This window comes from Scomber scombrus, chromosome 14 (genome assembly GCF_963691925.1).
Source record: "Scomber scombrus chromosome 14, fScoSco1.1, whole genome shotgun sequence".
In the NCBI taxonomy this organism is placed as follows: Eukaryota; Metazoa; Chordata; class Actinopteri; order Scombriformes; family Scombridae; genus Scomber; species Scomber scombrus.
In genome coordinates, this window is record NC_084983.1 from 5,841,919 (window position 1) to 5,986,097 (window position 144,179).

At 42.1% G+C, this 144,179-nt stretch overlaps 2 protein-coding genes and 1 pseudogene across 2 annotated transcripts; 1 reads left to right on the forward strand and 2 right to left on the reverse strand.

Moving 5' to 3' along the window:
* Positions 1–448: 448 nt before the first annotated feature.
* Positions 449–19,635, reverse strand: ints2 (integrator complex subunit 2). Its single transcript, XM_062432822.1, has 25 exons — positions 19,356–19,635; positions 18,256–18,565; positions 17,960–18,098; positions 17,448–17,550; positions 16,971–17,084; positions 15,770–15,900; positions 14,648–14,818; positions 13,445–13,662; positions 13,084–13,209; positions 12,832–12,903; positions 11,233–11,347; positions 10,683–10,751; positions 9,592–9,726; positions 9,314–9,490; positions 8,514–8,628; positions 7,661–7,765; positions 7,283–7,447; positions 6,456–6,657; positions 5,018–5,143; positions 4,346–4,547; positions 3,892–4,173; positions 3,173–3,280; positions 2,859–2,964; positions 2,295–2,471; positions 449–1,186 (listed from the first exon to the last, which is right to left on the reverse strand). Exons 2-25 carry the CDS (start codon positions 18,546–18,548, stop codon positions 1,005–1,007), a joined length of 3,633 nt encoding a protein of 1,210 aa, XP_062288806.1. The 5' UTR covers positions 18,549–18,565; positions 19,356–19,635; the 3' UTR covers positions 449–1,004.
* Positions 19,636–21,100: 1,465 nt separating this feature from the next.
* med13a (mediator complex subunit 13a) lies at positions 21,101–99,874 on the reverse strand. The gene is given in 33 exon segments (XM_062433879.1): positions 21,101–22,265; positions 22,568–22,668; positions 23,239–23,403; positions 23,581–23,723; positions 24,081–24,269; positions 25,750–25,908; positions 26,011–26,153; positions 27,089–27,312; positions 28,119–28,310; positions 28,672–28,903; positions 29,155–29,572; positions 29,858–30,047; positions 30,388–30,611; positions 31,189–31,356; positions 31,845–32,767; positions 36,552–36,748; positions 37,304–37,515; positions 39,244–39,334; positions 39,661–39,782; positions 40,286–40,316; positions 43,324–43,540; positions 45,143–45,354; positions 45,356–45,826; positions 45,828–45,869; positions 45,871–45,895; positions 48,292–48,402; positions 49,608–49,770; positions 49,934–50,128; positions 50,242–50,442; positions 56,036–56,181; positions 78,679–78,847; positions 91,120–91,354; positions 99,262–99,874. Coding segments are annotated over 33 exon segments (6,510 nt in total). The 5' UTR covers positions 99,328–99,874; the 3' UTR covers positions 21,101–22,132.
* Positions 99,875–129,931: 30,057 nt separating this feature from the next.
* On the forward strand, positions 129,932–131,263 carry LOC133994346 (E3 ubiquitin-protein ligase TRIM39-like; annotated as a pseudogene).
* Positions 131,264–144,179: the final 12,916 nt, after the last annotated feature.

Below are 144,179 nucleotides of genomic sequence, written 5' to 3' on the forward strand. Positions count from 1 at the left end.
TGTAGTAAATATAGGTGCATTCATAGGGATGAAGTTGTGTGTGTGTGTGTGAAAGTAATTCTACCACTCAAAGGCGAGGAGCATCAGAGAAAGCCAATTTTCACAGCAGACATTTTGACCTGTCACAGAGGGAAGAGCACAGGTGTTACTAATCACATTAACAAGCTTCTAATTAGTCTGAAAGTGAAGCTGTGAAATGGGATTTAGCTTTGACTTGTGGTGGACATAACATCAAGTAAACAACAGCTCCAACTGTTAGCCAAAAACGACTCCTTTCTCAATTACACACATTTGGATAATGTCAGCAGGCCAGAACGGACGAACCAAACACTGGCTCTAGAGCGGGCCTTTTGCGTCGTTCAGCGGTTTCGCAGCTGCCATAGCTTCTCCCACACGCTTGAAGCATCACCGCTAGAAGCCACTAAATACTACACACCGGTCCATTAAGTCAAGACATTTCTTTCTTTGTTTTATTACAAACAAATACAGTACAAAATTTCTACATATTTCAAGGCAACATTTTCCTTTTTTCAGTCGCTGAGAAAAAAAGATCACAACACTTAGAGCTTAGAAAAATATGCCTACAGAGGTCAAGAAAATGGACCCATTTAACATTTTCTGTATTTCACTTTCTACATATTGTGACAGAGCACATTTAAAATAAACTTTCTAAATTAATTGCAAATCGTGATTTATTATTTACAAGATGTCAAAGTGGAGCCTGATGATAGAGAAGGAGGGAGTTTCAGTACATGACTTAGTCCAGACTGAACAGAGTACAGTGGATATACAGTCCATATCCCATCATGTGCACAGAATGAGAGAAAGCCACAACCTAACATGGTCTGAAAGCCCTTAATATTTGTAACAGATGTGCTGACAGTGGCCCTCTCAGGAGTGTGAATGTCTTTCTAGGGCAGTGTTTAGAGTTGTTGATTTAAACCCAGTCACTCCCCCCTTCTACAACGTGTATGTGTATATGTGTGTATGTGTGTGTGTGTGGTCTATAGTCCATGAAGGGTGGAGCTGATGATGTCCATAAAGGTGGCTTCTATGCAGTAGCAGATCTGGACATCAGGGTCAGCACCGCCCAGTTCCTCTGCTGTCCTCTGGGGTAAAGTCAGCTTGGAGGAGGCTTCTCCTGGAACCAGGGCCTCCTGTGGTTTCTCCTTCAGATACTGCAGGCCTGAGGATGCAAAAACGGCAAACTGATTATGGATTTTTATTTGATATGATGGCGATTGATCCACACTACAGATCTGTTGGCAGTTTCTGGTACCAGTTAAAAGTAGATAGATTCTTCATTGTCATGTATGAATGATGCTTTAATTGTGATGAGAAATTAGTAAATGATTGGCAAAACCACAATGTAACCTTTACTTTATTGTGTCTGTATACAGCCTATAATTAACACTTTTTAAAATGTACACACTCAACACGAGACAGCCAGATGATATTACCTGGGACACTTGGATGGAGCAGGCCAAAAAGTCTAAAACATGTCCAACATTAAAGAGGACTGCTTACAATCACTGGTGCTTCCAGCTGGATGAAAACTACTGACAGTATTTGCAGAGTAGGTATCCAGTCAAAGATCATTAAAGACCATTACAGGAAATCTTTAATGGATGCATTTATTTTTTTTAAAATTCAGAACCACTCAGCTGTCAAAAATATTGAAGCAAGTTGGATTAACCTTATTAAATTTAATGCAGGCCTACTTTAGGGAAAGTGTGGTGCTGCATTATGTAGGGCCATTTTTATTTTATCATGAAATCCTGCATGCGATTTAACTAGAGAACCAGTAGTTTGACCTCATGTGTCAGGGTACAGGGTGCAGTTAATTTTGGAAAACGTCAACCAATATAACATAGTGGCATTTTGTTTGATAGCAAGCCAAAAAGATTTAACATTTTTGTGTCTATTCCTACAGTTGAGTCATTTTATGTGGGCTTAATAATTGGTGTGTAACATGAATAATACCATCTGGACAGCACTTTCCATGTAAGTGCAAACAGACTACTGCTCAGTGTTGACAGCAGGTGGAAAAAGAGGCAGATCTGGGACACCCTGTTTTTCTGAAGTACCTGTGACAGGAGGTTCCTACTTGATAACCTCATGATATATTCTCACCTAACTTTTCAAACCATTAACATCCAGTCTGCTCGTGGTTATCCAAACAATGAAAACAAACTGTAACAAATCGTGTACTGATGAAAAGTGTAACCTAATGTATAAAATAACTTATACTGTAATGGTATTATAATGCCAACCAAGGGATCAACTATACTTACGGGCAATGAGAGGGTCAATGTCTCTTGCTTTGGTGGCCACGTCAGAGGCACAAACCTGACCCACTTGTACTAGCAGGGCTGCTACATCATCATAGAGTGGAGGGAAAGCCTGACAGAAGGCCACCAAGCATGGCAGGGTGGGCATGAAGAAGGAGAAACGCTTGGCACGAGTCAGCACTTAAGAGCAAAACACACACACAGACACACGTACAGAGCACAGTACACTCAAATTACACTCAAAACCAGTGTACACACTTACACAGTAACTAATAGGCTGGTACATGCTGTACAGTTATGTAATAGAAAAGGAATGCTGCACTAGCAACCAAAGACCAGATGGTGGCAGCCAAATACAGGGAGAAAAATATTAAGACATGCTGCTTGACAACAGCTGTTATTTACAGGATGTCTTGTGGTTTATAGAATACAGTGAGTCTGCAGGGGGCAAATGTCACATTCAATGACAGAGATGTACAGGTACAAATGAAGTATTGGTGAATAAAGGAGGTTTGACCAAAAGCATGAAAGTATGAGGTGTAAAGACAAGCAAGGCTGTTCACTGACCTGTTAGAAGTGTGCCCATAACACTGATGGCCAACCTGGCCACACTGAGCGACTTGGGTAGAGCGTACTGGGTACACAGGTACGACAGCAACTGGATTGCAAAGATCTATGGGGACACACACATTCATAACAGCTACATAACATGTTCCCACTTGTTTATTTAGCAAATATGCAAACACTCAGCAGAGTGCACCCAATAGAGCTTGCTTTAAAAGAAACACAACATTGTGAGAGAGACTCTGGCACAAGCCCAGGGCAACTCAAGGATTTCAAGCCAGGAAAAAGAGAAGAGAGGGGAGGTAGGGAGGCCTCACCTGCTTTTCCAGCTGGGGCTGGGCCAGCAGTTCTGGGATGAAGTCCAGACAGATATGGATGGAGGGGATGCCTGCCACAGTTAGAGGCAGCAGAGCTTGAGGGTAACCCTGAAAGGGAGAGAGAGGGAGGGTGGGGGAGACAACAGGAAATATAAAACTTATGACAAAAAAACAAGAATGAACACACAAGTGCTTTTATATTGACCGTGTGTGTATAAACAGATGCCTGCAGCAGCTCTTGCTTGGCAGCGTGGTCAAGAGTGGATTAGTGTGACAGAGAAAGGATTGAGTTGATGAAGTCCACCATATGGCTGTCTGCTACTTATGGGAGTGCTGCAGTCACTTACCACTAATGTCATAGCAGAACGTGATGACTAATGGGGTCAACATGACTTGGCGCTTCTTGAGAAACTCAAAAGAATTTTCAGCAATATGGCACTATCCACTTAACTACTCATACAAACGGTATTAGCATTGATAACATTACTTTCTAATGGAAATATTTGGAAGGAAGGAAGAAATATAGTTATGCAGGAATGTCATAGAGTAGCACCCGAGAGTGGTGATTAAAACCACAGGCTCCTGGACTCAGTCCTGTTACAACACTCTCTGTGCTGTGTTTCTGACTCTGTAAACATGTCAGCCTTCCTACAATCACTATAAAACAAGTTTTGAATGTCCAGCCCACTGCATGTTTTCCACACTTGTGTTTTTTTTACCTGAAAGTGGACCAACTTGGCGATGTTGGGGTCGGCGATGAACATCTGATGCAGCAGACAACAGATGAGACATTGCACCTCCCTCAAGTCGCTGAGCAAGCCTCCTTCTGTCTCAGCATTGCTCCCGCTCCCCCTGGCTCTTGGCCCCAGGCTTCCCTGTTTCGATTTCCCTGGCATGGGGCCCCTGATGCTACTCAGCAAGCTCTCCGTGTTGGCCCCCAGCTGCTGCTCTTCAGCGGTTGGCAGACACACCTCCAGGAGAATCTGGACAGCTGCGCTATCCTGAGGTTAAACAGAAACATGTGGTTCGTAAGGTGGGAAAGGTCATCGCTAACATATTTCCAGTGTCATTTCAGGTCATGTTATTTCTCCATTCATGCTTCACCAAACTCCGATGATGTGGAGAAAAAAAAAGGGTATTCCCTATGAGAGTATGTGTCAGTGATTAAAGTACCTGTGCAGCTAGGAGGGCGTTCTTCAGCTCCTCTCTGGTGACCTCGGGTGTATCAGGCTGTCCGGGCACACCCAGGTTTGAGACTGTCTGGCTCTGCCGATCAAAGTCACCCGTCTCCTTCAAGTGGCAGTGTAGGTAGGCTTTTGAGGCCAGCAGGTACCCATTCAGCATGTGAAGGACAATGTCCATCAGAGGAGGACACCTGGAGGATACAAACAAACAAACAAACAAACAAAAACATAGGTCAAACTTGTAGATTAATTCTTTTGGTATGAATTGCAGGTATGTACATAAATCAACAACAAGTAAAATCCAGCTTTCGTGCTAGATAAGGAAAACAACAACAATTTAATAGATAGCAACACAGTGGAATCAGCGCTCCATTAAGCTTTATTCATATTGATACCAGATTTTTGACAGGAATTATTTTTACCTGTCATAACAAACCAAATTTAAAAAGAGTAAATGCTTCACAGATTCAATAACAATATTTGTTGTTATTACCTTAAAAACATTACAGAAACTCTTAGGGAATATATGTTTAAATTCAAAACAACTTTTAATATTTGTCTAAGATAATATACTCATACACAGCCACAATTATTTGGTAATAGAAAACCTTTTATACTCCTGAACATGAAAAAAACTTGACAGAGTCGTGTTAATAGTCACCTGTACACCCTCTGATCACAGCGCAGCACAATGAGAGGATCCACCATCAGGTCGTTCTGAGTGTATTTCTGCTGTCTGAGCAGCTTAGCTGACGGCTGGAGAGCATTTACTGTCATCACCCACAACCTGCAACACAAACACATGACTTTCAACTTTCAGTCATATCACACTTTTGGAGTTTCATTGCCCAAACAATTTCATTTCAAAATGAATCATTTCTTCTTGTTGAGACATTGTTGAGTAACATTTGAAAAGACTGATAGCACATGAAAAGATACTGTTTATGAGAAGATAACAGATAACATCTCTGGTTAATAATTAATATCATGCTAATCCAAAAAAACTACTAATGATGAACTTCAACTTTTAACCTTTTTTCCTAAATTGATTTATTTGAAGGGAAAATGCTACTAACACATGAAACACAGTGAGGTTTTGACTTCAAATATTCCAGTCACCCACAAATTACCCTGTGGTAGCATTTCACCCTCAACCTCTCTTATCAGACCACTGATAAACTACAAACAGCAGCTACTCCTGGAGTTTCAAGTCTCCCTGCAGGTTGCAAACTGGCATCAGAGGATCTGTGTGAAATCTGACACTGCTGCCCTCCACCTAGATTGACAAGAGCCTATCAACCAGCCCTCTGCAGCGTTCAATATTACGAGAGGGAGAAGAGTCATAGGAGGGGCAATAATCCCTTACATCTCCCTCGTGGAGGGTCTCCCTCAGTTTTCCTGCCCTGAGCTCTTCTTGTTACAGACCCCTTTTTTGGATCGATAGGATGTCTGCTCAGAGCTTTGGTAATTGTGCTCCTGTTGGCCCAGGGGCAGAGTGAGGGTGACCCTCTTCTGTCCAGAGAGCTCACACAGGGCTGACAGAGTGGCCCGGCTCAATACCTCTGATCTATTCACACAATAGTCACTGAGCAAGAAGCCCAGGGTGAAGGGCAACAACTCTTGTTCCACAGGTCTTTGTTTAATCTATTTGTGGAGTCTAAGAGTAACTTTACACAGCCAAGTCAAGTACTACTGCACTACTTTTACTGAGAAGACATACAATTATGAGGTTAGCCAACAGCCAACTAACCTCTATCCAACTATCACTTCTCTGCCTGAATCTGGATTCATATTCACAATGTAAGTACATAATTATGTGGTACTTATTTGGACTGTATTGATTCTGAGTTCCAATACCCAAGTGATGCCATTCATTTAATGAATAGAAATAACCTTTTAAGGCAGAAAATATACCTTATCCATATGAATTTCAATTAAACTGTACAAAAAAAACTATAACATTTAAAATTGCACAATGTAAACAAACTGAATATTTCAATTCACATCAGGTATTATTCCACAGTGAAATTCAGAGGTATTCTCACAGTAGTATGTTCTACTCTATATCCATGCCATCTAATTGAGTCCAGATCATGTACCTGCGGGGCATCACAGTGTTGAGACCCATCCAGAGCTTGTTGAGGGTCTGTAGTATTCGGCGAGGCACGGCAGGCTCCAGCAGCAGAGCCGTGCTGGCTGTGAGGGCCTCTGCGTAAGGGATCAGATCTCCGGGTGAAAGCAGCGTTAAATGCTCCAGGATTCGCATCAGCCTGGGACTGCTGGATGGTAACTTCTGGAAGGCTGAAGGGGGGAAGATAATTGGTTGACTTAACCGTTAAAGTCTGTTGTGGAGATTTGTTGTGTTCCCTTCAATTTTCAAGTAAATTCACAATCTGGCCACTGCTCACTTCCTACCATCACCAAATGCAGGTAGGCAGAGGCACTATATTTTTATTACTTACCATACATGTCGGTTTCTGACTAATGAGCTCTGATGTCACCATTATTCTGAAGATGGTTGCAATGATCCTAATAACACACTCTTAGATGTACAACACAATTGCGGAGTTGCATAAAAACTGTACATAAAATGATCAATTAAATGTAAATGCATACTCTACATTAACCTGCACGACGATGTGTGAAACTGATTATGTGTTACACTCGCAGTTGGTCGAGGATCTTTAACAAAGAAGAGCCAATTACAGCATAATCCTCTAAACCCTGAAGGATTAACCATTGAGATAAGATTTCAGTTGGATAAAGGCTTTCACCTTTAAATGCCATATTGTCTTCCTATATTCAATCTAAACTACTTCAGAGCACCCTTTAATTGTATCTTATTAACTCAAGTAGTGTCCATTACAGTTTCTATTATTGTCATGTGTGGCACCACACACACACACACACACACTCACACACTCACCCTGGTGGAGCTGGCTCTGAGTGTATCTGCAGGTGTTGCTGGGCAGCATCATCCTCCTCAGCAGGGGCAGGGTACCGGTCACCTCCTCCTCACACACCCAGTCCTCCACTAGACAAAGGTGGGGGTAGTTGGTAGCCAGCAGCCTCAACAGGGCAGAGTGTAGACCTGGAAACAGGGAAAGAGAAGAGGAAGGTTATTTGTCAGTTTATTACATCCAGAACACCTGGGTTCTTTTACACACCGCAGAAAAAGGATATGTAGTAGATTGATATGTAATGTGAAGTCACAGCTATGATCTTGGCGCGTGACTTGCATAAAATACATATTCACAAAAAAACATGAATATAGAGTTGAAACCAAATGTTAACTCTGTCTCACCCCCGAGCTCCTGCTGCAGTCCCTGGGCTTGGGTTACCAGGTACTTAATGGGGATTTGGTCCATCAGGGCTGCTGAGTAGGACTTTGGCTTCTTCTGCATCAAAGCTATTAAAAAAGAGAAAATAGGGTGAGTGAAGTAAAGAAACTATTGGACAGACAATATTGAGACTAAAAACATAAGGCAAGAAAAGGACAAGACAGAGCATAAGTGTTTTATTTGGCTGTGTAAGGACGCCAGAGCCGCTGTGCTGCTGTGTTAGAGGCGCGGAGGTGATTTTTCATTGACGTGGGTTCATTACCACTGCTGATGGGCTTCATTACTCCTTCCTTGAAGGCTGTGGGAGCACTTGGGTAAACACAGCAATTAAAGACATGGGCATAAACTCTCACATAAATCTGGCCTAATGAAGGGCAAGAGGAGAGCTCGTCATGGGAGGGAATAAACACTGACTAGGCTAACTGCTAATGCTCAATCTAACCTACAGCTGTCCTAGTTAGCTTAGCTGCTGCAGCCATTGTACTTGGCTCTTTGTCAGCCCTCCATTTATTCTCTATGAAGCAGCCAACTTTGGATGCCCAGAGAGAAAGGGATGAATGACTGCACAATCCAGAGTGAGAGCATCTCCTACAACTTAGCACTAGACAAAAGCTGCCTTTCTCTTTCGCTGTCTGACAAATTCCCTCTATCTCAAATACAACGCCTCCTTTAGTGGAGGAGATGACAATGGATGCTCTTTAGACAGGCAGAAAAGGGGAAAATAAGAAACAGAGAGGAAGTGAGCCAACAGCACAGAAGAGAACCAGGCACAGTGCGGTGTTAGATGAGACACAGTTATTGTCTTATTGTGTGTACCCAGTTGTTTGGTGCTGGCCAAAAGGTTCTCCTCATAAGACAGGATGTAGTAGAGGATAAGGAGCTGGGTGGTGATGGAGTAGCGCTGTCGTCCTCCTCGACTAACTTCCCCTTGCTAAAAAATAAAGAAGCAAAAAAAACAACAGCTACAGATCAGGGACAGGCAGCACAGCATGGTCAGCATTATCAATGAATGTTGGTATAATTACTTTGAAAAGGTTAATCTGCAATATAATGTGGAAAACTTGAATTAATCACCATTACAAACATACAATTTACTCCAAATTTGAATCTTATTACATTATGACTTTTCCTTTATCTTTAAAAAGATATAACCTTCTAGATAATTTAATTTGATTGTTAAAAGTGCTGAAACTTATTACTCTTCATACTTTTTGTAATTTGGTTATATATGATCCATAACTGAATCCTGATATCAACAAAGGCGTACTTATTTACAGACCAGAAGCAACTGCAGGGATGGGGATGAAGACTATAAAGTACAGTGTGCAGCAGTCCAATAGAGTTACTGGAATCCAAAATTAATTATTGCTTTAACAATAATAAATACAGTAAATTCAGGTTGGCAGAGAAACAGAAAGAGAAGGCAACGCTGTGTAAAGTTTCCTTTATGAGACTTAGTGGATTCCTTATTCTCACAACTGAAGAGGAGAACTTTGCCTTCAAATATCCACACAGAGTTAGATCTATAAAATGTGGAAAATGTAACCACATATGCAATGTACAGTGCCATTAATTGTTAAAAGTGTAGTTGGTGTGAAGCCCTACGGCTGACTCACCCCAGCAGAGGCCTGGAACACATTGAGGATCTCCTGCTCTGTGATAGGCTGGTTGGTGGCCTCTGGGTTGGCCTTGGATGCCGGTGTGAGGATTGAGTTGATATAGGCGTCAATTAGGGGAATCAGCTGGGTGTGGATGGGGGTGGTTGTCTCACAGAGCTGGCGATAGATCCAATCCTAGAGGACGCACCCAAGGACAGCACCGGAGGGCAAAATTAATGTTTTAAACAGTTTGCTATCCAGTCATTATCATGAGTCACCTAGTACACAGCTCCTACCTTGATGGACACTTTGTGCTTGGTGAAGGCTCGGCTCCGGAGCAGCTGGTATATGCAGTGAATGGGAAGGAATCCTGTGATGTTGGCACTTAAGTTGTTGGTCACTGCAACCCTCACTGCGTGGGCTGTAACCACCTACACACAGCAGATATAATACACAAGTTATCAATAAAGCAACATATTGACAAAAAACGCCTACATAACAGTACAGCTTCACATCACTCAATATTATAGTGAGAAAACTATGAGTTACAGCATTACACATAAAGTATACATAAAGATGTAAGATTGGGCCACATGATGATATGCTGTATACTGTGAGACTGTATTTGGCTATTGGAGGCAATTCACTGAGCATGACGATGTTGTGGATATTTTACAGGATTTTTGTCAATATGATGAAGTTCCTTGATTTTCGAGATATTTAATTCACTGACTAGACATTCACTCCATGTTATATTATCTATTTACAGTTTGAACAACTGAATTTCTATATAATATATCATAACATACAGATATAAGATTACATATACTGTCATTGAATCACCCACACAGATGTAATGTAGACATCAAATACTATTCCTAAATTAACATGATATGTAGACGGGATGAACTGCTGTGTATCATGACAGTTTTTCATGTCACTCTGAAATTAACTCAAGAAATGTTATAAATGTATAATGAATTTCTGTCATTTATAAAATGTAATAATTATACACATACACACTTCCATCTAAGCAAGCATCAGATTATTAAATCAAGCTACTATTAATTTATAAAGGGTGTTAGACATCTTCATTTGATGGGGTGATGTAGCATGTAATTATAATCACAGTAAATGTAATAATAGTGTTTCCTGAACGTGACAATTTTCCCCAAATTACTACATTAAAATATTGTAGTTTCAGAGGGACATTTTATTTTATTTTGTTCAAAATTGTCAAAATACATGCTGCTACATTCCTGATTTTACAGAAGCTATTGATGAGGGGGGAAAATGAGTGTTTTAAAAATCATGGAACACTGTATTAACAGGAGGCTGTTTCATCACTGAAGGTAAAAAAACAAGAGTGGACTTATAATGCACGTACCTGTTCTGTGAAGATCTCCTGTGTGAAGATAGTCTTCATCTTGCTCAAAGAACTGGGTTTGATGGCAATCTGTAGGAAGTTAAACATGAGCAAAAGAAAAGAATAAAGAACAACAGTGGTAGGTTTACTGTGAGTGAAAATAACCTGCAGGCAACAGTGCTGGCATTTTGTAATTCCCTCCTTTCATATTTCATAAGAAAAATTCTACATGGCAGGCACAACATTGAATTGATAGGATTGCCCTAGGGGTGGAAACAAACAGGCTCTAAATCCAATTACATTACACATCTTAGTGGAAAATACACTGAGACAGGAAAACTACTTAGCACACAGGCAGGAAACAATAGTGCACTTAATAAGTAATAAAACAGCAAATTGGCCACAGGGTATAGAGTGTCTTAGTAGATATGTGTATGCTGCAAGTGTTTCATCAGTGATATAGTCTTTATATGCGCCACTGCTGCAGTGGAGGACTGGGGCCAGTGGCTGGTCAGACAGACTGATGTATTGATCACTCCCTCCCTCCCTCCCACCCACCTACAAACCTTACCTTCATCCCCAAAGTAGAGCACACCAACTCAATAATGGAGCTGAGCTGGTTGCTATGGAAGTACATGGCAACCAGTAATAGCATCTCTCCAAAAGAAGCAGATACGCCTGCAGCGCTGGAAGGAGGAGGACACACATATGCATGCGAGGCAAGTGAGAAAAGACACTTAGACTTGTTGTTAATCCTGCATCTTACAGGACAGAATTTTAATCAACTGATTATGCTGGTTGCATCAACCCACACACACATACATCTATCAGACTGCATCCCTTTAGTCCACCCTTAAGTCACTTAAGACTCTGTGATGATTTATGCTTTATGGACTATAGACACACACACACACACACACACACACACACACACACACACACACACACACACACACACACACACACACACACACACACACACACACACACACACACACACACACACACACACACACACACACACACACACACACACACACACACACACACACACACACACACACACACACACACACACACACACACACACACTCAGTTGTTAACACTGGCCATATGAAAGCTATTTTAACATACAAACAAACCAAAGCTCCATCTGAGTTTGCGGACTTTATCACTGCCTATTTCCCATGAAGAACAAACATTTACAGAGAGAAGATGAAATGCCTCCAATGACTGGACATAAACAAAGCTCACACAAATTAAAGTGTGAATTCAGATGTGGAATTTACCACATTTAACTGGTCATTTCAGTCTGATGTCCAATGATTGCAGCTATAAATCATGAGGCTACACAGCTTCCTGACTTAGTTAATGAATCCCAAATGCATTCCACATTATTGTTTCTGCCTGTCTCTTTGATTTGTCACAAAGTCTCAATATACTCTGAGACTCACAAGCTCTTCTAGAGAGGAAAACCAAGACCACACAAGTGCAACAATAAAGAGGAGAGTTATAGTATTGAGATAGAATACACTATCAAACAATCACTGAGGATAAAACCACGAAGCCTTAAATGAGAGGGAACAAGTTGACATAATAAGAGCAAAAGTTTATAAATCTGTGCTTGTAAATGACAAAGGATGAACCTTGTCAAAATGAGCATGGCTGTCAGAATTACACATTGTGCACTTAATATATTTATAAAACATGAACAATGCTTTCTAATACTGGCTAGTGTTACTTATTATGTAAAAGCAACCACATCCAACATACTGGCATACATGTTTACACTGTCTGTTTCAAGGGTTTACAATATTAAACAGTGATATATCATGGAAACGTTTAGACTGGCAGTGTAATTAAGAGCAGTGCAAAAACCTTTTGCTATCAAACTGCATGCTAAACCCAGACATATCTTCCAGTAACTGTAGGAGAGGTCATGCTCTTTGTACACACAAATGAATTCATGTGTACCATGGGTAACCTCTATAACCTGTAATCTATTTCAATATTAATATTTGATTATATTACTAAAGTAAGTCCAAAAGATCTCATGTTGTGACAGATTTTGGTCAAATTTAACTGTTCACTTGGAGAAGAGAATTTGAATCATATTATCTTGTTCAAATAATGCCCCTCATCATTAGTGTAAATATGTAAAGCTTCTTACCTCTCGAAGTATTCCTCCTCTTTGATCATCCAGCTGAGCCACATGACCATCAGCTGCTCCTGCTCTGGAGTGCTGGACAGACACAGAGGATAATGTTCACACTCCATAAAACAAAAGACTGTGAACAACTCTTTTTTTCAGTCAAGACAAAGCATGTTAGTTGAGTGGAGTTTGTGAAACCAACCTATTAAGTGTTTGGTGAATAAAACAAGACTTCTAAAAGTAGGAGTGAATAAGACTAGCTTTATGTACCTGACCAGAGTAGGGAAGGCCAGCAGCTTGCAGAAAGACAGGGAGACAAAGCGAACGCCAGCAGGAGTGGCGGGAGGCCGACTTGTCATCAGCTGCAGCAGCTGCTCGGCCTCTTCATCAGTAGGTCTGGAGGGTGATCACAAAAAGAGTGTTGTTTTTAAAACATAAATTATTCCCAAATTCACTGCCTGTGGAGCTATTTTAATTATTGTACTGGACTAAAGTAAACATTCTGATTTCATAAAAGAATGCAGAAATTGGCAAAAAACTTACTTTAAAATCTCAAAATCAAACTCTAAACATTTTAATACATGCATATAAAAAAAACAACAGACTTGTTACTTCATCCTCTTTTACCTACCTGAGACCTGCGATGCCCATCAGTGCACAGTAGAGTCGGAGAAGAGCGCTGGCCTTCACCACATGCTCCTCTCTGAGGCCGGAGTACCCAGAGCCGCCCTCTTCCATGCCACCGTTGTTGGGCACGTGGGTGCTGCGTGAGCGCGGCAGTATGGCGACCAGCTCCAGCAGCAGCTGTCTGCGCATCTGCCACAGTACCGAGCTGCTTTCTCTCTTTCTCTGGCAACGCAAAGAAAAAAGAAACAAGATATAAGCATGAGTCAACAGCAGAGCTTCCATCCAAATGTTCATACTGAGGTTCAAACAAGCCATCGTTGTTGCATTTTTTTGTTTGGTAAATGACTTGACACTTAATTATTGTGGATTCATTTTCTGTCAATTAATTAATTGAACAATCATCACAGCACCAGCTTCAATGAAAGTTCTAACGTAAAGAGTAGGGAAACTGAAATATGTACAGTAAATTTGCCACTGGCTGCAGAGAGCCTTTTCCACACAGCTGAGGCAGAGCTTGTCTATAAAAGAGATAATAACATTTAAAGAAAGGAAACAAACATTTGATGACATTTGCAGTGAAATGCTGATTGTAAAACAGTATCTGCCCTTCATAACCTGCCAAAATGCCAGCAGATGGACAGATATACAATTCCATTCATAACGTTTGTGTTATTTTGAACATTAGCTTCAATTTGAGCTAACCTGAAATCAAGAGCTGACAGATAGGAAAGAGGGCAAAGAAAGAGGGGGTGATGTAAAGCAAAGGTCACATGCAATATTTGAACACCGTTTATGAGAAAATGTTGTTACTCAGTATAATGACTACATGCACATTAGAAACCCAGGCTCAACTTTAAGTAAGGTGATAACCAATAAGTGAAATCATTATTCACGTAAGCATGACCTAGTTTTACTTAACTTAGCTCCTTTCATCCAGTAGACTGAGATGTAGTGACTGTATATTTGCTTTAACTTGCTGACACTGATTGAACCTGCTACAAGAATACTCTGCAACATCTTGTCTCATCACCTCACACAGAGTATTTGTGCCTCAGTGTCCTCTGCTAAACATAATGAAAAGAATGCTCATACTTTCGGATACTGATGTTGATCTTAATGCATCAGTCTTCTCCATGGAAACATAATATTTGTTTGTGTGTAATTAAACAACAGTGCATGCAAGACAGAATCAATTATTGCCCCTCACCTGTTGTCCATTGCGAATGAACATGCTGAACCAGGTACGCACTTTGCTGTTGGTACCCAGTAGTAAACCGCTGACATAAGAGACAAGAGGACTGACTGCCTCATCTGCTGTATCTGGTTTATAATCCAGAGTCAGAGCAACACCCAGACCAGGCAAGTGGCACTCCTCCACCTAGGAATAAACAAACACACAGGATATTATTATATTAGGGATTTCCTCATTTTTCTGTATGTACTATTTTTTGTGATTATTCTTTTTCCAACCCACTCCTAACTGTTAATGAATTTCGGTATATCTAGCATTCCTGCATCACTTGTCCATGTGTGTCAGGAAATTTCTAGTCTATTCTGAAGTGGCATCTGTAGCATCTGATCAATATATTAACAAAGTCCAGCTACCAACAACTATGACAGATTGGATACCAAAATGCCCTAATTTTTGGCGCAACACGACATCAATTCCCCCGACCCTACTGTCTGAGACAACGAAGTACAGCAAACTATGAGTCCTGCTGATGCATCCCTCAGCAAGGCAATGGATTTCCGTCACCTCCTGGGGCCTTGCTCAATAGCTGACCTTGTGCTGTAACCTCCCTCTGAGAAGGGGGGAAGCTACAAGACAAATCTCTCCCTTCAGGGACAGTATCACAACATAAATCAGCAAAGAGAAAAATATGCTGTATTTCTAACCTTGATGAAGCCAGTGTTTGTGTCTAACTAGAAATAATATAGTTACGTTGAAGCGGAAATGATCAGAAATGATTGTGATGTTTAGGTGTCATTTGATGACAGCTCCAAATATGTTTTCTTGCAAATCAATTAACATGGCTTACTTTCTCAAATATAGTTAAATTCTAAGATTAAAAAGGTCAGGTTTTTGACACCATTTATGATCAAAGACACTATTTTTATCCTGACAGACTGAAACTGATAAGATGTGAATAATATGCAGAATAGTAAAAGTTTAAAGGCGCAAGTAAAGTTTTATCTTAAACATCTATAATGAATATGTGGATGAATACAGCAGCTGTTGTGGATCTCTCTCTCTCTCTTCAGATTATGGATTAAGTGTGATTTTGGCATACATTTCTTGTCATGTGACTATGTTAACAGTATCACTGACCACCATCGCTCTGATGTTCAGGGCCTGTGAGGGGTTCATCTGACAGAGCTGCCTCAGGGCTTCAGTTCTCCGTCGACCACCGACGCTCTCTTCATCCTGACGCTCTCCGTTCTTGATCAAACCTCTGCAAACTGTAAAGACAGACATGAACATTTAATTTAAGTACGTAACACAAAATGTAAAAATACTTTGGACTGTTGATTTTTCATGGACTTTGACATTTTAACGCTTTGAATTTGGCATTTGTTTGCAACATGCCAACTCAATTTGATTTTCCTACATCTATATTGTATGTCATGTTTGTTTAACCATGTAATTCTTGCCTAAAGGTCTCCTGGTTGTCTGTACCTCACTGACAGTCCAGTGTATCGTTTCTCTAATGTTATGGCCAAGTCATGTTCCTCCATAAAGACCCTAAACCCTGGAATCATGGCTCATTTATTTTCCTGTAAATAAGATTTAACAGCCATCAGAGGACGGCATTTCCAGAGCCTTATCTCATTTCCCCAGTACTTTTCCACAGCTGACAGTATTAAAAGACAAAATGTTAATGGTTGACTGAGACTGGGACATGCACTGAAATGATATTAGTTTCCGTCTCTGCCACTTCTGGATTATTTCACATTGTCATAAAGGAGCTGGTGGAATTAGGTCTGGCTACCAGCGTGTGTCAATGTGACAGACCAGAGCCGTATCCCTCACTTCACCGTTACATCACTTCACTTTCAATTCAATGAAATTAGGTCTTTTCCAGAAGCAAAGCCAACAGGATTCCTTGATGTTGACTGCTATGGAACACACACTAATAAGCTATTGACTTCGCTCTGACCCTCTATGTGATAAGGAGTCAGTGGAGAGGACGGGCATCCTCTTATAAAGCGTCTCTGGCGGCACACAGAGCACTCTATGCGAGCCAAAGTGAGACAATAATGTTCATCATCAATCAAAGATAAATACATGCACCCTCAGGCCAGTGGCATGGCTAGAATTAAGAGGGGAAACCGCTAAACTAAGAAAAAAAAACATATGCTGGCATCTCAATAACTGTCTGCCTAATATAACGCGAGGGCAAATTCCTATTTCTGGCACAGTGGGTACACTTATCAACGATATAAGAAGCTAGTGCTGCCAATTAACCAGCCACTCTGTCTCAAATTATCAGCTGACAGCATGTGCAGCGTTGTGGGGGCAGATGAATTACCTTCATTGAAGCTGTCAGGAACATTAGCAACTAGCAGACACAGGAACCAGTCTCCGTTGCGGACGTGAAGCAGAGCCTCTGCTACATCCACAATGGGCAGCAAGGAAGGTAGCTCTAAAAGAAAAGAAACACAACACACACACAAAAAATATTTATCAACTGCAAATGACACCAACACTGGAGTCACTTATTTTCAGGTTGGTTTTACAGAGACATTGAATAATTTTACTTATATGCAGCTAATGTCTACAAAAATGCATGGTACACACAGCTTCAGTTTGGGCCTCCAGATGAATTCTACATCATTGCACAAAGTTTCAAATATGCAAATGCCATTCATGTTATTGACTAAACTCTCGATTATCTGGTTCTTTTACTAGAAATGAGCACACTTGTTTACAAAAGCTACTGTATTCAACACGGTCCCTTTTGAGCCTCTGGGGGAAAACTATTAAGAAGATGAAAGGAGTTGGATACCTGCTTGTAAAATGCAGAGGACATCTGCGACCTCTTCCAAGTAAACAGGGCTTTCAAAGAGTTCAGAGGACTTCAAGAAGAATTCTCCATTTGAGTCTACCACCTGAGAAACAACAAGGGAAATCAAGTCATCCTATTAGGTAAAGATGAAAGTACTGAAGGACAATTGTAGTGCTCAGAAACACATCATTTCTTTGTCAATGTGAGAGCAGCTGCCAGAAATTCGGATGCCAACTTAAGCTTTGATTAACAAGAAGAGGTGCAATCTGGTTTCTTTCATCTGAGACCACGAGTAAGATATTTTTCATCTTTCTGTTATTTGCACTAAGTCATTCATGCTTTACTTTCCCTTTATTTAGACAACAATGTCTCTTTGTATTCAATCATCAATCAGATAGCACTCTCACATCACATTCTACAAAATGCAGCAGTGGTTTCAGTTTCCATTTAACTTCATTAATATGATCATTGTACTGTGATTCACTGAATTATTTGGGGACCTTTGACCATACCTTATTCATGATAGCCAACAGTTCACTGAGGGCCAGCCGGAGTCTCCTGAGGGGATCACTGTGTTCAAACTCCAGGGTAAGACCATGCTGTAGCTGTGACACCAGGATGCTCTCTCCATTAGAGCCACCCGCCTTGTGCCTGGCAGAAGAGACAGTACATGAGATATACTGAAATTAACTCTAGATAGGTTTTGCAAAACAGTTTTTCCTGAATAAAGTAATAAATGTGTGACTTGATCTTCAAAACAGAGGCAGTCCATTCTACTCATGACTAGAACCTAACATTTATTGTTTACCTCAGCTGTTGCTCCTTTCGTGCATCCTGCTCCAAGGCATGAAAGTCAACAGATAACAGTGCTACAATGGAGTTGACAGCTTCTACTCCAGAGAGCAGGCGGAGGATGAGCTTCTTGTCCTGAGCCCAGGACTGGCTCTGATCAGCTGGAGCACATAGAGCCATCCTCACCAGGCAGGGCAGAAGCAGCCTCAGCTCTGGGTCACTTAGAGCAGCCAGGCGCACCACGTCAACTTTCTGCATAGCTTCAAAGGCATAGGAGCTGACGAACTGCAGCCCTGTACTGTCTGCCATCTCTCTGCTACTAAACCCTGTGGGAACAGGCAGATCGGACAAACAATTTAAAAGGCAGAATATGATGCCATCTGGAGTAAACAAAGTAGAAACACTCTCCTAGTCAAAACCTCTTGTTGAGCATGAGCAGATGTACTGTCTTACAATCTAGCGTACACTACAGAAACTCCACAAAACTATACACAACCAAAGCAGAGTTCATGTGACAACTAGCTTGAGTTAACAGCATTCTCAAAGTGGCAATGCATTCATTTCTGTTTTACAACCATTAACCCACACCAATGAGTCATATATTCCATAGTTCATTTGTGTAGATGTGTAGACATTTAGTTTGTTAGTTGGTACAAAATAACGTTATGGTGGTTGTTATCATAGCAATGTTAATAACAGAAACACGGTAAATGATGGCTACGGCTAACTAAGCCTAAAGTCTGTGCTAATGCTAACACCGGGAAGATAAAACAACGTTTAACTGACCCAAAATTTGCTCGACCACATTGAAACATACCCTCTAGCTGTGAGTAGCACACGCACGCGTTTAATGTATGTCTCGATAAAATACAAGCAGATATTGTTACGTTATCGCTCACCGTTAACTCTTACTCTAGCTTATTGACGCCAACTAGCCGCTTGCTAATACTAATTCCCCGTCTCCATTGCTTTTGTAGCGCCTCGTAGCATGCTACTGGCTAGCAAGCTAAAAGCTAGGCTAACTTGTCAGACGACAATACCCGCGTGTACTTTCTACTCTGTCTCTGTTTTGTAAAGTCTAATGTAAAAACAATAACTACACAAGAATAGTCTTACCTCACTTATTAGGATGATACTTAGTCTTTTAAAAAAAAGAATATCAGCCTGGAGGCCGTCAGACCTCGGACTCAGCCTCTAGGGAAGTCCTAAGATAGCCAGTGTCACAGAAAGAAGCTCGATTTAGCTGTTGCCGATAGGTTTATGGAAATGTCTTTGCATGTTTTCACGCCCTGTCTGTTATAGATTCCGCATGTCCACTTGGACCTTATCTGTATCTACAGTGATTACTGTGTCGGTGTGACAGTGAGGGATCTGTTCCCGTCAGCACGGCGGAGCAGCGCTGTCTGACTGACAGTGACTACAGGCTGCATGATACTACTCAGTCCTGCCTCAGTCACTGATCACACATGGACTGGGCTGACACAGGCACACTATTGGAAGACTAGAATGGAAAGCTTATTTCATTTGTAGAACAAAACCGAAAACAAAAATCAGTGATGTAATATTGTCCGGTTTCTCAGATCACGACTCTACATTATTGGGGGAAATAGAACAATCTGATGAGCACTGCCTGGATAAATACAGATCACCAGTATGCATAACTGAGTTTTAATTGCCTCCAAAGTATGGCCAATTTCTGCACCATTAAAAATGAATGGAAGGCAAACTAACACCCAACGTTATTCAGTCTTTTCTTTAAGATCTTGAAGTTGACAGACTTGTTTACACCTGCTTAAGCTTAAAAAATAATTAATTTGGGTGACAGACTTAATCTGAAAATGATTCATCTGAAGAAATCTAAAAGTGTGGCATTGCTTAATTGCACCATATTAAGAATTCAAGTTTACATGGAGCACTTTATGTTTAAAATTATGAAAGAACAATAACTACACAAATATCTCATAACTATCAGATTTTTACCTACCCGATCACTGGCATGTCGTTGGTGTAAATTCCTCTTTATTTTCAAGGGCACGCTGACAGCAGTTGGACTTGAGTGTTTTCAAAGGCTGCTGACAGCAAATCTCAGAAGAATGGATTGCCAGCTGCTACTACACAATGCAATTTAACAAGTAAGATATCAGACTCAAATTATAATGCAGGGTTGTTTCACTGGCTTTCCCACTTGTGAATAGAAAATGTGGTAGAAAGCTTGCAGACCCAGATGGGTTAGTGCAAACAACCATGATTTCCCAAAAACAAGAAAACATGGCACTGGACTGAAAATAAATTTTCAGAGTTTTATTTAAATATTGAATGTATTTATCTACACTCAAAAGACCAAATACATTTTTGATGGTCAAATTTGTGATGCCAATATGCAAGGTAAAGCGCAATAGCAATGGATTTATCAATAATCAAAGTACAGCTTCCCTCTTAACAGGATAAATCTACACAGTAGATGTTCCTCTGTGTTCCACTGTGTAGCTGATTGAAATTCATTTACACCACACATTTACTTTCATACTGAAGTAAAATGGGTTTGGTCTAAATGTATCCATAACCAATCAGAAGCGGTGCTGAAAAAGAGCCAGAGTAAGGAGAAGTATGTTAAACTAAAGGGATGTGCTGAAAAGGACACTGATGATTCTGTCTTTAAGACTCTTATCACATTCTATGTCTCTCGATTTCTTTCTTCTCAATCAAAAAACCCCCCCAAAAACAACCAAACAAACATCAAACCTGAGGTCAGCTACTTTCAAAATATGCTAATAGTTCCCCTTACACTCCACTATTGGTGTCCTCGTCCAATTGCACATCAGTCCCCCTCCCCAAAAGCAATGAACACAAGCACAGAAAAATAAGTTGACGCACTTTATTCCTAAAACAGAAGCCACACCACCAACTGCTGGCATGGCATTCATATATAATTATTTATATATATTGCCGTTTGGTTTTTGTGTCTAAATGTGTGGTATAAAATACTATATACAACAATGTACCTCTTTATTTGAACACAGTGAAGTTCATTGCTGTACAAGTCCTCTGTAGCTACAGCTTTGCTGTAAGTCCTTCATGCTCAAAGGCATGAAACATAATTCTCCACTCTAATTCTTCTGTACATTGTGACAATACAAATATTCTGTCTCCATTACAAAAAATAATACTCTAAAAGCAACCTACTGGGACTTTATTTAATTTTTATGGGATTTTTTTCCTGGTTGTTTTTTTAATTAAGACGATTACATATATCTTAGACCAATTGCTTTAAAGCAGGAAGGTGATATAAACCTTCTCCATTTTTTATATATAAAAGAGGTTAAGAAATAAGACAAATTATACATTTAAAAACTTACAATAAATAAGATAGATGCAGGCATTTCATTTGGATACTATTTCATCCAAAGGAATATAAAGGAATTTCAGATCTTAAAACCAAAGATCTATTCTTGGGTTTTTTTCCATGATCAAATATGTCCCTTTTCTTCCAATAACTTTACAGATAGACTTGTCTCTCCAAATACAGACTGGCCAGTGACTGTGCTGCCATGCTACATTATGTACCATGACAACCAATCTGTCATTCTCTCACGTTCATTAATTGCGACTCAACTTCAGGTTTCCCCTTCTTCTTTATTCCCTTGTCTCTATGTGCATGTCTTTGAAATCACAGGGACAGGGCTGTCTCAACCATGGACAGCCGCTGGGGTGGGGTGGGGACAGGACCGTCGCAGCTGTTAACAGCCATCTAATCCCATCTTTGTGTGCGGGATCCAGCTCCGTACTCTGGTTCTCGCAGTTTGCTTCAGTCTTGATGAAACCCCCTTTGGAGTTGTCGCTTTTCCGTTTCTCTGAAATGTTTCCCCTGCACCCCTCCTGTGACGGGCTCTCGGTTACAACATGTTCATGATGAAGTTGTACATCTGGTTGAGCACCACGAAGTGAATGGGTAGACATGATCGTCGGTCCTGTGTAGCCGGGTCACACGTCAGCCAGGAGAGGGCGTTGTACTGCTCCAGCACAAATCTGTCCAGGCATAAAGAAATGCTGTCAGTCTTTGATCATGAGGTCTTATTAGAAATATGGTGTGAAGAATTTGTAAGCCTCCAATTTGCAGAATGATCCAATCCTGGCTTACAATTAAACAATATACATGAAAAACTAAGTGTACACAAAGTATTTAATTCTCAAAAACAACTTCCAATATATATTTAACTATTATTTGTATCCAAAAACAAATTCAGTGTGAATACAATCTGTTAATCCTAAACAGGTCAGGGACAGTATTTCCTGCACTTGTGGAAGAGCGTTTTCTGGTGCTGTTTTACCTGAGTACATCTGAGGTCTGATTGGAATCGAGGGGGTGGGAGTGTTTGCTGTGCAGTAGTTCATCTGATTGCACTGAAGACACATGGAGGTGCAAAGAGGCCTGAAAGACACAGAAGATGGAAACAGGTGTTGTCAGAGACTGTATAATGAAGTTATTAACCTTGTATTACATCAGATCTAAATAATGATAGCTCTTCTGACAGCGACTATTTTCAGAAAAAAAGGATATTACAGCAAATCAAAACTAGGTAGCTTTCTTGTATGTGCTAGTTGTTTCACACACAGGGACAATAATTGCTAATGTAGGGACACATAAGCAACAAAAATGTTATAGAACAGATTTGCAGTTCATTAATGAAGATGTACTGCACAAACAGAAGGACCTGCGTAAAAACTGTTACAACCTCCAACTTGTGGCTTGCATCTTTATTTCATTGTTACGGCAGTATTATTCAAAGTCTAACTGTTCTATATACTTGCCTTACTACAGTTTATTTTTTGTTCCCTCTCTTTTTTTTCTTCCCCTAAACGTGTGCTTATCGACCACACTAGTTTCACACTAAGTTATCTTGTTGTTCCACCGTAAAAATACATTTTTATGCCACTTTGTGCTTGTGGAAAAAGGCAGCACTACAAGAAGGCTATCATGTGGGAGGGCAGAGTGTGGTACCTTGAGGAATAGTGGACACTGGTTCTGAGCCTGCGGACAGGCTGACCAGAACCAGTCGGGTAGGGGGCCGGCTTTGGCTGTGGACACAAAGTAGCCGAGGGCGAGGGGCTGCTGCAGGAGGTTAGGAACCTCTTCATGAGACTCCATACGATCCGTACTCTGACCCTGCACAAGGTAGAAACTCATGGTTAGCTTTGTACTAAGTGTGACAGATTACACACAAACACGCTCTCATGGTGCTTTTATTTATTTATTTATTTAGTTTAAAGAACAAGTGTGAGATCAATTAAAGACTACTTTCAATATTTCATCATACAAGCACAGATGCATGCTGTCTCTCACCTTGCTTCCATCACCTCCATGGTGGTAATGAGAGCCAGGGGAGTGTACTGGTGATGTGTTGGGTGAGATGTTGATGATGTCTGGGTCCACCAGCTCGTTCTCCTGGTCCAGCAGGTCAAAAATCCCGATAGCATCAGACCCATCTGAGGAGAGCAGGAGAATAAGTCAATAAAAACATGTATTTTAAGTGGCAGTAATTTGCAGCGTGTAACTGTTTTTATTCCTCAAAAGACATAATATTTGCTCAACTTAAATAACCTGAAGACACTTGAGGCTGCTGTCGGTACACTTAATATATGAGCAAGCACTACAACAACACTCACTCTTAATAGGCTGGAAAAGTAAACAGGAATGATTTGGAAACAAACAGTACAGTAATTGCTGCGTTTCCTTTCAACATTAGTGAGTTTGTTTAAGGTCGAGCAGAAAGGACGAGCCGCGCTGATTTAAAAAGCAAAAGAACTCCAGGGAATGACCGTGGGAGCAAGGGCGCTACTGACCAGTGGTGGCATTGAGAATGTCGATGTTGGGGTCGATGTTGGTGTAATTGGAGCTGGCCACTTGGACGAAGGCGGAGGTGGGGAAGACCAGGATGTGGGTGCAGGATGTATCCTGTGGGGTGCTTAGCTGGGACGTCTGCATGTTCAGGGTGGTGCTGCGGCCGAACACGGAGCCCGTCGACACAGAGTCTGATGGGATGCACAGAGGAAAGGAGAGAGAGCGGTCGATAAACGGAGCGACTGAGAAATGAGAATTCTTGTCATGGTCCTTTTTATTTACTGTGGATAACATCTGTTAAGTGGACTCTGACTGAGCAAATGTTTGAGCTGCACACATCAAATGATTCGACAAAAGGAGCATAACAAACCCCAAATGTAGTATTTCAGCATCTTTGAAACTCATCAATACTGCAAAACAAACCATTTAAATGTAATCCTCTATATATCTCTCCACAATGGTGGTTCTCAAAGTGAGGTCCGGGGACCCCCAGGGATCCTTGAGGGGGTTCCCAGCAAAAGGGGAATCATTTATTTTCATTATAATTCCATCCGTAAGTAACACAATGACAGGATGCGGTTTTCATAGAAGCAAAAATCTAACCAGATGGGGGTCTGTGGTCTTATTTGTATCAGTTTTGGGGTCCTTATTGTGAATAAGTTTGAGAACCACTGCTCTATAGAACTACTGATAACATGACTTTAATTGTACTCTGTATCATAGGAGAATCTTGACCAAACACAATAATAAAAGACCAAGTGGAGACATTTAAGTGTCAGAGATTTAACTGATTTAATTTCATTTTAACCAATTCTAATAAGCAAATCAAGTTACAGCTTAAAAATTGTGATAAAAAATGACTGCTCAAATATTAATGTCATAATTTTACAATGTTAAATGTATAGACTGCATAAAATAAATGTACGGTGCAGGTTTAAAAAATATGTCCTGTACTTAAAGAAACTAGATTTAAAATGACAGCTGTTGACTGTAAAATCCCTCTAGTCATAGTTCTAGTGTGTCTCTACATCTGAGGCTAGCACAGCCTTGCTAATCTTTTTCAGCTTGAAGAGATTTTTAGGAGGGAGATGTCCTCAGCCCGGCATCGCTCAACACAATCCTGGTATGATGCACTGACAATCCCCCACTCGTTTCCCAAAATAAACCCATTGATCTGGCTCTCCATCACACCGCATTGAGATCAATGGGCATCTGAGAGGTAGTGCTTTATGAGCGAAAAGGTACATGATCTTCCCTGCCATCAATCTGCTCTGGACAAGGAGGTGACACGCACTGTGATATGCTGCAGCCATCCATCACGCCACACACACACTCTGCTCCGCACACACACACTCTGCTCCGCACACACACACTCTGCTCCGCACACACACACTCTGCTCCACACACACACACACACACACACACACACACACACACACACACACACACACATACACACACACACACACACACACACACACACACACACACACACACACACACACACACACACACACACACACACACACACACACACACACACACACACACAGCCCAGCACACACACACACACACAGACATTAGGGCCGCCTTTCTTGGTGAAGTAATGGGGTGTTCATTAAAACAGATACTAAGTGTATTTATAATCTTTGCCGTGTGCACACGCTGTACCTGGCATGATGATGAAAGATCCCTGGGGCTCCATGGCGACCAGGCAGACACTCAGGATGCTGGGAGTGTCTGAGGCGGAGATGCCACACATTCGGCACATTTCCTTCAGGCGGCGACTCAATGACTGGAGGTTTCTCCTGCTCAGCAGAATACTCCAGTCTGGAACATCAGGAGAGAGCAGCAGAGGATGAATGAACAGGTAAGACACTAATATGAAAAATATTATAATGTCTTGCATATTAGCACACCAATTCTCCTTACCTTTTAACTCTCCGTGCCCTATCCTGCCCAGTCGGCCAATCACCACCCTCCAGGGTACTGATGTCATCTGCACCAGTCCTAAGCACCAATCCCACAGCTTCTGCAGGCCAAGCCGCCGAACCGAGCCCTTTTTCCTCCGCGCTCTGCAGAACACACAAGCAATAACCACTTTTAGTATGTATTCAGAACAAATATTCAAACATTTAGAAAATCCTTTAAAATATAATATTTTTGTGAGCCCAGGCTCGCAGGCAAACCTCGTTCTCAAGAATGCATGTGGGCGGTGTACAGACCACGCTTGACTGACAGCCATGTTCATTTTCTCTCGAGTCTTATTTGTATTTCAGCGTTGAGGTTTGGTTTGACAACTAGCGTGACATAATTGATGCAAAAATCACAGTTTTGATATCGAGCTGACACATTTGGAGTGTTGGCGACAGCTGCCGTGCACCTTTTGTAAGGTCACAGACATTTGCAACGCAGCTGTGACTGGATGTGGGACATATACTGAGGGGGAAAAAAAATCAATAAGTTGAGAATGTGGAGTGTGATGGCGAGTCAATGTCAAACATCGACTACACCGTTGTGACTGCTAGACAATCATATAGATGATTTCTAGGGAGCACACTGTTAAAGAAAAGGTACATTTTTTTCTTTTTGTTCTAAAAGAAAATGAAAAAAGACTATTTAAAAAAGTTTTTTTTTTAATGCTATTGTTGTGTGTGTGATGAAAATTAAATATAATCAAAAACCTAATTGCAAATGAACTTTACTATAAAAGCAAACACTGCATGACAGATTTTCTGTCACACACTCTGCCATTGTTATGGGTTTAATGACTTACGGTCAATTTTGAACCAGGATGACAACTGGCGTCAAAAATGAGGTTAACTCAAAAATGAGAAAATTAGGTATAATTTCATTTATATGAGGCCTATTGACTACAATTTCCAAAAATACATGTAAAAGCTGTGGTAATAAGTTGGAATGAAATTGGCTAAAAAGGTCTAACACAGAATTGGGTGATTATTTATAACCTTTATTCTTTATAATATGATGCTAATGGTGGTAGCCTTACCTGTTGGGAACATCTATGTTAATGATGCAGGTCTCCAGCAGTTCCCCATACAGGTCAGTGCACGTAGCAAGGATCCAACGCTGGTCGTGGGACAGACAGTACCCCACAAACAGCACGTTGTATTTCTGTGACGCCTCACCGAATGTCTCCCCAAGCTCTGTCTGCTTGTCCTTTACCGGCGCCAGGATGAATGGAGGTGTATACAGACGCAGACACTCCGGCCTCTGCAGATGGGGAGGTGAAGATATCAGGGGGGGGGAAAAAGGGATTAAGGATAAATGTTCAGCCTTTTTACATAAATGAATAAAAAAAAATTGGACGTGCTCCAGATATGTAAATAACACTGATTGGCTGCTGGACTTTTACAGCTGCAGGAAATCCTCTCTTTCAATATGCCCTTTTTTTATTTTTTTGCTGAATTCACATTCTCAATATCTTTTCAAGTAAGAATGTCCATTATGCGATTCCCATTGTCCCGTCCCGTATCCCAGTTCTCCCAGCTAGGCGGCTCAAGGTTTACCAGTGCGTTAAAAGGAAAAGGTAGCACTAGCTGCGAGGAAGGAAGTCAACTGAATTAGGTCTTGATCTAAAGCGCCCCTTTGTCTAAACCTGGAGTCTAGATCCCATTATGGAGGTCTCAGGGAGCTAGCCAAGCAGATAATGGAAAGAAAACTCTGGGAGTAGCACAGGGTTACAAGTTCCCTTGGTCCGGTGCCAAAAAAAAAAAAAAAAAAAAAACCCTACGAGGATGGTTAGCACTAAAAACTCTATATCTCATTGCTTTCGCTCTTTTAAGCAAAGACTGAACACGGCTGGAGCAAAAAAGCTGGGTCAAATCAGATCGGGTTGTGTCTGGCCCAGAGAGCTGAAGGCGACTGAAATGCTGCTGTGAGGACAACGCTACCGTGCTAATGCCAACAAAAGATGCTAAAAGGATAGAAAGAAAGAGCATGATAGCACAACTGTGTCTGCTCTCGAAGATGGCTTGTGTCAAAGAAACAGAAACCGAGCGCTACGTATTCGCATTTACCTCTGGGCTCTTCAGTGCCGTGTCGATGGCCAAACCCGGGCCGAAGCCCGTCAGCGACTTGACATTGGTGGAGGTGGGCAGTGGCCGTCTGCACTGAGCGAAGACAGAGAAGGCTAAAGACTTGAGGTGCTGGGCGTAGATATGGCGGTCTTCACCTCGTACAGGCTGAAGCAGGTATTGGCAGGGGACGATCTGAGGTAAAAAAAAAAAAAAAAAAAGGTAGATTTTTTTAGTCATTTTCGACACACTCTCTAAAATGATCCTTCTACTATAATATCATATCTACTACTTAAGGACAAGTGGCATTGACCAAGTAAGGTACCATTCATTGCTATTATATTGCATTATACTGTTAATGTGTTTCTTTTTTCTGTCTACTCAGAGCACAATGTTATTAATCATGAACAATGTAGTGCTTCAGGTGATGATGGATATGTCTGCAATGATGCCACTGAGCATAATCTGTTAACCATTGAGGAGTAATTGACACACCGACTTTGAATTCACTATTAATTTCCACTCACGCAGCATCTCTCTGTGGAAGTCTACTTACTTGCACAGAAATAGAGTTGCGGATGTGTGGGGGCAGGAACTGAAGCATCTCCAGGTAGCAGCGTAGCAAACCCAGTGTCCACATGCTGGAATGGGCCGGGACTGGCCCCGGGCCACCATCGGCTTCCTCGTAACTAAAGGGGTCCACAATGTAAACAACGATGGCGGGTGGATACGAGATGGCGTGGGACTCCCCGTCTGTAGGCACGCCCACCTTTTCTCTTTCCAAAGTGCTGGGGGAAGGATCACAAACACAGTATTATAACAGCAATAATTTTACTATGGAATTATATTATTATTATTATGTCTTGTTATTTTAAAGAGGGAATTAACATGTAAGTTAAGTGCTTATCAGTGATTTCACAACAAAAACTCTAAACGTAATCCTGCAGATCATAGCTTCTTGTGATTTATAATCACTTGGGTATAAAACTGATCACATACAGTCAGTTGATGCTATGCAGGTTGGTGTGTCCTGCAGTACCTTTCAGGAGGCTCTGTGGGGCCCTGTGCCTGGCTACTGGAGTTGTCCCCTGAGGTGCCAGTATTCTGGGTACCAGCCTGCTGTCCCAGCTGTCCACTCTGGGGGCCACCTCCCTGGCCCTGGCTGCCCATGCTCCCAAAGGGGGGGAAAGAGCTGGGCTTGGCAGGCGGCATCCCGCTGCCGAGCTGGCCTGATGATGTCACCAGGCTGTTGGATGGCGCAGAGCCATTTCCGGTCCCGCTGTTGCTGCTGTTGTTGTTGGGAACGGAGGAGCCTGCTACGTTCACTGAGCCTTGCTGGCCGACCGAGCTGGAGGTGGAGCTAGACAGTTGTGTGGATGGCGACTGGTTGGACGAGGGCGGGGTACTGGGCTGTGTCAGTAGGGAACTGTCCAATGGCTGTGATGCGAGGTATGGAGCTGAAGGGAGAAAGAGAAAATCACCATTACACTTTTCTTAACAAATGTAAGACACAAGAGAAAAAGAAAGACAGTTTACTCCATTTCAACTTGAGCTCTTTCGACACTGATTACTCTAAGCTCTGCTTTCATTCAAGCCGTCAAGGCTCCCTAGCTTGTCTTTTTATAATAACAACACCAAGTGATGTCAAAGGTGGAACTTCAGGAAAAAAAGAGTTGAGTCATCCAAGCAGTGAGCAACAGAACAGTGTGGCAAAGATGAAGTAGGCTGTAAATGACAAGTACCGAGGTTGTGGCGGCACACTTGTGCATAGAGTTTGAGCTTAGTGAAGGCGTCGCTGTTGTTGCTGGCAGCCTTGAGGAACCAGTCACTGACTGGCTGATCCACAAGGTTCTTGGCTCCGTTGCCGCCGACGAGGACTATGCCATCAGGGTAGCCTTTGGAAATGGGCCGGTGCTGGCCTAGTCGACATGACTGTGAACACAGATACAGGCCAAGTGGCAAAGACAATAAGTGTATGAACTAATACATACATTCATTTCATGTGAACATGGTTTAAAAAAAAGGAGGCTTGAGTGGAGTTGCAGTTGATCTTTTTTTCATAAATCAGGTCAACAACAAAGTATGTTTCAATATATTTTCAAGTTTCCAATAAAAAGTGTCTTGGAGTCTTAGATAGTTATTCTATTTGCTTAATTTCATTGCCAGGCATCACAGAGGAAATACTGCCAAAGCTGGGTGGAGATGAGCAAAGCAGTGTTTATTTGGATGGTGCTAATACTGAAGAGTTTCCACCCTTGTTCAGAGCCTCTACCTCGTAGACAGCTGTGAGGTCTCGGAAGAAGCTCTTGGCGCCACTGAGCAGGGCCTCGTTGTCAGGACAAACCACCAAGTACCCGATGTCCCGCTGGGAGCCGAAGGGATCCAGCAACAGTTTCTCCCAATAGGGCAGACCGAACGGAGACAGCACCACAAAGTCATACTCGTAACCCACCAGGAAGGTGGGGATGGGCAGGGGCTCTGGGGACTCATCTGTGCCTGTGAGAGTGAGGGGAGGTGAGGAGGAGGACAAAGAAACACAAAGAGCAAAAAGAAAGAAAGAACAGTGAGTGAGCATTGTTAACAGGTATGGTGTCAGCTGTTCTCCCTCCTCTTTCGCCCTCCACTGTGCATCAGAATGTGAGGTCACCAAACGATCTGACAGCTCCTCCCGACAGAGCTGACATCTGGACAACAGCAGAGGGACCACGCTGCCAATTGATCTGACAACATTCAGAGTTTTTCCACTCCGAGACACACACGCCCCAAATGTCAAGCACACCAACACCGAAAGTTGTTATCACCCTCAAAGTATCAGATTTGAAAGCCAATACTGTGGTGCTCAAGATGACACATACTATGATCCTTTACTTACAGCTGTGAATTTCAGAGAATCTTATTCTTGGCACAACAGTCAGAGGCCCTTTTATATGTTGTGAAAAAGACAAATTCATTGATATCTGATTTTAAAACACCAACCTCTAGTTTTACCTCTAATCTGATGATCTGGTGACTAAACATGAGTGAGAACCGTGTATCACATGGATGAACTCCCCCAGCTTGACCCCAGCTTTACCGTATGAGCCCCGTCCGGCCATCTTGTGGAACTGCTGCCAGGTGAGGGGACCCTGAACGCCCCACGACCGAACCGTCCTTTTCTTCTGGATGGCGTCCTGGAGTACGGGCTGGAGTGACATCAGCACCCGCAGAACGTCCTGAGAGCACAGCGCGCTCATGTCCACTGCTGGAGAACGGATGAGTAAAGGGGAAAATGAATCAAACATGAACATGAAAAACTAACAATTGAAAAAACAGACTAGACATATCAATGAGATTCTAAACAAGTCTTTATGTCCTAGAATGAGGTATTTTTTATGCTTTAAGCCCTAATTTTGGCTGTGTTACTTTGATAGCATGAGAAAACAAACATTAGATTTTTCTTTTTGTAACATTATCTCATTTGAAGCAGCACCAAAGGTTTCACATAATTAAACATATATTACATTTTTTTTATTCGTTTGTTTTTCCTTTGGAGATCAATAACTTAAAAAGTGAAAAACTAGAAGAAGAAAAAATAATTTCCAACAGCCTTGTCCAGCTTTTTATATTAATATAAAAACAGTCAGTAAATGTAAAAACATCATTAATTAACTAATTAAGTAATTTTTGGCATGTATGATCAAAAAATACAGTACTTTACTCCTAAATCTTCCGTTGTGCTTTGTTTCTTACCATTTTGTTTGGACCAGTGGTGCAGGCAGGTGCTCTTGACCAGCGCCTCATCTACCTTGCCACCAGACATGTTGTCCATGAACTGCCTGCCGTGCTCCAGGGCCATGTAGCAGTCGCTGTGATAGTCCCTCTCCTCCACCCTCACACACGGCGGCACAGGGACCCCGCTTGGCCCCCGTGACACTATGTCGTGCTCTGGTATTGAAATGGGTGAAAAGGGGTTGGTGCACTGGTCCTGCATGAGGAGGATCAGCTCGTCTGGGACGCGGTCTCCCCTCCCGACCCCGCTTCTCTCCAGCGAGGAGAGCCGCAGCTCCTCGAAGCGCTTTTCCGCCTCGCGGCTGACGTCCGAGCCGCGGCCGATGATATCCAGCTCGTCCTCCAGAAAGAGGCCCGAGCCGTTGCCGTAGCGCCGGTTGACCACGGCGCTGAAGCCGCAGCTGCAGGGCTCCTGGGCCTCGCCGACGGGGTCGCTCAGGTACACGCCCACGTCGGCTCCTTTGATGTTCATGTTACACACGCAGATGCAGCAGCTGTCGAAGTTGCAGTCCTTGAAGAGGTTCATGACCGACTCGGAGAGGATGAGGGTGACGTAGAGGCTGTGGGCCTCGGGGATGGAGGGTACGGTGGCCGGCTCCACTGAGTTCAGCGGTCGGCAGGTGGAGGGGGTGGATGCTGGCGAGTACAGGTCGGAGTTCTCGTATTTGAGCGAGCCCTGGACGCTGGAGGGGCCTCGAGGTGTGCGTGGGGTGCGCGGCGTTCGTGGGGTGGGGGCGGAGAAACGTGGGGTGGCAGGAGAAGGCAGGATGCCAGCGCCACTGTTGCTTGGTGGAGCGCTGTTTGACATGAAGGGTGTGTGAGTCTGAGGGGTGTAGCTCTGGTTGTAGTCCTGGTCCATGGTGCTGCCCACACTGGGGATGTTACTGAGGGAAGAAAGACAAAAGGATATGAGTAAGAACAGATGCAGAAGCTAGAGGATGCTACAGTCACTGTGGAAAAATGGGGCTGGGGGAACACTGAAGCCTGCAGTCATCAGTGTTCAAAAAAGAAAAATAAAGAAATATTTGCCTACAACCTTCACAAGACGAAAAAAATAAATAAATTACCCTTTGAAAATGATGAAATGTCTTGCATCATTTAACGAATAAAAACTAAACAGGGAACGGACAAATTAATTAATTACTGTTTTAATTCAAAGTCTTATTGAACCACCTGTGTGCATGTGTGCTCCAGACGAGTAAAACAGATTCCTCCACCACTTAAAAGTATCTCTTGTTGAGAAGATGATTTAGCAGTTTGACCTGTTGCACCACATCTAATATGGAGCATCTTGCATTCAGTCACGTTCTGTCCCTGCCAGTAATGTTATATAATGTTACCGACTCTTGGAAGAAACAGATGGGCTACATTCATCTACAGTCCCCTGACAATAAGAAGAGAAGAAGCAGCAAAACAGCTGAACAAACTAAGAAAACATGCAGGCAGCGTGCCGACATTTAGAAGAATGTAACATTATCAAGTGCTGAGGATGTGAGTGTAATGTGAAGTTTACTTTAAGTTGGCTAGCTTTCATGTTTTCAGCAAAAAACCTAAAACTTCCTGTAAATGCTCACTTCAAAAATAACACTTTGTTATGCAATGTTTTGGTTTCTCCTGTCAGACTAAACCCAGACTGTGAACATCTTAGTCAACAAGTGACTGAACCCAGCTTCTCAATGAACATTTAGGGAGGACAGTCAGACTTTTGCATTTGTGCATTGACATGGACACTGTGTGTGGAAAAAAATAACAGTGCCTTTAGTGCTAACCTTGCGATGGATAAGAACAAAACCTGTAACCATGGAAACTGTACACCACAAAGATGACAATAGCTGCAGCCTCAAAACGCTTTAAAGACACAAATTAAAAATGCATGACAAAAATTAGACTAAAATGTCACTGATTAAAAATAAACTTGTGCTGATTAAAGCTAACAAAAATAAAATGTCTAATAATTGACTAACGCTGATATTCATAATTTTGTCAAAAGACTAAGATTAAACTAAATCAAAATCAGTTGCCAAAATTAAAACTACCTGTGAGGACAATTACAAATTATAGCTATTAGAAAACAATAAATTGCTATTGCTTTTCCATGTAAAATACCTCAAAAAACCTCATACACAGTTTCTCTGGACAAAAGGGATCTTGCTTTTTTTTTTTACCTTTATTTATTCAGGCAAGTTTCACTGAGAAGAAGCTTCTCTTTTGCAGCCTGATCACATTCACATCTGGAAGCTTCCCAGTACAACCACAGTCTAATCTGCTGGTCACTGAGCAGCTCCACTCCAGTTAGGGTTAAGAGCATTGTTCAAGGGCACCTTAGTGATTTATCCACATATATCCTGCCAGTCCTGGGAATTGAACAGACAACCTCATGGTCACAAACCTGCTTCTCTAAACTTTGAACCGACAACAAGCAAGAGGTCCAGCTTTAGTACACAGAAAGTACGTGTTCATCCAGCAACTTTCAGGACATTGCCTCAAATAACAACATACCGTTATCTAACTGTCTGGCTGCGTTGGTGAAGATAGTTCAAGTATAATAAGGCAGTAGGGCACAACGACGTTCACTACAAAAGGAATGCAGAACGAGCTCAGACTGCACACATGTTTACACATGAGAGAACAAGAATGCGGCAGAGAGAGTGAGAGAGAGAATGAAAGACAGAGAAAATGTGAAACTTGTAGCAAAAAAAAGAAGCAGAGGGAGCGAGAAAGACATTCAATAAACATTTCAACAATCGGCCCTCTGAGGTAAGGTTTATTTTTGGGGGCTGGCAGGCTACTGTGAGGAAGCAGAGAGAGAGAGAGAGAGAGAGAGAGAGAGAGAGAGAGAGAGAAAAGAGAGAGAGAGAGAGAGAGAGAGAGAGAGAGAGAGAGAGAGAGAGAGAGAGAGAGAGAGAGAGAGAGAGAGAGAGAGAGAGAAGAGAAAGGGAGGGAGAGCACATCATGTCCCTAGCTGTATGTGAGGAACAACTCCTGGCACAGACCCATTAGAAGGAAGTCCCAGCACTACCCTCTCCCTCTCTCTCTCTCTCTTTCTCTCTCACTCTCCTGCAGCCAGGGCACGTTCGGGATGGGATGCAGACGTGAAGGCCGCTCCAATACATTGTTATAAGGTCTTTACTCATGACTCTGTGGACACTGGCCAAGCTTAGCCAACCAAATGCAGACACATCTCCCTCTTTTTAAAGCACATCTTAACATGACTCTGGACCCCACTTACACACTTTCTATATTTTTGATTTTAAAATGTGCACACCACTGATGCTTAGTCTGTTCTACATTTTCTGCCATATGGGAAATTTGTTTAAAATAATCTTAATAATCACAGAGCAACAGTATGCTCCCACAGTTGCAATTAGTTGTGCTGCAAAAGGAAATTATTCCTTTTTATGTATTAGAGAAAAAAAAGGAATGAAAGGCAGTCAGCTCAGCCAAATCTGCTGAATAAACTACACACTGACACTTCACTTTAAAGCTATAAGCAACATGTCATGCCTTGTTTATAAGCCACAAGACCCCCCCTCCCCCTCCCAACCACAATCACACCTGAGGAAATGCTTTGAGGGCTTTGCTCCAGGCTGTTTGATCAGTTTACAGCGTTTGTGTTGTTTGTTCATAATTGAATGGTTTACAGTGTGTTTTATGTGGTTGATTCATTATATATGAGGCAAAATAATGTTAGGTTGACATTAAAAAGTGAAGCAGGTGGTGCGCATTGTGGTGACATTTTCTGGTTAGATTTACATAAGTGCCCCTCTCACATTTAGTGAGCCTGTCAGATATCATTTTCTCTGTTAATACAACTCACAGAAATAATAAAGGAATCATTTTAAAGTTTAACCTAACTGTAATAAATGTCTGTGGTCTTGATTATAAAAAAAAGCATAAAATCAATAGAAGTGTTTTGGGGTTTTTTCTGATAAACGTATTGATTAGACATCTCTGGAGAGTTGTGGAGGTCAACTGTGACAGATGAAATAGTCACTAAGAGCTGCTGTGAGTGGTGAGATGGCATGGAGCCACTGTGGGCGCCCCACTCACCACTCCAGTGATAATCCTCATCTTCAACCAAGGAGGCATTTTACACTCATTTCCCTGCTCCGCCTGAGGCAGCCATGCATGGGAAATTGAGCAGTCTGCTAAGGGGGTGTCCGGGGAGAGACCAGAGGGTGTGTATGTGTGTGTGTGTGTGAGTGTGTGGACAGAAAGAGAAAGACTGGAGTGTGAGTGTATGCTTGCTTCCTTGCACACTAAAACACAAACCAGCTAGCACAGCCTTGGCATCGCCCTTAGCGAGCCTGAGTTAGAACGCCTCAGTAACCTTCTGCCAAGATCATCACTATGAATTATAAGGAAACCTTTAAAACAGGATAGATAGGAATTATCCTGATCTAAAGGCATGTAGAGGTATCAGCAAGGTCAGGTATTGACACCACTGAAATCACCTGAGGTACTTCAGTAAATCTATAATTTTACTTCACTAGTTGCATCATAATACTGTCAACTGCCCACACTAGTCTGATATTAAAAATGACAGCTGTGTGATAACAACAACTTCAAAAGATGGGACTTTCTGCTCTCACAAGATGAATTATGTATTTTTTAGAACCGGCACACGTTCTTTAAAAACCTCAGTGAAAAAGCACAACAGCAGCATACCTGTCCTTGTTAAGGTAGGACATGACAGGCACAGGGTTGAGCATCTCCCGGCCCATGGTCCAGCTTGGTCGGTAGATGCAATCTTCTGGTACTTTAATAGGTTGTAGACACTGGCTGGGCAATGTCTTCAGGGGAGCAAACATGGAGCAGCCTACGAACGCCTGGTACATCTCTGGCTTGTACACGAATGAATAGTCCTGCGAAATGGATAGAAAATAAGATCGAAATTTAATTATGTCTCCGCTGACCCTTGCAGGGAAAATCTGTCCTCCAGGAAGGTTAAAGCACGGGGACACAGCAACATCAGAAATGTGAAGACAGTGTTGTAAACAGGATGAACTAAGGAATCAAGAAAATACTAAGATTATACTACCTTATATTCTTCGAAACACCACATCAGTGACATCAGTGGCAGCTTCAATTAAGTAATTTTAATTTTAATACCTAGATAGATTTCACACAGTCTAAAATGACAATGTGTATTTTCTGTTTGGAGTTAAAAAATAAACTAAGGTGCATGTAGTGACATCATCTAGTCATATTTCAAAATGCTGGTGATTTACGGTCAGTACAGTCAAGTTGGTGAGAAAATTCCCAAGATTCTGCCAAAAAATGAGCCCATCAAAAAACCCACGAAAAAAGTTATTCACTTGGACTTGAGACATCTACTGACTCTTGCAGCAATCTTACCTACTGGTTCAGTCAGTTATAATTGAATTATTACTAAACAGATTTACTGCCTCTGGACCCACCTTGATCTCAGATGGCTTGGGGCTACAGAAGCTCTCCTCCACCTCAATCTTGAAGTGGCCTCCCAGAGATGATGTGCCATCCAGGGAGGTCATGCCTTGGTTGGCATCCATGCTTCCGTAGTCCTTGTTGCACATGTTCATGGGTGAGTAGCCCATGATGTGCTGCTCCAGTGAGGGGGGCGTAGGAAACATCTGGTGCAGGTCTGCTGAGCCTGGTACAGGAGAGGAACAAAAGGCTATCATGTGGGCAGTATCAATACAGCAGTGTAAAATACTCCATTACAAGTAAAAGTCCTGCATGAAAAAAATCCTGCTTAAGTAAAAGTACATAAGCATTAAAAGCAAAATATAATTTAAGTGTTACAGTAAAAGTAGTGGTTTGGGCTCTCCAGCTGATATATGTTATATATGACATTGTTAGATTATTAATACTGAATCATCAATGTGTATGCAGCATTTTATGTAGTAGCTGCTGGATCATTTGAACATTTACTGAAATGAAACTATGTAAGAAGTTTGGAGGGAAAAATCACTATTTGGTGAAGTTGTTAACAACTCATAGAAATCTGAAATGTGAGCCCGACTACACACTGCTTTTTATAAGATTTCAAAAGACGAAAAGGTTGGAAACCATTGGTTTCATCTTTAACAAAATATTGTATTTTAAAAGCTTGTTATATTATCCATTGTGACACATATTCATCTGAAAAGTAACTAAAGCTGTCAAATAAATGTGGTGGAGTAGAAAGTACAATATTTCCCTCTGAAATGTAGTGGAGTGGAAGTATAAAAAGTAGCATCAAATAGTAGTCCAGTACAAGTACCTCTTAATTACAGTACTTGAGTGACTAGTCACTTTCCACCACTGCATGTTGATGATTTGACAATGTAATATGTGTTATTTTAGGCTGTGCAAAGAAGGTTGCTGACATATGTTTTGCTGTTCTGTGACAAAATCATCTCATAACATGTCAACCTCCAAAACTAATGAAATGTTAACATAGTTTGTCACAGTTACCATGACAAGCTCATAAGCTTTTTTTCTTTTTCTATATGTTGTAGTGAGAGTAGTTCCAGACCCTTTGCAGAGCTGCTTCTGCAAAGTTGAAAAAGGTATAAAAAACAAGAGCACCCTGTTTTAATTATATTTTAATTTCCATGAGATAATTCTTCTCTACACTAGAACGACAGCTTCCCTGGTTTAAAAAAAAAAAAGGCTGTAGGCAAAGATGACCAGAGACTATGTGGGGAATATCCAAGGCTTCAGACTGTCAAAACAGTTTGTAATTGCAAGATGCACCCAGGGGGCCTGAAACACAATTCATGGTAAAAGGGCAGAGCCTCAAACTGAACAGTATCTGTTGATAAAACTAAAGCAAAATGGCTGATCTGAGACCAATTTGCTTCACAGTAAAATGCACAGTGTCCTTAAAATCTCTTCAGTTCTACATTAGAGTCTCTGAGCTCAAAACCTAAGGATAAATAACCAAATTAATAAACAGTCCAACTTTTAGCTGCTGGTGTTTTGTATGTAATAAACTGGGTGTCACTTTAAGGAGTCTCTGTCAATAGCCCAGAAAGCCAAGGAGACAACAAGACAGCAGCTACAGAATGACTCTGTCAGCTGTCAGAGGAGTTGATTAAAAACATTTATCCACCACTAGGTGGCAAAGGCGAGGGTGAGCTTCAGTGATGCTGGAGTAGTAAAAGCCTTAATTTTATTTAGTGGATTAACAGATGATGCCTTTTCTCTAAACTGAAATTGCGAGTGGGGGGAATACTCTGTTTTAAGCTTTTAGCTAAATCTCAGTGTACCATTCTTCACTTTCAGGGGCCTCACAAGTGTGACCAAATCTAGATTAACACTTGAGGTTAAACCACCCTTGTAATTTAAGGGGTGTTCAGCAAAAAGAGAGACAGATTTCAGTGAAGATACATACTAATGCAGGATACGGGGTCCAAACTGGATGTCTTCGGTTCCTTGCTGCCAAATTTGTCATCTGTTCCGTTTACCGGTCGTCTGGAACCAGGCTGTTGACAAGGAAAAATAAAAAATTAGCACCTGACCATTTGGGTAACTCGAAGTGTCAGTCAATAAATTCATTTCAGCTGCATTCTCACACCTGTGACACCTGCAAGTGTCACACATAACATCTTCTTAGTGTAAATGCAGTGTGTGGTGAGAGCTGTCAGCTGATGATGGGCAAAGTGGACACACTGCTCTGGTACATAAATGCCAGTGAAAAAACACACACTCATACAGACACATACACACACACACACAAAGTCACACTTTGCCAGACCACAGTCTATGTAATGTGATATTCATTGCAGCGTGAGCCAAGGTCCCTACTAACCGCCATATCATCCTCGTCCGAGTTGAAGAGGTTGTCCAGGTCGTTGATGGACACCACCAGGTCTGTCTCGTGGATCAGGCTGGTGGAAGCAATGCGGTTCTGAGCGGCCGCCCGCTGAGCATCTGCGCACACACACATAACACAATGATAAAAATAACATATCACAGTTCTGACGGTGTATGTCCACAAGTAGCCAAAAATCTGGCTTCTAGCTATGATGGTTTATGCTGACTGACTAACCGGGGTTGGTCTCGAGTCGCTGTATTCAATCAATTCAGGAAGTCGATTTTCTTCTAAATTCAATTATCGAAATGCTTGTGGCATGACAAATCTGTTATATGAGATTTAAATTAAAAATAATTGGTAATGAATGCTCCTTATTTTGTGAATGAGTGTAGTTTCTATTGACATGCTGAAAGGGTTGAAATGAAAATTGAATTCGGTATGCTACTTCACCAGATCTGAATGGAAACGTAGATGCAGTAGTGTGCCCTTTGGCTTCACTGTGCAGGTCTTCTGAGAGTGGCAGCATGATTATATGTTTGTTTTTGCTACAGCAACCAAGTCACAGAAATAGCCAAAGGGGGAGGGGGTAAAAAAAAAAGAAAAAAAGGAGGCTTCTTACCATCTGATGGACCTGCTCCTCCATCTTCACCCTATGAGGAAAAAAAGAATGGAAAAGGTTAGAGGATGGGAAGAAAACATACATATACAAAGAAGCACAACAATCAAACAGAGAATATTTGATTTAATAATACTCAGGATGCACCGTCCAGACTAATACACTGTTTATGAAAAAATATGACGCCAATCCCATGTCGAAGCTTTTCCTACAGTCAGTTTCATAAATGTTAAAATGTGGGTGTGTGAAATCCTTTGAGCCTCAAACTGTGATTAAGAACTACGCTAAATAAATTTGACTGAATCTCAGTTGGGATGAATCACAAAACAGAACTCAGTGATACACAAAACAAAACATGTGTCATCAAACAGCCTAAGAGAGCCATTTAAGATTCAAATCACTAAAGAAATCCCTTCTGAAATCAAGGCAAAAATAATAATAACGTCAAATAAATAATAATGACATTAATACTGTAGCATTAAAAAAAAGAAAGAAGAGAAACTTGGATAGAAACAGAGGAACAGGGGGAAGGGACTGCTTGCCTCTGCTGTGGCAAATGAGATTTCCAGTGTGGATCAGAGTGAAATCATGATCCAAGGAATGGCCTCTTAGGCTCCCACCCAGACATCAATATCTACGAGGACTGGCCTTCTCTCTCTCTCTCTCTCTCTCTGTGTGTGTGTATGTGGGTGCTCTTATGACCAGTTGTGTGTACACTGTGTGCTGTGCAGTGCTAGCCGGGGAACAGGAATGTTATGTTCTAGCCATTGATTTCATTACGCTCCAGGGCTTTTCTCTGAGTAACGCCGGCTTTAATCTGTCTCCCTTAAAAAGGACCAATCCACTGCGCTTCACAATATCCGCACCAAGGCCACAATCTATAGGTGGTAACGACGCCTTAACCCCCTATCAATTGCCTGGCCTTGTGTGGGGTCTTCTTCTTTTTTTTTTTACATATTGCCAAGCTTGTTTGGCTCCAAGGCTGCTTGCATAAAAGCATCCCCCCATCACATTTTCCCTCTAGTCTCACTTCATACTCTACTTTAATCCAGCCGGCTGCGACACAGGCGTACCACTTCTGTGCAATAGGATAAAATGATGCAGTGATCAATGCCTCTCCAGTTTGAAGATTGCAGACTGACTGCTGGAGATGCTGATGCACTGTTTACACTTCGTCTCGGCACTCTATAGTGATCCAGCAGTAAGTGGTTTAATAGTCTGCTGAGCACTGAATAAAGATGTTGTAACAGCTTGTCGAGCGCTAAACACACTCTCTAAAAAAAAAAAGGGGGTAAAACTACTGGAATCCCAAACTTTAATCTTGAAATACTTAATACATCTATAATGGGGAAATTCTCCTGTGGTCCTAGTTTATATTCAACATCATCCAGGTAGGAGGTTCAGCATCTTGCAGCTACAAATAATGAAAAAACGCTCTAACACTGAGGGATTATTACTCTGAAGTAAAAAATTATGGAGAAAAAAAGGAATCTAAGTGTCTGCAAACAGTCCCAACAAAGCATGTCGATATACACACGGCACATAAAGCAGACAGTGGAAAGGCTCCATTGCACACATTGCTCTTTGGGGACTCTCCGCTCCACTGGGAGCTGCGTTCACCCTTAAATTTTAGCACAGACCGGGAGGCGGGCAGCCTGGTCTTCACCAGAGAGAGAGAGAGAGAGAAAAAAATATTTGAGTGTTCTTTTTAAGCTTAATGCTTCAGTGAGTCTGGTTTGTTACCGTGGTTAGACTCTACGCTCTGTGAAGCCTGCTACAAACATGCAGCCAGGGAATGAACACACACACACAGACACACAGACACACACACACCGGATCTCCTTTTCAATGCTGGGGGCGATCCACCGCTAACAGGTGGCCCTTGTCTAGAAGTGGAGCCAACAACCCCAGAGGCAGAGACAGAGCAGAGAAATATGTTGAGTAGGGGAAGGAGGGAGAGGCCACATCAAATAGGAAAAACATAAGTTAAAAGGAAATTGGACAGGCTAACTATTTGGTGTTCCTCTGGGCTCCGCCAACAATAGGGATCAGCAATGGCTTCCTGTTCAGTTGGACTTGGGCAGTGAAAGCGGATGTATGTGGAAAGCGGTCGCACCGTTATTTTTAGTGCAGCACTGAGGATGCTGATGGCCTATTTTCTACTCCGCCTGCTCCCTGATCTTCAAAATCAGCCCTCCTGTCTCCCCTTTTTTTTACCCCAGGCAAATAGTGAGGATGGCGTGAATGAAGTGGTTTCTCTCTATGCTGCATTTGAGAAAGGCTTCATACCACTATGCATTTTTCAAAGTGACGCTGCTTTTTTTCTTTTTTTAAATCCAGCCGGGTGTGGTTGCAAACCGGATTGAAAGCAGCCAACTTGGGAAAGGCACTGTGACTGTACCGTGGCTTATTTTTAGGCGAATACTGGAGAGCTGAATACTGTAAAAGCTGACTAAAGTTCAACACGGGCTGTTTTTCAGGTCAACTAGTCACAATGACCAAATGGAAGGGTGTCAAGTTTATTATAAGAACCAGCATGGCTGTTTAAATATCCCACCATAATAAAAGCTACACTGCTACGTGATTTATAAAAGCTTCATCATGATGATTAAAAATCTAGAGAGATAATCTATACTTAAGAGGGGTATTTGTGGTCTTCAGCATAAAGCTTTTTAGCATAAATATTTCTTGAGCTGCAGTGATGAAAGCGTGTTTCCTTTAACGCTCAGACAGAGTGTTATGATGACACGATGGGCTGAACACCATGTGGCATGTTGGTCACTCTCATTAAGTTTCAAGGTCAAGGTTCAAATTTAAGTCGAGCTGTAATTTTAACTGTACACTGTGTCCAGTTAAAATGAAAGATTATTACTTTAAGAGACCTTGCATTTAACCTGGCATCTGTGCAAGCTATCTAGTCCTGAGCAACATCAAGCAAGAAGGGAAAAGCTTCCAACCACTTTAACAGGAAGGTACAACACACCCATAAGTTTCAAAGCCTGGATATGTGATACGCTGAAAAACACGCCACACTCCCTTACCTTATGTTTCTTTCCCGGCTCACGCTCCCCGCCTGATTTATCCTTCTTGTTTGAGAATGTGAACTTGACGTCTCCTTCCTCGAAGGCGTACGGGTCCACTTCAGGCTCATGGTCCCCGTCGGTTATGGCAGCTGACAGGTACTGGTTCCTCCTGGCTCGATACATTTGAACTCGCTCTTCTGACACCTTCAGCGGCCATTTGGACGTGGACATCAACCTGGGAGGACGGCAGTATGTTTTATGAGATTTACAATTCACAGACAACAGATGCCACCTATTCATTTCTTCTGTGAATTCTAAGAGCGACATGATAATTACAGACCATTATAAAGCAGCAGTTTGTGTTTGTCCACAGCTGTGTTTTAGCATGATGATGCCTGATATTACATGTCAGTGTTACTGCCATGTGTATCCGCAGTAACAGAAATGGCAGTGTCTGCAAACTATTCTGACAGCTGTCAAGCAGCAGAGCTAGATGCATCATGTTTGTAGTGAGACAATTACATTTCCAGCAGATTTATGGGAACGGGGTGACTCCAGCACTGACTGCTTGTACACTAACAGACAAACACATCTATCACTTGTTACTGTGACACGGCTCATCCGGCTCTCTTATGCGGCTATGACTGTGGCCTACTTGTCCCACATATGTGACACAGCAGCGGTAGGGAGGGAGGGAGGGAGGGAGGGAGAGGAAGAGAAGGAAACCACTTGCTGCTCGGCGGGAGAGGAGGGACTGACCCAACTTATGTGTTCTCCCCTCCCCTTCGCCGCCTCCTATATTTCTCTGTACTTCTGTCCCTCTCTTGTCATGCCTGTCCAGCTCTGATGCGAGGTTGATGGTGTGCAGTGGCCTGGGCCAGAGATTAGCTGCCATTCAGAGCTGTGGCTGGGAGGATTACAGCTCACTAGAATAGCCCATCCAAGTGGCTGACCCCTTGGGATTTCATAACCCCGCTGATAATTCCCCACTACGGCTACCCTATGGCCTCTCGGTCACCCTGCCTGCCTCCACACTGTGACGAGCCCCTTTGCCTTCGTCCTGTCTGTGATCCTCGTCATTGCTGGCGGTGGTGAAGCGTTACAGCTTCTTCAATGGCGCGAGTCTCTCTCAGCGGCTGCCAAAATGATAGCCAGCAGACAGTATTTCTATCAGCTTCGACTCTATTACAATAGCTGAGGTTTATCTTTATCTAACCCTACCATTACTCTTCCTCTCTCCTAGCTCTGGTGTGTGTGTGTGTGTGTCTGTGTTTGTGTGTAGGAATCAATGAGTAGTGCTGGCCCTGCACATTGGTGATGTATGATGTCAAAAGGGCACATAGCAAGAGATTAACATGCTGTGTGCAGCTAAGCGCTACACCGAACATTCTGAAGCTGAGGGATGAGGAGGGAGGGAGGGGGTGGATATCTGAGAGAGAGAGAGAGAGAGAGAGAGAGAGAGAGAGAGAGAGAGAGAGAGAGAGAGAGAGAGAGAGAGAGAGAGAGAGAGAGGAGAGAGAGAGAGAGGAGAGAGAGAGACGAGAGAGGAGAGAGAGAGAGAGAGGAGAGAGAGAGAGAGAGAGAGAGAGAATGAGAAAGAGGGAGAAGGTGGGTTTTGCATCATTACTCTTTCAAAACAATTTGTTTTTCTGGACAATTGAAAGTGCTCCAAAGTGGCCCCGGGCCACTCTGTAACAGAGGAAAAGGCGGGAGGGCTTGGAATGCCTTACTGCTTAGTCAGTTGGCAAATGACTGAAACCTTTATTGTCCCGTGAGTGTTGGTGTGTGTGAGAGAGGGTATTCGAATATTGATTATTAATTGGCTGGCGTCACTCACTCTGTGACTGACACCAGGTTGTCCTGCGATGCCGAGGATTCGTCCCTCAGCTTGTCCCCCGGCAGTAGTGGTGTGGGCACCTCCGGTTCTTTCCTACGGGGAAGGTTGAATAACCTCCATGGTGCGTGAGAGCTGTCCTCCTCCAGGTTGACCGCCGAACCTACGTACACGGTGGGGCTCGGGGGGCTCGGAGTAGGCTGAGGCTGCGGGGTGGGTGTGGTGCGAGTGGAAGTGCTGATTCAAACCCTCCGGCCCTCCGGGTTCCTCGCCACCGCCCTTCACCCCGACTAGGCAGGGCTCTGGGGGAGGCTGGTAAAAGTGTTGGCTGTTGGGGGTCGAAGGGTTCTTCATGCCCTCCCCTGAGTCCTCGCCACGCTCGCAGAGGTGGGGGCTTAGTGGTGGGGGTTGGGGGGAGTTGGCCTGGTCTGACGGCCCAGTGCTGACCCCCCCACTGTGGAGCTGGGGGGCTTTTTGTATGGCGGATACATCTGAAGAGCGAATACTAGAGAATCTTCCTCCGTCCTGACCCCTCATGGCCAGCCTCTGGCCCGCTGAGGCGTCCGTCTCGATTGAGGTGTCGTCGCTTGTCAGGCTTCGATGATGGAAGGGTGTTTGAGGTCTTTTCTGCTGCTTGTCACCTTTCTCTGACTTCTCTCCCCCAGCTTTGTGCTTGGTAGGAGGCTGGGGAGGGCTGACCTGCTGACTGAGCTTGGCCTGGGGTGCTGCTCTGTTCGCTGCTTCACTGATTTGTATCTGCAGGGGAGGAAAACAAACATGAAAGTATGGTGAGACTATGAAGCAGGAGTGGCAATGCAGCAGAGAAGCATGCAGAAAACATAGATCATCTACTAAACCAAGATGATGCAACATGAGGATTTTTCATATACATGACACAGAAATGTCGTGCAGCCTCTGTAAAGTTTCCCTCTGAACCGTCACATCTGCTTTTCTAGAAAACATCAATTACCTCAATTACTCTCACCTGTAACATGACGGCCCCACTAATTCATCTCAAATCAATTAGCAAGAAACCCATCAGACAACAATTAAGTTGCATGTGTGCAAGACTGTAACAAATAATCAACCAATATAACTGCATATGCATAATTTTCTTATTTATTCATTCAAATTCATGACAGGAACCAAATGCATCTTCAAAGCTTTTATGTGACCTTTTGCCAAAAATCCAAAAAGAAAATGATTATATGGTAAATGGACTGCTTTTATATAGAGCCTTTCTAGTCAGTCGGCCACTCAAAGTGCTTTACACTACATGCCAACATTCATTCATACACTGATGGCAGAGGCTGGACATGCTGGTGCCAACCTGCTCATCAGGAGCGATACAGGGCTTTTCATCCAAAGTGCTTTTTACAAATGTTTCTAAAGCCCAACACCCTTTCATACACACTAACACACACTGATGGTGCAACCATTGGGAGCAGTTTCACTATCTATGCAGACTGGAGGAACCAGTGGTCGAACCAACAACCTTCTGATTGGTGGATGACTGGCTCCTGAGCCACAGCTGCTCCAAAAAGCAAATAAATCAACTGCTGTCATTTGCAAAGAAACATTATGTCAGTCTCTTAGCAGCAGCAGATTCAAATGTTTCTGGTTCCTTTACACTGGAATACAACGTGCCACTGCTTCACCATCAGGAACTGTCAGCTGCCCTGCAGGCTACCTGCTCTGTGATGACCTGGCCTGTCCTCACTCGCTTTCGCTTACCACGACCACTGTGAAAAGACATCAACTAAACCCCTGGAGACATGCATGGGAGTCTCTTGGGCCAGCATCAGTGTTTCTTTATCCTCTCCGTTGCTGGGTCACCACTCAGTCTACTGCTGTGGTTATACGTGAGGGTGCTGAGGAAGAAGCTGTGCCAGCTGTGTACTTGTGTATCCCGAGAATTCGATGTCGAGATAAGGAGACACACGGAAGGATTCAATCTACAAAATAAAACTAATGGCCATTAAAAAAGGCAATGCACAGAGCTTTCCGTTTCTGTGTCGCCAAAGCGCTGGGTGGCTTCCAACAAATTAACATGCTCCAGCTGACTGGCCCAATCCACTCTGCTCTCGTCTGCGGTCCAAGTCGGCACTCCTCTCCCTAGGTGGGAAAGAAGCCGAGTGCAAAGGATTCCCCAGTCGGGGCATACCCAAACTTAAATGTATCAAAACACATACAAAAAAGTAACCAGTACTTCCAAGGTAGTAGTTGCTCATTAACCATAAATCTGCACTTTCTTTGAATCTGATAGCTCCTGCTCATTGATTGGACTCAAAGTCTGCAGTAGATGGCACAAGCTCGTGTTTACATGTTCCCCTGTGAGAAAAGCAGCTGGTTGCAACTGTGGTTGGATGGGACAGATGATTAAACTGGAGACTGAAGGATGGGAGGGACGGCTGATTTGCCATTTAATTCAAGAATGAGGAATCAAAGTCAGTCATTAAATCAAAATGTGATGAAGGAGAAAACAAGCATATCACTGAAATTGAGGCTGAATTGAGAAAAATAGTAATGAGTGTGCGCTGGTGTGAGCACACACAGCAAACATGAAGAATATAAATAACATAAGGGTGTCAGACAACAAATGATATACCTGCATGTGATGAGTGTGTTTATTGTTAGTGGGGGTGTTTACAATTGTAGCTATCTCTTCTGACAATATGCATCACCTGTTACTTTGCCTGTCTCTCCTAGCAGATGAGACGACATTTAAAACACATACACACTGACTTATTCCACATGTTTTGAGCTTCGTCGAAGTTAGGATGCTGCGTGTGTTTCCACCATCCCTTGAGTGCTTCATCAGAGGTCAAACTATTCTTTCTCCCTTAAATTATTCCCATCAGTGCAGGAATAAAAAAATGTCTGACTTACAGAAACACACAACCCCAGCAGAGGTTTCAGCCAAGGCACCGCTGTCACTTGCACAAAATAATGATAAATTGAAAAATATGAAGAATAATATGCTTGTCAAACTCCAGACGTGGATATAAGTTGAGGATATTTTGCTGACTGCGTCCCTCTGTGCCTGCATTCAAAAGCTCTGTAGACTCAATTTAACCTCTTTCAAATGTCTTTGAGTGAGCAATACGTGTCCTGTATTACTGTAATGTACATCCGCATGGAAAGTGACTGACCTAGAACAGCTGCAGTATGACCTCTGTGAAGGCTCCACGAAATCCCAGGCTCCCAATTTCTCACTCCGCTCCTCCTCACAGGTACCGTTGGTCGCAGCTGAGAACTTCCGCCTAAAGAAACAAACAAAACAAAAAACAACACACTCAGATTCAACTCTACTGAATCCCCCCCCCCATTTAGTTTAAAGTTATGACACAAAACCTCCAAAGCATACAGCCCGTGTTCCTTTGCTATACAGCCACGATTGGTAAAAGCCTTGTGCTGCTGAGGCTGATTTCATAGCTCTGCTCGGAGCAATAATATTTGGGGTGACAAGCCAACAGCTAACTGCAGCTGACATGCTGTGCTTGGTCAAGGGGTAACAGATCCCGGGGTGCTCCCAATGTGTCACATCCACTGATGGTGAATAAAACAAAAGACCGAGGGACAAAAAGTGCAAGCTAACCTTACTGTAATTACTACTAGAGATCATTATAATCTGGGTGTAGTGTTTTCTTATGGTTTATATAAGGATAATAAACGTATATAAAAACAGTTGACACTTAAGACATCAATGTAGCATATATAACAACTGAGTGAGAGATGGAAAAAGAAAAGCACCTAAAGGTCATTTTAATTAGTTGGGTTATTTGTATTGAAAATTTGATTTTCAACTTTCCAAGAGTACTTGAACGTTACTAGAAGTTGAAAATCTCATCCTGTTCTTCTTTACTCTGCTTGTTACAACTTGTGAGTGCTCACAAAAAAAATCCCCACATACATACACACACACACAAGGAGCAGCAGACTTCAGAAGAGGTGATTAACTGTTTTCTCAACTTTAATGAAAAAGAGCAAATTGTTGAGGAGTTATGTAGGAAGACAGTTGAGTAGACACTTTTTTAGTTCCGATTTGTATGCTTTCAAGCTTATTTTACAACCCTCCCGTATAATATTTTTAACCAGCCGGGAAAAGTCAGTTGAGCTTGTTCTACCAGGTAAATACTCTGTTGCATAAAATCACATCTTGGAGTTGCACAAGACAAAAAGCCCTCAAGTGTTGGACCAGTGTTATCAGCTGATAATAGATACATGATATGATAGATAACTGATAGGCTGTAGTTGTTGTTGTCGAAGGAAGCTGTATCTCTCATTCGCTTTCTGCAGCTGTGTTTTCCCCACACTGATAGAAAGGAAATAAGGAACTCTCAAATCTTCTGTAACCTACCGCTGCCTCAATCAATACACAAAGAAAATCTTTGAGGTTTCTGGCAATTTCCATTTATAGTGGGTTAATCAATCTGTGATGCTTTCTAGACAGAATAACAAGACTTACTTGTTCTGGGCTCGGTTGATATTGCACTCTTGCCAGACGCGCTCCACCACCTGACTGGATAGCCTGCGTGGGATCTTGCCCCCGTGGTAGCTCGTTCTGTCCACGCTGAACGCATCAGTCGATGAAGGCATCTTAACCCACTTCTGGGCCGAGTGAGAGTCCACTGGAGAGGGAGAGAGAGCACGATTAACAGAGCACTTGACCAAAGAAAAAAACAATGATGATACAGATCAATTCAAAAGCAGCCTTGACTTTAGTACTTCAGTGCAGTGAGACTTAAGTCTTTATTCTCCTGTGTTGTAAATCCATGCTGTGTTTATCGCTACCTGTCTGCGCCTCCTCAGGCGATGTGGGAGGGGTGAGGGTCACCAGAGACATGGCGGGCTCTCGCTGGGAAGCAGGCACTTGGTGGCCACCCGAGTAGACAGCAGGGCAGTGGGAAGACCCCACAGGGGCCACAACAGGGATGTCTGACTGGGGTACCAAAACCAGACAGGCTGGGTACACCATCCGCACACCACCTGTATACACACACACAGGAACCAAATCAGTCAAAGCCAAAGCAGTCAACTTTAGAAACTGTCAAAACACAAACTGGAACAACAAATTATGTTTTTTCTTTTAAACTACTGACCAACGAGGACCTCCACGGAGGCCAGAGAGTCATCTTCCCAGTCCATGTCCTCTGCCTTATCCTCCGACACACCTTCCTTGGCGCTGGGGCTGATGGGATAGAACTGGTTCCACTCCTCGATTAGCTTTTTGGTGGGGGGGTCTGACATCTTGAACGACTGGCCGGTCAGTGTCCCGTTCAGGCCAAAAGGACTCAGGATCACTATTGAAAAGGAAGAGTCGAGTAGAAGAGGAGAGAAAGACAAGGTAATGTTAGTCAGCATCAGAGCATCATCCACTCTGAAGGGCGGAGTGGTGTGAAGATCAATCCTGCATCATCCTCCCTCCTACGTCAATTCCCCAACTCAGTTCATTTTGTAAGTTTCTTTTTTTTTTTTTTACTTTCTTTGCCAAGATTTTTTAGTTTAAAATATTCAAATATTAAATATATAATAAGAGTTTTGACATCATGTCGTGGTGGGGAGATAGGGGGGATTAGGGAAACTGCATTCTGTGGACAATTCTTACATATTACACCTTTAATTCCTACTTCCTTTTTCTTCTCTTCCCCAAAACTTCATTTCTACGTTATCACTCTCATCTCTTTTCATCCCCTCTTCCATCCTGACCTTTCATCCTTTCTATCATCAGTCTTTCTCGACGCCCTTTTTCTAGATTATGGCCTTCAAATCATTCTTTTCTCTTATTTCCCTTCCTATTTAAACTCCAGCAATAATCTAAATCTGTAAATCTTGATTATCTCTGCTTTCTTTCTTCTCTCATACACTTTCCTTTTCCTCTGTCATTCTGCCATCTCCGGCCGAATCAGCAGCACTCTGACCTTTCCGCAGCACCGCTGGACCCGGCCGGTCCCGGCCGGTCCCGGCTGACTCGCCAAATACTTACAGAAGCAATCCAGACTCCAATTATTGGCAAGCGGTGGCCTCTCAGAGCCTATAAACAGAGGCTTATAAAAATGGCCACTCCTTGGCAAACACACTTCACTGCACAGACATACGGGAGTCACACAGAGAGCCCATCAGCCCGCTTATAGAACAGACCTACATCCATCAGTGAACGCAGATAGAACTCAATACTAACATGCATAATGCATACATATGAATGCAGAAACCATACCAATATCAACTTGAGATGCAAATGTATACACACACAACCTGTCAGCTTGTCATGCATCCAATCTCTTTCTCTGCACCTATCATACATTTGGAAGTAGAGTAAGGGGGGGGGGGGGGGGGGGGGGGTATAAATGGTTCCACCAACAAACTTGCTGGGTGGGTGTGCAGGCGAGCATTTGTTAACGTCCCTCTCTGCTCTGCTTTTTTTTTTCTTTCTACTGTGTCATTACGAGACGGGGTGGCCTCTGTCCACAGGTATTGATCCTGTGGCTGGACTGTAGCGTGGCTTCTAGGATGCGGGTGGGGGGGGGAAATGGTGGGAGACAATGGAAAGAAAAGGGCAGGAAAGAAAAAGGAAGACAAGATGTGTTAGAGAGAGAGAGAGAGAGAGAGAGAGGGGATCTGGGACCGTTGCGTTTTCTGACAGAGCGACCTGCAGATGATGTGCCTCCTAAATGTTCCGACACTTAAATTATCGGTTTGGAGAAAAAAAAGAAGAAGAAAAATATACAGATCCAACACTTCTGGGGTATTTCAAGGTGCTGACTGGCAGGTGGTGGTGGAAGATAAGTAACAAGGAAGGGGGAGTGGGAGCGCTTGTTGAGCATTACCAGGTACCTCGGGAGATAATATTCTTTACCCTGTCAAATCAGCTGGAGTGGCATACAAAACGCACTGGAACGTTTTTTTTTTTTTTTTTTTTAAAGCTATAGCATGAAACGTGCCACAGCTTACACTGTGTCCTGAATGCCCCTCAGCCTACAGTATGGCCTACATCAGCAGAAATCTTCCAACAGAGGTAGGAACAAAAAGGTTATTTATGATGCGCTACGCAACAACATCCAGCTACGGCCGATCATATTAACCTTAATTAAATTCAACCCTCTTTTATTTCTGCGTTTCTTGCTACACACACACACAAATTCCTAAGACCTGAGGCCAGTTGTGGAAAAGAGATCAAATTATGGAAATGGTTTACTGTCCCCCCCCCCACCCATCGCACCACTCCAAACGCACCCTCTTCCCTCCCTCCATCCCTTCTGTCTCTCTCTTTCTCTCTCTCTCTGATTGTGAGTCTATCTCTGGCTCCCTGAAGACATGTCAAATGTGCTCAGATCAGTGTAATGGGCTGAGAGTTCATTACATTCACTCTGCGCCCTTTTATGAGGTCACATCCTGGAGAGGTCTGCCTGCCGGAGCGCTCTGCCGCACAGTAAACCAAGCTTGGCAGAGGTGAGGGGGAGAGAAAGGAAGAGAGAGAGAGAGGGAGAGAGAGAGAGAGAGGGAGAGGAGGAAAGGAGGAGATGGATGGATCAAGGGGGGATGGAAGTCAGCCCTTCCTCCTCTATGCTTGGTTAGCCAGGAGGAGATACTGCGGCGGTGAAAACACACACCTGCGTGCTGGGGCGCACACACACACACACACACACACACACACACACACACACACACACACACACACACACACACACACACACACACACACACACACACACACACACACACACACACACACACACACACACACACACACACACACACACACACACACACACACTCAATGATCCCAACAGCCCGTGCTTATCGTAGAATACACACTTTAGATACACACGCCTGCTTCATTTGAGCACGTATAAAATCGGTGGTTGTCAAAATGAGGTCCGGATACCTCCAGGAGTGCTTGACGGTGATTCCGGTAGGTCCAATCAAAATGTGAATTTAACATTGGTAGTTTGATAGACAATCCAAAAGTAATGGGTACTCAAGCATTTTAACTGCAGCTATTTTATCTCTGTGTGTGTGTGTGTGTGTGTGTGTGTGTGGGTAGACCATGACATGTACATTTTGAGAAGTCCTGCACTTCATGACTAAGAGCAGTATGATCACCCTAAATTAATCTCCATAGAAATCAGAAACACTAATATGAATTCATATGGAAATCTTTTTAATTTTTATGTATATATCTAGACAGGATATCATCAGCTCCCTTCAGGAGAGCTCTAGAGAGACAGTAAAGGTGTTGGCCATTCAGAAATTACAGTGGTGAATGGAGGAAGTGATCACTGTTATTACACTGGAGGGGGCGTATGGAGGTGGGAGGGCTGAATCATGTCTGTCTAACTGCAGATGAGAAAGTAAAAGAGGAAAGCATTTCCTTTGGGCTACTCCACTCTAAAAATGTTTTTTTTCTTCGTCTTATTCCTTCAGCTGAGTGTTTAAGCTTCACTGTGCAGGATGATGTATGTGCAGATCAACTTTTGAAATGAAAAATCTTTGTGAGAAGGGGGAAGGAGTAGATGTCATTTTTAGGATTTTAACATGGTGACTGAACTTTTCTTGTGTGAAAAACCATATCAGACACAAATTATTATTCAAAGCAGAGTATTTTACATATCTTAAAATATGTCTGGAGGGAATGTTTAAAATTTTAGCAGAAAGAGTGCATCAAGGAAATTTGAAAACTCTAATCAAAAGTCTCACAAAGACCACAAATTGTCTCTCTTTTCAGCAACACATGGCTTTTAAAATGTGTTTATTATTACGTACGTTTGTCTGGTGCAGGTGGCATGTTGTTGTTAACAACGAGGTCCATTTACGTGACAATCTAGAGAGGAAAAGCTCAGGGGGAAGGCAGCTGAATAACACCTTGTGCAGATATTCGTACCTCACTTTTGATACAGACACCAACGAGATAAAGTGTGTGACATCAGTGTGAAATCATTTTATTCTCAGTGTTGCTCATAACAAAAGCCAACCATCTCTTTCCCCACGTAAAATAAGTCAGAATGTATATTACAGTTAATACACTAACATTTTTATGTGTGAGTGAAAAAGCAGGCTAACAACAGTTTGGGGATTGCAGGGTATTTGGCTGGGGTGAGGGGGAGGGGTGTGTGTAATGAATTTAGAGCCAATGATGGAATATCATTAGGAGGCACAGGTTTTTATAACTACACTACACTATAATTTAAAGTGACTACAGAGGCTTTTCTTTATAGCTGGCTCCGAGCCAATCTGTAATGAAAGACAGCCTGATGGAAGATTGTGCATGCATTATCTCTGCAACAGCACACACACACACACACACACACAATTTACTAATATATTTCACTCAAAATATAGACACTCGTGCTTAAAGATGAGCATCTGACATTTTAATGTTTACGTGTAAATATTAAAAAATGCTTCCTCTTGAATACTCCTCCTTATCTGTTTGAGGTGACAGGTTGTGTGCTTTGCTCAACAGCCCACAGTTATTTTAAGCTAAATTGGGTCCTTGAGCCCTGAAGATTAACCCTTAGTTAAGTAGATGCAAAAAGCTTTTTTCTTAAACTAATTGCAAGGAGTAATGTCTGTGCAGAAATAAGACCACAGTGCAACATTTTAAGGCTTTCAGAAGAGATTAGTCATGGCTAGATGGCTTTCCTGAAGGTAAAAGCAGATGGAGAATATCCACTAGAGGTAAGAAAATGATCTTTTAATATCATATTTGGCAGGTTTCTTCAAACAAGGCAATCACTCCTATCAGTCTGCTGGACAATGTTTTCATGCCCTTTTTGTTTACCCTCTACAGCAGCGATGTCACTACATAGTGATTCAGCAACAGTGCATTTCAAGGGATCACATACTCGAGGGAAAATTACTTGCATGAGTGTTAGAAAAAAAAACCTCTCTCAACTGTCAATACATTATTTTTACTCTCAAGTCAACATTAAAATAAAAATATATATATTGCACAACTAAAGATTGCACAGATGATTTTTTTTATGACGTTTGTAGATTTTAAACTCAGACAGCTGCTAAAATGCCCTCAGGAAAATTGCTCATACAGTTGTGAGTGAGACAGGGCCAATCTGCACAGCTTTTTGTGCATTTAATTTAATCATTTGATAATCTATCACAAAATGTTTTTTTTCCAATAAGCTTCAGTACATAAAAAAAATTCTCCTTAGCTGACCCTAGATTTTGGCTGAAGTTGAAAGGCGTTTAAAAAAAACATGCTAAAACAATACACTAGCAGTCGTTCTGGCCTGGCCCGTCTGAATGCACAGTCATGTGTGCAAACATGCAAATGTCACAAGGCTCCCATTAGATTCTTTCAGCTTGAACGTGGCCTTATATTTTGGGTTTATTTTTGAAATGAGGAAATCTGAGATGAAGCAAAGAAACATATATATTAAGAAAATCAGAAGTAAAACGTTTTAGCAGCATTTCCTCCTACAAAAATCCGGCGCAGTCTACTGCGCTCTGTTAGTTCAACTGTCATATGTGATATTTCAGATATAACTGATCAGATTGTGAAAAATACTTGAGGGTAATGATGCGGTGCCCCGCTTCGGGGTCATACAAAGTGACACATTAGAGCACGACACTGTTCATTTGTTTATCTGGCTAGTGATCAGATTTTTAGCAGGCATGCAGGGACGATGTGGACCGGCGTTGATCTTTCTAAAACGACGTCCCACGGCAAACCTGCCACCAAGTACATATCAGGAAGAGGTCACATATTGTATTTGATTCTAACTGGCCCACGGGGGGGCTACATAATTCACGAAGGATGCGGTGTATACTGCTGTCGTGTAACATGTTTGTTTTAATTGTAATCTCCGGACAACGCCTTTGAAGCTGTCCCGGTGCATTTCTGAGCTGCTTGTGGGGGTGTAAGCGCGCAGGACTCACCTTGGAAGGGGCTGGACGCCTGCTGAGCCAGAGTGAGGTGCTCCTCCGTCAGATGGTAGACGGGCTGGTGCTGGTTGATCTCCACGCTGGTGCACACGTTGCTCTCGCCGTGTAAGAAGAAGGTGAAGGCGCAGGATAGGTGCTCGCTGTGGAGGAGCAGAAAGAAAGAAAACAAAGAGAAAAGATGAGTCATTTGGGATCACCCTACTTTAAAATGCACCTTTGAAAAGAAGTTCTGCTTGCAGAGAATACGGAGTGACTGCTGTGAGGAATAAAAAAAAAGGGAGCAGATCAGATAAGTCTAGGTTATGTTCCTGTTCATAGAAAAAGAAAAAGAGGAGTTGGGTAGGGAGAGGAAAGGTAGAGAGAGAAAATGTCTTTTTTTTTGTCAAAGGCTACAATGAAATTTCTCCTCTCACTCATATTATGCTTCAACATGATCTTGATAGGAAAGATGGAGCCAGAGATAGATACAAAGGGAGCTACTAGTCTGTGCACCATCCAGTGATACAAAGATGTCTCATGAGTTTGTATTTAGTTGTTTTTAATGCTGGACAACTGTACATTCTGATGATAATAGAGGCTAATCTGCTCCATCCTTTCCACTGTGATGTGACACACGGGTGGGAAATTTGACTCTTAAACAGTCCAGCACAGCAGTCGGGATGCAAATAAGTCAACACAGCAGTGCTCACAGGTGGTTTGTGTGTGTGTGTGTGCTTCCGTCTCTCTAGTATAAAACAAAGGGGCAAGCCCCGACTAACCCTGGCATTCTAACAAATATGCTCAGCTGCAACAGTATCTTCTCTCTCTCTCTCTCTCTCTCACACACACAGAGGCACACACAACAGCTCTCATGCTCACGACGACGCCTGCCTGTGCCAGTCTGACCCTCAACAGCACACAACAAAAGTGACAAGTTGAAGAAGAAACGGAAAAGCAAGGACGAGGCAGACGGAAGGAGAGGGGAGCGGAGCAGAATGCAGGCCATTGTCTGCAGGCTTTCCTCTCTCTTTCAGCCCAGACACAAACATACACACACACACACACACACACACACACACACACACACACACACACAAACAGAGAAATGCAGAGAGAGCAAGAGACAGCGCAAGTGACGGATGACCAAATGAAAGTGGACGCAGTGAATTTGGAAGTGGATGAAAGAGGGTTGCCTCCTCTGAGGATTTGGTTAAGCAAATATCAGTCTTCTCTTCCTTACACTCTCTCTCTTTCTCTCACTCTCTCTCTCTCTAGCACACCTACTCTGCAGAGGATTAAAGAAAAGGAGCGGGGAGGGAGAGCGAGGCAGATAGAGAGATGCACAGAGAGAGGGAGAAAGAGAGAGAGAGCACTTCAATAAGATAATACCACCTACGTAGTGGAGAGATGCCCTAAGCCCCCCGGATCTTGACATTCATCTTACACTTTTTTTTTTCTCCTCCCCCCCAGTAATAAATGAGGTGGTGCTAGTTAGTGAATGGAAATGACTGTATGATGTTCATATTCTATATAGTCATCTCTATAGCTGGGAACAAGCACACTAAAATGAGGGTGAGTCACAGCAGAAAGATATATCCTCATCAGAATAGCTACAAAAATATGCAGGTATTTAGATATTGGACTGCTACAACCATGAAATTAAATAGCTGGTTCAGATTTTTTAAAGCCTGTGTTTATATTATAGTCACATGCCTGTAATCATTGATCCTGTCTGTTACTAGTTTCCCCCGGTGTGACTGTAATGTAAAAGATGAGGAACAAACCCAAATATACTCACTCTGTGCAAAAAGCTGTTCTTTGTTTTAGTTGAAGTTAATTTGAGACTTCAGAAAACAAAATTACTAAATTTTTAGTTCAGAAATTCCAACTTTGTGTTACCACAGACAGACTTGTGCATCTGCAAAGAAGGGCTAGTGACACTAAACAGGAGTTTTGTACTAAAAACACAGACTGAAGGAAATAGCAGAGTAAAATGCAGCTACCAGCCTGATATTTGTAACTGTTGAAGCCTCAAATTAGCCTTAAATGAACTTTATAACATGTTTGCACAGAGTGAAAACTGTGGATAACTCAACACTGTAGTCACATTAAGAGGAAATCTCTTCATGGCCGGTGTAGACAGCAGGAATTAATACAGAGACTAATAATTCTTTCAATGTATATACAGCCATAAGACAGATGTCAAGGGAGGCTTAACAGGACAAAAAGTCATGTAAACCATGCCAGCATGTTCTGGAGCGTGTTTACTTTATGGGACAGATTGAATCTGTCTTATAGTAGTGCAGCCTCCTCTAAACCTATAGGCTGGAACTCATTTTTTTTATTTTTTTATTAAGCCACACAGTTTAATCTAATCCTCTAGATTCATTCCACTTGTGCCAAACAGATTACATTAAGTGATTTAATTTCCATTCAAACTAACAGAGGAAAATTCAGGCAACACTATGACTAATTTCTGAATTATACACATGTCAGTGTGTTGTTTAGATGGACCAATACAGTACAGAGACTCAGGCTTCAGCTTCTAGCAATCATATTTCAAATATAAATTAATTCTAATCCTACTTTGAATGCATTTCTTTTAATCAATAAGAAGTAGTAGTGTTATAAAATCCCAATGATACCATTCATAACACTGAGCCAAATTGTTCTACACTCATGAAATCTTTGCTTACATGAGTGTGTATTTATGTATGTAGTATAAACTGTCGTCTTGCATCATCATCATCTAACACCATCCACATTCCTTCAGCACAGTTTAGTGAAATAAAACAAAAATCAAAATGTAAAAAAAATCAAGGATTGCAACATCCTGTATCGACCTCCAGTGTAACACATTTCATTCATAATTGCCAACATAACAGTATTCCACCAGGATCAATTGCCCGGCAGGAGAGGTAGGATTAAAAGATATGATGCTAGTACAAACTTAAAAGGTAACGACAGTTATTAGCAGCGGTCACGTGAGGAGAAGTGGAGGGAAGAAAGAAAGAAAAAAAAACACTGGTGAGCAGCCAGGCGAGCTTGTGAAAAGACAACTGGGGAATTAGACCACATGCTGGCACGGAGAGCAAAGACGCCTTTGTTCGGGGAGGTGTGTCACCGCTGCTCCGGCGCTCAAGTAGTAAATTACACTCGGCTCCTTTGACTGCAGCATGCAGCGTCTGCAGGGAGGAGGTGTGTGTGTGTGTGTGTGTGTGTGTGTGTGTGTGTGTGTGTTTTGTATAACACCCTCCGGTCCTGGGGCAGGGCATGTTTCTCCAGCCACTTGCAGGGTATATTAAAAAAAAAACAGCATGTAAAGAAACATAGGTGAGGGGGTTAAAATGGTAGCCAGGCATGTCGCCTCTTTATTAGCACAGCGTGGAGCCGCATCAAGGAAGCCAGGCAGCCTAGCATGGAGTGTTTGGGTTATTTGAGGCACTCTTGAAAGGAATAAGCCAAAAATACTGGGAGACGTATGAGCCCATTAATCTGTTAAAAAGGATGGATTTGTTGACTGTGCTGTCGTTACAAGAATGTATGAGCTGACCAACAAGCTATCCTGCTAATAACTTGGTGTATTACTTCATGCAGATGGAGGAAAAAAAGAAGGGATACAGGCTACGCAACGACAAGGAGAGAGAGAGAGAGGAGGTTGTTACATTCTGCAGACATCAACAGAACCGCGGCCTATCGCTTTCCTCTCACAAGCAAAGAAAACCTGACACTACACACACACGCACACGCACACACGTATTTGCAGGGCATTTGTAAGCTTGAGGTAGAGGGCTGCCATCTGTGGCTCAGCAGGCAGAAGTGCAACCCAACACGTATCAAAACAAAGCGCAAACACACGGACACACTTTCATTGCATCGCACCAGATTCTAATATATTCTATTCAGATTATTTACAAATCTGATTGTACAGATTGCTCTGTCGGTGTCAGCTGATTGGCTAAGAAGATTATCAGACATGCCAGCTGTTGGCATTAAAAAGTCTTTAATGCCAAATGATCATATTACTAGTGATTAGATTACAGCTTGTTCTATATGAAAATATGACTTAAAATACATAAAAGTCACTTAAGGACTGTAATCTGATGGCTTGTCAGCTCGTTTGAACTCTTTAATCTAAAGTTGAAGCACAAAAAGTTTCAGTGATTTATTATTCATGCTTCTGTAACTTAAGTTTTTCAGATTAAATAATCACATGAGCACTGAACATAAATCTGTAGGTCAGCTGTATCAGATGTTGTGATTTATAGCAACGTCTCCCTCCTCGAGACTTGGAGAGCTGAGTTGCAGAGTGACGGCTGACAAAAGGGTGGGTCACATGTCAACAGGTGTTTGGTTCGCGCCACAGAAACAACAACAACAACAACAGCACATGACAAGTTTTTTCACCGCTGCGTCACTCCCTCACACTCCCTCACACACACAAAAGGAACAGGATTTAGTAGAGCTCTCACTGTGACAAACTGCAACACGAGCCTACTGGATCAGTCTGTGTGTATGTGTGTGTATGTGTGTGGGTGTGTGGGTGGGTGTGTGCTTGCGTGCAGGAGTGTTTGCTGTCCTGTCCACACGTGTGTGACATACACAAACACGCATCGTCATGCCAAATTTTATTCTTCTGCAAACATTCACGGCCTGTTGGTGCGGCAAACAGGAGCGCGTGTGCCTCAGCATGCGGGCCACACAAACAGCAGCTGTTCAGCCCGGTGAGAAAAGTGTGTGCGTGTGTGGCAGCTAGGAAAAGGTGGAGTAGGTCAAAGTGTAGGCATGGTAAAGCCACTACGCTGATTTAAGTACGTTCTGATATATTATAACATTTATATATATGCTGAGGCCCTCATTTGTTTTTGGATATACTTTCATTATAACAAAGATGAAGCTACAGCCAGCAACTAACAATTTCATAATTTTTTTCTGCTGAATTTGAAATAAAAGTCATGCTGAGAAAAGAAAATAGTTTGAAAATGAAAATAGAAAAAAAGTTTCCACATGCCCAGGGTGACAACTTCAAATGTCTGTTCAACTGCCCAAAACCCAAGACATATAAAATAGTGAAAAGCAGAAAATACCCACAACTAAGATGCTGGAAATGGTGATGTGATGGTGATGTTTGTCAGTTTTGATAGAATATATGACTTAAACAATAAAGCTTTATCAAAATAGTTGCCACAGGTAACTAAATCCTCTAAAAGCTCTTTAATTAAAACAGTATATCTTGTTTGTTTAATCTTTACCAACGCAGAAGTGACAATTTAAGGTCTTACAGGGGAGGTTTAACACTTCCCTTCTGCCTTTCTCCAAATTAAAACCATAATGAAATTAGGCTTTCATTTGAAAACTATTTCCTATTTTGCCTAAGGGTCCTCAGGAAGCCCCTTAGGGACCCCTTGGGGGCCCTAATCCATGACTCATTGCGTCTGTTATAGTGTATCGATCCTGCCTCAAGACTCAGGTTCTCTGGGATTTCTGAATGTCATCTCCCCTGCAGCCAGATACTGCTTACACTTCAAAAAAAAAAAAAAAGCCAAAAACTGGAGCCCGGTGTTGAGCACCACAGAAAAAAAAACTGTGCGTGCCTGTGATTAAAACACCACCTGTCAGCAGCAAACTGTGCATGAGCTAACGGACACGCAAATCCCTCTCTGAACGACTAAATATTTCTCTGCTCGTCTGTTTGTTGTATAATAAGAGGAATTAAATATATCTTTTTAGCGTAACGATGGAGAGTAAATATGTGACACGGCAGGCTGCAGAGTACCCGAAATGCAGAGTTGAACAGCTTTCAAAACGACTGCACACTTGTCAGACTATCGTGTTCATTAACTAGATTGGTGGGATCTCACTTTACGTGTTTTTATCCGCCTCTCTCTCTCTCTCTGTGTGTGATGTTGAGAGAAAGAGGGTATGAAGACGGGAGGTTTGATGTTGTAGCCTCTGACAAAAAGCCACAAGGTCTTTTAATCATCTCTGTCTCTCCGTCTCCACCTTTTCCTCTCACTCCCCTCTCCTCTGCTCTTCATCTATTAACTGGCAAATGGACTGGGCTGCCATCTCCTCGCCTTCACACACACATACATACACACACACACACACACACACACACACACACACAGACACACACAGCGTATGCTCGCTCACAGTCTGCTCTGACAACTCCCCTGCTCCACCTCTCAGATGCAAATGGCCAGTGGCCTTTGGCTTGGTAAAGGAGACAATAAGATAATCCGCTGAGGATTTGGAGCAAGGGCCACACACCAAAAAAAGGAGAGGAGGGCAGGTGGGCACATTTGCCTTCAGCTGGAATGCCATGGAAATGAGGTGCCACGAGGCCAGCAGCGTCCTGGTGCGGCGGCAGGGAGAGATCAGATCGAGGGAGGGAGCCGAGCGGGACTGACAGTCCCTATCACTGTCACATGGATGGGCTGCTGGGTGGCACACAAACAGATGATCAGCCGTGTCACCAAAGTTTTGATACGGCATTTATCTCAGCAGTGTACAGAATAGGACTTTTTGATCATCTCTAAATTGCACTGGATATATATTCCACATTTTCCCCTCAAATCTCATTCGCCAACCATCCTTTAAAGTCAAAAGATGGCTGATCTGCTTTAAAGAATAATCTTGTATTTACTTTTGTTAGAATAATCTCTTATCCGCTCAAAACCTTTCCTCTCGAACAAATAAATGGCGGACGACTGCAGCGATGGAAAGAAACAAGCTTGTTGTTCCAGAATAAACCAATAACTCTGCGAGCAACACCACCTCATTATCTCCTGTGTTATCTATATCCAGGCTTGCCAGCAGATGAATTTGTGGCTCGCTGTTAGAGCAAATAGCAACAAAAGCAGCTTCACGTGTAAACCTAAAAGGGACAGAGCTTCCATATTCATTCATCCACTGCCTGAGCTGCTATAAATTAATATGCACTGTAATTTTATTCATTTAGCTTCATGGGATTATGTTGTTCCTGACAAATTCTTGTGCATTAGTGCCACTTTCTTTATTTAAATTTTTATTTATTAATTTGCTTATTTTTTGACATTTACATCACAACATAAAATTATGCACAAGCACCAGATGTGCTGTATTTAGTGTTTGTAGCAAAAGGCTAATTGACAACACCTGTCTACAGGAGGCTTTTTTTTTTTTTTTTTTTTTAAGTTAAAGCAGAAAAATTATGATTTAATACCTCTATAAAAAAACATAAAAATTCTGTTGCATTTTCAACACAGCACTATAATTTCGTGTTTCATGTATTCATTAAATGTTGTAACCAAACACAATTGTACCAGAGCATGGCATGATTTTGGCTCCCTTTCTTTTGTTTGCTTTAATGTGAGTTGTTTTTACAAGCTTCGCCAATCTGCACTGGATTTCACTCTCTGTACTTTTTAAAATCGATGCGTTTCTAAGTTTTTATCTTGTTACTAAAAGCGTAAAACAAATTGTGTCAAGGTTGTGAAAGGTGACGCAGCTCTGTCACTGACCACGAGGAACCAAAAATATTCCTGCCCAAGGAGTCACAAGCTTTCTCTTTTCAGGCATCGGATGATCGCATATACACACACACATACACACATATAGACACAGAGTTACAGAAGAAATATGAAACTTGATTTGAGGTGAATCAAAAGTCAAGTGGAAGCCTTGAACTGTCAGCGATGGCTTAGGGGAAGTATGAGAGGGGAGAGAAGAAAAAAAAAAAAAGGAAGGAGGCTGCAGAGCTGTTACATTCCACAGATGTTTGCTGGGCTTGGCCGGCCTCGCTCTATGAACTGAGTTTCCGTTTTAGCCAATGTACACTTCCTCAGCACAACAACAACAATAATAATAACAGCAACAAGTGTCTCTTCAACTGTAAAGACCCCCCCCCCCTCCCCCTCTCTTTTTCCTTCCATCTCTAGCCTTTCCACATTAGTGGACACAGCTGTCACCTCTGTCTTCTTCATGGATATCTGCCATTTACAGCAGCAGCTTGTTAATATGATCCAGGGCATGTAAACATGTTTTGACTGGTCATGTGCTGCTGCAGTGACAGGACGGGCCAGCTTTGGAAGAGTTTCTGGCACGACATTAATAAACAACGTTTCTGCAATTAAAGCTTACAACAAAACAGGCGGCCGCCACATGAATGAGGATAAATAGTTGTGTGTGGGAACACTGACGTAAAAGAAACTTCTAGTGTCTTTTTTTCTAAGAAAGAAGCAAGTTTAATTTCCTGAACAATAGTGGAGGGAGTTTGCATATTTGTTAACATGATAATCATAATCGGCTGTCTGCGGAATGCGTTACATTGCAAGGCTTTGTGAATTTGAACTGTATTAAACATTTAGAACATGACATTCGATAGAAAGAATGAAGAAGGTAAACAGCGTTGAGTTAGTGGGCACATTTCCGGGATGATATAATCTTCCCTACTGTCTAGCCACCTGACCGTTGGGAAACAACAGCACTGTCTGCTGCCAATGTAACACAAACACGCCAAGCCTTAAGAGACACGCCTGCTTCAGCTTTAGCACACACTTCACACAGGAGACAAGGTGTTGGGGAAAACACTAAACTAAAACTCTTAAGGCCAGCACATTCACTTACACACACACACGCAAAGGCTCTATTACTTTGAATTGATTTCCCTCTGCCACAAACGGAGAGGGGGGTGAGCCTATTTATATATGTCAGATTAAACTTGGAAGGGAGAGAGAAATGGGAAGAGATAGAACGACAAGTCCATAAAAAAAGAGGACAAATCCGATCCTCTGCGAGTGTATCATAGCCACACACAGATACAGCAGGAGCAGACTAAAGATAATACTGACATAACCCTGACAGCAAGTCAGATTCCAGCTCTCTGCACGTTTAGGCTATATCGCACACACACACACACACTGGGGCTCCTCTAATACACCTGCTGTCAGCTAAAAAAAAGGAGAAAAAAAAGCCACTGTCTCAATCTGAGTAGGATACCTTTGCTCTTCGGAAACAAACATTTTCTGTAATTACACTCATTGTCGTGTTCACATAATCAATTTGCAAATGCATTGTGACGGTGACGCCGCATCTGTTTCTTCTTGTGAAGGAGGCACTCAGTTTATCACTGCAGTGCAAAATGTATTTATTTGTCAAAATATGCACTCTTTTGAAGCAATGTGTTATACTTGCAAACGTAATGCATAAGACTCTATAAACATGTCAGTGGAAAAACCATGTTACGGTGGTCTGTAAGGATTATAACAAGTTATGTAATAATAAGGAGTATGTAAGGAGAAAGGTAATAGGAAGGAATTTTAAGCAAAGCGTAATACCGGACAAGTTGATCACTTCATGATTGTAATGGTTGAGGAAGGGGCCTGCACACACTTGAAGGCTGATGTCCTGTTTATACCACGGCCACTTGACGACAAAAAGCAAACATTTAACAACATACTTGATCTTTTGCTTTTACAACTAATTCTGATCTTGTTTTTCTGTTTATATATTGTAAAATATAGTTCCTGGGGCTCAGACTGACTGATGTGTGCATTGCTAGGCAATGCCTAACTACACAGGAAGGGAAGGCTAAGTCAAGAGTTTTAAAATCCTGACATGTTTTGAAATCATGAGTGAAAAATACTTTTTTTAATTCTTGAACATGCTCAACATGCAAGAATAAAGTGCAATGCTCTTTCCATAAATAATGTTACTTAGTTTTAGTTTTACATTGTTTTGTGGAGGAATGGCATCCTCTGACACGTCACCTCCGTTCCTCCATCATGGAATGCGGAAAATCCAGCTGGAGCCCTGTGTGGTGGAGGAGGAGGTTTTATTGGCAGCTACAGAGCAGGTTGGAAATGGAACCTACTGTTTGCTTCCATGATGAACAAGACTGCGGTGTTGGTGTTGAAGGAGGAGCGACTTGTCAGTGAGATGATTGAGAGTGGTGTAGTTATCAGGGACATCTACACCACTGTTTCCCTGTTGTCGGTTCCCTCTGTCAGAGTCAGTTTATTTTCAATCGACTGTTGGAAAATGAGCAGCGGAGGTTTGGCAAATTCACCAGTGCTTTCTCTCTCTCGGATGTAAAGATCCAAAGCTGAAACATGTTCAGTCACTCAGGAGGCAGGCATTTAAGTTGTTGAACTCTGCGACACAATAGTCTGGAGGTTGCCTCTGGAGTGAAAAGCGGTGATGGCTTGTAAATGGTGTAAGCTAGTTTGGGGCAGTTTAAATTGTTAGTATGGCGATGTCGGCCACAAGCACTTTGCATTTTCGCACAGACAGCAGGCAGAGGCTGAAACCACAGACGCTGACATCCCACCCACCAAAAATGCCTCAGAGGCAAGGAGAGACGTAAAGCGTCAGTGGGAGGAACAGTCAGCCTGAATGGTGGTCAATAAGGAAATAGCTTCCCAGACTGTGGGCTCCGACACAGGGGCAGAGCCTGCAGGAACACCTGCAGCTGACGAAGCGGCTGCATCAAGCAGCTCAGCAGGGACTGAGGATGTGATCCGTGGTGAGTAGTGAGTGTGGAGGGCGGTGGTAGGCCTACAGGTAGTGCAGATGAGTTTCCCAGTAGCCAGGTAACAGGTGAGGCTGAGGATATGGAATATAATTCACACTCGGATAGTGTGTCAGTTGGTGAAACATCTTTCCAAAACATGGATCTGGAGAAAATTGTTTTTTTTGGATGAAACTTTTGGGATGTCAGTGAAAGTAAAAGATTAATTTGTTGATACAGAGAAGTTCATCAGGTCATCAGGATTTTTCTGCAGAAGTAGGTGGGCTTCAAGCTGCTTGATGCGGAAAAAATGATTTCCCTTTAAGAAGCACATTACAGCCTTAAGAAAGGCCACAAAAGGGAAACTTGTGAAATAAACTATGATCATGCATCACAGGGTGCTTTCTTCTCTTTGCTGTTCCATGCTGGTCTGTTTCTGTCTCAGTGTTTTTCCTCCACTCTTCCCTTCTTATGCAGGGGCTCAGGGTTGGATCTCTTAACATAAATGGTGGGAGGGACAGATGTAAGAGCGCTTTAGTGGTTGTGGTTGAGAAGCAGAAAAAGATGTGGTTTTTCTGCAGGAAAATCATAGCAATCAAACTAATGAGATAGATTGGGGAGGGTTGTATACACTCATCCGTGTTACCAACCTCAGTGGGTGGGGTGGGGTTGCAGTGCTATCAATTAAAAGAATTAATCCAAGGCTTTTATCAACTGTGGAGTTAGTTAAGGGGAGATGTCTGATTCTAAGGATAGAAATTTAAGAGTGCACTTTCTGTTAAATGAATGCCTATGCCCCAAATCTGGAAGCTGACGGATTAGCTTTTCTTGGTGTTTTGAGGGATGAGCTGCAGAAGTATGGTTCGGAGCCACTGATTATAGTTGGGGAAAGGAACTACTGGAACCATTGATTTCACCATGGACAGTATAAGCGAGGGACCACGCGTTCAGTCATCTGGTAGCTTAGGCAGAATAGCCACTAAGTTAGACCTACTAGATGCATGGCTTAAACCCCCCATTGCTAGACAGTACACATGGGTCAGGGTGAGCAATTTCAGGGTAAACAGAGCCAGCCAGGCAAAACAAAAGGACAATTTTGATTCGTCAAGGCAGAGGTGGTAAGTGAGAAAGGCACACATTTGTGTCTTCTGTCAGCAGTACACGTCACACTCCACTGCTCGGATTGAAGCAGCGGTCCAGAAGCTGGAGAATAGTATAAAGAACATTGAATGTGCACTGAACAGTAATCCAGACTTTGCTGTGAGGGCCTGCTGCATGAGAAAAGACTGGAGCTCAGGACTTTTATCCAGGAGAGAGTAACAGGAGCCCTAGTGAGGTCTTGTTTCCTCATCAAAGACATGGATTGCTCCAAGCTCTTCTTCAGTTTGGAGAAGACCGTTTGCAAGGAGAAAGTTGATGACGTATTTAAAGCTCCCTAGAGGCAGGGTGACGACAGATCCAAACGAAATGAGGAGTCATGCTGTACCTTTTTACTCTTCTCTCTTTGGAGGAGAGGAGTGAGATCCAGACAGTGCTGGAAAGTTGCTGGAGGGCTTCCTCCGCTTGGTCCTGAGAAAAAGGCAGAACTGAGAACACAGCTTGGAGGACCTGACTGCAGATGTTGGTCAGATGGCTTCAGGATAGGCTCCAGGAATATCTGGGATAACCACTGACTTTTATAAGCATTTCTGGTGTTCCGTTGGACCTGACCCGCATAAGTTACTCTTGGAGTACTTTCATGCAGGAATGATGGAGTAGGGCAGTTCTCTCCCTGCTACCTAAAAAAGTAGATTTAGTTTTGCTGAAAAACTGGGACCAGTAGCCCCAAAATGCACAGACTAAGGGACTTTCTGGATATACTTGTTAATATGGAGCAAACATACCATGTACAGAGCAGAACAATAATGGACAGTCTCTTTGTTTTCAAGCTTGACCTGTGTAAACTCTATGAGCTTGACATTGGTATTTTCTCTTTAGATCAAGAGAAAGAATTTGACAGGGTGGACAATGGCTATTCATTTTCAGTACTTAAGGCCTTTAGTTTTCATAAATATTTTGTATAATGGGTGGGGTTATTTTACAGTGGTGCTGAGTGTTTGGGGGGGGGGGGGGGGTAAAGAAGGGATGCAGTCTGGCTTTCGAACCACTGCTGAGGAGACTGAGAAGCCGGCTTAGTGTGTTTGCTCAGCCAGGGAAACAACACAATTTAACTTTGATAGTTTCTGCTTATGCAGATGAAAGAAATGTGTTTGTAAGGGATCAGGGGGACATTGAAGCTCTACAGGCGGTCTGGGGTTGAATCTGAAGGCAAAGGTAAACTGGGCAAAAGGTGGAAAAAGAGGGATTCCAGGTAGGATAGACGAGAGAGAGAGAGAGAGAGAGAGAGAGAGAGAGAGAGAGAGAGAGAGAGAGAGAGAGAGAGAGAGAGAGAGAGAGAGAGAGAGAGAGAGAGAGAGAGAGAGAGAGAGAGAGAGAGAGAGAGAGAGGGAGAGTTGTTGGGGGTGTTTTTAGGAGGGTGTGATGAAGAAAGGGTGTGCCAAGTTGTCTAAATGGAAATGGTTACTACCCAAACTGTCGTATCGGGGTCAAGTATTGCTGTGGCGCTGTCCTACTTCCACCAAGTAGTCTGGCTGAAGACGCCCAGTGGGCCATAGTGGTCTCATGAACATTACCTCTCTGTAGAGATTCACTCGTTTTTGATGAACCGAGACCTGACCCTGGACCTGAGTCATTTATGGTACAAACTCTACTCAGTCTTATAGAGTCCTTTTCCTTTTACTGCTGCGGGTCTTGGGTCTGTATGTCAATGTGTGAAATACCCAAGTGGAACCAAACAGATCTGACTATACATGGTATTGGCTCTGGTCGTGTGGTATGCCACAGTCACCAAATGGTGTGTTTTGAGTGAGAGGAGAATGTTAAGAGGAGGGGGAGAGCCACCTCCCTTTTTTCACAACCCCACGGCTTGCAGGTTTTGAGGACTTGGGGGGGGGGGGGTGGAGACAACTTATGTCCAATGCGCGAAGGTTAGGCACTTTCAGGCTCTGCTGGCCATGAAAGTGTTAAGGTGACTGAGTTTACTGGCGTAGGCTCTTCCCCAAAAGGCTGCTGGCGGTCCTCGTACAGGCTGCCAGTCGAAAAAACGGGTCAGGTGACCTCCAGCAGAGAATTGTACATGGTGCAATAGCCATGAACAGACACCAAGCGCACCTGGATCCTGATCACAGGGAAGTGTGTCTCTTTTGTTCACAATGTGGAAGCCAAACATGTATTTGTCTGGGGTCCTAGGTTGGTGGGCATGTTTGATTAGTTAAGAGTTTATTTTGGGGTTTTTTCATTTCATTTTTTTGTCTATGGTCCCAAATACCTAACAGGAAAACAAAGGTATCCATACTCTCATAAAAAACTTCATATCAACTACTGCCAAGTTAGCAGTGAGAACCGGGCCCAGGAGGTGGTCTGTGTGACCCTATGCAGGTGGACAAAATGGTCGACTTTCAGGCTTTCAGACTTACATGGGCAGTAGGGGGAGTATTGTGCTCAGTGGGGGACAATGAAGACCTGGACTTCTTTTTCTAACTGGTGTAACAACGGAAAGTCATGTCTGTAGTGTTGGTTTATTGGTCTTGTGTTTTGCTTCTTTTTTTTTTAACACTTTCAAGTGAGGCACTTATGTAACCAAGGTCCTTTGTCTGTATACCTTTTGTAGTGCTCTGTAAAATCAAATGTCTCTCTCTCACACACAATGCTTCTCTCTCCCTCCAACTGTCACTGACACCCATACAGTACAGTAGCTCACTGTCTCTCTTTCCGGTCCCACTTTCTTACCTGCAACTTCTCCACATCTCTTGATTTTCCGTGTAGTTTTGGTAATAGTTCCACTTCCCTTTCCCCTGCAGTTACAAAAGTCCTCTCCTTCCTCCTCCAACCATTTGTTCTTTTGGATATCCAGATTCATGTTTTACATTAAATTTGTGTGGTTCCCAACTTTAGGTGTTTTTTTTTCTTTTGTTGAGAGCTGTCAGTGGCGATGGGATCATAACCTATCTCAAAGCTCTCAAGCTGAGACTCAGTGTATCTGTTCCAGTTTAACACTGATGCATTCATTTAGAACTCCAAACAAACACCTGTGCCAAAGGTGTCCAGTTAGTATAATTAAATTCACACTTTCTAGCCAATCAGAATCTACAGGTTTCAGTGGCCATCACATAAACCCGACTTAAGCCATCCTCACATTGAGTCATTGGGTTATCATGCCATTAGTAATGTGAGTTGTGCAATTTTAATAATAAAGGTTCATTACCCAGAGCCATGGCAAATTAGTCAGCCTCATCCTGGATTAAAGCTGGGTCTTGCTGTTAACACACAAAGGCTAGGCCTGCTTTTACCCTTTTTCTTTCAAGCGAGATGAACTGCTTTTTGAAAATCATGTTAGAATAACTGTGGTTTAAAATTCAGACTACTAGCTTTGACACATTCTACACAGAAAATATAACTACATGCCTTGGCCACATTTATATCTCAGAGTAGCAAGGAAAGGTTAACTGGAGAATATTATCCTTTAGTTTTACTAAGTTAATTAACTTGCTGAATGTCAGAATGAATAACAGAGGACTGGTGTCTCTGAATGGTGAAATTAGAATAATAGCATTGGCATATATTGCTAATTTTAACATCTCAAAAAGTACTCAGAAGTGCTTTACTCTGACTCCCAAACTGTAATGATCAACTGAGGTTGTCTGATTCGTTTTTATGCTAAATTAGGTGATGCACTACACAGTAGAATGACTGAATGACTCTCGCCTCTACTTTTCAGCAGTACTACCTGATAACATTAGCTCCAGAGATCCTTCTGTTGTATAAGTCAATATAAACTTTTTACAAAGGCCGACTTGGTCTTAAAATGTAGTACAGAGGTAACACAGATCTAACACAGATCTATAATCCAGGAATACATCACAAATACCAGCAGGTCTTCATATCTTTTCTCAGTACCTAACCTCCGCCTATTAGAAGGACACTGAAAAATGGGTTCACAATGGATTACAGCAGTTTAAAATATAAAGATGAAATCCTGTGCTACATTTTCAACAGACCAGATGTTGAAATGTGTTTTATATCTCAAGACTGCAACAGCATTCAACTTCTCTTTGATATTACTACAAAGTCAATACAATCTTAAATTCATTAAAATGAACTGTATCCTGTTTAAGCAACTGAACTTTGAGGATGAACTTTGAATGACCAGTTGTTTTAACTGATGGCTGCACAGTGTTGTCTACACAGTGAGAACAAACACAAACAGGATCACATCCTACACCCTTATCCTACGCTCCTTCCAAGGATTACATATTCTGCAACCCTACAAATGTGCCTTAAAGCCTCTGGAAATTTGGCTTGAAATAGTAAAACAGTTTAGACCATTTCTCAAGACTGTGTAGATGTGGCAGATCACGTTTTGATTGACACCCGCACCGACTACTGGGGCTGGCTAACTACACTAGCTAATGACAGGTGCAGAGCTGCACTTCAAACTCACTAAGCTTCACCTGTAACACGGTAATTCAAACTACATTTATAACATGTACCAATATTACTAAAGGAGGCAGAGGAATATCTTAAACATAAGAAACACCAAGCAAGAGAGAGCAGGAGAGTGAGAAGCCATCACTAACTGCTAAGCTTAAGTAACTGGCAGATCTGGAAAGAGTGTCAACAACTGTGTGGATTGTGAGAAAGTCACTCAAAGAAGGAGAAAGCTTGAGCTGAACTAGTGTGTGTTTAAATGTACAGCTGAGGAAATGAAGAATACAGTAAAATTAACTGGGTTGAGATACAGAAACATTGCCAGTGACACAGAAACTCCACCGCCGGAAATGAGACAATAAGCTTACCACAGCACATCAGCGCATCACATCAGTTATGATTGGTTGACGGAATGTATTACTTCATTTTCTTAATAAATGTCAGAGCATAGCGGCGTCCAAAACTCAATATCAAGAAAATTTATAAAAACTTTGATGGATTGAAGCTAATGTCTAATGCTTTCTAGATGCTTACTATTATGTACTTAAAACCTAAATTACACAGTTAGAAAGCTATTGTGGATTTTGGTTTCCAGAGGCTTTAAGGATTTCTTAAGTGCCATTATTAGCATATGAGGTGAACATGAACTGAAACCTACATTCGTCTAGCGCTGGTAGGTGTGGACTTACTGAATTTTAGGGTTTCTCTAGAGTTTGCCTTACCCTGCAGTGAGTTTCCAGTAAATCTTTGAACATTTGAACATTTTAATCTAGTCAAGACCACTGTGTGGCCACCTTGTAGTCAACGGTGATGAGGTTAAAGGCCTGACACCGTATAAGGGATTAGCTTTAAATGTGGCCATCTGTCTGAACCTCTGGATTAAAGACAGTAGCATAGGAGTCACAGTTACTTGGAAAAGAACAGAGAGTAGGGGAGGGTGGGAGAAGAAAGGGAGGGAGGGAATGACTATGACGACTTCCTCGGAACTTCGCTTGGCCCCATACTCTGCCATTGCCTCTGGTCACATGGGAAGATGGGAGGAATGGGAGGAATGCAGGGTACAGAGGCTGAGGAGACGGGAGGGTAAGAGCAGGGGGGCTGAGAGGGAGCAGAGGAAATGTAAGGACACAGGATTCCCTGCGTGAAAAGTGAAATTTCACAATGCTGCTACCCTCTTTTCACTCAGAATTCCACTGATGACACCAATAAGAGTTTCCTGAGCACTTCAATACATAATAAGAGCAGTGATGATGCCTGTTAACTTCAGTAATGAAAGTACAATTCTTTGTTCTGTAAGGGCCTCAAGCGGGCAATAGAGGAAATGAAGGCAGCTGAAATTGGCAGAATAATGTTACAATATGGTAGTTTTCAGATGGTCTCTTGTTTCTTCACACTACTTGAAACACTCGGAGCGTTTTGCTCACTGTGCACAGTGTCGTGACATATGTAAATTGAAGTCATCTTAGCTTCGATAGTTCATGAGTCTCATTAACTCCAAAATGATACACCTTGCTCACAAATGTTGCCCTTGATATAAAAGCCATCTATATCTGTCGGTGCCAGCTGAGTGATACCAATTTATTTAGAGAAATGATTTACTTATTTCCTCCAGGCAACAACTCCATGGATATATATTGTTTTAACAAATGCAGTCAACATACATTTTAAAAAAATTGCCTTGAAGCTGAAAGTTGTGACAGAGGTGGGTTCGTAGCTAAAAATGTGTACATTAGTACATATGTAGCTACAAATTGTAGGGTCTTTGTAAGGTCAGTGATGCTAAGGACTTTGCTTTAAATTGTAACACTAAAGTGATGCAATGGGAAATGGACTATTAATAATGTATAATTGTGCAGCAATTAAGGAAATGACCCGTACCAATGAAAAAACACTGGTATTTTCCTTTAAGAGCCATATTTATCTTCTGGACAGGATCTCTCCAGCAACATGATATATCCAGAGCGCCGGGTCACATGGTCCCACAGCCCAGGCTCCCTAAAGTTCCTGTTGCTAGAGAGACTGATGAAGTACAGGGAAGACCAGGGGGAGATAGGGGGCAGGAGGAGGGGTGTAAGGGGGTTCAGTGTTGGCATGGGCGTATTTAAGAAGGTGCTGTGTTGTCCTCCATGTTTACATCAATTGTACTAGTCTTGAATGCACAATACGTGTCACTCCTTCCTGTGTGCCAGCGCTGTGACTGCCCTCGGTGTGCACTGGCTCGCTTGCCGATTGTTGACATGTTTGTGTGCCCGTCTCCCTGTGTGTTTGTGTTGCGCTGGGAGCAGGGAGGGGATAAATTTAGCGCTTTAGCCCCAGACTGGAGGCAGTGGCCCTTTATCCTGCACTGTCCTACTTAACAGAGTGCTGCTCTCTGCTTCCGCCTGCCACAGCGCAACCAGGAATGGCGCGTTCACCTCCCGACGTCGGACCAAAACAATAGAGGGGAGAGTGCACTCCGCCACATACCGCACAGTCATGCAGAAAAGTGCAGGCACGCTCGCTGCATGCGTTTATGCAGGCATGTTTGTTATTGTGTAACTATGTTTTGTATTCATTGTAACGTGAGCTGCTGTGCGCTGGCCTCATTTCATAACGGCTTGATTTGTTAATGATGCTTTCAGTCAGACAAAATGCACAACAGGCTACACATATCCAAATACAGTGGAGTGGTAATCAAACACTCTCCTGATTGCAGCTCAAGTTGTGCAAGGAGTTCATTGCACGTGTTGTAAACGCCGCTTTAAAACACATAGTGCATACCAAGCAGGTAAAAAAAAGAAATGATACCCCTCTTTTGTCCTGATCAAATTGAAACATCAAAGCCGACTTGATTTACTGTAGCTCTGAATTTCGGTAACACAGCCAATTAGGAGCAAGTCAACGAGTTAGTCTGCCTCGAGCTGACCAATAGAGCACGAGCATCCTGCTTCACCTTGGAAACACACGATCCCAGGGTGCATTTCCCTGCTGCCATGACAACCAGAGAGGAGCTCTCCCTCGCTCATTTCCCTCCCTCCCTCCCTCCATCCCTTGTGTTCTCTCTCTCTCTCTCTCTCTCTCTCTGTGTTTCCTGAAGCCAGTCTACCTAGCAGCATAAGGTTCACAGAAACAACCACGCTGCACAACTTGGAGCCGCCTGTACTCCAGACAAAGAGAATTACTGTCAGCTGTATCCACACATACTGCTGCATATGCAATTGAAGGCTTCGACCAATCAATGTGCATTGATTTATTTAAATATATAGATAGATACTTAGAGCTCATATATCGTTTATATTTATAGACTGTTAAATTGTTTTCAATGTCGTATTTTAACATTGATCTTGAAACATTTATTTTTATTGTTGACTCACAAATCTGAGAGTCTGACAGTGAAACAAAGGGCTGTTACCTCATAATATCTTGATAGGAAAAGAAGACAATAGGAGGCGGTTGAGGCACTGATAGAGGTTATCATTATTAGAGATAGCCCTAATGAAAATTCACTTTGCTGTTTACTGCTTACCACACACACACACACAGAGAGAACTAAAATAGGAGGAGGGGGAGAGATGATGTAAGCATTTCAACACAGGCTGAGATCTGCGGTTGAGGTTATGAACAGTGTCAGCTGGCTACAGCCTCCACCAACTGGAGACTCTGGATGCTGCACAGGAGTTGTGTGATGATCAGAGGGGTATCCAGCGTTTCCTATAAACAGATTTGTTTTGACCAAGCCAAACAGATTTTTTTTATTTCTTGCTTTGAATAATCTTCATGAAAGATTTGTGTGTTGTGGGTAACTGCATGGGAAAAAATGCAGTACTATTTTGCAGCCAACAACTATCTCAACTAAATTCTAAACCTTTGCAAAATGCATTATCTTTGACTATCAAAGACTTAATGGTGCGTATCGCATTGTGTGTGTGTGTGTGTGTGTGGTGTTCTCTCATTCAGATGTTTGGCTACACATGACGCTTCAAAAGCAAACTGAGGAAACAGAGATCTGCTTTTAAACATGTTTTCTTGTCCTTGCTGCAAATCCTCTTGTGGTTTAGTAGAAGAGGCAATAGTGGCTTACTTAAGTGCCAGTGAGAGGTGAGCAGGATGCTTGGAGGGAAGAGACGAGCAGAGGTGTTGGCAAACACTGCTAACTAATCAGGTTAGTGTGCGTTTCTGTATTTAGAGGGGAAGGAAAAGTATCCTAGTACGGGCGTGAAACAATGCCCAGTTAAGTACAGTTTTCACGGGACAATAAGAGTGGGAATTCCCTGAAACCTTTCAATACCGCTTCCTATGGAACCATGAAGTCACTGAGAATGATGTGAGATGCGAGCGCTGACATGAAAACCCTCGTCCTGCCACCCATGACAATGACAATCTCCCTAGGGGTGAACGCTCACTTCTCTATGGTGGCTAAGGTGGTAGTAGCAGGACAAATCCGAGCATCTCCATGGAGACAAGACACATAGGAGGTAGAGGATCAGTTGCAGGCATTTGGAAGCGGCACTGTTTACTTAGCATTATGTGGTCACGAAGAAACCAAAACCAATATTACTTGAGCCATTCAATAATTACAAACACCACAGCCCGTCTTCAATAACAGCTGAGGAAATGTTTCACTGTCGCACCGGCAGGTCCGGCTGCAGTAGCGACAAAAGAAAAACAACAACACAAAAGGGGTCTAGTGAATTTCCGTCACAGTTTTGTGGTGCTGTTTGACAAAATCGCAGCGTGGCTGGGGCACACCAAAGGGAGAGGAGAAACATCCTTGACGACAACTGAGATTCAGGGTGGTTGCACCACTATTTATAACCTGCCCAGTCTGCTCTGTGACAGCAGAGGGGGATGGAGGGAAAGGGAGAGAGAGGGAGGGAGAGGGAGAGAGAGAGAGCCAAACACAGACAGAGGGTGGCCTGTGAATTCCAGAACAGAGGAAAAGACCATTGTTTTCTCTTTTTTTTTTTTCTTGACTGGGGCCCTCTGTCATCAGTGTACTGGGTAAAGAGGCAAGAGAGCTAAAAACAAGGCGTGAATATAAGAGAAATGGCTTCTTAAGTATTGTTTTAACTATTCTTTGGTCTATTATTCTGCCGGTGGAGTGAAAATGTATCACACTTCCCGAGAGATGAGAGTCATTGACCACACATGCATGGTCTGTAAAAGTGTGCGGTAAAACTCTGCTGTGCCACCCAACAGCAGAGTGGTGATGATAAAGACAAGCTGACAGCAGAGAGCAGAGTTCTGGCCATTTCTATCCTGGACAGAGCGACTGGCCAGAAAAACACACACACACACACACACACACACACACACACACAGACACACAGACACACAGACACACAGACACACACACACACACACACACACACAGGCACGTGTCTGTGCACACACACAAGTTTGTTGCTGAATAGCCTCCACGGTCACCTGACCTGGAAATCTGGCAACAACACCAAAACAACTCCAATAACAGCGACACATGCACATACAAGAGAGCTGGGTGTTTTTCGCTAACTGTAGAGGGCATTAAAAAAACAAAACATCCTTTTCTCACAATTTTAGAGGATGATGTCTGGTTTCCCTGCAGTTATTACTCATGCATGTTTTCAATCTGTCACACCTTAAAATTACAGCTATCATTTTCAAAACCAAAAATAAAATAAAAAAGCTCTCCATTTGAGCTATCAAACAATAGCTGACTAAAGGGTAGTGGGGGTACACATGGCAAAAAACTGCTACGGTCATTTTCTCCTCACTACCCTCGCGCCTCCGTCTCTTATCAATAAACCCAGACACCGACGGCAAGAAATCCAGCTCAGCAGATAGCAGAGAGGAGGTGGAGGATGTCTCAGTTGTACACAAACACACTCAGAGCGAAGAGAGTAGAGATAGGACACAGACAGTGCTGGCACTCTGGCACAGCAGCACCTCTTTTTTTTTTTTAACTCCTCATATCACAGCTGTAATGTGGTGCACAATGCGGGAACGTCCCGAGCTGATCTGCAGGATTGGGGCCAATCCAGACTTTTTTTTTATTTTTATAAACATCAAATTTATATAAAGCCCGATCAATTTGCCATCTTTTTTTTTTTGTTTGCGTTAGGTGCAGCAGCTGTCAAATATAATTCATTGCACTCCATTAAAAAACTAACTGCAAAGCCACCTGCGAGCTGGAGAGCCACAAGTTAAAAGTGGGCCACACGAAAATAAATAAACAGCAGCTAGCAGTTTCAACGGCACTAATGTGACAATGTGCCAGCAAGCAGAGCTGCTTCGGGTTTTATTTTGGGTGTTCATTTTGCATATATTTAGATAACTATTTGCAGGTGAACCACACCTCTAAACTGCATTTTGTCGATGCTGGAGATAAAGAATCACTGTGAGCTAACTCCAAGCTGAGTGCTCACTCTGTTTAAAAAAAAACAACAACTGTTAACCGAGTGTCTTTTAAAGCAGCGCTCAGCCCACTGAGCTGCACCAGACCACATCACAGCCCAACAACAAGAGACATAACATATCTAAAAAGGGCAACAATAAGAAAAGAAACAAGAAAATACCCATATTCACACAGTGCAGGTACACAAAGCCTTGCATTTAAAAAGGAGCAACGATAGAAACACGCCAGACACTAGAACCAAACAGATCAAGTGGGGACACAAACCTCTTGTTGATTGGCTTCTCATCCTTCTCGTAGGGTTTGACGAACCACTTGCCGATGCGAACAAAGCTGCGATTCATGAGGCAACGCTCCAGCAAGTTGTGGATGGCTTTGAACAGCAGTGTCCGACACTCATAGGAAAGGCCGTTCTCCCAGAGCCCGTCGTCCTCAGCTGGAGATACGAAAAGGAGGAGAGAGAGAGAGAAGGTGAGGAGGAGTGGAAAGCTTCTTTTTTCTTTTTTTAAACATCTAGCTTTATCTTGTTTAGGTTAAAATAGTGACTCATTCATTTCATTTTTAAAAACAGCGAACAATACAGATCTGCTCGTTTTGAGGAAGGCGCTTCAACTTCAACAACTCCAACATCCCACAACTCTCCAGATAAGTAGTTAAAGAGGGAGTTAAGGTGTGAATCTGTATATACTGTGTGGATGTGATGACTTCAAGTTTGAACAAAGTTTCAAAATGTCAATCTGACTTCTCTAACACACTCAGTCCTATAGGTGAAATCAGCCCTATAGGCAACATTATGAAATACCTTGCAATTCCAGTCTGACAAACACAGATGCACCTGTGTGACGAACCATTTTTTCAAAATGTTCAAAAGTCTGGCAGTTAATACTGGACACCGAGATGTAGAAACATGTGCATTTCCTGCAATGCAAAGCAGTAAGTCATATCTAAAGTGACATCTGAGAAACTCTATCACAAAAGGATGGCAAACAGGCCGTGAAAATGCAAACAGGAGTGCGTGCTCCCTCACGGAGACTGAGACAGAGAGAGAGAAAGAGAGAGAGGGAGAGGTTAAGTAGAAACCTGCTGTTGTCTGCTTTTAGACTGTGGAGGTTTCAGGTGCTTTCTGTTTCTCTGCACATTGAGGATGTTTTTTTCGGTACAGTGGGGAATACCGAGGTTTTATTTTGTCCTGTAAACATAAAGGGTGCACAAATATTTGGGAAAAAAGGTCAGTAATGTGGAGTAAAACAAAACAAACAAAAAACAATAGCTGTGTGCATATAGAGGAACATAACAGTGTGGTTCACGCACTCTGAGCACACAATGCATTCACTTCCTTTACCAATCTGACTCATTAAGGTGACTCCTCCACTGCTTGATATACTTGCAGTGTTTCCCACTATAATTATACAGGCCTGGCGATATTTTTTCGATGCCAAAAAAAGAGTGTCAAATATCCATTCAATCAGAATTTGCATTGGGGAGCCTCTGTGTAGCGGTGCTCTGTAAAAAGTCGGTCTACCTGTGTCATCGCCCGGGAAACTCTTGATAGTGTATCTCCTTTTGAAGAATAGGGGTGGTACGTAACCAGTAAGTGGAGAGCAGCAGAAAAAGCCTATCTTGACAATGCTTAACAGAGAATGGAGAACTGTGTCGGCTGCTGAGCTACTTCCAGAAACTTGATTTTGGTTGACTAATGCTGACCTCTCATTATTCTGCACCCATTGTCCAGTGATGCTATAATTTACACAGAGACAATGAACAGGAAGTGATCTGGGATAGTGTTCTCCCTTTATTTTTGCACTGCTGCGCACACCGGGCTAACCACAACAAGAAAACAGACTGAAAAACCGCCACCAAAACTTTCGGGGTCGAATTTGCACTTTTGAGTTTCTGTTCCACACCTGCGAAGTTGAGTTAGACTGTCATCAAACTGTTACCGAACCGAGACAAGTCGCGTAGCAAACTGTGTCCTGTTCAGAGATGAATAAATGTTTCGTTGCACCCCGCAGAAGAGTTGCTTTCTGAATCACATTCGGCGCTGGCCTGAATGCTGGTCTAATCTCATTAACAGCCACTGCTCACATCTTACAGCACTTAAGCTCCTTTCAGTCAAGTCTGCGGCAAAACATCTCCCAGAGTGTGTGCATCATATCTTGACTGAGCGCAGACCAAATAAATGCAGGGGTGCGACCCACCCTGCGTGTCAGCTCAGTGTGCACTGGTGGGGGGTGGTAGGAGACGCGAAAAGCCAGCCCAGAAGCAAGTTAATCAAAATGTATTGAATTATTGAGTGAACGTACGGCTGCCTGTTGTAACAGGAATGCAGGTAGGTAAAGGTATTTTAAATTTAGACGATTCTGAGGCGATCAAAATGAGAAATTACACTGATTTCCCTCCGAGCACAACAGAAACACAATGGGCCCTCTGCCAGCCTGCCAGGTTTGAAAAGCTTGTTTAAAGGTTATGATGAGAGCTTTTATCCGTTTTCCTGAGTTTAAACAGATTGCCAGCTCTGTTGCACTGGTGCAATTATAAACATCTGCTGGAGAAATATAGAAAAAAGAAGAAAAAAAAGAAGTGTCGGTTTTAATTTTTGAGAGGAAAGGAAAGTATCACAGATTCCATAAAAACACACAGCTCTAAAAACAGACAGTTCAGTTCGCCTTTAAAAACATTACATCCCTGACCAAAGTAAAACAACCTCTGGCCAGCTGCCAAGTAAAAGACGGGGCTACGTGCCCGATGAATTTGAGAGCAACAAACTAAGTCATCAGGTACGCACACATCTCGAGGGATAAAGATCAGGAACACAGAAAAGCAGGGCGAAGGCAGGAAAAAGGAAGGAAAACAGTAACTTCCCATTAAAAATTAACAGCAAGTGCAGAATAAAAATAAATCAACAACAGTAAAAAGCCATTTAACTCTCTAGAAAAAAAACAAAAGTGGATGTGATAGAGCGTGCACAGGATCAGGAGCGGGGTTTTTTGTTTCTTTTTACGCCAAGTCTGCTTTGAGTGATTTAGCAGCTGGTTTGGCCATCCTGAGAGACATGGCAGGCAAGAGGGCAAAAAGTCAACGAGAAAAGAAAGCCGGCCCACTGAGGCACTGACAGCAGATTAAGAGAAAGGACGGGGGCGGGAAGCAAAATAGGATTTAGGCCAAACTCTAATGCTGAAGAGACAGATCAGTGTGAGTGATAATATTTCAAAGACGGGGGGAAAATGAGGAGAGGAGAGGAGAGCGGCGTGGGGCTCAAAACTGTGGCAACAAACACCTCAAACCAGGGTGGATTTAGCAGTTACACCTCCAGCTTTCTGTTGATGAGGAGTCTTCTGTTAAGCTAGCGGAAACCTCCCTACAATAACTTATACATCAACCGCCATGGCGATCCCATCTGCTTTCCTCTGCCAAGACCACATGTGCCTCATACCTCCTCCTCCTCCTCCTCTCTGTCGCCTGCTCCTCCTCAGTCTCTCCCTCTAGCGCCGAGCAGCCCTAAAACAGGCGTCTGGTTTACATCAAGTGTTCCTAACGACCTCGTGTTCATCATGCAATGCCTGCTGCGACGCTCTCCCCACTTCAGACACAGGCACGAAAACAAAAGCGTCGCAGTTGAAATCTAGCGTCGGTGCATATATAAACAATGTGGCACTCGCTCGCTGGGGACGGCGACTCGCCTTTAAAAACATTTCACATTTTCACAACAAAACCAAACATCCAGGGCAGGGGTGACTCGGGCTGTGTGATCTGTTTCGGAGGAATCCCCCCCAAGTCAGACAAAGGCGAGAACGGCTCTTGACATTAATCCACATTAAAAAAAAAAAAACAACATCTAACCTGTAGCATCTTATGAGATCCCCACAAGATAAAAGATCATCTTGTAACAGAGAGCTGTTTGCCACTTGATCTGTTTACAGAGGTGATCTTTTCTCCACCACTGAGAGGTCAGAGGTCACAGTCAAGCAGACAACAAGATATAGAGCTGTTCAGAACAAAGTCTTATTTGGAAGAGAAAACATTAGTCATTACTGTTTCTGTCACCTTCTTCTACTGAGCTTGCTTGATTGTTTTTATGCACAAATGCAGTTATAAAGTGTAAGTCTGTTAAAACATTTAATTTCCCTAACAGCTGTGACCCCAAAACTTCCTGCTTGTTGACAGATCTGTGTGTGTGTGTGTATGTGTATGTGTATGCTCTGGGAGGGTGGGGCGTGGTGTGCGGCGGTCAGCGGGCAGGGGCGAAAGATGAGTGGCCTCATTGAGAAAAAGATTTATGGGCTCAGCTGATGGCTGAGACACTTTCATGTCTCTGCCTCCTGTGTAGCGGGCCCAGATGAGCTGACCTTTATAAGAGCTCTTAAGCGGGCCGCACAGCAGCTCTGTTAAGAATACTCACATCCACCTCTAACAAGACTACACCTTCTGACACCAAAGTGCACGACGCCTTCTGCTACAATATTAATATACTGTGCAGCATCAGTGCTCTGCTTCTCCTGAAAACGCTAAAAAAATATAGCATGTGGGTGTTTCTAGGGTCAGTATGAATGTACAAGAAAGTTAAGGAATTTATTAAATTTTTTAGGAGGTGGTCCCTCCAGTTGCTCAACTGTGTATAAGCAATTAGAGCAGCAGTTGGTCATTAAACAGCAAGATTAATGCCTTGTGATCGACTGTGCTCATGGGGATTCTACCAAGCCTGGCCAGAAGGTTTTCTCCTCTCCTCTCCTCCACTTCCTCCTCCTTTTCCTCCTTATCTGCAAGGAGAGAGAAAGAGAAAGAGAGAGAGAGGCAACCAGCGGTGCTCTGTAAAGTCTCCATTACTAATTAATGAATATTTCTTGAGCAGAGAGGGAAAAGAGAGATAGATAGAGAAGAAAGAGAGAGAGAGAGAGAGAAAGAGAGACTGCACCCATGGGCCGGAGCTGCATGCATGGCCGAGTCCCTGCGCTCGTGCCAGCCAATGGAGATCCATCAGAGAGAGAGAGAGAAAGAGAGACAGAGAGAGAGAGAGGGAGCTGGAGCAGGAGGGAAAAAGAGGAAAGCAGAGGGTGGTTCACAGGCAGGAGATTAGCCCTGGAAAATTGATCCCCGAGCACAAAAGCCATCGGCGTCCTCCACTTTTCCCCTGGTCGGGGTTTATCTATTCATCATTTTCTGCGTTGCGCGCTGAAGTTTAGAACAATCTTTGGAGGCAAAAAAAAGTAAGAGAGCGTCACTAATCTTAAGCCGAGGTTAACCACGTGTATCACTGACTAATCATCTTTGATAAACAACCACAGTCACAGACAGGTGAGACAGGTGTGAACAAAACTTCATCAAAAATTCAGGGTTGTTTGGTAAAATTTGGTGGGTAAAACTGTATTAAAAAATGGAAATAGGGGAATATACCATTTGCTATGATCAATAATAGACCAAATGCAGCTTTTACAATATTAATAGCCTTAATCGTTGCCAGGGCTTTCATGAATTAGACTCATCATTCTCCCTGTTAAAGCTGCTGGACACTATTTATCCATGTTTATAGCACAAGTGTAGAGGTTTTTAAAATTCTGTTTGACTTTCACAGGCTCTGCAAGTCAATAACATTTGGACACGTTCTAAAAGAGTGAGTGGCATTTCTCCTTTCTGAATCCTTGCCTGGAGCGTCCGCTGGGTTAACCGTGCGCTGGGGTCCTCGCATCATTGTGGGACTGAATCTGTATCGCAGTCATTTCTGTGTGTCATCACTCCTGTCACTATTCAAGAGGGCAAAATATGTCAGACGATCTTTAAAATAGGATCGAGAGTGCAGAGTCAAGAGACAACCACACGCATTCTTCGCTGTGAGAATATAGCTCCAGAACAGGACAAATATGATCCAACAAACACAGTCATAAAGACTTACAAACCTCAGGCAAGTTTCTTAATATAGGCAACTGAGGGGAAAAACAGATGCTGGTACCAGGAAACCAGCACCAGAAGCAGTAGCATCAATCAGATAAATATGATTTATTGAATATAGTACACTTGAGGTTATTAGACAGTGGTCGACCTCAAATTACAAAAAAACACAGTGTGCAATATCAGCCTGCCACACAATCAATAAATCAACTTGCTGAGCAATTTCAGGAGGGTGCCTTTCAACAACCGCACAGTATTATAAACTTGGAGTGTCAGTTTCAGTTAACTTTGTTGATGGACTGATAACCCTTAACTGGTGACAAACAAGTTCATTTTGAAGAAAAGTTGCGACAAACGGTCAAAGAACTTATTTTGGGGCTGAACTCACACTCAGTCCTGCAGCTTAACACATTTTGGCAGCGACTGATCTAACGTGAAGTAACAAGTTCAGTAGCCAACCATAGTTTGAAAATGAACCAATAGACCGACATGCGTAACCATTCATGAATATTCTCAGCATTGACATTCCTACTTTAAACCAGTCGCATATCGGGAAGATCTGTTACTAAATGGATTTTAATATTCAGAGGTCATACACTTGGCAGCAGTCACATTTATTAAAGTTTCATCTTAGACTACTGTAATGGATATGAGATGGCAGAAATAGTGTTATGATCATATGGAGCGCTACATCAATGCCACTTGTGCTATAAAACGTATATAATGTTAATGTTGATAAGCTGGTTTGGCCAATGCAGCATTTATTTTATTTCACCTGTAAAAACTGGCCATCAACATTATCCTTCTGTTTTAAGTTTACGTTTGTTTAACGCAAAATCAACAGCAGATCAAATCTTTGTCGGAGTGCGTTAATATGTTCGATGACCTTTTACAGTCAACTGTGGAGATAAAAATCCAAGGCACTTAGAAAAAGAGCGGTCTTATCTCAACAGATGTTGTGTTTTTTTTGGTGCTGTGGAAATATGTTCTCAGCAAACATCTGTATTCTGCAGGTGCTGCTTCAAACAGAATCTCTCACAGACTCAATAATTTTTAAAGTTGTGAGCTCCCCACAGAAGGCAGAGGTAAAAAAAAAGAAAAAAAGAAAAAAAAAGATAGGATGACCTGTTAAAAAAGTCACACTCTCAGCCTACACTGCCCTCACAGACTACTGAAATATGCCCTTTGGAACTGGATATTTTGCCCTGAGGTGAAAAGCAGGGTTGTTATTATTTCACCCTTGATAATAGGTGTAGAGGAGATTGGTCAAACAAACACACACAAAAAAAAGAATCTTAAAGACTTGCCAAAGCTAGAAAAATTCCTAGAATTACTGCATACCAGAGAAAAAACAACAATTGTGAGAAGATCAGTGTTAAAAAAAAAAAAAAAAAACAAGCTCTAGGAGTGTTGCTAAATGGAGCTTTTCTTCCCTCAAATCACTGCGTGGATTCCAAACAATGTATTCATCATCAACTGGTGGAGGTGGTGAAGGAGAGGGACATTTTATACACGATCCTCTTGTTCCCTACCCCCCTCCATTTCTCCTCCACTCATTCTCTAGAGACCTGACCCGACACCCAGTAATGAATGGATGTCTGCGCGCTGTGAGGACCTCAGCAGAGATTGCTTGCTGATAACCAGCTCTGGACAGCATATGAGCGTCTCTCCCTTTTAACCTTCTCCTCAATAACCAATAATCAATGAGCCGCGGCTGCTCGTGGGGATAGAATCTCCACATCCTTACAAGATAACACCGAAACTAAATGTGTTGGTTCATTTAGATGATTCCAGAGAATCTCTAAATGTGTATGTGTGCTCTTTGAGGTTTTCTCAAATCAGAAAGGTCGGGAATGACGGCAATGTGGAGCCCCCTGCTCTGGCAGTCACGTGCAGCTGAGGGATCAGCGAGCCGGGGGAGACCCGAGAGAGAGACGTGGTGCCAGGCTGCCAGCGGTGCAAGCCCTGGTGGGACTCTGATGGCACAGTGAAACAATGCTAAGAGGGTGGGGGAGGAAAAAGGGCAAAATAGTAAGAACCTTAGCAGAAATGTACCGCGGAACAATTACTGTCACAGGACAGACATCCTTCTTAATTTCTATGCAAAAAGAAAAGAAGAAAAAAAGATCAGTGAGGTCTTTGAGGGGAGGGAAAAAAAAGCCATTTATCTTTTGCTTCGGATGCCCCTGGTCAGGAGACTCCACCGGCTTTTGGTGAGGGGGGGCGGGGAGTGTGGTATTTGCATAAGAATACATGCCTATGCTCAACCACTGGGCAGGGAGGTGGGGTGGCGGGTGGAAGGGGCGTTTAATTCAGCAAAGGCACCCGGCTTGTTGGGAATAATTTCTGTGCATGGCCGGGGGAAGATTAGAATTAGTTTTTCTGGTTGTGTAGTAAGAGTGAGGCGGGTTGGTCCGACAGCGTAGAGAGGGGTAGAAAGGGGGCTTGGTGGTTTGTTACCCTTACATTCCCTCAATGGTGATTAAGTGTTAGACGTTAAAAAGATCCCTCAAGTTTTCCGCCCTTCGCTACTCTCGTCTCTCTGGCTCACTCCTTCTCCCTTCGTCTCCCCGGAGAGAAGGGATTACTGGCATGCTGGTATACAGAAATGGCACTTGCTCAAAATTAAAAGACTTTCACAGACCGCTAATCTAATGAGGGTGGAAGGGGGTGATGGTGGTGGTGGATTGGGGGGGGGGGGATGAGCGAGCGCCATTTCAGTCTGCCGAAATGAAAGGGGAAAAGAGCAGATTTTCGTGTTTACCACCAACTTTGCACTAAAAGACTAAACTGAACACGCAAAAAAAATAAAAAAAATAATTCCCAAGACGAGCAAAGGCAAAAAAAAAACTAGTGGCGAGTGTGAGTGTGGCGGTTAAAAGGCAACAACAGTTGTGACATTCCGCTTGAGCGCACACGTTTGGCTGGTTCCCTGGTCCTGACGAAGCTGGCTTGACGATTTTTTAAAAAAAACCTCCTCAGTCAAAAGCACCCGAGAGAGTTCACAAACGCTCTCCTATCAATCATCGCCTCGCTTCCTCGGACTACACTCGGTCGGTGCCAGAGCGGTGATCCTAAATCCAGACCACTTGATGGCTCTCCATTCTATCAGCATTCACATGACATCGCACTCCCCCCCCCCCCCCCCCCAATTAGAAGATCAAAGTGAAAAACAGATGGAAAGTAAGGCCATAAGAAAGAGTCTGCTGCCTTAAAGGGCTGTAGAGGAGACTAGTAGCATCTACCCCACGCAGGCTCACAGATACAGGTAAAGCCATCTGGACAGAGGTCCTGACATTCCTCCATCCCCGTCTCAGCTGTGTTATCAGGTCTCGGGGACACACTATCCTGAGCAGACAGATCAGAGGTTGGGGGAGGAAAGGAGGAGAAGGAGGAGGAGAGAAAGAAAGAAACACTGACTTAAGACCCATCGAGAGTGGCTGCTGTGCTGCGTTTCACTGGCAGAGCCCCACAGCAGCTACAGGAGGAGAGGAGGAGGAGGAGGAGGAGGAGGAGGAGGAGGAGGAGGAGGAGGAGGAGGAGAGGGGACAATACGTTTTACACTAGAGAGAAGGGAGCAGCAGCAGCTTCCCAAACAGGAAACATGGATTACGACACCGCCCATCTGGGAACCATTCACACTGAGACACAGTTGAGTCAGGGTGCAAAAAACACTTGAGGAGAGAGAGGGGAGAGAGCAAGGAATGTGAACAAATCACGTGCTCCGAGATGGGATGAAAGCCTCTGTGGCCGTCCACGCCAAAGTCATTCCCAAGAGGAACGACAGGCACCGCGCTATAGTTTTATTAAAAATGTAAAGATGGCCAGCATCTCATGTCCTGCAGAAAACATGATTCATCACTTTGTTTTAAAATACCTTGAAGGAAAAAAAAATCCTAGAGCAGATTTTTCTAGTCAATATTCAATTATCTAATTTCTATCTCCTGAAACACAAACATTTCATCTGGCCCAAAGCCTGTGTAAGAACATAGCAGTGACTTTAACAATTTCCAAATATAGATTCTCCATACCACCCCCTCCTACTTGAAATGTAGCACACTCCATTAGGAAGGCCTGAGCCAGACGCTTCAGGTTATTACCAGGACCCGTTAGGCCTGAATGAGCTGCCCATCGTAGCCTTCAGCTCCCATTTTGAGTCCACTTCAGGCACAATGTCCCATAATGAAGGAGGGTCACAGACGGGCTGTGCTTGGCTCAGACTCCAAAGTTCAATCTACATGGCAGAGAGCATGAATAAAGATGGCTTTTTCCCATCTTTCGCCGCTAATGTTACTGTTACTGAAGAGGGAAAAGAAGAAAGGGGGGCGGAGGGGTGGGGTGGATGCATTTGCCTCGTTTCCACATGGCTGCACCTGCGCACTGTGATTCTCGCTCAAGTTATGACGGGACTTATCTCAGTTTCCTTCAGCTTCTCCCTTTTTTTTTCTTCTGTTCATCCTCTGCAGAATGACCGCATGTTTCTTCTTCTACTTTGACAAAATAAAATGCAAGGTGTCTCCTCATCTGACACCACTTAACATATGATCGCCCCCTTTTTTATTTCTTAACACACATGCAGAAATGAGAGAGCGTGATGCCCAGTGTCTCCAGGGAGAGGACGTTTCCTTTCAGGTGTTGGCACTACCAGCCTGTCTGACTAGCTTATCTGTCAGGAGGGTTAGGGGTAAGGGGGGCCGGGGGAGAGGGGGCATTAGGGAGGTATCAGATTACACAGATTTTAACACTTCCCTGAGGCTCTCACAGGGTATCTCCTCTGTTCCTAGCTGACAATCAAGCAGTGAAATCTGTATCATTTTTCATTGTACATCCAATAACGGATCTTGACAGGGTGATCTATGTTCAAGTGTTTCTTTTACAGAAGCTGCGAGCCCTCTACATTTCCCGTTATCTTTTACAACCATCACTCTTTCAGGTGTGTAACCTTGAGTGAATCTAACAAAAAGGTGCGCTTGGTGAATTTCATATTCAGATTATTTTTCTCACCGGAGCAGTGACTCAGACGCTCTCCTTTAATCGTTTAATTTGCCGACACAACTCGCAAAAGTAACTTGACTGTCTGTTTAGAAGAGCAGTGCTTCCCTGAGGTTGACTCGGGCTCTTTTCAGGAAAAGCTGGACCACCTCACGGGTCAGTTTACATTACGTGAGCCTGGTCAGGTTAGGCTAAATCATTGTTGCTAATTTTAGAGCTTGACTTGAGGAAACAACAGACGACACTTTTCTTTGTCTAGACCAGCTGCAGCATTTATTAACTGACACACTGTAATCTGTACTGTACATTTACTGCCAGACTGACAACTTACTGCTAACTTTTTCCTCTGCTCTGCTCACATTCACTGTCACTTTTCTGCTGCTCGCTCTCTTCATTCATGCATCCATGCACATTACATACTGCCCTATTCTTTAAAGAGGACCTATTATGCTTTTCTTTTTCGTCATATATATTTGATGTCACAACATCAGATGTCAAATAATGAGGTGAACGTATGTAGAAGTAATTCTTGTAGGCAGTCTTTGGACGCTCAGCTTCCAACTGTTTTTTCTACTTTCAGTCCGAGCTGATGTTGGCTCGTGATGGATTTCGGATTTTTCCGCTATGTGGTCATTTGAAGCAGTAACACAAGAAATGTTTTGCATCGGCAGTAACTTCATGCAACGCTGATATGTGCTCCTCCGCAGCTTACGGAAAGCCGGCCAATCAGAACAGAGTGGGCTCAACAGTAGGGGGGCCTTAAAGAGACAAGAGCTAAGACTGCTTGTTAGAGACAGAGGCCGAAACAGAGGGCCTGCATAAAGGGCCAGTATAAGATAAAAGGAGTTTTTTCCAAAAATATAGACTGAGCACTGGAAATTAGCATCGTAGGTCCTCTTTAAAGCAGCTACACTACTCTTACAATACCACCGTTTAGGTTAGGGACAATTCTGGGATTTGATGCACTAATTGATGACTGAAAAAAATCCATAATAACGCAGGGTCTTATCCTGCTCACACAGTGAGTGAGTGAAAATCGTTAGTAGATATTAATGATCGTGTGAAATTTTAGCATAATGTATTCATTCTGCAGCGCACCTCCACTGCAGAATGAATGTAGGGGAAACACTGAAGAGTACTCCACTAATGTATTATTGCACTCCTATAACATTGTCTGAATCACAATGAAGAGTTTAAATACAAAACAATTGAAATCACTGCAGCAGATGCAGACATAACATATTTTCCTTCCATTCACTTCTTCGTTTACAACAAACTTTTCAAAAACACCTCCACCCATTTGGGTTAGTTATGTTAGTAGCGGTTAATGTAGCCTCGGGCCGCTATCCTCTGGCAAAGGAAGTCTGGTAACCTCACTTCTTTCTAACTCCACATCCCCATGTATTTCATCAGTTTCAAACTCGCAGCCCCAACCGAGCAACATCACTTGAGGCGATTCATCAGATTTCTCGCCCCCCCCGCAGAGCCAAAAAAAAGGCTTTATGCAACTTTTATCACATATTCAGAAGCATTCCTAAAGACCTATGTAATGTTTTCAAACAGAAAAAAACAGACTTTGTGCATAAAATCTGGGGCATTCCCCCTTTAATGATCATGCAGCAGCAGGGTAAATGAGCCACCTCTGTGTCATAGAGCACTCTCCCTGCTCCCTTGACCTCAATCACTGAATCCCTACAAGCACCAAGGGTGATGTTCTGAAGATGACCTCTGACCTCCATGTAGGGAGGAGGCAGCATAAATAGGATGTACACATTTCAATATACCATTTTTTCCATATTACATGCTCTTATGTGTATGCCAAGCAGCCCTTACCTGCAAGCTCATGGTGGATGAGATCGGCGAAGTTGGGGTCGTCCCCCCACCAGAAGAGCCACAGTTCCCTCCGGCCCTGCCGCTGACTGCGCCGCCATACGCTTAGTATGTCGGCCTTCAGGCAGCGGCTGAAGCTGCATAGGATGGGGTCCTCCTCTGTCACCGGGAAGAGGATGGGTGCTGAGGTGGGACCCTGCCACACAAACCTCTTCCATTTGATCCCTGTCAAGTCAGCCTGCAAGAGAGGGGAGGAGGGGTGGGGAGGGAGAGAAAGAGAGTGTTAGTGTGCACAGTCGCTGCTTCAGGATCCACTCAGCACCTCGGAGTCAACATGTGCTGAGCGGAGTGTAAAGAGTAGGTATTAATCCTCTTTTATGGGGCAGTTCACCCACCCAGCTACTTCTGACAACAAGACACCCGGGCAGCCAAAATTGGAGGGAAAAAAAGAAAAGAAAGAAAGAACAAGAAAAAGGTATAGAGATTGAAAGATACATAGATGATGACAAGAAAAGAAAGCACCGTTGTGTGTTGATACAAAATACAAATTGCCCCTAAAAAAAAAAATTGGGACACTTGTTTGTTTCTGTAAAAGACTCTGTAGTTACAAACTATGCTTCAGGTGTTTTCAATATCACCATGAACAACATGTTCGAAACACAAATAGGGAGGGGGAAAAAAAACTCATGCTGGTAAACGTGGTCTCACCACCTTAATCCTCATTATTGTTGAGTGCTGGGGGGGTGGGGGGGACGCTTTGACTTTCTATAAACGATGTCTGGCTTTTATAGAGAGAACAAAACACATAGGAAAAAGCCTCATAGGCAGTAAATCACTGGCAGGGTTATTAAGTGTTAAAGCAGGAACATTACGCTCCACTGCTAGCTAGTGCTGCTGCTTATCACCCGAGTGCCAACAGACTACCCATGTCTACCTAAAACACGTGCGCATGCTAACTACCACAAAAACACACACATATACGCAGACACACACATGATGCCTGAGGCGTGTGTTCCTATTTCCGCTGGCAATCTCGGTCCTCTATCTACCCTTGTAGACATTTCGACTAATCTGTGTGAACACGGACTGTTAATTTTCATGCCGTTTAAGTCCTATACCGTTCAGGCTGAGTTGGCAAGCTGTCCCTCTGTATATTCAACCAATTAATCCATTACAATTCAGGGGATATCTTAACTCAAGTGCAGAGGCGCTGAGCTTGAACAAGTGATTACCCGCGGTTTGTGGCGAAGCGGTGGTCTTTCGCCTGGCTAGGGATAAGCTGGGAGATTTGTAGTGTTAGTTGTGATGGAGGGTTGGGGAGGAGGGTGGATGGGGGGGACAAGGGTTATGGGGCTGTCAAAACAGAGCATTGTGTGGTGTCAGCTGGAGCAGAGCTGGATCACAACAACAAGTTAGCAAAGCCGTAAGACAGTGAGAGCGTTATTAATGACCTGCATGTGATTCCTGTGCATGTCCAGGTAATACACGTGGCAGCATACAGCCCAAACTCCGTAATTATACACTGTACATATCATCAATAAACAGAGAGCATGTGTTTCATTTATTCTCCACCACTAACTCAAGGGAGGGGGAAAAAGTGTCTGGCAAGCATACAAAAGCCCAAGGTTGCATTATAGTCTCATTACAACTAAACGTAGTGGTTGTCGTGGCTGCCTGATGAAAACATCATGATCTCTGATGAACAGTCTGGCTCCTGAGGAATTCAAAAAGCCGCTACACACACAGGCCGCTCTGGCTTTTTTTTGTGTGTGTGTGTGTAACAGAGTGAGCTGCAGCAGCAGTTGGGTTGCTCCTTCCTGCTGGAGTGTGAGAAGCACGACGTTACACCTGCGTCTGACTAGGAAACATCTGTGCGCACAATGCAAAAGGCGGGGTGGAGACAACGGTTAACTGTGAAACCAGACCATAAGTAGCACAGATAGGCAATTAGCAAGTAAACACCCCACCTACCCTCCACCCCACCCCATCATCTCACTGGCCACACAATACCATCGGGCCAGTCCCTGATGGTATTGTGTGTTAGACGCTCGCAGATTTTATTAGAGCTGTCACCTCCTTGTAGATATTGGTTTCGCACTTTTAGGCGTGATTATGTGCTGCTACACACTGTCCACATTTGCTCGCTGTGTCTTGAGATATCCATCATGAATTCACTTTATGTTTTAAAAAGGTACCTACCTAACTGTATTAACAGAAGGAAGATATACAGCATCAGTCAGAGGTTTGGACAAACTTTCTCTTTTGACTGATACTGTACATTACCGCGGCTATTACAGGTTAGATCTTATACAGTAATGAACAAAGTGGATGCAGCTGCTTGACATTTCTGTTATCGTCATGGTTGAGTGTATTGTCTTGTATTTGGATCAACATTAAGTCATATTACATGCTACAAAGCCTCTCTTTTTTCCATGTACAAGTTACATTTACAAAAACAGGAGCATGCTGCTCTATCCAACATCCGAACCAATATAACACAAGTACAGCACTCACATAGCTGCAATCTGTGCCTATCAAATGAAAACTAACTGATGGCAACTTGGATTATCAGTTATTATTACATTATTAACAAGTAACAGTGACAAAATGAGGTTACATGCTTTCTCAGCAGATTAACACTTAATTGGTGGGCTCTGTTGCACAGATCAATTTCTAAAGAGTAACACAGAGTCGTGAAGCTTCCTTCAAAATCAAGCAAACAAGCAACTCCACTGCAGCGCAGCATGTGGTCATGAGAAGGTTAAATAGTTTAATTAGCAGTCAGCCTGGTATCAGGCAACTTCTGAAATGGCACGCGGCGAAAACACTGACATGCTTGTTGTGTATTATCTACAGTGACTGCAGTACGACTGCGCACGCGGGGCAAATTGAACCAACTGCCCACATCCTGTGGGCACTGAAATTTTAACCTGGTTTCTTTTCTGAGACTCAGCCGCCATAGTCGCAGGCGCAGCTAGAATAACTATTTATTGCTGCTGATGCGCTATTAATGCATGAATGAAATACAACAGCCCACGAGAGCAGAAGGCTTGCCTCTTCATCTTACATTACGGTTCTATTCATCACCGTTTTTGCAACAATTTCTGTCAGTATGGAGATGTATGTATCTATGCTGCACTTTCTCTGCCAAGAATGCAATAAAATACATTATGAATCCTGCCTTTAGAGTATGTGACACACAAGAAAAAAACTTAACTACAGCAATTGTGCTGCACCGGAACAAGTATAACCAAATGCTGTGCGTTACTGTCAGCAAGCAATTATCTTCTGTAATAAATTGCTCATTGACTGTATCATGTTTATTACTTTAAGTCTGTATCTGACACCTTCATCCTCAATATCTAAACATCATCATTAACACACGCTACATTATCAAGCTGTCACTGCAACCTCAATTCAATAAATGATCAATGCAAATGCACGACACATAACACTGTTACTTCAAAGATACATTTGCCTAATGTTCACACAGCTCTTTTATCGTCACTGAACAGGAGCTGCACATGAAATGACAACATCTTCATAGTTTAGGATACATCTACTGTACATCTGAAATGTGAAAGTGGTATTAAGAGATCTGTTCAATATTAAAGAAAAAACAAGTGCTGTCAGTGACAATAACCTTAATAACAGCTATAAAACTGTGATCAATATGTGGCAATTGCTCATACCGTCCTTCTAAATGAAGTAGAGAAGACAGTACATTTGTTACAGTGCAATTTCAAAGTTCATGCAAAACATAATGTCGTCCATCTGAGTTGAAAATTTGTGTGGTCCAGTATCTGCTCACTGACATTCAGAGCGCTTTTTTCTTCTGTGCACTGCTGGGACTGCTGGAGATCACAAGGCCAGCAAAATTTTTTTTTTTTTACACAGAGCTCTTTCACTTCCAGCAAGTTGCTGAGCTCGACGCTGTGAAGACGAAGAGACACGAGCTGAACTCAAACTTGGACCCGAACTGAAGCTCTGTACGGTTTTAAAAGTGAGCACGCTGACTTTTAGGGAAGTCGCTCTCAGTGAAACAAGCCTCTTCCCACGAGACTTTGAGCACAATCTGTTTTGTTTACACAGGAAATGAGCATTTCCACTGCTGATTCATAATGGATGGAACTAATGATTAAGAATGAACATTTCTCTACATGAAAACAAATGTCACTGTTCAAATACTAAAAGTTTATCTAGCTTGCAGATAAGTGCAACAACACGGTGCATCTTGTATGACTTCATAACAATAAAATAACTGCATTCACACCTCTTAATACATTTTCAGTGGTCTGCTGTGAACAGCAACCTCTCTGGCTGCACAGATGCACAGTAATCTGTTTTATTTAGGAATTAAGCAAGCATTAAATTGAATTTGCAATCGCATTAAAATATTAAGTTACAACATTAAATTACAGAAACCTGAAGTCACCCTCCTCACAGTTTGTAACCGTTTTGTTTTTATTGTTATAATTGTCTTAAAAACACAATGTTGTGCAAAATTTAAAAAGGTATTGTGTAATAAAACAAAGCTGACAGAGCTGAATCTTATCATCACATCCCTGCTCCAGACTGAACTGTTTACTACTGTCCTTACGTCTTTCTGAGCTGGACAGTCCTTCTGTCGTACACCGGACACGTCAGTGCTCCGCTCCTCATCAACAATATCCAAGAGGCAGACGACTCTATCAAGGATAAATGTGCCTTCTGCAGTTGTTCTCTCTGTCCTTTCAAAGTAAATTAGTGGCAGCCTGCGTGCAGAAACAGAGGGAGCTAAAGATATGTGTGCATTTCCTTCCAACGCGTGCCACACATGCAGGCTGCGTGCAGGAGCGTGCCTCATACACTTTATGGTTCCATATCATATTATGCACGATAATATCTGTATAATTTTAATGATAGGAAAAATTCATATTGTGATGATGACAAAATTCCAACTTGTTGACGTAATGATATCATATCTTTACGCACAGTGACAACAAGCGTGGCTGAAAGTGAGAAATAGTGGAGTTAGATCCAAAACAGGGAGCGACTTCAGTGGTGTGGAAGTGATTTAGTTACAAAAGATCAGATGTACAACAAACCGCAGCAATATGTAAGAAATGTAAGAAGACTGGAACAACAACAAGGGGCCAACAGAGCAAAATTATTTCACCACTTTGAGCAGAAGCACCCGGCCGAGTACGAGATGAGCCAAAAATCCCACCAGGAGTATATTTTGTGAAATCGTTATCGCAGAAATACCCTGAATTAATGTAGCTTTATTTCAAAGCGGACACCTCTAATGCACTGCTTTGGAATCTACATAACTTTCCCCCCCTATGTGAGTCTTAGTAAAAGCTCAGGTATGTGAGCAACTGCTTAGACAATGTCACAGCCGGGCCAAGCAATGTGTGCCGTGAGAAGTTTTATCTTTCATATGCCAAAGCCAAAAATCACACGGCTGCATTAGGGGGGGATTCTAAGGCCAAAGCCACTGGATAGAGGCAGGAAGTTTTCCTGAAGTGATGCGTTACTTGGGATTTTGCCAGCTGTTCACCTTCCCTCTGGCCACTTAGGGTTCTGGGTCTCAGTAGGGAACGCAGTGTTCAAACAGCTGCCTTCCTGCCTTTCAAGATATGAGACAAGCAACAGGTGAAGGCGCTCAAATCATGTCACAGATGCTCCCTTTCTACCACTGCTCCGTCTCTTTTCCTGTCTGTCACCTCCCTTTCTCTCTCTCTCTCTCTCTCTCTCTCTCTCTCTCTCTCTCTCTCTCTCTCAGTCCCTTCAGTTAAAGCTGTCATGAAACTAACAAGTGTGCGTTTGCATTTTTCCGTTAAAGACAACGTATTCTATCGGTTTCATCGGAGCTACTTTTCACACGCCACTTGTCGCTTTGAAAGTATGCCACGTTCAATGCCATCAACAGACTGGTGAATTTCTGTAGTGCTTTCTTTAAAAGATGAGAGACTGATCTAACAGTAATGCGTGAAAGCTTTCAAAAAGACAGCAGCAAAACATGCGCAATAAGACAAGCTCATAAACTGAATTTACACTCCAAGTTTATTCCAAAAAACCTGGTAAAAAAAAAAAACATGCAACAAGTAGTATCAAGGTCCATATTGAACTATGCAGTGAAAAAGTATGGGAGGAAAAAGAACCACAATGTGTTCGCATTCTTTCACCATAAAACCACAAAGTGGAGTCTGTTCAGCAAGTGAGTCATAACAGCAGTGGTGTTATGCTTAGTCTCAGTGTGCAGGAAAATGTCAGCCAGACAGGCACAGCACCACATCCACCAGTCTCTACCTCTCCTGTCCACTGTAGCCAACGCTGCCTTCAAGTGCCGCCGTAAACATTGTAATTACGAGTTCAGCATACACACACAGACAGACACACACACACACACACACACACACACACAATCGACCCAACAGAGTAGTACTGAGAGAGTGGAGATTTTCTGCAATGAAATGTTACCTTCGGGGGGCGGACAGCCTGGAAGCTGTGTCAATTTGTGGTAACAGCGGTGTAGTATTTCACTATATTGTTATTACAACAGATTCCGTGTGAACATTTCTAGTGATGCATCTCTACTCCTCATTTAACTTTTGATAACATTTTGTGCGTACGTGTATTAACAAATCAACCTACTGTCGATGCCTTCTGTGGTCTTTTTTTTTTTTACTTCTGCTGCTGTGCTGCAAAGTGCTTCTGTGTCATTTAATCCATAAATAAAATCTATCTCTTCTAAGGGTTGCATTAAAGCACTTGTCAAATCCCAGCTGCGACTTCCTACAGTGGGAGCGGGATGTAAACAGAAGCACATGAAGGTAGCATTACACTCCTCAGCTAACCTACAAGTGAAACTGTAGTTAAGCCTGCTGACAAGCCAATTAACTGCAACAACAAACACATTCAGATCATGTTCTTGATTATCCCGCCAGAGGAGGAACTGTACGCTGGAGCAACACCTTTACGTTCACTGTAGTGGTTTAAACTGTGCATTACACAGCGGATGCTCACTGCACTACTCACCTCATGGGGGATTTAAACAAGACCTGTAAACTTAATGTGTTCATGAGGACAACCACAACTATGTAGTCAACTGGCCACAACTGACAACATATGATGAAAAAGATATTCAGAGACAGAGAAGCACATCATACACCTCACCCCAACTCCCTGACCAGATTATAGTATAGTAGTAGAAAGACTGGCTGATAATTGTAGCTACCTAGATGTTTGTAATGCCCAGGAATGCATGCCAGAGATTATATAATCAGCCTGGGGCCTGTGCCCTAGTTGGTGTGAACACTAGAAAATGAAGTCCAAGGAGATTTAGCCAGGGACAAACAAGAAGATGACACAATACATAAATAATTAACGTTTGCAAACAAATACTGCTTCCATAAACTTGCAACAACAAAAAAAAAGAGTGCTTTCTATTCAAAACATAAGGGGCGTGCTTTCACCGACAAGCTGTGCAAGTTTTGGCATTGACAGTGGTTCCTGCAGGAGTTGTCAGCGTTGAACACAAACAGTATTTTAATGGGGGAATGCAGCACGGTTTGCCAATCTCAGCGACATAACTTCATGCTGAAAACTCAAGTGCGATTTACGGGTCACCACTTGATAAAGAAAACATAGTGGAAATGTGCCGAGGAGGAAGGAAGCAAGTTAGTAACAACAAAAAGGTGTTGAGGCGAAAGGAAGAAAGTGCAGCAACAACAACAACAACAACTACTAACTCATTGTGGGGTGAAACACAAGTTGTATTTCTGGCAGTAAAATGCACAAACATGTATTTTCGTGCTAACTGGCAGTATGTTGCTGTGTCTGCTCTGTCAAATGTAGTAAATTAAGCTTTACAAGTGACTAGCTCTCAGCTCGAGTGACTGGCTTGCTAACAGGAAGAAATGGAAATGTGGCGGAAAGAAAATGATAAAAGACAGACCCTTACATTGAAGTGTTTAAAAGGGACAGGCTGTAAGGTTTAGTGAGCCGGGACATCATGAAATGAAATGATATGTCAGTCTGACAGGGCCGTAAGCCTCGCTAAGCTACTATCAACTGATGCCTCTCAGTGGCTAATGTTAGCTTAGCCCCTGTTCAGCTAGTTAAAAAATGGCTGCTTTCCTTTAGTTTTAAATCTCTTACCAGACAGAATAGATTGGAGTGGCAATCCTCCAAACTGGCCCCGTTTGGTACAAAACAAGAACTCATCCTTCTTCACTGCGAGGTCCAACTCTCCATCATTTCACTTCCCGGGAAATTAAAGAACAATTTTTGCGGAGTTGTGTTTTTTTCTGAGATGTTCAGGCTTAAATGAGCGAGATATTTTTTGTAGCTAACATTTGGCTGGAGGAGAGTTAATTCAACAACCTTCCCGATTGCAGTCCCCCCCCCCCCACCCCCCCAGCCGGAGCTAAAAGCGGATAAAAGAGACTTGTGTGGTCTTTTAGGTAGACATCTCAAAAGCACACAGTCCAAACTCATTCAAGTAAGCGGAAAATGTTCATAAAACAAAAAGAAAAGGAGAGCAAAGAAGCAACTCTCCCCCTCCCCCTTAGCCCTAAAACGGTCTCTGCTTAAAAAAATAAAAACGTCCTGTCTTACTCCTCCATCGCAAAATTCAGTCTAAAAACGGAACGCATCCCGTGAAAACCTCTCGAATTGTGCCATCGGCCTATATTTTAACGATTATTTCGATCATTTTTTCAGCCTCGGTTCCTGTTGGTTTCCATTTGAATTCATGGATTCCTTTCTTTAATGGCGGCCACAGGGACAACTCTGCCTTCCACAGCCTATTGGCTCATTCGTGGTCAAAGCTTCGTCAAGCTATCTCAACACAAACACGCACACGTCAGAGAGCACTCCAAACTTCCGGCAGAATAAAAGTAGAGTGTTATTGTCTTTTTGACTGTGACTTCCGCTATGAACACACCTTTATGAAAACCAAAACTTACCATTTATATTAAATGACTGAATATTACAATCGCTTTTATCCAGGCATTTTTGAATTGTAAAAAGATTCTGCGGCATGTTAACATAAATGGTTGTTATATTTTGACAGTCCGAGCGACATGTTCCGGGTTGTAGTATATCCACATTAACACTGTCGTGGTCATGAGGGCTGTAATAACACAAGACTGATAGGTATTGCCGCTAGGCCAGCGCAAGTGGCGCTACTGAGCAACAGATTTTGTTACTAATGATCAAACCCTATAAACTTGCTCACTTACACAGTGCACCACCTAGCGCATGTCATGTTGCACTTGCAATTGAAATGTGCAACCAAGATGCATTGATGCTCCCTTTGTTTTGTTTTATTTCAATCAAACAGCATATATTCATTTGACTTCAATTGAACCGACTGTGATAAGATTAATAAAATCTAAAATTTATAAGCAATGATTTACATTGTTGGATGAAATATAAGAAACTATTACAATCAAGAGGACCTTTAAAGAATATAGATAAATAAATAAATATGTCTTTGTCGACACATTTACAGAATAATGGAGGATGTGGCAATAAGCACAATTCAGACAAATAGAGTCAAAGGTAAATACAATAAAAGAGCATGGTAATAAATTATAAAAAGGCAAGTCAAATAGGGAATTGAGTTCAAATGTCTCACCACAACGGGCAGCAGGTTAATATTGGCAAAGCTCAAAATGCAGAATCATTTATTGCTTTGTGATAAAGCTTCAGCACATTTATCCACATCTTAATTTCCATAATGTGTATGATGAGGAAAAATATATACAATTCATTATAACATCATAATATGTGATATAACACTGATGTGATTACACTGTATCCATATTATTACTGTAACTCTTATGCACAACAGAAATCAATCCAACTTAACTGGCTGCTTTTCATCAGCTAAGTGATTCATCAGCTTTACTTGATTTTTCTTCTTGCCACAACCTGAGAGAAGCACTTATGCAAACAACATGTTGCTCAGGGACACTTTAGCAGGGTGGACAGTTGTAGTTCACAGTGGACTGGATCGAGCCTTCAGGTTCACCTTGTTGACCCTGACAGAGTTCAGGGGAACATTTGACACTTCAGAGAAAAATATATGCTGCAGTGCAAAAAATATTTAACTGTGATGATGATGTGAATAAATATGGGCTTATTTATCAGGCAAGTAGGTTGGCATTTGTGCAGCACTGATGTACTGTGTTGACCAGTGAAACTATTTGGAGGATATAAATTATGTTTTATGAAATAAATCTTCAACAGTATCAACAGTGGTAAGAGCATTGTCTTTGATACAGGATTGTGGTTAAAAACGTTTATTTGTAGAATGTCCTCAGAAAATAACTGAACATTGCCTTCAAGATTTTATCTTCTTTATTGTTTTTGAAGGTTTCAGCTGCAGCGAGCATTACACTGATATTGTATATCATTGAAGTCCATGATTTTTGCACAGCACAGACGCATATATAATTTTTCCAAAATATGGCAAAACATTGCACGACTAAGAGCTGCAGCCCTGATGTCATACAACAAGCATCCAAGCTGGTGTTCAGCCAAACCAAGGGGCTTAAATTACAACCGCAAATTGTAAGAGAAATAAAGCAAACAAAATCTGTTTTTTTCCCCCCTGTTATTTTGGCTTGTATGCACTGTAGTCTGCATTAAGCTTTAGGCTAAGTGATTTAAGTGGGCTTCTCTGTCCAGTTACATTTGTGTTACCACTGTGTACTGTATATTGCTGAGTTTTACTCTGTGGGCTGTGCATGCAAATAATTCTTACAGTCAGTACAACTGGAGCTGACATTTATAAGTAATTTCAATAACAACTAATCAAACACATATATATATATATATATATATATATATATGTATGTGTGTGTGTGTGCGTGTGTGTGTGTGTGTGTGTGTGTGTGTGTGTGTGTGTAAAAGATCAACAATCAGACAATTTTTTCTGTACAATGTTCTAATGCAACAATGTCAGCCGCTGTCATATAAAATAACCAGCTCTTCAGCTATTTTCCTCTCTCTCTCTCTCTCTCTCTCTCTCTCTCTCTCTCTCTCTCTCTCTCTCTCTCTCTCTCTCTCTCTCTCTCTCTCTCTCTCTCTCTCTCTCTCTCTCTCTCTCTCTCTCTCCTCTCTCTCTCTCTCTTTCTTGAAATATTCTGTTATGTACAGTCAATACTTCAGGCAACCCAGGAATTTAAACTAAATTCAGCCAGCAGAACTTTTCCTTTCAATTTTACCCCAGGGCACACTCCCAGTCTGAATATTACTTCCTCTATTTCCAAGTGTGAGCGCTGTAGGTTTATTAAATATTACTAATGAGTTTTTAGCAAGTCCTTGTCCTATCACTGTGAAATGCTTCCTAATTATAATACAATATAAGCTGTCTTTAGTCATGGTAGTTTATTTTTAGAAATGAACAGCAACTGGTTGGCCAGCCAGCCAATAATTTCTTTTGTTATCCTGTGACTCAATAATGAGCAATTATGCTCTCTTAATGCACAACTTTATTCAGTATTTCTTTAAGTAATCCCACTGCCATTGCTATGTGATCCAAGAATTACACCATGTCTCTGTTATTCTTAACAGTTATTTTGTTATTTTATAAAGTTTGCCTCATAGTTTCTGAAAATACACTGTAAATATCTGGTTGTGTGCTTGTAAATCAGAGCCCACAATTATAGAACCATATGTAACATTTCCTGTTTGCACAAACTGAAAGTGAGAGCTGGTGAAAACCATCACCATAACCATAAAGGTGGTGATGACAGCAGGCCCAGAGACCACAAAACAGCTGACTACTCCTGAAACGCTGATGGGGTCATGAAGGCGTGGTAGCCTGAAGGGTGATAATACTGTACCAAACAGCAACATGTGAGGAGATCAGTTTGTTCCACATATTCATATGTCATATGAAGATATGACAACATGACTTGCAGAAGATGAAAACTGTGTGGACACTTGAAGCAGGTCTTTTTCAGTGTTTGTTCATTCAGTAACTTGCACAAAGACACTGTTGACATCAGACAGAAGCCACTAACCCTCTCAGATATCCCAGCATTGCAACTGCTCCTATGCCAAAGAAGCATTTGCCCCTCATATGAAAAAACCCAGGAAACATTCCAGATATAAATGATACGATCTTGTTTAAATATGTTAATTACTCAAGCACTTTAAACCCATTACCGATGCCATGAATAACAGGAGTTTTGTGCTGTATTGTGCAGTCTACGACATCAGCTTTGTGGTTTTCATCTGATCCTAAAGGATTGAGCAGCTTTCTTAACCTTAAGTCTTCCCACAGGAATGAATGATAATCTCACATTCGGTGCTTCCCACGCTTTATCATCACTCTCCTTGATATGAAAAACAATTGTGACACGATACCATCTGTGTAAGATTGTTTAACAGAAAAAAGTAATAGCGCAGCCGATGAGTGCAGTTGTCATAGCGGAGTAACTAATGTGGATACAGATTGCTATCATATCTGTTGATGGTTTTCTATCACTTATCTCCAGCACCCTCTTATCTTAGTCCCACAGAGACATTCTGTCATATATATTCTATCCCAGCAACATTCATAAACATTGGGGAAATGGGAGTGTAAGATAGTTTGGGGTTGGCCAACTGCTCTTCAGACATATGATTTGATGTGCTCTGTGGTCCCTGCCATTCTGCCATACAGTGAGAGCATTTGTCAGAGGGCCCCTGTCTCACTGTTGTGTGACTAAATCCTGGAGAAAGTGAATAATAAATCTGAGATTTAGCCAGAGAGAGAACATGGGCTGAATTTAATAAGGGCCTGTGGTCAAATATGACATAAACACAGTAATGCATATGGAAAATTAGCTCAGTTATCATTTAATATGCTGAAACAGTAGAACAGAAAACACTAAAGGTGCACATGTGAAGAAATGTGTAGCTACAGGCTCTGATGTGTGTGTGTGTGTGTGTGTTGTGGTGTGTGTGTGTGTGTTGTGGTGTGTGTGTGTGTGTGTGTGTGTGTGGTGTGGTGTGTGTGTGTGTGTGTGTGTGTGTGTGTGTGTGTAGCTGTGTATGTCCTATGACCCTTACGTATATACAGGATAAGAGACAGGGTGAGCTCCTGAGAAATCACAAGAATCACGTGACCTATTTGAAAAGCTTTCTGTAAATCAATAAAATTGACCACCCGGGCAGGAAGGTTGTTTTCTTTTTGTATTTTTTTCCTTCACTGGCAGACACAGCTGAGGCATCCAGCAGTTAAGATCATGACTTCGAGGTCTGTAGTTCAACAGCATAACTTGTGTTTACAGAGGTTAAGTGGCAATAACCCATTGTAGCCTCTGCAGAGGACGAATAGTTATGAAGAGGGTCAACAAGCGTGCCATGTTCAAATAAAGCAGCCCTCCTCCAGCCCTCATGTCAAAGTGCACAGAGATGTGTGCTTCCACTTCCACTTTCTCTCTCTCTCTCGCTCTCTCTATCTCACAAACACACAAACATAGATACATAATGCTTATTGAGCGTTTCTTTTTGTCTTAGCACCCACAAATCTAGTGTGCAAAGATGGATTGAGGAGAGCTTTTGAAAATAATGAGAACAAGCACTTATTCCATTCATTTACTCGCATAATGGCACTTGGCCCCGGCTGCAAGGTTATTAAAATGTGGAATAAAAACACGGTGAGAGCCAAGGTTGTACTTGAATTACAATAATATAATGTTTTAAGAGCCATGAGGCTGACCTGAATTATAAAAGAGCATGATACAAGTGCTTTCTGTTATTTGGTTCATATTCTCTAGATGGTAATTACCAATTTTGCAATTGACACTGAGCAAAAACATAAAAGCACATTTTAAAAAATGTACTGGTGAGATTGTTTCTTTACTGAGTTTGATAAAGTATTTCACTTTTGGCCTTTAAATAAGGAAACTGAAAAACAGAACATGGAAATAGAAACATACCAGCGCTAGAGTCTGCGGATAGAGTTGCATTTAGGAAAAAGTAGAGTAAATCAAGCTTGACATAAGACATAATGACGCAGCTGACTGGTAAGCCAGGTGGGTGAAAATAAAACTTGACCCGTGAAGTGGGGGGAGCACAGAAACTATGCACAACGTTTAATTGGCTCTTGTTCGGCTGAAGTCCAGACATAGTTAAATTGCCCCCTTAAAATTTTAAAGGAGAGAACAAGTTTGAGATATTTAGTTGGTGAAATGTCACTTGTCGTTGTGCTGTGAATAAGACATTATTTTAGGTCTACGAAATGGGATAAATATAAAGTGGGAAACATATAAATTCTTTACCAGTCAACGCCTGCAGAAGAATAGAGTATTTTGTACTTTCCTGATTATAAATGAATGAGTGAAATGTAATATCAGGAATTGATGGCTGGTGCGGGTCTAATAGGTGTTGCTGGGATGGTTTGATCTCTGTCAGATAAAGTATGTGAGAGGGTGGCTGACTGGCATGTGTTGGGTGTGCAGAGAAAAATGTCATCATTTTTCAGTGGCAACCTGGGCTTATGCATGAATGAATAAGTATGTTTGGGAGATGCAGCAATGCTGAGCCAAAGAAAAAAAAATCACTAAGGGGACAATAAAATATCTCTTATCTTATTTTATGATATAAGTAAACATTCAAATCAGCAGGTCCTGAACTTTTTTGAACAGGCAGAAATTGTGGTGTGAATTGCTTCAAGTTAGCAGTTCTGCCTTCCTCCAACATTATACCTTATTCAGCTGCCAGTGTAAAAAGAGTTGACATGAAGCAGCTCCCAGCTCCTCCCACACACACACACACAGGCACAAGCACAGAAATGCCAAAATTGAGAGTTCTTCATATGACAAAGTGGGAGCAGCCCCCTCGTCATTAGCTTGAGAGGGCTGCAGACTGCTGAGGGTGCAGCTGGCTCCAGGCCCTCAGCCTCCGTCTGAGCAGCCCGGCTGGACTGTGTAAATGCTTGCTGATTGAGGGCTCATGCAAAGCAGACTGTGAACCAGTAAAAAAAAAAAAAAAAAAACCTGATGACCTGCTAGCACTGCGGGTCAACAAGGCATTACAGCATGAAAAAACAAAAATAGAGGCTGTCTGCTAGCGGGCTGTCCTCACACAGGACGGATAAACTTCAGTTCTTTGTCAGCTGGCACCTGCTCAAATCCAACGTGCTTTGTAACAGGACCAGTGTACTACAACAGGAGTCTCTTCAGAACGACGTCAAACAGAGTTATTCAGAGGCAGTTGGGCAGAGAGCTGCTCTTTGTTGAGTCACTTCTGTAGTTAAATAGTGTGAAGTGCTTGTCAGCTCAGTTGTTGCAACAATGCTTTGCTTCTCTATCTGGGGGTGAGGTCCGGTCGAGGTTCGCGCCATGTTCCCTCCCTTGATGGAGCTGAGGGTTAGTTGTTCGGGTGCTGCCCCTGTGCACACAGGAACATTCCAGGCAGACAAATAAAGCCATAGCTGTGCCTTTGTTGCAGTGCTGACTAGACAAGAGCCTTTCTGCAGGGCTGCTGCCTTTAAAAAGACGAAGTTGTGCATCCCCGCTGGTAAATGATCTGACACACTTTTTTCCCGCTGCAGTCTTTTCACAAGCCCTTGTTGTTTGGCTGTCGTTGTTATTCTCCCTCTCTTTTCCCGCCTTCTTGGTTCCATCGCCCCCCCTCTCTCTTTCATAGACTTTTGCATTGCACACACATTGCAAGCAGATGGAGGAAAAGGTGTCTATATCGACGATATTCCCCCCCTCCCCTTCTTAAGCAGCCTTCCACACCGCAGAACCAGCATGGGATTAATAAATTCAATATGAATTGAAAGCTAATGAAATGTGCATCCCCCCCCACACCTCCCTACCTCTCCCTCTTGACTGCCAGCCGCTGGGAAGAAGAAGGCTGAGCACAAAGCCTCTTGAGACCGGGCAAGAGAGAGGGAGAGAATGAGATCATTGTCAGAATTACACCATCAAAAGCAGCAGTCAGCAAAAATCATAAAACTGGCCCGCTGTCAGGAGTCTGACCTGGGTGACTGGCTACAACATGCCCGGCATTCCTCTGTGACACGGTGCTTTGTCATTTTCCTCACGGTGACACTGTGGGACGGACCACATCCGAGGAAGCGGCACTCACACTGTGTTTCCACAGGGTGTAATTATTCAGGGTTTACAACGTCCGTTCCTACATGGGCCGACTTTTCCAGACCACGAGAAAATATTTGTTACGACTGTTTCTATCTGCGAAATTAAGGTGGAGTGTTCACATTGGTGTGGAGCAATCCTGGATCCTTACTGTTGAATTGTTGCAGCTCGTGCCATAATAAAGGACACGGGAGCCACAGGAAATACACCCAGGTTTGCGAACGCTGCAGTTTTCTCGCCCTCCATATGGACTGCTGCAATTAGATAAGAAACAGAAGATGAGAGAGAGAGAGAGAGAGAGAGAGAGAGAGAGAGAGAGAGAGAGAGAGAGAGAGAGAGAGAGAGAGAGAGAGAGAGAGAGAGAGAAAGAGAGAGAGAGTGAGAGTGAGAAGTAGGGACATGTAGACTTAGTAAGAGAGAGAAAGAAGGAGCAGGAGGGGGAAGTGAGATAGAGAGCGATGGGGATGTTAGAGTTCAACTCAAGGGCATGCTGAGGGGCATGGAGTAGGGCAGCTGAAGGGCTGTTGATGTAGTGGAGGCCCTTCTACAGCAGGACCAGCCATGGTTCCAATTAGAGCAGCCTGGGCGCCTAATTGTTTAATTGGAGGCTGTGTGTGGGATGTAGGAGGCTCCAGAGCCCATGTGTTCTCCTCTGCTCGTACAGCTGATTGATATAGAGGCCTTTTCACCACCCAGTCGGCTACCAGCCCTCACGATAGGATTTGATGGCTCCATCAGCACCGCCACCAACACACATCAGCAACCCCCTCCTCACCCTCTTCCATGCTTGGAAAAAAAAATAAAACATGCAGCACTTGCAGAAATGTGTAAATGAAAAGTAGCGCCTTGATTGATGGATATCGCCAACCTCTATTTCAAACAAACAACAAATGTGAGACACAACGAGCCTTGTTTGAGTCACTTAACTCGTGAGATCCGAGGCTCAATTCAATTTCCAGCTCATTAATGTCAAGGTCTGAGCTCCAACGTGACACCCCGAGTCACATCAGGTCACAAACAGCTTGTTAAATGAGCGGGGTCAAGTCCAGCTGTGACAAAAAAGCCTATTATATATAGAATTAAAAATAAGAAGTCTTCATACTTTTCTGAGTAGCATACATCATGTGAATTCTGTCAAACTATATTTAGAGCTTAAATACTATAAATAGAATGAAAATTGAGTCCTTTAATATCATTGAGTCATGACGTTTTATTTTTTTTTTCAACAAATGGATTCTCCCCTTTGACTTTTTAAAATATCTGATTCATACATTTATAAAGAGTTGAAATTCTAATCTTATAATACAACTAGACACATGATAGCCTTTATTAAAGTTTTATTTGTTCAGCTTGTTTCAGTGCTTTGCTTTATGTTTGAAATTTGAAAAGGCAATGACATTTCGCCTACACTGTATATAGGGGACACTTCAGTATTTGTTTGCTTTATAAATTAAAATGTAAGTTTGAATAAACATAAACCAACGAACTGTTAAATGATGACTAATGCGTGAAATGAAATGAAATTTTATTACAGATTTTATGGACTGTTTCCACATTCTGTAGCTTGAAAAACAGAATCACAAGGTTGCAATCAAACACAAAACTATGACTAAAATTAACAATGAACTTGGATCTTTTTTGGATGAGTTTTTGACTATGTGCAGACAATTTAAAATGAATTCCATCTGTCCATCCTTCCACACGTCCGCAGGGAAACAGACAAAAACACAAGACTGAGAATCCAGAAGAGCACACCCATCAATATTTTACGGGCTGTCAGTCGATATTCATGAGCAGGGTTTATTTGAACATACTGTACTAGTTACTGGTCAATAAGTTTACCAAGTGCAGCATCCAAAGGTCTCTGTAAACAGCCTCTTCCCAATGGAGAATACTGACCGATACACTATCCTCTCCTGCTCAGTGATCAATAGACGCAGTGAGATAGTAAATCTTTTGTAGATGCAAAGAACACCACCATAATGATTTCTCATTATTAACACCAAATAAAACAGTCAAGTGAATACTGTAGTGTACACTTCTATTAATACATGCAATAATATTGTATACATATCATTACCCGCTCAGTGCAAGCCAAGCAGGAAGTCTGATACAGGTTATAAGCTGCCAAGAAGACATTCCCTTGTCCTGCCAGTAGAAACTAGATTGTTCAGTGTGTGCATGTGCAGAAGTGTGTGCATCAATGTACACATAAACGTGTGTGTGTGTGTGTGTGTGTGTGTGTGTGTGTGTGTGTGTGTGTGTGTGTGTGTGTGTGTGTGTGTGTGTGTGTGTGTGTGTGTGTGTGTGTGTGTGTGTGGAGTGATTATTCACAGTGCAATATGCCATAAATACTCTCAACATGCACACTCACATTGCAATGTGAACACTTGCTCAACACTCATGCATTACGCATGTCTGCATCTGTGTCTTACATTTACTGTGTGGAGTGTCTTGTTCTGTGGGGGCAATATGGTTGGCATAATGTGTGTGATCAGCTTGCACCATTCCTGGCGCTGAATTACTAGACATGCACTTAGAATCTCAGCTTGCATAACTCTACTCGGATCACTGTTTTAACAATGATAAAAACAACCGGTGTCTAGTGTCTGAACACGTTTTCAAATAGTCAGCCTTGATTATGTGAACGTTCAATTTAGGGATGCAAAATGCAAACAGTGCATGAAAATTAGGCAATATGCTGCTTTTTGATCTCATGATGACCTGCAGATCCAATGAGTAATGTGTAACCTGTTTCACTCAATGTATCTGCAGTTCATGGCAGCTATTTTTTTTTTAAAAGAAAAAAAGCCTGGACACATACTGTAAGCGATATAATTTTGTGTCAAATGGCTCTTTAATATACTCCACTTGTGAACAACTGAAAGAGACTGTTTAGGCTGAGCGTATTTTGGTTTGCAAATCAGATATGCCCTTACATGTTTGAGTGCTTTTATGATAGCACTTACAAAGCGTGGGAAGGGCACAGCCGCCTGTTTTCTCTGTTTTATTATCATCGCCGCAGCTTTGACTGGACCACTGCCTCTGAAGCTCAAAGCTGCTCAGTCAGTTGACTTCTGCAGGTTTTACTCCCCACAGCAGGTCGAGCAGGACAATAGCTGTATATTTATTTGAGCCATGATGCAACAGATGACAGATGATAAGACTTTGCTGTAATCTGTTTGTGTTCATATTGATTGGAGATAAACATCTGCCCAGGAGTGTTGGTTACAGATGCTGTGTGTTGTGATGTGGTTTTGGGAACATATTACACCACCACCACCGCCCCTCCCACGCTGTCCCACACAGACACACAACATTCACTCTGGCCTTTTCTCTCTGATTCATTGCTCTGTGTGTCTCGATGAGTCAGAGTTTGCCTCACCACAGCATGAATGAGGGGTGGGAATTGTTTAGCTTCTGTCACTTTGTGGCCTTTTAACCCGGACAACAACAGCCACGCCTGGGCTTTGTAGATTGAACTGTGCAAACTTGCATTACATTTTTCATGTCATTGTCACTTATAGGCGCAAAGCCATCATGTTTTGCATGGTCACTTGGAGCTGATATGGTATGCATGTGCTATCCAAATGTGGTTGTAATTACACAATGTGTTGAAGAGTCTGAGAGCATTTGTCACCAATTATGGGAAAACAATATGTTGTAATACAAAATGAATAAGAAAGCTTTTTGGGCTCATCTAATTGTACCACATTTGGGGAAAATTGGATGAAAGCAAGAGAAACAGCTATTTTAGAGATGATTTAACTATACTTTGGATTATACAGTTGAGGTTTAACTGCAGATCTTGTGGGATCAGACCATCACAGGGGGAGGAAAGCAAGCTCCCTGTGAGCCTGTGAATGCAATTTCCATTTTCTCTAGTCATCAGGCACAGAAGGGAAACACGCATTGTAGACGCTCAGTACCTGCGTTCATCAGGGCGAGCTCCAGCTGAGAGTCACAGAGCTCTCAGAGCTGCACGAAATTCATGATTAACCTTCACAGAACGGAAACCGACATTCAAACCGAATTGAAAAAGCCTCACTAGGTGGCCTTCTCACCCCTCTCTTGACAAGACGGGCAGTGAAAAGCTCAAAATTGGTGTTAAATCAGACCAGTATTAAGGGAGTATTGGACTTTACTCTCTCTACTCTTTAACTTGACTTTAACTGACTGAAAAAACTCCCAGCTCCTCTTAAGGATTTGCAAAGTAAGAGGAGGCAGACATGCTCGAATGGAAAACATAAGGGTGCTAGAGGGTAGAGGATGAAAGTAGGGATACCAAACTGCATTGATTTTAAGCCCCTGCACACCTACAGTCCACCCACACTGGTGTTTTCACTTATACTGCCTGAGTACACCTCTTGTCAGAACTGTGTGGGTGTGTGCAAACTGGGCTCAACTAACTTCTTGCTCAGTCTCCAGTTAGCTTTGTTGCACCTGTTACGATGGTACAACTTACCCCACTGTCATTATTAATAGTACAAACTGTTTTGTGACCTTACTTAAGTCTCAGGGTAAGACCATCCAACTTCAACCTGAAAAAGGTCTAATAAGCTAAGGGTAATTAAACACACGTGTGCAAGGCGTTTAAATACTTTAAATGAGCCAATGTGACAATTTGTTGCAGTGCTTAAATGCAAGCACCAGCTGTATCATCATATGGATTGTGGATATTATGGTATATTTTTTCTGAAATATCACATGAAATACTGAGATCACTGCAGAGACAGTGTGTGTGTGTGTGTGTGTGTGTGTGTGTGTGTGTGTGTGTGTGTGTGTGTGTGTGTGTGTGTGTGTGTGTGTGTGTGTGTGTGTGTGTGTGTGTGTGTGTGTGTGTGTGTGTGTGTGTGTGTGTGTGTGTGTGGTGGGGAAGTGCTTTTAAATATCGGTTTATACTTAGAGTGTAGATTTTACTTCCCTATAGAAATAGAAGGAATCTCAGAGGAGCTTAGTGCTAAATAATTTAGAGGAAATGTTCTTAGTTCTAAGAAGCCTTTTTATTAGGACAAGTGGACATTTTCTGACAATCTTCCATGCAATTACTTTTATAACTGGCAGCTGGAGTCGGTCTGCACTCAAATCAACACATGCTGCAGGAATCAAATTAATTCCAGCTTGCAGTGGAATTGATGAAGGTAATAATACCTCGGAGTGAACCTGGAACAAAGTTCATCTATTCAGGACTCATCTGGTCTGAATAGAAACTAACATCTGGAAATAAATAAACTCCAGAAATCTTGCTCCAAATTACTATTACAAAACCATGTAACAGACAGTTAATGTGATGAGATATTCAAAGACATTTTGACACTTGTTATTTTTCAGGTTGTATTCCCCCACCTCTTCAAACTCTGGATGATTTGCAACATCCTGATACCATGGAATCATTCTAATGTTGGTAATTATTTTGGTATTATCTTTAGAATGGAGTTCATATGAATATATACATATATGTACTGTATTACGCTTACAGATCATATGAAATGTAACTTGTTATATTTATGGCCCCTTTAGGATGAATTTACATCTCTTTGGTGAGCTTTCAATCTTCCATCTAACAAATATGTATGACTAAATATCTGAGAAAGTAATGACATTCCCATCAGCTTCAACTGTACTGTGTGTTTCGTGCTAATTAGTAAATGTTAGTATATAGTAACACGCTAAACTATGATGCTTATGTTGGAGATTTTTTCTAATTTTGTTTTCTTGTAAAGAATGGACTTCTAGCTGTTGTTTTACATGTAGGTGGAGAGAGCAGTAGACTCCACAGTGAGAACAAGAGTTTTTCAGGTCAAGAATAAAGAAGAGAATCGTGCCTGTTGCTAAAGAGACAAGATATCTTACATCTTATCTGCATTCCTGGCTACAAAGATACAAAATAGTAGATACATTAATATCTGTTTCCTATTCTACAACACATTTCTCTGTGTGCGGTTGCTGAATATTGATGCAAAAATGATGAATGTGGAAGAAAGCCTGAATGGGAGGGATTAACCCCAAATCTGTCAACAGTTTGATAGCTTATGATGGTTAAAGAAAACACCTCGGTAGGTCTTTAAAAGCCACTTCACGTTGTGCCCTTACAAATGCCTCTGTTACTAGTCATCCTAGCACCTCTGTGCTTTGTGTGAGCAGGTAAATGAACACACACTGAGCGCCTTACTGGAAATAGACTATTAAGCCAACAACTTCAGTTCAGAATGCTATAATTAAAGCTCAGATATTAATGAGTGTTAGCTGTGTAACTATGTGTAATCTTAGGTGTAACACATGCTCCAGTTATTTCACTCCTGGAACACTATCTACAATTCTTCAACATCTGAATCTGCAGCTGGTTAACAATGCACCGCTTTATGTTTCAGCTTCTCTTTCATTGTTTAGTTTCTGAATATTTAACACTGGCACACGTTTTGATTAGAGCTACATTAACTGGTTTGTCGGCTCAGCTCCCCCCCCCCCCCCAGACAGCTTCTCTCGCTTTTGTTTCGTATTCCTGTCAAACATACTCTCTCTCTCTCTCTCTCTCTCTCTCTCTCTCTCTCTCTCTTTCTCTTTCTGCATGTGTATCTTTCTCTTTCCACCAGCCTCACTCCCACCACACAGCTCGGAGGATACCAATTGAATAGTCAGTTCAGGGAGTGTGTTTAGAGGGATTTCTGCTGAAGTAAATGCATATTTAATGACAAATCTGCAACTGTGCCTCTTTCAACCTCACCCATTCAACCAGACCCCCCCTTCACCTCTCTGGGGCTAATGTCCCTTCCCTTTCCCCTCTCTCCATCCCTCCATCCCTCCATGCTGAAACAAAAGGGGGGAAAACAAGAAACTCATTGCATTTGCTTGTGTTTTACAAGTGGAGCTTTAGCAGCGGTCGGGCACGCAGAATGCAGGAGCATACGTCCAGGCTAAATTAGATTTGCTGTTGCGCCTTTATTTATTTATTTGCCTTTCAACAACTGATTAGTCTCCCATGGCCCCCGAGTTTCATGCTAGACTTAGCATTTCAATTCAGCACACATCTAGCTTTATCCTGGAGCCAAATAAGTGTCTGCCTCCAGTGGGAGTTTCAGCCCACAAGAGCGCAACCACTTCTGTGCGCAATAGAGGGGTGCGTGAGGAAGGAAGGGGTGGGGGTGGTTGGGAGGGAAGGGAAGGGAAGGGAAGGGAAGGAGAAGAAAAAAAAAGCACTGCACGCTCACTCGCAAAGATGAAAAATGACAATGAGTGATCGCCGTGAGGGGAACAAGATCTTCTGGTGTAGACGGCAATGCAATTACAGCAGACAGACTGGACAACACATAATACTCTTCCCTTCCATGTAGGCTACACACAGCTGGCAGCTGGAGAGACAGCAAGGCTTCTCTCTTTTCTTCTTCTTCTTCCTTTCACAACACAGCACCAGAAGCAGCAGCAACAGCAGAACTACTGCCCTGAAGAGTGGAGGCTGAGGGGTTGGGGGTGGGGGGGCCGCTATTTGTAACAGGAAAACACCTTACCAGTACATCTTAATGACAGGTGACAAATGAGCCTCAAGTTCGGCTGGGTTATTCCCTGTTCATAAATCAAGGCAAACTGCAGACAGGGGTCTATGTAAGAAGATTGGTTTACTCACTGCTCCAGAACAAACCTAAATGACACCAATGAAGCAAGCAATCTAGATCACAGATGTAGGCAGGGAGAAGTAAAATTCTGCCTGTAAGCACTTTGTCACAACGACAGTAGCTCACCTTTTTACAACTTACGAGTGCAGGCCCGAGTAAAGCACTGCTACATGACCGTTACAGTGTTCTGATCGCTGGATTTTTCCGTCTGTTTTGAATTGAGATTTTTATTCGAGCTTCTGAAGCGTGACCGTTGAAACAACAACTTCAGAGGGAAAAAAGGAATGTATTTTGAAGTTGCTAAACAGGGATCCTTTCTGAATCAGCTAAAGAATATGTTCCTTTAATCTCTATCCTGCATCTAGGGTTGTGATTATGACCATCTGGAACACACACCTCTATTATGCGCCAAGACTAAACAGGCTGAAAAAACCTCACTTGTGATTTAAGGCCTTTTTGTTTGGCCATCTATCCTCCCAGAGCCCCATTTTTACTCTTCCCTTGTCCTCTTACTCCAGGCTGTGTTGGATGAGACGGATGTTTTTTGCCGGACTTTTCATTTGCCAGTGAGCTTGGCACAGGAATAATTACCTGTCTCTATGATCAATTACCTGATTACTCACCAGAGACGCACAAGATGTCTGAAGAGGGGAGTCTGGGTCTGTGCTGTAGTGGAGGACTGGGTTCCTGCACTGCCTGCACACACAGTATAGACACACAAACATAGGCACATGAAGAGATGTACATGTACGCATGCATAGGCACACCTAGCATAGCTCTCTCCCTCTTTCTGTCTGTCTCCTGCAAACATATCAGACACAATCGCACTCACGTACTCAAAAGGGTACGGTCTCCTTCTGTTCTCCAGGCAGCATACAGCTGACAGAGTCAAGGACACACACTGACTGGTGGGCCATTGAAAACACAAGGAAGTCATTAAGAATCATCCTGACACACATCACAGCAAGAAAGCATCCCAGCGCGGGGCAAAAATAATCCCCCTAAACTGCCTTGTTATGATGAAAAATGTTTACCTGAGAGCAACGAATGAGAGAAAAGAAGCTTTAAAAAAAAATAGGAAGAGCTGGATGTGGTTATGTGATATTCAGATATTATCCCCACGGTCTGAATAAACACTTGTGTCTGATTATTATCATGTTGTGCTAGGGCCCCTGCAGTACTCCTCATGATATACAGCTTGACCTCTAAATAACACCGACATACAGTATGAGCTAGAGTGATCACATGAACTCTCAGCCACACGCATGCACACGAACAACGCAGGAGGAATCACCATGACATCCCCCTGCATCCGCCGCCGTGTCACATCTAATCCCACACATGGCATACTGAAGTAGCTTGCCGAATGCTTGGCTGTGAAGCGATGTGTCAAGAGGCTTTCCCTGAAAGCAAAAGGGAGAAGATTTGTTCCGTGCATATATTTATCTTCTTGCTCAACATATGACACAGCACACAATCTGCTTCTCCTAATCACGCAGTAAGACCCAATAAGAATAATAAAACCCAATCTGTCCTTTACTAAGCAGAGCAGACTACCACCTTGTCCTCGGAAGTCAATGTCAGATGAAGAAATTGTCTTGTTTTGAGATTTATAGAAAATGTTACTTTTTTAAATTTTTCTTTCAAAAATCACGAACATGAAAATCCAAAGTTGGGAGTTGTGTGATTTTTTGCAGAAAAGAAGCAATGTCTACAAAGGGTTACAAATAAAGGTTATTCTTGTTATTTTCATCCACCTCCTCTGCAATGGGTGGACAAAATAACAGAGCAATTCAACAACACGATGTACGAACTGCAGGTCCAAGAAGCCAGAGTTGGGCTCGCTGGATACATTTTTGGATGCACTCAACGAATACTGGTGCTCTTGAAGAGAAAAAAAAGGGCTGAAATCTTCAAATCAGAATGCAGGAGTTGTCAAAGAAGGTGGGAGATAAAAAGGGTCTTTCACAAAGTAAAAACTCAGAAACCAAAGAATTAACAAAAAAACAAGACACAAAAACGACAATAAATTAATAACAGAAAATTACAGTGAATGGTAATTAACTCAAATATAAAACATACTTTGCGTGAGTTATTCTGTGTTGAACTAAATTGTAGTCACAAAACAGGTCGGAAATCAATTTTCTCATCAAGTTATAATCAAATAATTCAAGACGTCTCTCTCTAGAAGCATGTGCACATTCCAAACCCTCATTTACTAACAGACAATTAGCGCTGTTGTGTGCTTCAGAAATAGAAACAAAAATATAATTATTCACTTTCTTGCTGAGAGTTAGATGAGAAGATCAATACCACTCTACTGTACCATTAATATATAGCACAAAGACTTCAAATAGAGGGAATCACCTAGCCTGATCCCACCCAGAGCTAACACCTCTAAAGCTAACCGATTAACACTTTTATAACTTGTTTATTATTATTTATTTAATGTACAAAAAAAGAGTATAAAGGCTTCAATTCCTTTAATGAGTGTTATTAAGAAGAGTGGTGATCTTTTATCACACTCTCTGAAAGAAAATGAATAAGCTTATTCCCCAAATTTTGAAACTCTTGTTTTACAATGTTTTGCCATTTGCCATGTGGACAGAAGCACACCAGAATCTATATTTTGTATTTTTTTATTTATTGTTTTTTGGAGTGTTTCTGTTTAGTTTTTGGTTTGCCAAATTTGGGGAACTATGTTTTCTTCGGTTCATTATCTCCCACACCGATAATCCATCAGGACACACCCCTGAATGAATGCTTAAAAAGTCTAGACTCATGTATTGTCTCCAGATTTGAAAGCTATTAAAAACCTGCCACTGGCTGTTGTTTAAATTATTGTAAGGACGAGTCATTTACCTGATTTTTTAATCAAAAATCCACATTTCTCCTTCTCCTCTTTGTGTGATTCCCTAAAGTTTGCACCAACTGCCAGCTACTTTATTGGATTGTTTTATTTCTTCACATGGTCTCATTAATGTCTCCGGTCTCTCCACATGAACATACACAACCACACAGTACAAGCAACCACACAAGCAGATATGGACAGAAATAGAGCACATACTTGCTCAGTTCTCAGGGAGTCAGCTCTTTCACTCAGAGAAAATAACAAAATCTTTCCCATCAATTTACTCCATTTCAGCCAGTAATGAGGATTGGCAGGCTTGCAGACAGCAGCTGCCTTCCAGTCATTGCTGAAGGAACAAAAATCTTAAAGTCTGTGTGGGGAAGGTAAAGTAGCACTCACAAGTCAGAGGCTGAGTCAGAGGCGCTGGCTGCTTCAGCGGGGCCCTGCTTTAAACAGATTCACTCCATTTGTTAGGAAACAAACACACTGCTGCGGTGCTGAATAATATCACTGCTCATTCCTAAACAGAATTTCCAAAAAATGAATGAATTATTCGAAATTCTCTTTCTTTCTCTCACTCTCTCTCACACACACACACACACACACCCACACAAATAAAAACACAAACACACAGCCATCGCTCAGACATATTGGGTCTTGCACAGTTTGGTAAGTCACTCACACAGACAAAGCTCTGCTCAGGGGCAATCAAAGCTATGAATAGCTCTTGTTAGTACACACAGAGAGCAAAAACCTTGAAGCTGACTGCTTTCATGAGATGCAGACTCTGAGTGGCAGGAAAACACAAATACTACTCCACAGTCCTTTCTTCTCCTCTAGCAGACGCCACATTAACATAATATAGCCTGCTTGGATTCTTTCGTCTCCACACAATTATGACTCCCCATTTAGACTCGTATGCTAGCCAATAAATCCACGGAAGCGAGTCACAGCCACTCTCTCTGGCTCATAGATATGCAGATGTTATGATCCAGAGGTTCTCTTATTTTCCCTTTATGGGAGAAGCCATTGACCTTTTCCAGTCCCTGCATGTGTCACCACAAATAACAACAAAGCAGTAGCTTGGCAGAGAGGCACTGTGGCCCAGACATCATCATTCAGGTAGCGTACAGTAGATAACAGAGGAATTCACTGCACATGAACAGCCTTGTGTTAATGTTAAGCATACATAAAACAGTGGAGTCAAAGATGTTATTAAAGGTATGCTGTGCAAGATTTGTGGGTCAGTGTTTGTAAACATACTGCATTTAAAGCTGAGTCCTCCTTCAGTCCTCACTGCCTCCGGGTAAGAAAAGTAAGCTCATAGTGACAGTTTATTGGTTCAGTTCTGAGCACTAGCTGGAAAACTGGCTTAGAAAAGTGGGTTATTGATGTTCTGAGAAATGGATGATTCCTCAATATATACTGTACACCCAGGGTGCATTAAAGGCACTAAACCTGAGCTACCTGAACTAATTACACAGTGGAGCTGCTGTTTGACCAAAAGTGGAAGATTAGTTTTACTGGGAAGCTTCCAGATGTGTTTGTAAATGGGATAGAAAACACTGCAATGTATTGTAGTCCACTTCAGCATGCTACTATAAATACTACTTGAAAAGCATCAAGTATATTACATTTTTGTTGACGCTTTGCAAGAGAGATTTGTGTACTTTTAGTCCAAAAAGGCTACTTGCCAAAAAAAAAACAATTTAAATTTTCACTTCAGTTTAAGTTATGAATGCAATCATGTATAATTATTTTAAAGATCAGTAAAGACTAGAATTAAGAACTTACTGATATTTATAACTGCAGACTTTTTCAGGACATCAAATCCATACTTATGAAAGTTAGTACCTCAATAAAGGGTTCTTCTTACCCATTAAGTCTGCAGTTAAAGTTCCCCTCCACTAAAACATGTGTTTTTCTTCTTGTTTTTCTACTTGGATGTTTGAGCTTCACTGCGCAGAGTTAGATACTAGAAGGCTGTCTGCAAGTTCATCTGCTGAAAATGGAAAGTTTCTGCGCTCACCAAAAATCTGAGTTAAAGGCGTGTACCTTCAGGCATGATTGGAGCCAATCATTGTCCAGTATGCAACTTGCATGAACAAGTGTGATGTGGACGCTTGAAGCCTTCAGAGTGTGGACTTTTCAGTGAAGTTAAAGACATCTTGCATCCAGCAGTTACACTGTTCAAATTAACAAGATTTGCATATTCATACATTTTGGATTTTTCATTGAGGTAGATGTCATTTTAGGGATTTAAAATTAAACTTTGAAAAATAAAACATATTAAACACAAATTATTTTTCAAAGCTTTATATTTTTGTATATCTGGAAACATGTCTGAAGGGGAGCTTGAAATAATTTGTAACTGTCTGAGCTGCAACGATTATTTGATCGACAGAAAAGTAATGGTCAAATAATTGATTAATCAATTTAAGCAAAATCTCTTGTTCCAGCTTCTTAAATGTGAATATTAGTATAGTGCATATCTTTGGGTTGTGGAATGTTGGCCAGGACAAAACAAGGCTTTTACATCTTGGGCTTTACAGTGATGGACATTTTTATAGACGAGACAACTAATTGATTAACCGAGAAAATAATTGACAAATGAATCCATAACGAAAATAAATACAATATTAATGAAACAATAAATATTAAAAGTAATTATAAGAGAAATTCATCCAGCTTTGGTAAAACCCCTCCCTACGCCCCACCTCCTTAAAAAAAGAAATACTTTAATAAAAAAAAAGAGAATACAGTTTAGCTATAATTTGCAATGTTAATAATTTCTTTATAAATGAATTTTGGTCTGGATACTCTGCAGCTCTCCAGGTAGTTGAACGGTCCATTCAAGAGGTTTTCCTTGTGTGATAAATGAGAAAAGTTTTAAAAAGACAAAGACCAATGTTAGAGTAGGAACACATCAGCCAAAGCTATTTTAACAATGCAATGGATGTATGTTCATTATATTAATTACTAATACATAATGCATTAATAACATAATATGTTATTTAATAAAACCAGTGCTTTGAATGGTTTTCAAATGGTCAAGTATTAGTAAGTTGTACTGGAGAGAGAAAAAAACATAATTGTATCACAGGAATCTCTTAAGTTTTCTCCTTCTCTGTGAGATGCCTTACAGGATTTATACCATGAACAAAGAGGCAGTTCTGTGAACACCAGATTTCTCCAATGTACTACCCCGTTTATATTAATTCACGACTAGGCCTGACATATATCTTAGCTCCCTATAGGGCTTGGATTAGAGAGCTATGTTATATACAGAAATCTATGCTCCCCAGAAAGAACTGTATGGCTGTCAAAAGCCTGTAGAGTGGGAGGTTACCATTACTGTTCACTACACAGTAATTACAGATCTTTCATTACTAAGCCTCACTACATATACTCTACCTTTCTGTAGAGGGTGCACATTTCCAGACAGCTCTTTTGATCACACAGAGCAGACACACACACACACACACACTCACAGGACAATTTCTATACTGTATCATTTCAATTCCTATCCTGGCAGCACCGCTTATTTTCTAAATGTAAGCTGTTCTCTGTTGTTTTGAAGTGGTGGAAGGTTTGCTTTCATGTCAAGCTACACTGCACTGCATTATAACCACCTTCCCCGCCCCTCGTCTTCACATGTACTCCAACAACCAACCCCGTCGTGAGAGTGATGTGCGTCTCAGTGTGATTAATAATCATTAGAGTAGGATAGCGTTATTCTAACGGAAGCTGTATCTGGGAACCGCGTGAGTCACTGCAGTTCCATGGTAAAGGTGGTGAGGCTTAATTATACAGAAACCCAGGAAAGGGTGGGGTGGGGTGGGGAGGGGTGGGGAGGGTGAGAGTGGTAGCTCGGCGCCTGCTGCACAGCACGCCGCACGCCTTCCTGGGAGCTTTCCGCCTGCTTTGATTCCTGACACTGCGAGATGCCGGTGAGAACCTGCCATCAGGAAAGAGGAGGAGAGGAGGGGTCAGGAGAAGAAGAGGGGCGGGGGTGAAGGAAATGGGAACAGAGAGAGCAGAAGCGATGGAGGCAGGGAGGGTGAAGACAGGCAGGGATAAAAGGAAGTGGAAAAAAACACCTCCTTACACTACCTTGTGGCACACTAATCAGGGTGCTAATAGTGATCTAATTATTACAGACTTCATTTGAAAAATGACAAACGCCTCTGCAGAGGATGGAGCCTGAAGAAGAAAAAAAGCAACTTAATCCCACACACTCAGTGAGGATATTTGACGTTGTGCACTGTTAGTTTTGCTTATTTTTTTACTTGAACTCTCTTGGCCACTCTCACTTCCACTCCCATTATCTGACAGCTAAACACAGCTGGTGGTCACCTCCATCGTGAAACTGTGACCCTTCGTCTCCCCTTACAGCACTCTGACCAGCCGCCTCCCACAGCTGAGCGCCTTTAGCAGCCAACTTTGACTGGACAAGTCTAGCAACTGGGCCAGTGAAGTGTGTGTGTGTGTGTGTGTGTGTGTGTGTGTGTGTGTGTGTGTGTGTGTGTGTGTGTGTGTGTGTGTGTGTGTGTGTGTGTGTGTGTGTGTGTGTGTGTGTGTGTGTGTGTGTGTGCAAGGGGGGGGGGGCGTTTAAGTGAAGAATATAGAAGAAGGGGGTAAGTTGAGGACTGATTGCACAAGCCAGCGATACAGGCAGCTGCACAGGCAGATTCCCCCCCTGGCACTGTTGGTTCTGCCTGATTATTTAACAGGAGCAACTGGAAGTGGTTGACATGGTTTCATGGGCTTTGTGCAGTGCACACTCCTCAATTATGGATGGGAAAAGTGACACTGTGACAGCTGTAGCTCTCAGGGGGTCGGAGAGAGAGAGAGAGAGAGAGAGAGAGAGAGAGAGAGAGAGAGAGAGAGAGAGAGAGAGACAGACAGAGAGAGAGAGGGAGAGAAAGAGAGAGAGTATGCAAGGAGTAATTCTTTCCTCCTCGAGCGGGAAGATAGGAGACAGTCTTCAGCATAGATGTGACATACACACAAAGACACATCATGCTCAAATACGCACGCATACACACATGCACGCTAAGCGCACACACACAAGCCCTCTCCCTCTTCTTGTTAAATTAAATATGCCCTGAAAATGACGGGAGGGGTGGGGGTAATGAGGAAATTATTCACAACCCTTGACATGCTTTAAATCAGATTATACTCCCCGCCTGCCTCACCGGGCCCAGTCTAAAGACACAGACCAATCCATTTCTTGCTTAAGGCATACACAGCCTCCTACACACGCGTGCACGCGCTCGCACACACAGACACACACTCGTGCACACAATGAGAGCCACAGAAAAGCTCATCTGCATCCATCTCAGTTAGAGACAGGAGGAGCGAGGAGAGGTGAATTATCCACATCTCTCTCTGTGGCTGGATGCAGAGTGGAAAGTGGGCTTGGACCTGCTGCCATCTCGGAGAATCATTACGTCCGTTCCTTAAGGGAATCACGCTGCGGAGTGGAGGAGACGAGCCAAAAGAGCGTGGTTGCTCAACAGCGGGCTTGCCAAATGAAATGCGTATTAACCTGCTGAGAGGGAGGGAGGGATATGACAGGGGAATGAGGGAGACATCACGGGCTCCAGCCCACTCCCCCTTTTTTCACCAGCTCACATGCCATTACATACTCCCACGGTGGCAACAGAGGGCCCATTGTTTAGCATTAAGGGCTCTTATGCTGAGAGAGACATCCTCACTTGTGCACCCTGCAATTATGTGGTGATGAGGTCTATGCATTTCACATGTCTGCTTGAGCACTTAGAGAAGGTAACTATAAGGGTAACAGCATATAGCGTTAAAGAGCGTCGGAAATCTCAGCTGCAAGAATCTACTGTTGCAGCCATCATACATGTTATCCTCCCATTTAAATATGGGGGAGCGTTTCAGCAGTGACCTTGTAAGCAGCCTCGACATGTATGATCTATGGTAATGTATGTAAATTGAGAGTGGTTATTGCATAAATTAGATCTTAAGATGTGTGTTTAGAGATGCATGTGTGTGTGTGGATGCTTTGTGGGTGTGTGCGTTTGATGTGGTGGGTCACATAGCCCGTAGAAACTTGGGTTAAAGCCCACAGCTGGAGGCGCTGGAAGGGCCAGGTCTCAGAGGCAACAACATTCAGCTTATACAAACACAGCCAGACGAGAAGTCAATCACACACACACACACACACACAAACACACACACAGGTGCAAAGACAAAATGCGAGTTCACAGAAGTACAGACACGCACATCTAATTTGCTCATGTTTTGCTGTGTGGGCTCATTTGCAAGCACACACAACCACTATTTATACGGCAGTGCAGCGGCAGTGCTGCTTCTACATAGCTGCATTCCTTAACACAACCAGTTAAGTCACATTATCAACACATTACCCTCATGCTTCAATTATTGGGATGTATTTCAAATCTATTCTAGTTAGCGTGATCCATCTTACAATAAAAAAACACACTCAGTAGTTGTTATCTGTTACAGATGTAAGCTACACTAACAGGGATGTTTACCATCCTGCTAGCCAGTGTTTTCCAGGGCTAGGAGCATTAGTCTGTGTTTGTCCCTGAGGACAGAGGAGGGGAGATAGAGTAAGCTGTTATCTCTGAGATATCTGCCACCACAGCTGAGGCCAAGGGCAATAGCAACAATTATGACAGACAAAAATGGTATAGACAGAGGGGCTCAAACAGGCGCAAACATGCACACAGAAAATGTAAAAGAAATGGATACAAAGAGATGTTTGACATGTATGCATTTCATATGTACAGTAGAAAAGACTTCCTTGAGATAAATGGCTTCCAGTGGATGTCCAGAAATAACCGCAGACACTCAAGGAGGACTACAGGAAACAGATGCTGACAGCTGAGGGTTTTTACACGCTGATGGAGGGTGAGATTCAATAACTTTGTCCGCACTGGATATTCACTAGCTGGCATTTCTGGTGGGAATGTATAGGTCTTACAACACTTAACTCATATTTCACAATCTACACTTTTTTCCTCCCTTTCTTTTCCCTTACTGGTAGGATGATCTCAAGTACATCATCCTGTGAGTCAAGTCTCATTAATTAGAACTGCCACCTGATAAATTAGCAGTAAGCATATTTCAAAAGAGGTCAACTGAAAGTCATTTCATATTTATCTTCAATTCTGCTGTAATAATAATTGCACATGTTATTTACAGTGATACCTTTAAGCCTGACACCTCCAGTTGCATATGAATATTAAATCCAACTGATATTCACAATTGTTTTGCTGTTTTTTAAGCAAACAAACAGAAATCAGACACACTGATCTGTATTGCCCAGTGATTACAAACTCTGTGCAGATGAATTTCCAACCTACACAACTAAATTCAATCGGAAATTAAAACGTTTTAATTCAAAGCCAATTATTAATATATGCTCACATGCCACAGATCACAGACTTATTAACTTGGAGGAATTGACTCTCTGTTCAGTACATCTCCACTGTACTACACTTTGTGGTTACTTAAATTTTTTATCAGCGACATTATCACTTGACTGAGTTGAATGCGCAAGGGTTGGGCACCGCTGCATCATCAGCCTCCTTTTACTCTGTCTCTTACTGTCTGGAAGAGCATCTGAAGGTGTAGCTGGAGGTCACTCCTAATACTATAATTTTGCAAGCCTGTGAGAACGCTGTGGAGGAACATACTCTGTACAAGGGCAGGATCATATTTTACAGCTGACTCAACTTCTTGCGGCACATAAAGGATGTTTTGCCTCTAACAAAGGGCTCAAATCACCAGGTTGTCTGCATTAAAGGTCTATAGACCTCAGAGTGATGCAGAAAATAAATAATACTCTATAATATCAACTCAAGAATAGTGCAGTATTTTATGACTGGTTTTACTTTGATGTAGCTTTTAACAGCCCCATTGTAAAATATAATGGTACTAAGACTTCTTGGTGCCGTTATATTTTTTTCAAAGCCTTTAACATATACTTTTAATAACCAGCAGTTATGGGGAAAACAACAAGGGTCTTCATCTGCAATATTCTTGTCTTGTGTTGTGTTATGTTAAGGCTCATTGATGATCAACATTAAATACGTATACGGAAATGGACAGTCTTCTGTCTGTATTTATACCATTCTATCCGTATTTGTGCACGTTTTCTGAAAGCTTACAGGTACGGAAGAAATGGCAAAGTACCACCATAAATCACGGGGACAGTGTAGCCAAAGGTTCAAGCGAGACCATCGACACACAACGAAGACACTGATCGTCAATTTCTTTCAATGGTAACATGAGGGAAAAGAATTATTGGACCGCAAGTCATGTTGTATTATTGTAAGGGTCTTCTACAACCCTGCTTCTGTTTTTGCCTCTTTCTTAACAGGTATTATAATGACTCAGTAGTTGTCAGAAACTTTTGACTCTGAACTGCCCTCTAGTGGATGTATTGCTTAACATCCATGTCAACATGAAGGATGTGTGGAAGTATATAGGCAGTGATGGTTACAGCGTTTGAAATGGATGTATTTCTTTTTGTATGTAAAGGGAGCATATATGAGCCATTACAGGGTCTGCAGTTCATAAATATTTAATAATACTGTTGTTGCACTGTTCTTATCTTAGTCTCCATGCACACAAAGGTCCTGTGGGATCAGCTTAGAGAAAAACATTAGGTTGTAAGGTCAATAATGTCCACGGTGTTGATGTGCAGCAGTGAATAAAAAAACACTACATGGTTTCCTTTCCTTCTTGGGAAAAATAACTAGTGTTCATGAGGATTATAAAGAAAATATGGAGAGAAGAACAACAGCACTGTACTGCTAAAAGCTCTTCAGCTCTACCTGTACAGCTGTTTAATTCTATACTGCACGGAAAACTCCAGTCGTGGCTATTGTAATTAGCTTTTGGTAATCAACATAAGATTATCTGCTTAATGACTGAGAAAAACCAAATGGTATCCATCCTACTGGTAGAGGAGCTTCAGAGCGATCAAACACACAACATCATTAAGAAGCCTGTATCACACTACAAATTAGCATGAAAAAACTCAAAGATAATTAAGTTGAGGTGGAGGTTAGGCCTACTGCAGATAGGAGATTTGTGAACAAATAATCACACCCTGTTATTAATGAGGCATAAACAATCATCTAAAGTTTAATATATTTTCCACATACTAAAATGGGCTAGTCATGCTTCATAGGCCGACTTGCTTTCAGCTAATATGAGCATTCAAATCCAATCAAGGACTCAATTGAAGATAAAGAGGCGTGGTATGGAGGTAACAGTCCATTCTCATCATCTTAAGTGGACTTTTCAGTCCTTGAACTCTGCCATCTGGGATTCCACTATGAAAACAGGGGAAGGTGTCTTGCATAAGTACATTTTACAATCAATTATTTTACTTTCTGGGGGACAAGCCTACAGCATTGTGTCAAAAATTATTCACAATCTGCATGATCCCAATCTTCAGTTTTTGTAGTCTTAGAAGCAAATACCTATCACAAGTCGTCTGCATGCCTGTAGTGTAATAAAGCCACCATTTTGGCTGTGTGTGTGTGTGACAGCTGAGTGCTAAGTGCACCTTGTTATCATGATTTAAACAAAGGTGGAAGATGGTGTGTACCCCTCAGGACCTTGAGATAGATGGGATGAGAGACAGTGAGGTGGGGAGTGTGATGGTGGGAGATAGACTTAGTGCCTGTACATAGAGAGTATATCAGAGAGAACACAGCCTCATTTGCATTCACTACAGACTGAGAGCGGCAGCACACACTGAACTGAGCCCACCACAACCACCGCCGCCACCACCACCATGCCCCAAGGGAGCTGATGCTGCTTTCGCCCAGAAAGAGGAGACGCCCGTCCTCCTCTGCTGATGAGCAAGCCTGATTTTATTAAAACAAAAAACAGAGCGATAGATAAATGAGACAGAGGGTGGGTGAATTTCGTTGTTGTTTTCGTTATGATGAGGACATGAACTCCTTTAGTAGCCTACCATCTGGATGTCTGTATGCAGGTTTCACAATTGTGTCATTGTTGGTATCTGAATTCCTTCCCGTCCTGTTTTGTCATGTGCAATAAAATTGATCACGATACATGTTACAATCAGAATAACAGATTGTGCATTTTTATGTTAGCTTTTGCAGTAAATGTGATTAAATGGCCAAAAATGATTGTTAAAATGGACTTTGTGCTGTCCGAAAGTACTTTTCTACACATTCACTTTTCATTTTTACATTGCTGTGTCATTGGGAGGGAGGTGAGGAAATACGGAGATGGAACAAGGCGATGATAAATGTCCCTCTGTGGCCGATAAGAATCCATAACATTGTGGGTGTATGGTTTGTGCCTTGGCCAACTAAACCAGCTTGACACACCTCCTACTTTTCAGCCCAGTTCCTCTCATTCTTTTTTTTTATTTTGATAAATATCTTCCAGATCTTCGGCTGCCAATGTCAAATTGCTTAATTCTGTGAGGTAAAATGAGGAATTTTTCTCTTATGTACGCTTTGTCTTGATTTACTCTGACAAACTTGACACCTTGCTCTATCAGAGCTCAGTTCACAAGGTCGAACACTAGGATTCAAGGTATTAAGTTAAGTCCTGGCCCTGATCTGTGTTTGTGGAGGTGTCAGTGGATGCCAAGCACAGTTGTGGATCCTCCCATTCATGCAGGCTCCTGCTGGGCCACGCAGCATCCATCCGCTGCAGTAATTAAACACAACCCACAAGTATGCACACTCATACACACATGCAGTAATTGCAGGCAGGAGGCATTCTGCTCATTATGGTCCAAATTAAAGCAATCAATTGAAACTAAATACCAGCAGAGAGGAATTCATTCATGGGGGCCTGATCGCCTCTATAAAGCCTGCACAGGCTGTGTCAGCTATATAACCAAACAAAACCAAGTCAATTGACCTGGGTCTGTCACACAATCATCTTGTTAATCACCTTCAGAGTCAGCTAATAGGATGCACATATAAAAAAGACGCAAATAAATTTCAGCTATTCCATGCTGTATACGAGACCCTTCAAACCCATTTACAACACAGAAATTATGTTCTTCTCTACGCCAACAACAAAAATCCCTTGGCTGACAAAAGTTGTTAGACTGCTGCACACATCTGCAAGGCATTTCCTAGTCCTGTGCCTCTGAGTTTCTTCCTCTCTTTTTATGCTTTTGCTTTCTCCAACACAAGCGTGCACACTGGTGAGGATCAAAGTGTCGGACATCCTGGGAAGAAAAAAAACCCCAAATGTGGCAGGTACGGTAATGCTCTCTGATTGTCTGTGTGTTTAGTGCGGGATGCTGGAGAAAAATGAACACATCTGCCAAAATCGGCCTCTGCATCTCTGCACAAGCCCGCTTAAGGGAGGGCGAAAGTGTGCAAGTGTATCCAATTCCAACATTCCCGGTGTTTTTTACGAACACATCATGCTCCTGTCACCAGGGAGTCATCTCCTCTTCTCTCCCCTCCCCTCCTCACCAGCCAAGCCAACTGTTGCTTCATCTCCGGGGCAGATTAGGGGAAGTGCTGAAGTCCTGAAGAATGCAGGACTGCTGCCGCCGCCGCCACTCGCGGCTGAGGATTTATTAGGACTGGCATGGCAGCCCGGGCTTTTGGCCTCCAGCTAGCAGGGGAGAGGAGGAGAGGCCGGTGGAAAGAGAGGAGCTCTGCTGAGATATTACATGCCGCCAACAGAAAACATCATGGTGCCTCTTAGAGGACAGCTTTTTAACCTGTGTTTGAGATCATTCTGCTGCCTTCCTAAAACTGCTTTCTTGACTCTGACAGCCATAGGTGGCTGTTAAATGTTTTCAGTTAAGGACGCTGGGTTACAGCTACTAGAAAATTAAAAAAAGGTTGGTAAAAGCTCCAGTTTGAAATCATCCCAAAACAACCAACCACAGATACAGAGCCCAAATGTGTATGATCTTACATCTACTCGATCATGTATCTGTTTTACAAACTAAAAAAGGTCAATTGTTTGTTGGTGTGTTTCTGGTCGCAGTGACAATGAACCAAATGTTGGTTAATACATGCTCTCTGTCTTTCTGCAGACTTCAGACTGCCATAAAAACTGAGCTGTGACCTATTATGGTTGTTCAGCTAACGTAGCTGGTCTACAGAAAAACTACTACTCATTAGTATCATAACAATTAACAACATTATTCATGGAATGTAAAAAAAAAAGTATAGGTTTTCCTGTATGAAAACTATTTTCTCACTCCAGGCCACCCATTAGCAATGAATTAATATATTCGCAAATCCAAATCCAAATCGACCCCTGTGTCAAACCTGGAAGACAGGGTACACAAGAAACATGACAAAATGTTCGAGCTCTTCTGTCTCACAAACCAGATGTGTGTTTGTTTCATTTGCTTGAAAGACTAAGAAACCCATTAGAGCATGTTTTCAGAGAGTGGAAGACCTGGCATGAGACACTGATGTCAGGAAAAAAAAGATGGTAATCACTAAATCCATGAGTGTTAAGGGAATCCAACACTCACTTGAACAAAGAAAGAAAGAGTCCGAGAAAGAGATAACTGACATTGTTGAGGTTTTCACTGCTCTGGTGGCCTCCCAACAAAAAGAGCAAGCTGACCTGATTGAGTTGATCCAGGGGAGGGAGAAAGCAGTAGATAAGAGTGCTGAAGACCACGTGGCACAGCTGGAACAAGAAGTCACTGAGCTGAAGAGGAGAGGGTTTGAGATGGAGCAACTTATGCAAACAGAGGACCACCTCCACCTCCTGCCGCGCTGACCTTCCCTCTACTTCCCTGCACACACTGAGTGCCTGCACAACCCTATGTCACACTCTACCGGTCCATTTACACAAGACTGCTCTTACATCAGTCATCAGAGCTATGTGGCAATAGTGATAAAAGCTGTGGCGGAGATGAAAAAGAAACCCAACAATGAGATGGAGACACTCATTCAACAGGTCAAGTTGTGTGATGGCTGTGAGGCCCCTGAACAGACTGCAGCTGGAGAACAGATGACAAATTGATTTATTAAAGTAGTGTAGAATCTGCCTCAGGACAAGCTGATGATGATAATAATGATGATGATGATGATGATGATTATGATGATGATGATGATGATCCAGCTGTGTGATGCAGTGGATGTGACTCTGGACCCCAACACAGCCCATTCCAGACTTACGGTGTCTGAGGATGGGAAACAACTGAGGTTTCATAAAAGCAAACTGTTGTTTCAAACTTTATTTGGAAGGAACTTTGAATATCAACCCTTCGTCTTTGGGAAAGATGATTTTTACTCAGGCAGGTCCTAATGTGAGGTCCAGGTCAGTCAAAGTAGCACATGGGTTTTGGGAGTTGTCAAAGAATCCATTAACAAGCAGGCCCCAATCCTGGGGATGTAGGCTGGACATTTCCCGGAGTCGTGAGCCAACTCAAACAGCAATATATCCCTAACATTTCCCTAACATTAAACTCTGCTCCCCTGTACCTGACAAATAGGCCCCAGACAGCTGGTGTGTTTGTCTATTATGAGAAAGAAGAGGTCTCCTGTTATGATGTGGATGCCCAGGACTCTGATCTGCTCCTTCATCGCCTGTACCTTCATTGAGACCACACCAGCAATGAAGGCTTTTCTATACACTTTGACTGGCACTCCCTTAAGTAGCAGACCAAAGCTCTGTCCCTTTGGGTTCTGCCATATTTTTGGTTTGTAGTAGTGGTAGTAGTTTCACACATTACAAAAGGGTAATAAACCTCAATGAAAGATATCTATTTGAATTGTTAGCTTCCATAGAGATTTGAATTAAATAGTGACAGTAAAAAGAGGCAGAAGTCAGTCTTATCTATGAGGTGTGTAAATCAGGTTTTAACTTGATTGCTGGTTGAAATATAGAAGGAAAAAAAGATTTGCAGTATTTTATATACTAGCCTTTGCAGACTCACCTGCACTGGAGCTCACAGTTGTCATGTCAGAGTAAATGTCTGCACCGTCCTGGTGGCTCCTCACTGCATCTCCTACTGCCTTTACCCGGACCATCACTGCAGTTCTGCTCGATGACGGGACAATCTACGGCATCTGATCCCCCACATAGACATACCTGACGATAAAAGCACATGTCCAACCTTTACTTTCCCTAATAACTGTTTACCTTTACCTTTACCTTTACCTGTGTGTGTGTGTGTGTGTGTGTGTGTGTGTGTGTGTGTGTGTGTGTGTGTGTGTGTGTGTGTGTGTGTGTGTGTGTGTGTGTGTGTGTGTGTGTGTAGCATATTTCTGTGGGTCATACACCTACCTACACCTCTGTCTTTAAAATTGGGCAATTAAAACATTTACACAATACATTATCTTCATACTATTCAAATTTAATAAAGATATTTTGAAATGTGGTGTTATTTTTTGCTGTGCCTACTTTTCTTAAATTCTGCATCTGTTTTTTCATTACTGACAAAAATTCAACAAAAAAAACTCCTAGAGAACAGACAAAAATTGTGAGTATGGGCATAAAAAACTTGATGTTGCCCAGTGTCTTTGTTGTCTTAACACATAAAAATAGAATATGGAACAAAGTAGATCCAAGTGTAATTAATAGTTTTCAAAAAATGTGTGTTTTCTATCACAGTCTTTTTTTTTTTAATGCTGTCATGCTGAGATAATAGCACCGCTGCCACTGATAGGAGCAGGATTAACAAGCATTTAAATGAAAATTGGGGGGGCTGATGGATCAATAGCTAGTTTGACTCCTGGTTCATTAGAGTCGATTTTGGAGGAAAGGAGCAGAAAGAGAGTTCAGTAAATAGTTTGAAGGTGCTGTCTATAAGTATGCTGAGTGATAATTTAGGATTCAGAGACGCAGCCCTTTGTGCCCACTACCATTACTCTGTTTGGGTGCACAAACAAATTGACTAATGTTTAAGGAATCTGTAATGAATGACTCATTATTAGTTTGTGTCACTCAGGAGCTGGTTCAGAGTCAGTCAGCAACCACTCATGAAGAAAGTGGTCAGTATGAATGATTCACAGATATTCATGTGCTAATCATTATCTAATGATTCATTAATATAGCATCTCCCAGTCTGTGCACTGGTAACATATCATTATCCACTATATAGTTCAACATTAGGAGTTATTACGGAAGTATTTGTCAACAGTTAATTTATTATCAGGTTTATTTCTGATTCGTATACCATATTTGTTGCATAAAAGTAGCTGATGATGATCCAGGTTAATTTTAGTGAATGAAAAGCTGCCATAATTGCAATCAGTGTGCTGCAGAGTTAAAAAAATTAATTTTGTTCTGTTGACAAAACTGAAGACCCTTGTGTTGTGTGTTACTGCAGACATCCAGTTGTGGACCTTAACCAACTTTTTACAATTTTATTGTAGATTCAAATATATTAAACAATATATTATCCTTGTGGTGCATCATTATTAATACAACTACTACTACAATACTATTGTTACTTCTTGTTGCAACAATTTCTGCCCATACTGCCATTAAGACCAATGCTATGGCTGCAACTATGACAGCTCTTCTGGTTGCTAAACTAACCTAGGCTAGGCTAGCCTAGCAAATAAAAGTTACCTGAAGGTCCCGAGGTGTTGGACTGAAGTTAAATGTGAGACCTGAGCTTACTTGGATAAGTGTAACAGCTTCCCTAACTGGAGCTGTTATGTGTTTTTAACTCACCCAGCAAGGCTGTGAACTTGTTCCAAGGGCGAGCTGACCGGAAGACCATGTCATTAGATGGTTTTCATCAGTCCCCGCCGCCGGCCCTCTCGCGGTGGTGGTCTATGTAAGGTGTTTAAAGCCTATAGGTAGGTCGAGGACGAGGTGGTGTGTGGAAATTCTCTCTTTCACTTTCTTTCTATTGTGTCCAGGAGTCTGCTCCTCTGTGTAATGTCTCTCTCAGCTTGTCCCCAAAACAGTGCAGCAGTCTCCCGCCATTCTCTCCGCCTAACTGCGGAGCTACTTTGAGTAAAAAGTGAAAACACCAGTGAGTGTCAGTTTGACCGTGTCACTCAAACATATCAAGTTACGCCACAGCTAATAGACCCCAGTGGAAAATGCACTGAATCACAACATAGCTACTTACAGACAGTTCACAGATTCAATTCAGTTTATATGTTTATGAATTTATTTTCTATGTCAAATTACACAAAGAATTAAGTTATTACATGAAATTATTCCTCAACACGTATAGAGCAACAGCAGCACAGGGCCCTAAACATCCTGACAGGGAATCTCTTGATTCTTTTCAGCAGTTTCTGCCGACTGTTCCTGGAGCTGGAGGCTGAGACTTTATCAGAGCCCATGACTGTACATTCATCAGCTGGACCAGCTTCATGTGTGTCAGTCTCTGGAGGTGCAGCTGAGGCTTCATTAGCTGAGGACACAGTGACTGTGTGCAATGTTGTGACCTTCAGCTGAAAAGTGTCATACAGGCCAGTCTGGAGAGATGCTGTTGAAGCTTCATCGATAGAGGCAGAGGTGAATGTGGCTTCATCAGCTGCACCAGCAGTGCCATCTGAGGGTTCATCATCTGGATCTCTACCATTTGACTTTCATCTGAATCTTAATTTCGGTCTTGGCAGAATCTCCATCTCTTATTGTTGGGAGGGAAACTGTATCCACTGCCGCTGAATCACCATCATCTTGTGACACTTGATGACTCGTAAGAGCAAGTGAGGCCGTCTCACTGGTTGAAGCATGACAACAAAGGAATGAATTAATGAATCCTTCAATCAATTTAACATCTGTTCATTCAGCACATTCAACATTACATTTCATCTACTAACTGTATAAACTCAATCGCATGATCACTCATTAAGAGTTATTGTCATCATCACCCCATTGGCTCATGGTTCTAAACAGGTGACTCAGAGATTGACTAGGGGTGATTTAGCAGGCAAACAAACACTGTCCTCTCTTGTCTTCTCCTCCTCTGGGTACAGCTGTGTTTGGGGAAAAAAGTCAATGGTCATTCATTGAATCCACTTCTTTACTCCCAGATTATTGGTGTTTATTCAGTGTTTATTTGTACTTGTACAGTAACGTGAAGACCACATACCATCACATGGTCATCCAGGCTTCCGAATCTGGAACTGCCTCCTAGGTTTTGGGGCAGGAATCCAGTCACTGCCTTGTGCTCATCAGCCATCTAAATCAATAAATAATATAGTTTCTACCAAATGAGGGGAACAATATCCAACCAGTTTTAAGTGCTGCAGAAAAGGTTTTCATACCTTTAATTTTCCATGCTGGTTTTGTGGAGACCTGGTTCTTGCTAAAAATAGAGCAGGGTGTGGGTACCGTCATTTAGGATCTAGTCCTCTGGCTGAGCCAGTGTCTCCACCATAGTTTTCATTTGGAAAAATAATATATAAAATCACATCAGGCAACAAGATACACCATATTTCTGTCTGTGTTTGGACATGGAGCTGCACAATTAAATCCAGATGTATTAGATTATGCACCAGGTAATACTGGCAGCACTGAGGGAACGGCAAGCTGCCAAGGTACAGGGTTGCAAGAGCAGCACCCAGAATAACTTCAGGAGTCCTGAAGGAGGAAGCAGAGGCACATTTTAGAAGCACATTGGATGCATGACAGAATGATATAAACCATCAGAAAGTCAAATGAAACTCACCGGTATGCAACAGGCTGCATGATGACGCTACGCTTGACTTCAGCAGCTTTGATGGCTGAACTAAATCAGTGAGTTTCAATCTGAAAGGCATTTTTTTCTGGTCAGCTACCATGATGTTTTGTGGTGTGATCTTTGTATGAGTCACACCAACAGTCTTCAGAGCTCTGAATGCAGAGACCAGCTGCAGGGACAGAAGAAGAAATAAAGTTGAAAATGCAAGATCTCAAATGTTGTTTTGATGTTCAAAACGTGACTGAGCGGGGCACATGGGTTTGTCCCACTCAACAAGTCAAAGCCCAGAAGCCCCACCCAGCTGTGATGAGACAGTGTTTATATCAAACTGCACTCAGACACAGAGCTGTTTGCTTGTCCAAAGTTTGCAGTACACCCACCAAGTGAGAAGTCAATCAGGTGAGTGGTTCTCGAGATATGTGAAGGACACACATACAGAGATTTGTTGGTTATTACCTAGACTACCTGGAGTACTCGTTCAAAACATTTCAGAGACATCCTGCACGAGAGTTTAACTCTTAAACTTCAAGTCATTATCACAACATATGTAATCCTGCCTCTGACCACAGTGTAGGTTGCTATGGCAGAGTGGCGATATCCATATTTCTGATCCTCGATTTCTCAGGCAGAAAGAGTAGCAAATTATCGTTGTTAATGAGGTATTTTTTAAAAATTTCTGAAGAACTGCTTAAACAACACTAAACTCAACAGTGCACTTCTTTGGGTCCCCAACAATACATCTATCAGGTATGAAGTAGATCGGATGAGTGGTTCTTGAGATATGCGAAGGACAAACACGCATACATACATACAGACAGACAGACAGACAGAGATTCATTGCTTTATGTGGAGAGATTTAGGTGCATAAAACAATTCAAGTATTTAACCATGAGGTGGCACCATTGTTTAACCAATATTCAGGTCTGTCTCTGGGAGAGGCTTGGGGGAAGCAACAGAGTGGACAGTGGCATCATCATGGTAACACACTTTAATGTTTGTGTCTCTTTCAACAATGCTTTTGCTACATATACTCACTTTCAACATTAGGCTCCCATTTACTTGTTGTTATGCTTAGTATCAATAATCTTGTTCACCTATCATTTCTTAGAATTTTAGTGTACCATGTGAAAAAAGGGGACTCTTATGTTTTGATCAATTCATGTTAACATCACTGACTCCAGTGTCTACAATTCATTCTTTTTTAAATGACAAAGCTTAGTTTTTATGTAAAATTTCAATTTGCAAATGTCCCTATCATGGGACTAATAAAGGAATATCTCATTTTAAATCTGGCCTACTTGGGCCGAAGCATATCTGATAAATGAGTCGTTTGAGATTTATTATGCAGCTGAAATAAAATTAATTTCTAAATATTAGCATGGGAAACTCTGTGTGTGTGTGTGTGTGTGTGTGTGTGTGTGTGTGTGTGTGTGTGTGTGTGTGTGTGTGTGTGTGTGTGTGTGTGTGTGTGTGTGTGTGTGTGTGTCAGTGCTTCATTGGAAGGATATTTTTAGGATGTGTAATTATCTATGAGACAGAAAAAGAGACCAGGGAGATCACAATGACTGTGAAACATGCCACATACTGTCATCGTGTACTGTAAGTCATTCACTTTTCAAACAAAAGACCTTGATCACTGTGTCACTCTCCATGTGATGAAAAAAAGATCTTTGAACTTTGAGGATGATACACTTTCTCCAAGAGTTTATGTTGTCCATTCATATTTTGGATTGGATTGCAGCTCAAAAATATCCAGATGTATTTGAGAAATGTGTTTTATTCACTAAATAACCATGACTTAACATGTGTTGACGACAGTAAGTTTCCATCATTTTCTTCATAATACAAAAAAGAAGGCTGTCAGGAGGGTTATAACTCTCAAACGGTGCATGCTGGGAAGTCTGCCAATATGCTGATCATGTTTCTTCAGAAACTTAATTTAATAAGTTGAGTGAACTCTCTACATTCATTCAACTAATCATTTCAAGTCTTGGTGTCAGGTGAATTCTTACTTAATATACTATTAAGATCAGAAATTGTCTGACAAGGAAAACTTTAGACATTTTAAGTTGACTTAATAAGAAATAAATTAAGTTTACTTATTAAGTTAATGACAAAGCGTGATTTGATTGCACTAAATTCTTATATGATGCTTTACAGTGAAGGTGGGGCCTGCCTGTAGTGGAGGCTGTGTTAGTTTTATATATTGGTTTGCATCCTTGTGGTGAATCATACTCCAGCTGCAATCAGTGGGGGAGGTACAGGTGCTGTGCATCACTAAAAATTAAAGAGATTTAATGTGTACTATAGATGTGTCATTCAGTAGTCCATAATTACTGTCCATAACTAACATAACTCTTATATTCACATCACTGAGTGTAATCCACAGTATGCTAACTGCATGTCCACATTGAAAGAGAAGCACTCTGAACAACCTTAGACACCCTGCATAGCAGCAGTAACTTAATACTTAACATATTTGCCAGTTGTAAGAATATTGATACATCATAATCTATGTTGGTATTAGTTATCACAGGCTGACCTCAAGTCTCATAACTGGTGCTGTTCTCCCTCATCTCGTTGTTTAGAACCAAGTTATTTCCATTGTAAATTATTTAGGCCAAGTAAACATCTTAATTTCTTAAATTTAAATCATTAAAGGGAAAATATATATTGACCTTACTGAACCTCAACCTCAGAATCAAGCTGGGTAGTGAATAATTCATGCATGATTATTGATCAGGAAAAAGCTAATAAACAGGCTGTTAGCAGCAATCTGAATACATTTAAATAAAACTGTGAAGTTCTTCTACAGTTCAAAGCAAAATATAGTTTAACCTTTTGATATGAACCATGTGTCCTTAACTGTGTGTCATGCACATTATTCAGACATACTGATTTTGTATGTAGTTTTTAGTAGTTGCATAGTTTGCATAGTTTGAATGTGCAAGGTGGATAGATTATGAATGCATTCATTGTTAAATAAAACACATAGCAAATAATGTATTATTTATTATGTTTAGAATTACATTAAAAATATTAAAAATATATATTATACAAAAATATAAATAAATATAAAAATATATATGGCCTACTTATAAAATATAAAATATATAAAACATATAATAAAATATAAAAATATAAAATATATACAATGTAAAATAAAATATAAAAAATGTGTGAGGAAACCAGAGTACCTGGAGGAAACTCACACTGACATAGTTAGAATAATCTCACCACAGCAAGACAGAAGCGGGGCTTGGAAGCCTGCACTGTCCTGCTGTGAGGCTACAGCGTTTAACCACTCAGCCACAATGCCACTCTTGTAAACCAACCCTTAATGTCCCCTGCCCCTGATCGCCCACATTCACCACAAATACTTGGAGAGAGGATACGATGATAAATATGGGTCCTGAAAAATATAACATATATATACAACAAATATTTACATAAAAATATAAAATCCCCCTTTAGCCCTTTCTCCCTTAAGTTGACCTCTCTCCAAGCTGCGTGAAAGTGCAGTTAGGCAGGGGGTATTCCATGGACCCTGAAATTGTATAAGCATGTGTACTCTTCGCTACCCCAGTTACTCTCTATCTGCAACTTCACATAACAAAATACCCCTTTGTCCGGCTTCTGTAAAGAGACAGGAGACAGAAATGACAGAGTTAGATGGGGAATGTCAAACACGAGCAACTGAGAGTATAGGAAATCAGATATAAAAAGTAGGAAAACGAGACACAAATGACATCGTTGATGCACTGCATTGCATCTGATTGCTCACTGTGTCTTTTACATAGCCATATATTGTGCAATCATCTTGTAACCCTTACTGATTTCATACTCACCACTTTGAAGGTCTGGTACGATGTGCCATTCAGATTATAAACCGACGACCCCAGAAAGGTTCCTTCTTCATCCTCTGTTGTCATTCCCTAAAAGACAGACAGATAGATCAGTTGAATTGGCTGTTGTGCACTTGGTTAATAATAGTAACAAGTATGCTTGAAATCTCCAGGACAAAGAATGCCAATATATGACTTACATAGATAGAGAAACTCCTTGGTGAGCTTGTGGTGTGGGGGTAGGGGGACTGACTGCTCTTTATGTGGCCAAGTGTTACGTGAGTGATATTGACTGGGTGGGAAAGGGAGACAAACAAGTGTCCCTGTTTCCCGGAAAAGGACCAGCAGTTGCCCGGTTGTAAAGGTGTGTAAGCCTGAGGAAGAAAAATATTTTAGTTTCCAGAATTCATAAAGTACATTAAGTTAAATTATGATTTCACATTAGATACATAATACTAAGAACTGTCACTATAGCCTTTTATGAATGTGGCTGTATAATTCATACCTGGATCACTTGTCTTTGTGCTTTATATGAATGCCACCAGGAGAATAGCTTGTCCCATGTTCCTAAGTTTGGCCAATATGTGTCTGAAGACCTAGAAGGTAAAACTCTGGCACCTGCACGCACACAAATCAAAGAAACAAATGCAAAGTCAGAGACTCTCTAAAAAAGTTCTACATTAAAACACATGTATGAATCATACTGGTACAGATGAAAATGGTGAAGATACTTACCTTGTGACTCCAAAGCAAAGTTTGGCATTTGGTGTGCTTGAGGGAGGAACGTTTCCACCTCCTGCTGCAGCTTGTTGAAATGGCTGTTTAACTGTATGTAGCTTGTTATTCCTGTGAGAGAAAGAGCAGAATGGTTAGGATTATGTATTTGGGAACCTCCACAAAGCCTAACAAACCAGGGACTGAAATATAACAAAAGTAACAGTCCCAGGTTTTCTCATGGACTAAAAATGATTGATTATAACACAATGTGGTAAATCACTCACCCAAAACAAGGAAGATCAAGAAGAGGCAGTTGCCAAAGTTCCTCAGTGAAGTCAGTGGTTCTCTGCCTGCAGAGAGAGACAAACAGCATGTTTAGAGCTTAAGGCAAAATAAAAATGCATGTAGAACTGGCTTCTCTCATATAAAATGCTATTGAAACATGTGAACGAAGGTCCTTACTGTTATTTCTTGTGTTCGCTGTCTTCCACGTGGTCCTTGTTTGTGTTGTGGTAGTCTCAGTTGTCCAGTCTGTTTGAGTCCCATTGTGTTGAGTCCTTCTAGTGTGAGGTGTCTCATCACAATCTATGTCATTATACTCCATCATGTCTATGTAACTAGCCCTATTTTCATCATAATCCATCATGTCTATGTAACTAGCCCTGTACTGATTGTCCGGTGGTCCTGGGTCATCTTGAGCCCTGTTGGGTCTTTTTCTCCTGCGAAAGATCCTACAAAACATTGAAGAAAGATGCAACAAAAAAATGTGAAAATACTGACAATTAAGGGTTTATAGTGTAATGAACCTGCAGGTTGTGTTTATACAGTATACGGCACATGCACTCAAACACCACAGCAACTTACCTGCACAGAATCTCCTTATATGATACAGAAGGTGTTCCATCCTCTGTATAATATCCTGCTTCCTGCAGGCGTTGACTTCTTCTAAACATGTCTGGAAGAAAGACAAAGGGACAAATCATCAGTGACACATTGATACACACTCTACCACAGAGTATGTATGTTATCATTATGAAATATGCTGCATTCGTGCATTTGCTTTTACTCTCCATATAAAAAAGTATTAATTAATAAAGAACTTTTTAAAGTAGTGATTAAAAGTTGAATTAAAACGAAAAAAAGAGCACAACAGAAAAAACTGGAAGTAAATAAATCCAAGATGCATGACACTATGCATTATGTCAAGTGTCGAAAGTGCAACTGTGCTGGTTACTTACCTTTATCTCTAAAACTCTACAAATGAACTTGAGTCCGAAAATTGGTCGAAATCCACGAGAAATGAACTGTTCAAATCAAACAGGCTTCGTAGTAAGAACCCCAAACAATCACTTTGACACGTAACATTCTAACAACGTCATAATCATCAACGACGTCATCACCTTCACATTCGTCATTCGTCCACTGACTATGTAAAACATGTTGCCGTGACTCCCCAAAACACAAACAAACAAATACGGCATAACTGATTTGCACATTTTTAAAACGTGCATGTAGGCCTGCTGCGACGTCACGTGCCATCAGGTATTACTTTTACGCCAAACATATAAAAGCCATAAACAAACGCACATATGAATAAATATATAAAACCTGACACAGATAAGATAGGCATAATTTTCGATCATTTGTACTTGTGCATGAAAAATAACAAGAGTAATCCCAGAGCCATTTACATCATACGCTCACCTTAACAGTTGAAAAATACCATTAAAAATGAGAAAAGCAATCAAAAAGTAATCAAATGTAATAAGTTACATTAGGCTACTTTGATTAAGTAATTGAAATAGTTACATTACTTATTACATTTTCAATAGGGTAACTAGTAATATGTAACCTATTACATTTCCAAAGTAACTTTCCCAACTACAACACTTTAAATACAGCTATTCATGAATACTGTTACTTTCAATACTTAAGGGTATTTTACAGACTTATACTTACCTTACTTTACTTACTTAAAGTTACTTAAATAAAAAGTAGTTAGTGCTCAACATTGAAAAAATGAAAACCAATGCATCGAGTTATCAGAGCATTAACATTTGAATCATTAAAATGTAATCGTTGTTGCATTATAAAAAGGAATTGGTTATAAAATGATGATGCTGTTCAACAATTAAAAACAGAGTGTTTTGTCAAAGATGTTACAGTTATGCGTTGTAGTTCCCAAAAGGAAATTATTTTTAACAGTAACATTTCAGCAACACTCCTGGAAATAGCTCTGTAACTTACTGATTACAGTGTAACCTGTAGAACCTAGTTTCTACAGTACAGGGTCAGCTGAAAATGTATATTTGTTTACAGGAAAACACACAGTTCAACAAATGGGGGCTAAGTTTTTTAAATATTCAATGATTCATGGATGAATATTATCTGGGTTTTTAAATTGTCTGAGATATTGAACTAATTATACACAGCCACCTTCACTGAAACAACAGTTAAAGAATAGCTAATGTCTCCCGTTTCCACATTATTAGTACCATATCAAAAAGTTATTTGCAAAAAATATCCCAAGGTGGAAATGACAGACTTGTTGCCTAAAATAAAACCTTTTTGGTTTTACAGATGTGAAAAATCTTTGAAAGCTCTTTTGTCCTACATTAAACTTAACCTAACACTAGATGGAGCCAAAGACTGTGATGGTATCTCCTCGGGTGTGCGTGTTAAAGCCGAATGCTGTTTTCTTTAATGACAACTCGCTTGTTAATCTCAAGTTCAGAAAAACCTGTCTGATGATTTTTTTGTCAAGCTATGTGGAGACAAACTTTTCTTTTTGAAATGATTTTCAAATTCCAGGTCTACAATATGTCTCTAGTGAATGGGTTCTATTATTGGCTGAATAAACATTGCAAACATTGTATTTTCTGTTTTTGTGGAAAGTGTTATGTGGAAAAGAGATGTGAGAAGGATCACTTTTCAAAAAACTTTTTTCGTCTTAAACTCTAAGAAATATCTGTTGGTATAAAAAGAGTTGAAATGGATTGGTTGGATTGGGTTGGAACAAAGGCAAGACCAAGTTGAGCAGAGGTCAGTTCAGTGCTGCTCAGGTTGATAACAGCTGATTTCTTCACTGGCCTTGGGGTCTGGTCAATGGGCGGTCTAATTGATCTCTTCCTCTTGCCCCACCATGTGTGTTTGGCTATGGACATCTTCTGGTCTGGGGTTTCAGAGGTGGGAACTGAGTCCTGTCCAAACCTTGCAATTTCTGGGACCAGTGATTTTTAAAATCTTTGATCCGCCTATCCTGGTTATCTCAGACCAATCAAAATGATTGTTTAATGTAAAGGATATTTCTACCAACAATGCAATAACATGTTGAGTGATTGGCTATTAATACTTAAAGAACCCAAAATGTAAAATCATACTTGTCTCATTTTACCTGATGTCTCAAATTACCAAAACATCACTCCAGGTCATGAGCACTAAGCTGGCCGGTGCTATGTGAACATTTAAATGGACATCTTGTTATACCCTGTCTGAGCCGCAATAACAAAACAATTACACCGCAACAGCAACAAGATGTGGGCAGCGATGTGTATCCATGGTGAGAGGCTAGGAGACTCTACAACTAATGCAATGGCCTAGATCCAGGCTGCACACATCGATCACACTGACAATTGAGAGGCCTTGTCGTGGCCGATAAGGCTGGATTTTTTTCTGACGCTGGCTGGGGAAAAGCCCATCTATTAAGATGAAAGAGAAAAGGGCAGCAACTGTGCAGCTGAGCCATTGGCATTGTTACAAACTGATGTGAGTGGCTACCGGGCCTGTGGAGGAGGAGGACAGGGGGACAGGGGAGGTGGGGCATGCTCTGAGTAAGCTCCGGCATGCAGAGGTCACCACCGAACAACTCTTTTCACCTTCATGGCCACCCGTGTGATGTGAGGATGCACAAAGAGCTCAACACTACATTAATCTGCTCTTTACCTCTCTCTGGAGCTAATGTTATTTTATTTATGCACTTCAGCTGCTCAGTAAACCAGTTAATTCTGATGATTTGATTAAGGACAGCCAATTAGCCTATAAGAAGGAACACCTGTGTTTGCATCCCACATGTGCAGAACATCAAAGTGTAAGCCTAAATAAGCATCTGGTTATAATTTAGTTTCAAATTAGCAGTCTTAAAAATAAATGAATTATTTAAAATCCTCATATGGCACAAATGGTCTAGGTGTTACTGCGGGGTAATGAATGAGTGTGAATGTGTATGTGCAGGCTAAGGCTCCTTTAATAACTTATCACATAGCACCACCTGCTGGATGTTGAAAATATTGTCCAACAAGGAAC

Bases quoted from the DNA above. Each gene is read 5' to 3' on its own strand.
- ints2 (XM_062432822.1), bottom strand. From the start codon at position 18,548: ATGGCAGACAGTACAGGGCTGCAGTTCGTCAGCTCCTATGCCTTTGAA. The intron at 17,551-17,959 runs GTATGGTCAAAG...GTTGTTTCTCAG, and splicing joins TGTTGGCTATCATGAATAAG to GTGGTAGACTCAAATGGAGA. The intron at 13,210-13,444 runs GTAGGTAAAAGA...ATCACCCTCCAG, and splicing joins ATGGGCATCGCAGGTCTCAG to ACCTACTGATGAAGAGGCCG.